We start from the raw sequence: 112,500 nt of genomic DNA, 5'->3' as shown, positions 1-112,500 counted from the left end.
GTTATACTCTTATGTGCGTCCGATAATATGTTTAATATAATGCTTGCTTCTAAATCTTCTAAACCTCGTTCTCCAGGTATGTTACCTGCAATGTTAGATCATTTAAAAAATGTTTTAAGAGTGTTTTGAGGTAATTTTCATTTTGCTTAAAAAAAAAAGTCATAGCAATAGTCCTTTTCGTTATGATCGGACAAACCGTGTTCGGACAGAAGACCGACGGACACTTGACCAACAGACATTTGACTGAAGGACAATTGGCCGGACGGACATTGCGCCAACAGCAATAGACCAAATGGATAATTAGGTTAGGTTAAGGTGATGAATCCCAGTTCGGCCATTTGCCCATTCGATCAAATGTCCTTCGGTCAAATGTCCCTCGGCGACTAAATGTATGGGAGCCGGACAAACATGGCTCAGCCATCGAGAACATCACAATAAAGGCCACCTAAGACCAATGACATTTTAATCAATTAGTGTACCCTTTTTCTTTACCTTTATTGCTATGGATTTTAATGCAACTCTTGAGTTAACGAACTGGACTCTTTTATGATTAACTCTTGAAATGTACTCTGCATGTTAATAATGATAATTTTTATTTAGGTGAGCATTACTGGACTCATCCACGTTTAAGTGTGTCTTGTCATATGAAAGAGCGTATGACTCTTTGATGAGAGCAATAGAGACAGAGACAGAGAAAGATAGAGACAGACAGAGAGAGAAACAGACAAAGAGAAAGAGAGAGAGACAGTGGGGACACGTACCAACAGTCGAGCTAGAGATCTCACAGTGGTAGTTGGCAATCTAAGTAGGCGAGGATTCCCTGGTCAATACAATACAAGCAGAGAGTTGCGAGTCACTCTAAGCTGTTGACTGTAGTCTTAGCAGTAACCTGTGGAAACACCTAGCCAGTAGATTTAACATGCATTCTGCGGCTTGCTCTATCTGTGAAATATATTACACGGTGTGCCTTGTGGTCTGACTGCCGACCTCCTCTGCGCGTGTTATCTGAAGCACTGGTCATGAGCAAAGTCTTCCCTTGTCCTATCATGGAACACAGCGTTGGGATCCAAGAGGAGATATTTCAGAGCTCTGAGTAAGAGGATGTGTTTCTGAAGCTGACAGTTAAGTGGTGACAGCTGTTGTGTGTGTGTGTGTGTGTGTGTGTGTGTGTGCGTGTGTGCGTGTGACCTAATTCTTGTAGATTCTGTTTATGAACTCAGGTATAAAATTAATCCAAGAACCGCAAACTCCCATATTTCTGTCTACACTATTCCCTACATATAATTAAAGTTTTACTCTTCTCATTATTATTATTATTTATGGGAACTCGCTTAACCTGAAGAGATTATACGGCTTTTCCAGAATGGGGAATAAATGGGGGCTCTGGTGGCCTGGTGGCTAAGCTCTCGCTTCACACGGCGACGGTTCGGGTTCGGTTCCCAGCGAGGGTAGAAACAGTAGACGTCCTTTTTTACACCGGTTGTCTATGTTCACCCATCAGTAAAATGGCTACCTTGGTGTTAGACGACTGGTGTGGGTCGCATCCTGGGACAAAACTGACCTAATTTGCCTGAAATGCTCAGCATAACAAGCGGCTTTCTATACCGTTGTATGTCATTGATGTCAGTTAGGACTGTATACCTTGTACATGTACTTGTAGCAAATAAATGTATTATTATGTTTTTATTATTATAATAGGCAATCAATTTCGACCCAGAGAAGGGGAGGGTAAGCCCATTTCCTTCACAAGAATCTTCTGAGCTACCCACCTCTCAGTTATCGGCCTCTTTCCCTCATTATCGCCTTGTATCTCTCCCGCCTCACACCCTCTCATTCATCCTATGTTCCTGATTTATTTTTTTTCTGCGTTTCCTTCATATTCTTCCTTCTGTCCATCTTCTATCTCACCACACGGGTTTTCACAGTACAAAAATCGCTTGAGAGGTCAGAACATACAGGGGGGTGTTTAAATAGCTTGAATCTGTGCTTGAGGCTCACTTATGTTTCCGGGCTGGGAAAGAAACATGGCTTGTGAAACAGGCTGCCAGCTTTTGAGGCATTTGTGGCTGAGTGGATAAGAGCAGCTAAACAACGCTCTTCTTGCCGCATAAGGTAACGAAAATTTGTGTATGCAATAATTTCGCAAAAATCTTTGTGAACCTAACGAACACAAATATATTTCATTTTGTTTGTTTACTATTAAATTATTGTAAACTTAACTAAAATATACTTAGTTGGATTAGGTTAAATTAAATTGCTCTTGTTATAATAGGGTTAGGTAAGTTTTCCAAGGTTCTTTTTGCAAAGCATTATTAATTTTTACATTATCATAAATGATAAAATATATCTTTAAACGTCTAAAAGAAAATTTTAGAAAAGACTTAATTTTAAATGAGTTCTTGCTAATTGACCAGTCTTACCTATTCGGCACGACATTATATATATATATATATATATATATATATATATATATATATATATATATATATATATATATATATATATATATATATATATATATATTTTTTTTTTTTTTTTTTCAACAAGTTGGCCGTCTTCCACCGAGGCAGGGTGACCCAAAAAAGAAAGAAAATCCCCAAAAAGAAAATCCTTTCATCATCATTCAACACTTTCACCACACTCACACATAATCACTGTTTTTGCAGAGGTGCTCAGAATACAACAGCTTAGAAGCATATACGTATAAAGATTCACAACATATCCCTCCAAACTGCCAATATCCCAAACCCCTCCTTTAAAGTGCAGGCATTGTACTTCCCATTTCCAGGACTCAAGTCCGACTATATGAAAATAACCGGTTTCCCTGAATCCCTTCACTAAATATTACCCTGCTCACACTCCAACAGATCGTCAGGTCCCAAGTACCATTCGTCTCCATTCACTCCTATCTAACACGCTCACGCACGCTTGCTGGAAGTCCAAGCCCCTTGCCCACTAAACCTCCTTTACCCCCTCTCTCCAACCCTTTCGAGGACGACCCCTACCTCGCCTTCCTTCCCCTATAGATTTATATGCTTTCCATGTCATTCTACTTTGATCCATTCTCTCTAAATGACCAAACCACCTCAACAACCCCTCTTCTGCCCTCTGACTAATACTTTTATTAACTCCACACCTTTTCCTAATTTCCACACTCCGAATTTTCTGCATAATATTTACACCACACATTGCCATTAGACAGGACATCTCCACTGCCTCCAACCGTCTCCTCGCTGCTGCATTTACCACCCAAGCTTCACACCCATATAAGAGTGTTGGTACTACTATACTTTCATACATTCCCTTCTTTGCCTCCATAGATAACGTTTTTTGACTCCACATATACCTCAATGCACCACTCACCTTTTTTCCCTCATCAATTCTATGACTAACCTCATCCTTCATAAATCCATCCGCCGACACGTCAACTCCCAAATATCTGAAAACATTCACTTCTTCCATACTCCTCCTCCCCAATTTGATATCCAATTTTTCTTTATCTAAATCATTTGATACCCTCATCACTTTACTCTTTTCTATGTTCACTTTCAATTTTCTACCTTTACACACATTCATAAACTCATCCACAAACCTTTGCAATTTTTCTTTAGAATCTCCCATAAGCACAGTATCATCAGCAAAAAGTAACTGTGTTAACTCCCATTTTGAATTTGATTCCCCATAATTTAATCCCACCCCTCTCCCGAACACCCTAGCATTTACTTCCTTTACAACCCCATCTATAAATATCTTAAACAACCATGGTGACATTACATATCCCTGTCTAAGACCTACTTTTACCGGGAAGTAGTCTCCCTCTCTTCTACACACCCTAACCTGAGCCTCACTATCCTCATAAAAACTCTTTACAGCATTTAGTAACTTACCACCTATTCCATATACTTGCAACATCTGCCACATTGCTCCCCTATCCACTCTATCATATGCCTTTTCTAAATCCATAAATGCAATAAAAACTTCCCTACCTTTATCTAAATACTGTTCACGTATATGCTTCAATGTAAACACTTGATCTACACATCCCCTACCCACTCTGAAACCTCCTTGCTCATCCGCAATCCTACATTCTGTCTTACCTCTAATTCTTTCAATTATAACCCTACCATACGCTTTTCCTGGTATACTCAATAAACTTATTCCTCTATAATTTTTACAATCTCTTTTGTCCCCTTTCCCTTTATATAAAGGGACTATACATGCTCTCTGCCAATCCCTAGGTACGTTCCCCTCTTTCATTCATTTATTAAACAAAAGTACCTACCACTCCAACACTATATCCCCCCCTGCTTTTAACATTTCTGTCATGATTCCATCAGTTCCAGCTGCTTTACCCCCTTTCATTCTACGTAATGCCTCACGTACCTCCCCCACACTTACATTCTGCTCTTCTTCACTCCTAAAAGATGGTATACCTCCCTGACCAGTGTATGAAATTACCACCTCCCCTCCTCAACATTTAAAAGTTCCTCAAAATATTCTCGCCATCTACCTGATACCTCCATCTCCCCATCTACTAACTCCCCTACTCTGTTTTTAACTGACAAATCCATACTTTCCCTAGGCTTTCTTAACTTGTTTAACTCACTCCAAATTTTTTTCTTATTTTCATTAAAATTTCTTGACAGTGCCTCTCCCACTCTATCATCTGCTCTCCTTTTGCACTCTCTCACCACTCTCTTTACCTTTCTTTTACTGTCCATATACTCTGTTTTTCTTATAACACTTCTGCTTTGTAAAAACCTCTCATAAGCTAACTTTTTCTCTTTTATCACACCCTTTACTTCATCATTCCACCAATCACTCCTCTTTCCTCCTGCACCCACCCTCCTATAACCACAAACTTCTGCCCCACATTCTAATACTGCATTTTTAAAACTATTCCAACCCTTTTCAAACCCCCCACTACTCATCTTTGCACTAGCCCATGTAAAACTATATATATATATATATATATATATATATATATATATATATATATATATATATATATATATATATATATATATATATATATATATATATATATATATATATATATATATATATATATATATATATATATATATATATATATATATATATATATATATATATATATATATAAATATATATATATATATATGGGAAGTGAAACAGAATTCTTCCTCCGTAAGCCATGCGTGTCGTAAAAGACGACTAAAATGCCGGGAGCAAGGGACTAGTAACCCCCTTCTCCGGTATATATTACTAAATTTTAATTAAAGGAGGAACTTTCGTTTTTTCCTTTTGGGCCACCCACCTCGGTGGGATACGGCTGGTACGTTGAAAGATATATATATATATATATATATATATATATATATATATATATATATATATATATATATATATATATATATATATATATATATATATATATATATATATATGCAGTAAGATCACAGTAAACAGGTGATTTCAGAATATGCAAAACAACCACTCTGAAAGAATAGAGAAATTCCAAGCGCTTTCGTGACTACTCACATTATCAAGGAACTATGAAAGTAAAGCATCTGGTGGCCTGGTGGTTAACGCTCTCGCTTCACACGGCGAGGGCCTGGGTTCGATTCCCAGCCAGAGTAGAAACATTGGACGTGTTTCTTTCCACCTGTTGTCTATGTTCCCCATCAGTAAAATGGGTACCTGGGTGTTAGTCGACTGGTGTGGGTCGCATCCTGGGACACTGACCTAAGGAGGCCTGGTCACAGACCGGGCCGCGGGGGCGTTGACCCCCGGAACTCTCTCCAGGTAATCTCCAGGTAAGGAAGCTATATTAGGGGTCTGGCCAACACACTATCAGATCCCACAACGGTTAAACACCTGACGCGCGCCGGCCCAATTGGACAGGTCCTTTGCACAACTCACCAACAAACTATTCTACCCAAGAAAATTTAAAAATTATTATTTGTCCAGTGTATTATTAAATTCTTCCCAAATTCTATTAATTATAAATGGATCTAATTTATATAAACCAAAGGAGTTTTGACAATAATATGAATATTTCCTTTGGTTTATATAAATTAGATCCATTTATAATTAATAGAATTTGGGAAGAATTTATTAATACACTGGACAAATAATAATTTTTATATTTTCTTGGGTAGAATAGTTTGTTGGTGAGTTGTGCAAAGGACCTGTCCAGTTGGGCCGGCGCGCGTCAGGTGTTTAACCGTTGTGGGATCTGATAGTGAGGTGTTGGCCAGACCCCTTATATAGCTTCCTTGGATGCTTTTCTTTCATAGTTCCTTGATAATGTGAGTAGTCACGAAAGCGCTTGGAATTTCTCTATTCTTTCAGAGTGGTTGTTTTGCATTTATATATATATATATATATATATATATATATATATATATATATATATATATATATATATATATATATATATATATATATATATATAATATATATATATATATATATATATATATATATATATATATATATATATATATATATATATATATATATGTATATATATATATATATATATATATATATATATATATATATATATATATATATATATATATATATATATATATATATATATATATATATATATATATATATATATATATATATATATATATAGTAGGTTGGTAGACAGCAACCACCCAGGGAAGTAATACCGTCCTGCCAGATGACTGTGAAACAGAAACCTGTAACTGTTTTGCATGATGGTAGGATTGCTGTTTTCTTTTTCTGTCTCATAAACACGCTAGATAACAGGGATATTTTGCTACTCCTTCTTACACTTAGGTCACACTTCACAGACACGCACATGCATATATATATACATACATCTAGGTTTTTCTCCTTTTTCTAAATAGCTCTTGTTCTTCTTTATTTCTTCTATTGTCCATGGGGAAGTGGAAAAGAATCTTTCCTCCGTAAGGCATGCGTGTCGTATGAGGCGACTAAAATGCCGGGAGCAATGAGCTAGTAACCCCTTCTCCTGTAGACATTTACTAAAAAAGAGAAGAAGAAAAACTTTATAAAACTGGGATGCTTAAATGTGCGTGGATGTAGTGCGGATGACAAGAAACAGATGATTGCTGATGTTATGAATGAAAAGAAGTTGGATGTCCTGGCCCTAAGCGAAACAGCTGAAGGGGGTAGGGGAGTTTCAGTGGGGGGAAATAAATGGGATTAAATCTGGAGTATCTGAGAGAGTTAGAGCAAAGGAAGGGGTAGCAGTAATGTTGAATGATCAGTTATGGAAGGAGAAAAGAGAATATGAATGTGTAAATTCAAGAATTATGTGGATTAAAGTAAAGGATGGATGCGAGAAGTGGGTCATAATAAGCGTGTATGCACCTGGAGAAGAGAGGAATGCAGAGGAGAGAGAGAGATATTGGGAGATGTTAAGTGAATGTATAGGAGCCTTTGAACCAAGTGAGAGAGTAATTGTGGTAGGGGACCTGAATGCTAAAGTAGGAGAAACTTTTAGAGAGGGTGTGGTAGGTAAGTTTGGGGTGCCAGGTGTAAATGATAATGGGAGCCCTTTGATTGAACTTTGTATAGAAAGGGGTTTAGTTATAGGTAATACATATTTTAAGAAAAAGAGGATAAATAAGTATACAAGATATGATGTAGGGCGAAATGACAGTAGTTTGTTGGATTATGTATTGGTAGATAAAAGACTGTTGAGTAGACTTCAGGATGTACATGTTTATAGAGGGGCCACAGATATATCAGATCACTTTCTAGTTGTAGCTACACTGAGAGTAAAAGGTAGATGGGATACAAGGAGAATAGAAGTATCAGGGAAGAGAGAGGTGAAGGTTTATAAACTAAAAGAGGAGGCAGTTAGTGTAAGATATAAACAGCTATTGGAGGATAGATGGGCTAATGAGAGCATAGGCAATGGGGTCGAAGAGGTATGGGGTAGGTTCAAAAATGTAGTGTTAGAGTGTTCAGCAGAAGTTTGTTGTTACAAGAAAGTGGGTGCGGGAGGGAAGAGGAGCGATTGGTGGAATGATGATGTAAAGAGAGTAGTAAGGGAGAAAAAGTTAGCATATGAGAAGTTTTTACAAAGTAGAAGTGATGCAAGGAGGGAAGAGTATATGGAGAAAAAGAGAGAGGTTAAGAGAGTGGTGAAGCAATGTAAAAAGAGAGCAAATGAGAGAGTGGGTGAGATGTTATCAACAAATTTTGTTGAAAATAAGAAAAAGTTTTGGAGTGAGATTAACAAGTCAAGGAAGCCTAGAGAACAAATGGATTTGTCAGTTAAAAATAGGAGAGGAGAGTTATTAAATGGAGAGTTAGAGGTATTGGGAAGATGGAGGGAATATTTTGAGGAATTGTTAAATGTTGATGAAGATAGGGAAGCTGTGATTTCGTGTATAGGACAAGGAGGAATAACATCTTGTGGGAGTGAGGAAGAGCCAGTTGTGAGTGTGGGGGAAGTTCGTGAGGCAGTAGGTAAAATGAAAGGGGGTAAGGCAGCCGGGATTGATGGGATAAAGATAGAAATGTTAAAAGCAGGTGGGGATATAGTTTTGGAGTGGTTGGTGCAATTATTTAATAAATGTATGGAAGAGGGTAAGGTACCTAGGGATTGGCAGAGAGCATGCATAGTTCCTTTGTATAAAGGCAAAGGGGATAAAAGAGAGTGCAAAAATTATAGGGGGATAAGTCTGCTGAGTATACCTGGTAAAGTGTATGGTAGAGTTATTATTGAAAGAATTAAGAGTAAGACGGAGAATAGGATAGCAGATGAACAAGGAGGCTTTAGGAAAGGTAGGGGGTGTGTGGACCAGGTGTTTACAGTGAAACATATAAGTGAACAGTATTTAGATAAGGCTAAAGAGGTCTTTGTGGCATTTATGGATTTGGAAAAGGCGTATGACAGGGTGGATTGGGGGGCAATGTGGCAGATGTTGCAAGTGTATGGTGTAGGAGGTAGGTTACTGAAAGCAGTGAAGAGTTTTTACGAGGATAGTGATGCTCAAGTTAGAGTATGTAGGAAAGAGGGAATTTTTTTCCCAGTAAAAGTAGGCCTTAGACAAGGATGTGTGATGTCACTGTGGTTGTTTAATATATTTATAGATGGGGTTGTAAGAGAAGTAAATGCGAGGGTCTTGGCAAGAGGCGTGGAGTTAAAAGATAAAGAATCACACACAAAATGGGAGTTGTCAGAGCTGCTCTTTGCTGATGACACTGTGCTCTTGGGAGATTCTGAAGAGAAGTTGCAGAGATTGGTGGATGAATTTGGTAGGGTGTGCAAAAGAAGAAAATTAAAGGTGAATACAGGAAAGAGTAAGGTTATGAGGATAACAAAAAGATTAGGTGATGAAAGATTGAATATCAGATTGGAAGGAGAGAGTATGGAGGAGGTGAATGTATTCAGATATTTGGGAGTGGACGTGTCAGCGGATGGGTCTATGAAAGATGAGGTGAATCATAGAATTGATGAGGGGAAAAGAGTGAGTGGTGCACTTAGGAGTCTGTTGAGACAAAGAACTTTGTCCTTGGAGGCAAAGAGGGGAATGTATGAGAGTATAGTTTTACCAACGCTCTTATATGGGTGTCAAGCATGGGTGATGAATGTTGCAGCGAGAAAGCTGGAGGCAGTGGAGATGTCATGTCTGAGGGCAATGTGTGATGTGAATATAATGCAGAGAATTCGTAGTTTGGAAGTTAGGAGGAGGTGCGGGATTACCAAAACTGTTGTCCAGAGGGTTGAGGAAGGGTTGTTGAGGTGGTTCGGACATGTAGAGAGAATGGAGCGAAACAGAATGACTTCAAGAGTGTATCAGTCTGTAGTGGAAGGAAGGCGGGGTAGAGGTCGGCCTAGGAAAGGTTGGAGAGAGGGGGTAAAGGAGGTTTTGTGTGCGAGGGGCTTGGACTTCCAGCAGGCATGCGTGAGCGTGTTTGATAGGAGTGAATGGAGACAAACGGTTTTTAATACTTGACGTGCTGTTGGAGTGTGAGCAAAGTAACATTTATGAAGGGGTTCAGGGAAACCGGCAGGCCGGACTTGAGTCCTGGAGATGGGAAGTACAGTGCCTGCACTCTGAAGGAGGGGTGTTAATGTTGCAGTTTAAAAACTGTAGTATAAAGCACCCTTCTGGCAAGACAGTGATGGAGTGAATGATGGTGAAAGTTTTTCTTTTTCGGGCCACCCTGCCTTGGTGGGAATTGGCCAGTGTGATAATAAAAAATAATATATATATATATATATATATATATATATATATATATATATATATATATATATATATATATATATATATATATATATATATATATATATATATATATATATGTCGTGCCGAATATGTAAAACTGGTCAATTAGCAAGAACTCATTTAAAATTAAGTCCTTTCTAAAATTTTCTCTTATAAGTTTAAAGATATATATTTTTTGATTAATGTTAATGTAAAAAATTTTAATTATGCACCGAAAGGAACTTAGAAAACTTACCTAACCTTATTATAACAAGAACAATTTATTTTAGCCTAACCCAACTAAATCTATTTTAGATTTGTTTACAGTAATTTAATACTAAACAAGCACAGTGAAATATATTTTTTTCGTTAGGTTCAGAATGATTTTGTTGAAATTATTGCATACACAAATTTTCACTTGTCCTATATGGCAAGATGAGCGTTGCTATTTAAGCCAAGATCGCAAGTTCTGCCTGTTCGGCACGACATATATATATATATATATATATATATATATATATATATATATATATATATATATATATATATATATATATATATATATATATATATATATATATATATATATATGGAAGTACCACCTCTATAGCTGGAATGGGGACCCTCATCCTCAGAGAAGACAATAAACGTACCTCAGAGAAAACTCAAGGTTCTCCCCGGAGCTGTTTGAATATTTTCTTCTCCTACCACCCCCTATATATTTTTTATTCTATGTGAACATTTATTAATAAACAAAATACATTTACAGAAAAAAACATAAACATGAATACAATGGCACAATGTATCAAAGATCATGAATTTCCTCCAGCTCCTCCGAGGCTGGACGTGAGCCAAGTATGCAGCAAGCATTTCCCCTCTGGATGGCGACGCTGAGGCGCTGGAACATGAAAGTGGCTGCCCTTGGGTCCCTGGTGGTGTCGATGAGTCTGGAACCCAATTCTTTAAGGAAACGTGTGGCATTTTTTCCCCATGATCCCAAGGTCTCTGATCCCACTGGGACAAATTGATACTGTTGGCTAATGTCCCTGTACTTGCTGATCTTGTACTCCTCCCTGTGGTCAGCAGCTCCTCCCTGTCGCCCCACACTGTGATGGATATAGGTGTCAGCCAGTGTGGACACACAGGTATAGTCCCATGCTAAGAGCTTGCCATTCTTCCAAGGATAGATGGTGATCCCGTCGGGGCGGTTTGCTGGGTTGTGGGTATTGTTTGCTGCAAGTGATCGTGGCTCCCTCTCGGCAGGGCATCCAGCTGTAGCAAGGGTTCTCTTAATGATGTCGTTGACCTCATTGTGTCTTGCATGCCAGCCCTTGGTTTTGGAACAGTTAAGACCATGTAGACCGTATTGGTCTGCTTGCACTTCGCCGCAAATACACATATATTCTGTGTGAATTGGGGCAGCAAGGCGCAGAGCCACTGCAATACGGAGGGTCTTAGGGTCGAGTCGCGTTCCCATTGCCGATATGGGAACTGTTTGGAGGAAGTCCCCGGAGTGAGGTGCACTCACAGCCTGGAGACGGGCAATCTCCCTATCTGATGTTGCAGCCCTGAGCATGTTGGCAAGCACCTTTTCAGCAATTGGGCTATCCCAGCTTGACTGTTTGTGAGCCAGTGCTGCACTAGGGTTTGGTGCTGGAGCAGCAAGAGTCTCCCATTCGGTGATGGCACTGACATAGCTAGGGTCTTCTATTCCTGCTGAGTCACTGAGGGTGTCAGGAAGAATTTGTCTTATCAACTCGTTTGATGCAATGGAAGAGGATAGGAAAGCTGGTAGAGCAATCTGGGAGGATCTGCGTACTCCTAGCCCTCCAAGCCTGACCGGAAGTGAGGCTTGCAACCACTGTCCATCGTCAAGGGAAAGATTCAATACACTCTCTAGCATGGCCTTCAGGAGAGAGTCATATTCCTTGAGTTTTGGACTGCTGAAGGCTGGGGAGCATCTCAGAAAATAGGTAAGTTTTGGGGTTGACAGGCACCTGGTGAGTAGGTAGAAGGCATCGTGTGTGTCAATGTCTTTCATCCTGCTTTCCATCGTCCGGAGGTCTGAGACTTTTTTTCCTAGGATCAGATCGATGGCATTGGACCCAAGAGGAGCACCGAGGAGAGTGCTATTGGCTGGATCAATGGCTCGTGCTCCTGGTAAAACGGCACTAATATTCTGGATCATCTGTTGATTGGTAGAAACTATTTCACATTTGGTGGGGTTTAAAGAAAGGCCCAGGCTTTCTCCCATGTCTTTAATTTTACTGATGTCCTCCAGGAGAGATTCTGTTGTGCCAGCTAGGGTACCGTCGTCCAGGAACCAGATATTGAGCTCGCTGGAGAGTGCCTCCGTGACTTCCTTGATGACCAAACAAAATAGAAAGGGGGCGAGAGGGTCCCCCTGTTGCACGCCCTCACACGAGTCAATTTCATGGTCCCCAAACAATAGTTTGGAAGTCACACTATAACACGATTCTATGAAGGGATAAAGGGAAGGGAAGTTTCTATAAACTGCTTGGAGAGCAGCATCCCTTCTGACTGAGTTGAAAGCATTGGCAAAGTCCAATTTGACCAAGGCTTTTTCATAGGACATGTTTTTGATATATACTCGTGCTGCGTGGGCAGCTGCTTCACAGCCCTGTTGAACGCCGAAACCGAGCTGAGTTGGTTTCAGCATTGCAGCAGCCTCTTGACTCACCCTTCTTACTGCAGCCTTGGCGACTAGGCGCCGAAGGGTGTTACCCACTGCAATGGGCCTGATTCCGCCATCCTTTTTCCGGAGGGCACACAATGAGGCACCAAAGAAAAAGGGTCTGATGGCCTCTGGGACACCGCCAGCCAGGCACAGGTTGGAAAATTTGGTGAGTTCAGACAGCAGCCTCTCTGAAACCTCACCAAGTGCTGGATTGAGTATTTGTTTTAAGTGTTGAGGCCTTAAACCGGTGAAACCTCCTGCTGAACCCTGTGGAAATGACATAGCAGCTTTATACACATCAGCATCCTGTAAGGTTAGATGTTCTTCGCCTGCTGCAATGTCAGGGAGGTCAATGTTGGTACTGGGAGCCCTGGGTGGATGTTTGTCCTTCAGAGCTTGCGCCGTGCTGACGTCCTTGGGAGCGATGGTATCCTCACTGGTTATAAGTCTCAAAGCTCCAATAGTATTACCCTCTTCTATTTTTTTGCTAATTTGGGCTCTGATTTTTGAGGTGTCGGGTGTCCTGTTGTTGGCATTTGCCCGGCGGGTGTTTGTCGCCCTAGGGGGGAGACGGACGAGGTTGTCATCCCTTGGGAATGCATTTATTGCCCTAATAACATGTGTTGCTAGTGACTTGTCCCTCCTTGGTGGGACAGCCAAACAGGCATTGCCAAAAAGCAGCAAGTTGTGCCAGGATCTGTTGTTTGAAGGAGCATCGTTGACTTTCTTCAGAAGGTCAGTGAATTTGCTAGCAGCTTGAGGGCGAGCTGCTTTGGGGATGTGTGTCAGAGTCCTGGTGGATGTTAATTTGATTGCAGATTTGAGGTCCTCTGTAGAGGTGAAGTCACGGTAGCTGTCAGCCCTGTCTGCTGGGGGAGGCTGTTGGTTGTTCTCATTTGGAGCTCTCCTGGAGCCTAGACATCCATTGTGTGCACGGATGTTGCCAGATGTGGGATTGAGTGCACATTCCCTGTGGCACACCCGGCAGATGCCTCGTGAACGACAGCTTTGGCTCTGTCGTGAAGATTCCTGGGAACCCGCGACTACTTGTGACATTGCTGATATCGTGGGGGTGGGAGGGCGCCAGCTGTGGGGTGACGGGTGAAGGGCAGCATGGATGCATGGGGGATGAGGGTGGGGGAGTAGCGAGCGGCGGAACTTGTAATTGGTGGGGCACTAAACGGCAACACCCTTGGTCAGGAAGTCAGTGGGCCTAGGCTGGGATGAGGTGAGGGGATCTGGGATGGGGGAGGGGGGAGGGAGTGGCCCTGTGTGTTCGCTCAAGACGCACATCACTGACTAACTTTTGCTAATTGTTATACACTTATTGTTCCATTTAGAAAAAAACCCTCGCCATTTGGCACACTAATCACCATGCTCACACTATTAACCGAGGTGTTCTTCTGTTCACCATCCAATGACCGTGTCGTGGGCGGCCACTTCCTTCCCCAACCCACGACCCCGGCCGATCACAGATGTAAACAAAACCTCCTCCACACCTCCACTGCCAGGATCCCCTCACCACCGCTACTTCCCAAATCCCAACATGCACACTGCACTTTCACTGATACAGAAGCAATGGTCCGATGTAGAGGTTTGTCACAACTCTGTGATCTCCGGTGGATACTCACGATGATGTCTGTCGAAACTGGCCCGCGTAAACCATGTTGGTTCCTGGTTTACACACAGAATGTATGGAGCACCACACACTGGCTCCCTCCCTCCACGCCGGCAAGCGCATATAATTAAAAAGTGCATAAAAGTATATATATATATATATATATATATATATATATATATATATATATATATATATATATATATATATATATATATATATATATATATATATATATATATATATATATATATATATATATATATATATATATATATATATATATATATATATATATATATATATATATATATATATATATATATATATATATATATATTGGGGAATATGGTGATGATGGTGGTGGTGGTCTTCGTGGTGGTGATGATGGTGGTTGTGGTGGTAGTGATGGTGGTGGTGGTGATGACGGTGGTGATGGTGATGAAGTTAATGCTATATTCATCAGAAAACAACACGGCGTCTCCTGACACGGGGTCTTAATCACAGACACGTTCCTGGTTTAAGCATACGCTGACGTACTTCAGCGAGGTTGTTCAACCCCACTTATAGAACAAACCATACTCTATACAAATAAACCATTGTGGTTTATTTGTATGGAGTACTGCGCCCCCTCGGCTCCAGCAAATCAAATATTGAGCTCATACTAGGCTCCACTAACAGAAATTTAATGTATCCCTAATTACATTTACAATTGCAGTTCTTTCCACATATATTCTGTATCTATGTATTTTGCACCTAAGATTTTTTTTTAAACATAATATTTAATTTCGTTAATTTATTTTTATCAAGGGAAGTGCTAAATCCGTTGGGGTTATGCAGCTCCCTAGGACGCATTCAGGTTCGATCTAAAGAATTCTTCAACCTCAAAAAAATTAAGAAACATCCTACTCAAAAATTTAGCTAGACACCACACACAGAAAAATTCATAAATCTTACAGTAATTATTAATATACAATATACTTATTTCCATGGTTAAGGAGTATCACATACTTACCAGAAGTACATAAGTAACAAGTATATAATAAAAACACATAGGTAATAAATACATAAATGTACATAAGTAACAAGTATATAAAAGTATATAAGTAACAAGTACATAATTAAAAAGTGCATAAAAGTACACAAGTAACAAGTACATAAAAGTATGTCAGTAACTCGTACAAAAAAACTACATAAATAGCAAGTACGTAACAGTACTTGAGCACTGTTATGTACTTGTAAATATGTACATACAGGCTGGGCAGCCTCATCACTATGCAATATCTAATCTGTCACACATTAAACTCAAGCTTACTAGGTTTGTAGTTATTTTTTAATTATCATTATGTTTCATAAACTTCCTTAGCGATATTAATACGATAAAACCCTAACTGATATGCAACACTCAACATTTATTTTTTTCCTAAACAATATGTATTCAGCCATCTTTGTTCGTACAACATTCATTACCTGCCATATATAAGTGCAACATACTGCTTGATTAACATTCTTATAAATTCAGAGCAATGTATGGCAATCTCTAAGGCAGTAGGTACTAGGAAAGTAATTAAGGTTGATCCAAGGAAGGCACTCACGGAGATACTGCAATTATGTGGGTTATATAAGTCAGTATATTATCACTAGTTTCCCATGGGGACGTGGAAAATAATTCTTCCTCCGTAAGTCATGTGTGTCGTAAGAGGCGACTAAAATGCCAGGAGCAAGGGGCTAGTAACATCTTCTCCTGTATAAATTACTACAGTGTAAAAAGAAGAAAAAACTACCATTTCTTTTCGGGTCACCCTGTCTCAGTGGGAGACGACGGGTGTGGTTAAACCCCACATAGAATCAGAGGTGAAACAACTAAATCTAAAGGTTATAGATTTCACCTTCCAACTGAGACCATTTTTTGCTGTGGATGACCTCGGCTGGTGAGCAAAATATACAGTCCTTATTATTTATCATTTCATTCTGCTTCTAACTGGGGTTTGGATGACGTGTGTATGTGGATTTTATTGACGAAAATTCTTGTTCTGTGAAGGAAATATCTTCATTAATTCCATTTTTTATATGTAAAATGCGCCATTCTGAGAGATAGTAATTCCAAAGTGACAGTAACTCCAGCTCTGCTTAAACGAACCCTTCAAAGTTCCCGTAGTTGTTGAACCCATAGTATAATTCATAAGGAAATCCTCATCACTTTGCTGAAGCCTCTCAGATCGGGCTGACAGATTTCAGTACCTGATGTACGACAACCATCCTCCGTGATGGTATATTGTTGGGAAATATAACCAACGTTGACTCCAGCTACGTAATTGTGAAAGACAGTATGGTGGCAGCACCTTGCAGATGTACCTAACTTACCGTAAAAAAAAATTTCCATTGTAATGAACAGTATCATCTGTATAGTGAGACTGATAAGAATCCAAGTGGGTGTCAGCAACGCTGACTTTCTTGGCTTATCCTAAGTTATTAACCTTCCGGCTTTAATAATCCGAAGAATGCCTTCTTTCTTCCTCATCATGACTCAAGATCTATTCACAAGCTACTAGACCTTCACTCTCTGGCAACTTCCTCAACTCACAAACTGCCTACTTAACATTTTTATGGTTACAGGTCCCTGTGGAGCGGGGTCTGCTGCCTCTGCCAACACACCTTTATCTTCCATGATTACTAGGTATCAACCCTTCAAGAAGCGGGATGGGAAGAAGTGCCTTGATGCTAGTGCGAAGGGCTCTTGCTCCAATGAATTTGAGATGCCCTCCCTTTCCCCAAATCAAACCTGATTGCCTTCCATTTCCCGGGCGCTGCATGACCAGTATGGACTTGACGTTTCCTGAAGGAAATATTAATAATTATTATAATAAATAATCCACCACTACTGCGTTCATAATTATTATCTTAAATATTATGTCGCTGCTGTTCGCAGCCCATGACAACTCTCGTATAATAATAACAATAATAATAATAATAATAATAATAATAATAATAATAATAATAATAATAATGATAATAAATATTATTATTATTATTATTATTATTATTATTATTATTATTATTATTATTATTATTATTATTATTATTATTATTATTACAAATCACTTAAATAATGACCAAGAAATCATTCCTCTAATATTAGTGGTGTAACCGTGTTGCTGATGTTATTGCATTGCTTATGTTATTGTGTAGCTGAGGTCACTGTTCATGAAGGCACTGTGTTGCTGAGTTTACTGTGTTGCCGAGGTCAATGTGTTCCTAAGACCACTCTCATTTGTGTGGCTGAAGTCGCGCTTCCTGTGTTGAGGTCGCTTTGTTTGCGGCTGAGGTCATTGATCTCTACATCGTCCTCTTCTGACATCTCTGCCTTAGATGTAGCTATGACGACAATGCAATATCTGAGACGTAAGAGCATGCTTGAAGAGAACCATCAATGTCTGAGACGTATGAGCATGCTTGAAGAGAACCATCAATGTCTGAGACGTAAGAGCATGCTTGAAGAGAACTATCAATGTCTGAGACGTAAGAGCATGCTTGAAGAGAACCATCAATGTCTGAGACGTATGAGCATGCTTGAAGAGAACCATCAATGTCTGAGACGTAAGAGCATGCTTGAAGAGAGCCATCAATGTCTGAGACGTAAGAGCATGCTTGAAGAGAACCATCAATGTCTGAGACGTAAGAGCATGCTTGAAGAGAACCATCAATGTCCGAGACGTAAGAGCATGCTTGAAGAGAACCATCAATGTCTGAGACGTAAGAGCATGCCTGAAGAGAACCATCAATGTCTGAGACGTAAGAGCATGCTTGAAGAGAACCATCAATGTCTGAGACGTAAGAGCATGCTTGAAGAGAACCATCAATGTCTGAGACGTAAGAGCATGCTTGAAGAGAACCATCAATGGCGTTATTTCACTGGTCTTGATTGTTCTTAACATCAATCGAATCGGTCATTTTTCTGGTATTTGTTGTATTAAATCTGAACTCTGTAAACGAGAGCTCGTCTGACATGATTCCTATTTTTTTTTCATTTTCTTACGTTTTACGAGGTGTGGTCACTGCTTTGTGTGTTGCTGTGACTTGAGGTTGCTCTCTGTGTGCTTCTGAGGCTCCTCCTCATAAGAACATAAGAAAGAAGGAACACTGCAACAGGCCTACTGACCCATGCGGAGCAGGTCCATGTCCCCCCCCCCCCCCCAGGATTAGCCCAATGACCTACCCAGTCTGGTCACCACTCAAGGAAGGAGCACGGCACCAAACCCAGCAGCACAAGCTAGTCAGGTCCAACTCACACCCACCCACACCCACTCATGTATTTATCTAGCCTATTTTTAAAACTACACAACGTTTTAGCCTCAATAACTGTACTCGGGAGTTTGTTCCACTGATCCACAACTCTATTACCAAACCAGTGCTTTCCCATATCCTTCCTGAATCTGAATTTTTCCAACTTGAAACCATTGCTGCGAGTCCTGTCTTGGCTGGAAATTTTCGGCACGCTATTTACATCCCCTTTATTTATTCCTGTTTTCCATTTATACACCTCGATGCATTTGTCTATATTAAACTGCATCTGTCACTTCTCCGACCATTGCATCAGTCTATTCAAATCATCCTGGAGTGCTCTAGTGTTCTCATTAGAATGAATTGGACGGCCTATTTTGCTGTCATCTGCAAATTTGCTTATGTCGCTATTTATTCCCTCATCTATGTCGTTTATGTAAATTGTGAACAACAACGGGCCCAACACTGACCCATGAGGAACACCGCTTGTGACGTGCATCTATACTGATTTCTCCTTATCTATGCAAACTCTCTGCTGCCTATTTGTCAGCCATGCCTCTACCCAGGAAAAAATTTCTCCTCCTATTCCGTGTGCCTTAAGTTTCCTCAATAGCCTCTGATGTGGAACTCTATCGAAAGCCTTACTGAAGCCCATATACACAATATCATATTCATTACCATGATCTACCTCCTCAAACACCTTAGTGAAAAATGTTAGTAAATTCGTAAGACAGGAATGCCCCTTTGTAAAACCGTGTTGAGTGTCATTTATCAATTTATGCCTATCAAGATGGCTACAAATTGCTTCGGCAATTATTGATTCAATAAATTTTACCACTATGGAGGTAAGGCTTATTGGTCTATAGTTCGAAGCCAAGGACCTGTCACCTGCCTTGTAAATAGGTATTACATTTGCCATTTTCCACTTATCAGGCACTATGCCAGTTTGTAGTGATATGTTTAAAAGATTAGCCAAAGGTATGCTAAGTTACTCTTACATTCTTTTAACACCCTTGCAAACAGTTTTAGTAATATAATACTAGTGGCGCTATAATAATGAGAAATGTAATATAAAATATACTGCCAAAACGTATTGCTTACGATCAAGTATAACTCTTATTTGTAAATCTCTCTGGCTGTTCAGCTACTCCTCTGTGCTATTGGGATCACCTTGCCTTGCTGAGCTGCTCGCTAGTGATATTACTATGTTGCACCAATACTTGCTGCACTCCCTTGAGTGTGGGTACCAGAGAGGAGTAGCTGAACAGCCAGAAAGATTTACAAATAAGAGTTCATACTTGGTCGTAAGCAATACGTTTTGGCAGTATATTTTACATTACATTTCTCATTATAATAGCGCCACTAGTATTACATTACTTCCCTCCCGATAAATGTCTAAGTCATATAATTAACAGTGGTTCTCTCTCCCTCATAATTTCATTATTAGTGTAACAATTATCATTTCTTAGCGTCTAAGAGGTACCTTAAAATAATTATATATTCCGCATACTTTCTTTGTTAGCATAAATAATTTAACTTCCGTATATATTTGTTAAATAATTTCCCACAGTATATTTTCCCCTGAGAGAGATTATTATAATTAAGTGGAATTTAAGTGGGAGTGAGTGCTCTGTTGGAATAGTAAGTGGAAATGTGTACCCCCGGGAATGAGAAATGATGACACCGGTGGGATTAATTTGTGTATCAAACTCATGTGCCTATTTTGACTGCTTGCGCTAGCTGCCATAAGACTTAGCAGTTTGGCCGTCACGCACCAAGGCAGGGTGACTCAAAACAAGGACAACATCCCCCATCATTTATTCAATAATTCTCTTGCCAGAAATGTGGAGACATCACCCCCAGCCAAACCTCCAGGACTCAACCCAGTTAGCCAGTCTGAATCAAGCCTCCAGGACTCAATCCAGTTAGCCAGTCTCCCTGAATGAAACCTCCAGGACTCAATTCAGTTAGCCAGTCTGAATCAAGCCTCCAGGACTCAATCCAGATAGCCAGTCTCCCTGAATGAAACCTCCAGGACTCAATCCAATTAGCCAGTCTCCCTGAACCAAACCTCCAGGACTCAATCCAGTTAGCCAGTCTCCTTGAATCAAACCTCCAGAACTCAATCCAGTTAGCCAGTCTCCCTGAATGAAACCTCCAGGACTCAATCCAATTAGCCAGTCTCCCTGAATGAAATCTCCAGGATTCAATCCAGTTAGCCAGTCTCCTTGAATCAAACCTCCAGAACTCAATCTAGTTAGCCAATCTCCCTAAATGAAACCTCCAGGACTCAATCCAATTAGCCAATCTCCCTGAATCAAACCTCCAGGACTCAATCCAGTTAGCCAGTCTCCTTGAATCAAACCTCCAGAACTCAATCCAGTTAGCCAGTCTCCCTGAATGAAACCTCCAGGACTCAATCCAATTAGCCAGTCTCCTTGAATCAAACCTCCAGAACTCAATCCAGTTAGCCAGTCTCCTTGAATCAAACCTCCAGAACTCAATCCAGTTAGCCAGTCTCCCTGAATCAACCTCCAGGATTCAATCCAGTTAGCCTGTGTCCCTGAATCAAACTTCCTAGACTCAACCCAGTTAGCCGGTCTCCCTGAATCCCTTCACAAGTGTTACCTTAGTACATCAAATCCCTAAAACCTCGTAATTATAAGTGAGTCATTGCTACCGTTTGCTGATTGTTGAAGTGAGCTGCAAAGTAGTAATTACTTAAAATTTATGATGTATAGTGACAGTGTGAGGTTTTAATATTAGTAATTTTTCCCATTTGTGAAGATGTCATCGTAAGTTCTTCTCTTAAGTACAAAAGTTTCTAGGGAATAGTTAAACTAATATGAAACAACTTTGTATAAATTATTTTAGAAAGCTGACAAGTTAATAAATAAGACACTTGTGCAACATTTGGGTATCTTTCTTCTGGAAACGTTTCGCCAAATGGTGGCTTCTTCAGTCCAGTACAGACCTACTGCCACTAGTAGATTTTTTCCCTGGTGACGCCGCCTACAACTGCTTCATCTCACCTGTCTGCAGTGTATAAGCTCCTCCGAGCATATGCTATACTTTTATCAAGACTGAGGAACTAAACACATCGACTCCAGGCTGAGGGACTGTTTACCACCACACTTTCCACCGTTCTTTTCTCTACTGGACTGAAGAAGCCACTAGCCGGCGAAACGTTTCCAGATCTATGGGTAGACTTTGTGTTGCTGAGGTCGCTTTCTATGTTGCTGAGGCTACTCTGTGTGTTGCTGAGGTCTCTTTCTACGTTGTTGGTCCTCTCTGTATTGCTGAGGTCCCTCTCTGTGTTGCTGAGGTCCCTCTCCGTATTCCTGAGGTTCGTCTCTGTGTTGCTGAGGTCCCTCTCTGTGTTGCTGAGGTCCCTCTGTGTTGCTCAGGTCCCTCTCTGTGTTGCTCAGGTCCCTATCTGTGTTGCTCAGGTCCCACTCTGTGTTGCTGAAGTCCCTCTCTGTGTTGCTGAGGTTCCTCTCTGTGTTGGTCAGGTCCCTCTCTGTGTTTCTCAGGTCGCTGTGTCTGTGTTGCTGAGGTCCCTCTCTGAATTGCTCAGGTCACTATGTGTTGCTGAGTTACTGTGTTACTGAGGTTTCTCTCTCTCTCTCTCTCTCTCTCTCTCTCTCTCTCTGTTACTGAGAAATATTATACTTACGAGCTGTACAACTCTTACATTAAACACGCAAGGGTTGTACAGCTCCTAAATTAGGAAAATTAATCAAATGTGATCATGAGAGAGGTAGGATGTCTCCACTTCCTTGACTCAAGAGCCCCTTATCAATATCAGGGTTCCCTCCTTGCTGGGTATCTGAGACGCAACTACCATCACTTTACTGAGAAATTAATTTCCCTTAATATAATAAGTAAATTCTTGAGTCCGGAAAATGCTTAAATAGTTTATGAAGGTTATAACCTCCTTGTGTGACGATGGTGTCATGTGACACCGTGTTTATGTCACAAAGGGGTTATGTGACACAATGCTTATGTGACACTGTGTTAATGTGACAATGGCCATAGTGGGTTAAGTGGTTTTGTTACACAGTGTTTGTGTGACTCAATAATCTTCGTGTGACACAATGGTTGTGACACAACGTTAATTTGACAATAGTCATGTGACGCAGTATATATTTGGAAGCGCCGGTGTGACAATGGTTATTTGAAAAAAAAAATTAGGCTAGGAATACGCAACCTTAATATTTAATAAAGTTTACTTACAAGCATACATTTGCATATATATATATATGTATATATATATATATATATATATATATATATATATATATATATATATATATATATATATATATATATATATATATATATATATATATATATATATATATATATATATATATATATATATATATATATATATTATTTACTTATTGCTAAATAATAATAATTATTATAATCATAATAATATGCAGAGGGGCAGAACATAATTCTTTAAAAATAAACACTATGAATAAGGAGGAATCCTTTAGGAGTGAACCAGCGTCACACTGGTCAATGAACAACCATATTAACAACTACACTACTGGCATTACCCAAGGTGTAACCCAGGGCTCTGAGTACACTGCTTGGCTCAGTTCTGCCCGAAGTCACATTTTTGCATAACTTCCGCTACATACTTGTGTGTCACGTAAGATCTGTGTGCATGATGCTATCATCGTCAGGCAAAACGGCAATACAGAGGCACTTAGAGCAGAAAGCTCTTACTGGGACTACGTTTCGCTTTCAGGTGAACTTTAGAAAGGTAGCCTGTGTCTGAAACGTTGCCTCAATAAAATCATACCGTGCTGTAATAATAACAAAGTATTTCTGTACTGCCATACTTGTGGCCATTTTGTAATCCTACGAACAAAGTGAAAACCCATACTATCGTAACTGTGATGAAATAATGAAGGGCTGGGTAGGGGGATGGAAGAGCTTTGTAGGATCGAACCTCCGTCTTACTGCGCGTCAGGCAAGCGTGCTGCTCATGCTTGTGGCAGCATTGTGCCCTGTCATACACAATTCCCTGAATCGTGTAAGGGGATTTTGGTGACAAATTTATAAAGAAATAATCAGTCTATTCAACAGGGGTGCCCTGATGTCGGCGTAAGACTCTTGATCTAAGTCAACAGAGGTACCCTTCCTTTCCTCGGCTTAGCCTGACCACCTTCCAAGTTCCAGGCTCGGTGTGATCTTCGTGGTGGGTAACCTGCTTGCTCCATCCAGTGAAGCGGAGGTTCATGTTCCTCACTCCTCAGAGAGCTAAATTCAACACAGAGTAACTTTTCAAAGCAGTTCACTGGTACTAACATAGTTACACTTTATTACAAAGTTATATGCAATTTGTATAATTTACAGTATATCAGTATAGGTCAGTATAGCGCAGTTACACTGGTATTTGAACCTCCTAACTGTAGGTGGCAGCAGTGACATATAATGTGTTGGCAAACTTAATGAACATAATATGCTTATAAAATCTAGGATGGTATGGTGAGCGATGAGGCAGAGAGAGAGAGAGAGAGAGAGAGAGAGAGAGAGAGAGAGAGAGAGAGAGAGAGAGAGAGAGAGAGAGAGAGAGAGAGAGAGAGAGAGAGAGAGAGAGAAAGAGAGATAGCGACAGACAGACACAGATAGAGACGTGCATATGAATGAGATAACGTGAGACAAAGATGAGATATTTATATATTTGTATGTACACGTATACATGACTATGAGATAACGTGAGACAGACGTACACATAATGATGAGATACGTGTGACAAAGAGATACACACGTTTACATCACCATGAGATAACGTGACAGAGAGAGATACAGACGTACACATGACTATGAGATAACGTGAGACTGAAAGAATGATTATGTACACTTAATCCTTAAGATTAATGAAACGATAACTGGATATCAATGAGACAAAGAGAAAGAGAAAGAGAGAGAGAACAGAGGTGGGTGGAATCATTTCATGGTAATCAAGCATTGAACATACAATATATATATATATATATATATATATATATATATATATATATATATATATATATATATATATATATATATATAAATATATATATATATATATATATATATATATATATATATATATATATATATATATATATATATATATAAATATATATATATATATTATATATATATATATTATATATATATTAGACAGCAACCGCCCAGGGAGGTACTACCGTCCTGCCAAGTGAGTGTAAAACGAAAGCCTGTAATTGTTTTACATGATGGTAGGATTGCTGGTGTCCTTTTTTTCTGTCTCATAAACATGCAAGATTTCAGGTATGTCTTGCTACTTCTACTTAAACTTAGGTCACACTACACATACATGTACAAGCATATATATGTATGTATATATACACATCCCTCTGGGTTTTCTTCTATTTTCTTTCTAGTTCTTGTTGTTGTTTATTTCCTCTTATCTCCATGGGGAAGTGGAACAGAATTCTTCCTCCGTAAGCCATGCGTGTTGTAAGAGGCGACTAAAATGCCAGGAGCAAGGGGCTAGTAACCCCTTCTCCCGTATAAATTACTAAATTTAAAAAGAGAAACTTTCGTTTTTCTTTTTGGGCCACCCTGCCTTGGTGGGATACGGCCGGTTTGTTGAAAAAAAAAAAAAAAAAAAAAAATATATATATATATATATATATATATGTCGTGCCGAATAGGTGAAACTGGTTAATTAGCAAGAACTCATTTTTTTCATTAGGTTCAGAATGATTTTTACGAAATTATTGCATTCACAAATTTTACGCTAAATTAAATTGCGCTTGTTATAATAATGTTAGGTAAGTTTTCTAAGGTTCTTTTGGTACATTATTATTATTATTACAATCAAAAAGAAGCGCTATTTTGTACAAAATTATTAATTTTTACATTAACATAAATGAAAGAAAATATATCTTTAAAGAATAAGAGAAAATTTTAGAAAGGATTTAATTTTGAGTGAGTTCTTGATAATTGACCAATTTTACCTATTCGGCACAACACACACACACACACACACACACACACACACACACACACACACACACACACACACACACACATATATATATATATATATATATATATATATATATATATATATATATATATATTATTACGGTCCAAATAACTATGAGTATAGTACAAATGATCAATTATTCGTCATTAATCTACAATATTAACATGATTAAGTTTAACTTGATTGATCCTGATCGTCGCTTCAGCGCTGGTCATATATAGCTAACGTTTCAACGTGAAAGGAGCTTGTTAAAATGCTCTCTCTCTCTCTCTCTCTCTCTCTCTCTCTCTCTCTCTCTCTCTCTCTCTCTCTCTCTCTCTCTCTCTCTCTCTCTCTCTCTCTCTCTCTCTCTCTCTCTCTCTCTCTCTCTCTCTCTCTCTCTCTCTCTCTCTCTCTCTCTCTCTCTCTCTCTCTCACTCTCTCTCTCTCTCTCTCTCTCTCTCTCTCTCTCTCTCTCTCTCTCTCTGTCTCTCTCTCTGTCTCTCTCTCTGTCTCTCTCTCTGTCTCTCTCTCTCTCTCTTCTCTCTCTCCTCTCCTCTCTCTCCTCTCTCTCTCTCTCTCTCTCTCTCTCTCTCTCTCTCTCTCTCTCTCTCTCTCTGTCCCCCTCCCTCTCTCTCTCTCTCTCTCTCTCTCTGTCTCTCTGTCTCTCTCTCTGTCTCTCTCTCTGTCTCTCTCTCTGTCTCTCTCTCTCTCTCTCTCTCTCTCTCTCCTCTCTCCCTCTCCCTCTCTCTCTCTCTCTCTCTCTCTCTCTCTCTCTCTCTCTCTCTCTCTCCTCTCTCTCTCTCTCTCTCTCTCTCTCTCTCTCTCCTCTCTCTCTCTCTCTCTGTCTCTTTCTCTCTCTCTCTCTTTGTCACTCTTACCTTTCAGAAATAAACAACTTTGCCAGATACTTTCCTAACTCTCAACCTTCGACATCCTCGATACTTGATCCTCTCTTTAAGCCAATAAATTTCTCAGAGAATTTTCCTCAACTTGGCACACTGTGAGCCTTCTCTAGTAGGCTCAACCTTTTGCATAAATTTACCGCAAAACTTGCATGCTTCACCCCTCTTCTGCCCCTCCACCTGCTGATGCTTCTCCTCCTCCTCCTCTTTATCCCTCCTTTCCTCTTCCTCCTGATCCCTCTCCTACTCTTGATCCTTATTTCCATCCTCCTTTTCGTACCCTTTCTTACTGAGATCGTGCCCTTTCAAATTTTATTTATTTTCTCTAAGTCTGGGGAGAAGCGACGGAGGATCGAGCCTCCATCACTACTTCCCCTAAATGACCCATATGGGAATAGCGCTTTATGTAAATATAATAATAATTATTATTATTATCATTTTATACATTGTGCTGGTAATATTGGCCTCCCTTTCTCCTCTTTCTCTTTCCTACCTTCCTTCTTCGTCCTTCCCTCCCTACTCCTTCCATCCTGAAGGAGGGAGGGAGGGCGTGTGTGGGAGGGAAAATCCTTATATGCTAAATAACTAAATATTCACAGTGCGAAAGCGGTGAGTAGTGTAGGAATTTAGATGTTTATTATATATTAGGTTTTTCTGTGTAGTTGAGGTTCTCTACGTCGTAGTGTGGGCGGGAGGGCTGCTGTTAAGGGCGGAAGGGCGGCTGTTAAGGGTGGCAGGGAGGCCGGTTGTCAGAGAAGGGTGGCTGTCAGTGGCGGGGAAAGAAAGAGGAAGAGAGATGTTGAGGGAGAAAGAATGAGATTGAAAGAGAGAGAGAGAGAGAGAGAGAAAGAGAAACCACAGGGTGACCAGAGACATTGTCGATAGTAGAACATGTCTGCGTGTAAGCTTCTAACAGACATGTAACAGCAGAAAGTACAGGCGTCTAGCCCAGTGTTAAGACATAGAACCTCTGGTTTCCGGAGGTTCTATCATTAGAAGCTATAAACGATACCTTAACACAGGCAGAAGTTCTCATACCACCGGCATTATTTTTAAAATCCGGACACCAGCGGCATTAGATACCTCGGGAGTACTTCCTGCTGACAACTAGTACCAGGAGCAGCAGCAGCAGCAGCAGCAGCAGCAGCAGCAGCAGAGATGGTAGAGGTAGTGATGGTGGAGCTGGAGGTGGTATTTGTAATTGTGGCGGTAACTGTGTTAGCATTGGTGCACAAGCGGTGTACTAGTAGCAATCGTCGGTGGGTGGCGATCAACTGGTGGAGGTGCAGCTGAGGAGGAGGCAGGGCAGCAGGAGGCGGTGTGTGAGGCAGATACCCAGCAGGAGTGAGGCCAGGTAGGGCGCGCCGGGTCCGCTTCCTGCTGCAGCAACACCATGGAGGAAGCAGAAAGAAAGCAGCAGTTAGTAAGATACTCAGTAAATATTTCGGATTTACCCCTTGAGGAAGATGCATTTAGGTTGGTGAGAGGCTCTTGATCAAAGGAACAGGACCCGCCTTTCCTTTCTTTTGGTCGAACCTGAATGTCTCCCATTCCCCAGATGTTATTCAACTAAAAGTTTAAGAATTCCACATGATTAAACGCAAAAAAAGGAAAAATTTAAGTAGCGAGAAGGAAGGATCAAGCAGTGAGAGGGAAGGATCAAATAGCAAGAAGGAAGGATCAAGCAGTGAGAGGGAAGGATCAAGTAGCGAGAAGGAAGGATCGCGTAGCGAGAAGAAAGAATCAAGTATTGAGAAGGAAGGATAACGTAGCGAGAAGGATCAAGTAGCAAGAAGGAAGGATCATCTCTAAAGCATACTACCATCCCGTAAGATACCATCCACAACAGCTTTTTCTAAATTACACTGCCATTCCCTCACGATACCACTCACAACAGTTGACTTAATCTCAGTTATCAAGATACTGTTAAGTGGAAAGGGGACGACACGCATAACGATACTTTCCTATAAAAAAAAAAACTCCCATTCATCCCTGAAATCGAACCTAGGTTCCTTCTCTTGGAAGCTTAATGCTATAAACATTGAATTACTAATCATAATAATGAGTTAATTTCAGGATTACTCGGAGGACTCACCTGCATTAAAGAAGGAGAGTATAGGCGTCCTGGGAGGTTCAACTTTGATGGATGCTTCTATTGGTACAGAGAGGGAGAGGACGTGAGCGTAGCAGACTAGACTGAGTGTGGGCGCATGATGCTCTGACAGCGGTAGCACCAGGCGGCTTGTGCTACTGTATACCCCGGGGTATGTTCCTTCCGTGGTGGGTAGCTCCTGCACCCGACCTGATCCAGGCTGTGTCAGGCAGGGAGAAAATGGTGGAGGGTGAGGTGGTGGAAGATGAGGTGGTGGTATCGTTAAAGGCGGAGGGTGAGGTGGAGGTGGTGGAAGATGAGGTAAAAGTAGCAGTGTTGGTGGAGAGCGTGGGAGTGGTAGCAATGGAGGCTGAGGGTGTGATGGTGGTAGCAGTGTTGGTAGTGGTAGTGGAGGGTGTGGTGATGGCAGAGGTAGTGGAGGGAGTGGTGGTAGCAGTGGTAGTGGAGGGAGTGGTGATGGCAGAGGGAGTGGTGATAACAGTGGTAATGGAAGGACTGATGGCAGCAGTGGTAGTGTTTATTATTAAATTATTGTAAGCTTATCTAAAATATATTTAGTTGGATTAGGCTAAATTAATTATGCTTGTTATAATAGGGTTAGGTAAGTTTTTAAGCTTCTTCTGGTACAAAATTATGATTTTTTACATTAACATAAATAGAAAAAAATATATCTTTAAACGAATAAGATAAAATTTTAGAAAGGACCTAATTTCAAATGAGTTCTTGCTAATTGAATAATTTTACCTATTCGGCACGACATATGTATATCCATGCATCATCAGGAGCTAAGCAATGTTGCAAGAGTAGCAACAAAAGACATTGAGGGGAAGTTTTCTCAGCCCCATGGTCCCATGGTTAAAGCTCTCGCTTCACACGGCGAGGGTCTGGGTTTGATTCCCAGTGAAAGCATTCCGATTATTCTTTAAGACCTAATAAATGGACAATTCAAGAATTTTTCTATTATCCTTGAGTACCTGTACCTGTACAGTACCTTCATGCAGCTGTAGCTAAATAGGTTTACTCCTGCTGGTTATTACTATACCGACAGGGTACGTTCACAATGGACGAAACTTGAGGATTGGTGTAGATAATGCTGGTCTAACGTCACCAGACCCTCATGAGGCCCCATGGGATAATGGACAATCCTGCAATTTTGTATAGCACTGTTGCTTAAGGTTGTGCATAACAGACTCCACTAAAGAGCTATCGAGTTTATACAATCCATGACTTGAATTATATAAGGCATTCCTATCATGTTTCAAGACCAAGGATTCAGTTATGTTTCTTTCCATTACAGAACTACCATAATCTGGGCAGCAGCCCACCCTGGTAAGTGATTGCAAGAACTGACATGGTTAAAGACTGCATTTGACTCCTGGCCCATGATGACTGAATACTGATGTTGGGCTAATCTGGTTTCCAGAGGTTTACCAGTTTGTCCAATATATAAAAGAGAGTGCAAGGAACCCTGTAAAAACCACCCACACTATTGTAAGTGTGCTATTAATTAAACTTTTTCACTGTCCCATTGTATTTGAAGGCAATGTTTATATTGAACTTTTTAAGTGCTTAATTCAGGCTGACCAAATTTGTGTTTGAAGGCAAATATTTTGCTGAAAAACAAGGCATGGCCATAGGAAATCCCATCAGTCCCTTACGCAGCAACCTGTAAATGGAATTCTATGAGACTAGACTCCTTAAACATTTTTTCCTATATAAAGCTAGGTGATTCAAATATGTAGACCATGTTCTTTACCTTTGGCCTAGGGATCACAATATCGATGAGTTCCTACCTACACTCAATGGTCTAGTGTCTTCCATTAAGCTCACAATAGAGCATGAAATAGACAACACTCTAACTTTCCTAGATATTTTTAAACCATCGTGTCTCCACAAGATTCAGATTTACAGTTTACAGGAAGTCAACCAATGTGTTGTCAGATATTCACTGTTACTGTAATTCTGAGTCTAGAGTTAACAGGAGTGTTTTCCTTACGATGTTCCTGAGAGCCTTGTATATCTGTAGCCTGGAGCATTTAGAAGATGAAATCAATAAGATATTTAACATAGCCACAAAACTAAGATATCCCAGGGATTTTGGTGAGACTCCTCTATTGTCAGCTAGGAAGACATTCTACATTCTGAACCTAAAGAAATGCCTGCCATGAAAAATGTAATGAATTTACCCTACAATGAGGATTTGGTCAGCATGTGCGAGATATTAAAAAAATTTAAGTGTAAACATTGCCTTCAAAAACAATGGAACAATGAAACAGAGATTGATTAAGAACACACCGTCTAATAGTGTGGGTGGTGTTTACTAGGTTCCATGTATTCTTTGCCCTCTTCCATACATTGGACAAACTGGTAAACCTCTGGAAACCAGATTAGCACAACATCAGTACTTAATTAGGTTTTGCTATCACCCACTGGGGTGGGCTGCTTCCCAGATTATTGTGCCCAATAGTTCTGTCATGGAAAGAAACATAATTAAATCCTCATTCTTGAAACATGACAGGAATGCCTAATATAACTCAAGTTATGGGGTGTACTAACTCAATAGCTGTTTAGTGGAGTCTGTTGTACACAACCTTAAGCAACAGTGCTATACAGAATTTCAGAATTGCTCATTACACCATGGGGCTTCGAAAGAATTTGTGAAGTAAGACCAGTATTCCCTGCACCTGTCCTCACATTTCGTCTATCGTGAACATACCTTGTCCGTCGGTATAATAATGTAACTATTATAATTAAACCCATTTAGCTACAGCTGAACCATTTCGAATAAACCCGTTTAGTTGCAGCTGCATTAAGGTACTTTATGCGTACAGGTACACAAGGTTATGTGACTGCAATCAGTGATGGCAACATGATGAATTCAACTAGCTTTGTGGATTACAACCAAAGAGAGTTAGGCTGTTCTGTGGTGATAAAGGATAATCGGGAAATTCTTAAATTGTCTAGTTAAAAGGTCTTAAATAATAATCGTAATACTATAGAAGGTCCATAAATAACCAAGGAATAAGCATAATAATTGATAATGAGGATATCGGTAGGCAGTATTTAGGAATATATGAAGAGACTGTTCTGAATATTCTAGAACCTCCTGGGACATACGGTATTTATAGCTGACAAACGAGCATATTCAACTCTTTTATTAATTAGAAGGTTAACACATAATATAATTGTTTTGTATGCATGTTATCCACTAGTGCAACGTAATCTCTTAAGGCACATGACTTATCAACGATGACTGGATAAAACTTAGGGCTGGCTATTATATATATTATCTTGTTTCCTACTTTCTGTAAACTCTGAGGCCATCTTCCACCCTACACCATATGTGGAAGGATGAGGAGAGTGGATAGGTGCTTGGCAGATGGACCGGTACCTCTCATATGTGAGAGAACTGGCTGGTTTCACCATGCTACCTTAATCTGAGATAACCTCCCCTCATTTCTTCTATTGCTACTCTTGCAACATTGCATAGTTCCTGATGATGCACGGATACATGTTGAAGAACTTGAACTGAAGATTTCCATCACCCATGGCTTGTCTTGTATATATATATATATATATATATATATATATATATATATATATATATATATATATATATATATATATATATATATATATATATATATACACATATATATATATATATATATATATATATATATATATATATATATATATATATATATATATATATATATATATATATATATATATATATATATATGTCGTGCCGAATATGTAAAACTGGTCAATTAGCAAGAACTCATTTAAAATTAAGTTCTTTCTAAAATTTCTCTTATACTTTTAAAGATATATTTTTTTCATTAATGTTGATGTAAAAATTTATAATTTTGCACAAAAAGGAACTTAGAAAACTTACTTAACCTTATTATAACAAGAACAATTTATTTTAGCCTAACCCAACTAAATATATTTTAGATTTGTTTAAAATAATTTAATACTAAAAAAACACAGTGAAATATATTTTTTTCGTTAGGTTCAGAACGATTTTGGTGAAATTATTGCTTACACAAATTTTCACTTGTCCTATAAGCCATGATCTCAAGTTCTACCTATTCGGCACGACATATATATATATATATATATATATATATATATATATATATATATATATATATATATGTGTGTGTGTGTGTGTGTGTGTGTGTGTGTGTGTGTGTGTGTGTGTGTGTGTGTGTGTGTGTGTGTGTGTGTGTGTGTGTGCAAACAATCGCAGATAGGCGATCTTAACTTTGAAAGACAAACCACGAGGGTGGGGTGGAAATCTTTAGATCAAGTACTTTCACACTTCTCAGTGCGTCATCAAGAGCTATGCAGAGTTGCAAGGCAACAGCTGAAGGAGTGAGGGGAAGTTTTCTCAGAGTAGCGCAATGCAAGTTTGTCACCTGCCACAGCCTCTCTCAGAATATGAGCCAACGGTCTGGTGCCACCTGCACCACCACCATCCCCATCCCCCCCACATATGGGGTAGGAGGGTTTTAAAAAGCCAAGGATTATGAAATTAGAAAATATAGTAGCCAGCCCCAAGTTTTTTCTAATCACTTAGAACAGGTCATGTGACTTGAGAAACGTATTTGAAGAGAAGTTGCAAAGGTTGGTGGATGAGTTTGGTAGGGTATGTCAAAGAAAAAAATTAAAAGTGAATATAGGAAAGAGTATGGTGATGAGGATAACAAAACATTAGTGGACGAAAGATTGGATATCAAATTGGAGGGGGAGAGTATGGGGGAGGTGAATGTATTCAGATATTTAGGAGCGGATGTGTCAGCAGATGGGTTTATGAAAGATGAGGTGAATCATAGAACTGATGAAGGGAAAAGGGTGAGTGGTGCACTTAGGAGTCTGTGGAGACATAGAACTTTGTCCATGGAAGCAGAGATGGGAATGTATGAGAGTATAGTTATACCAATGCTTTTATATGGGTATGAAACATGAGTAGTGAATGTTGCAACAAGGAGAAGGTTGGAGGCAGTGGAGATGTCATGTCTGAGAGCAATGTGTGATGTGAATATAATACAGAGAATTCAAAGTTTGGAAATTAGGAGTAGGTGCAGGATTACCAAAACTATTATCCAGAGGGCTGAGGAAGGGTTGTTGCAGTTGTTCGGATATGTAGAGAGGATGGAAGGAAATAGAATGAAATATAGAGTGCATAAATCTGTAGTGGAGGGATGGCGGGGTTGTGGTCGGCCTAGGAAAGGTTGGACGGATGGGGTAAAGGAGATTTTGTGTGCGAGAGGTATGGACTCCCAGCAAGCATGCATGAGCGTGTTAAATAGGAATGAATTGAGACAATGGTTTTTAGAACCTGATATGGTGTTGCAGTGTGAGCAAGGTAACATTAAGGAATCCAGGGAAACTGCCAGGCCAGACTTGAGTCCTGGAGATGGGAAGTACAGTGTCTACACTATACACTCTGAAGGAAGGGTGTTAATGTTATAGTTTTATAACTGTAGTGTAAGTGTGCCTCTGGCAAGACGGTAATGGAGAGAATGAAGAAAGTTTTTTTTCATTTTTGGGCTACCCTGCCTTGATGGGAGACAGCCGATGTGATTATATATATACATATATATATATATATATATATATATATATATATATATATATATATATATATATATATATATATATATATATATATATATATATATATATATATGTTGTGCCGAATAGGCAGAACTTGCAATCTTGGCTTAAATAGCAACGCTCATCTTGCCATATAAGACAAGCGAAAATTTGTGTATGCAATAATTTCGCCAAAATCATTCTGAACCTAACGAAAAAATATATTTCTCTGTGTTTGTTTAGTATTAAATTATTGTAAACAAATCTAAAGTATATTTAGTTGGGTTAGGCTAAAATAAATTGTTCTTGTTATAATAAGGTTAGGTAAGTTTTCTAAGTTCCTTTTGGTGCAAAATTATAAATTTTTAAATCAACATTAATGAAAAATATATATCTTTGAACATATAAGAGAAAATTTTCGAAAGGACTTAATTTTAAATGAGTTCTTGCTAATTGACCAGTTTTACATATTCGGCACGACATATATATATATATATATATATATATATATATATATATATATATATATATATATATATATATATATATATATATATATATATATATATATATATATATATATTGGCAGAAAGGTGGATTGGTGCACGTATGAGTAGTGGGGGGGGGGTTGAAGGGGGTTGCAATAGTTTTAAAAATGCAGTATTAGAATGTGGGGCAGAAGTTTGTGGTTATAGGAGGGTGGGTGCAGGAGGAAAGAGGAGTGATTGGTGGAATGATGAAGTAAAGGGTGTGATAAAAGAGAAAAAGGTAGCTTATGAGAGGTATTTACAAAGCAGAAGTGTTATAAGAAGAGTAGAGTATATGGAGAGTAAAAAAAAGGTGAAGACAGTGGTGAGAAAGTGCAAAAGGAGAGCAGATGATTGAGTGGGAGAGGTACTGTCAAGGAATTTTAATGAAAATAAGAAAAAACTTTGGAGTGAGTTAAACAAGTTAAGAAAGAATAGGGAACAAATGGATTTATCAGTTAAAAACAGAGAAGGGAAGTTAGTAGACGGGGAGATGGAGGTTTTGCGTAGATGGCGAGAATATTTTGAGGAACTTTTAAATGTCGACGAAGAAAGGGAGGCGGCAATTTCATGCACTGGCCTGGGAGGTATATCATCTTTTAGGAGTGAAGAAGAGCAGGATGTGAGTGTGGGGGAGGTGCATGAGGCATTACGTAGAATGACAGCGGGTAAAGCAACTGGAACTGACGGGATCATGACAGAAATGTTAAAAGCAGGGGGGGACATAGTGTTGGAGTGGTTAGTATTTTTGTTTAATAAATGTATGAAAGAGGGGAAGGTACCTAGGGATTGGCGAAGAGCGTGTATAGTCCCTTTATATAAAGGGAAGGGGGACAAAAGAGATTGTAAAAATTATAGAGGAATAAGTTTACTGAGTATACCAGGAAAAGTGTACGGTAGGGTTATTATTGAAAGAATTAGAGGTAAGACAGAATGTAGAATTGCGGAAGAGCAAGGAGGTTTTAGAGTGGGTAGGGGATGTGTAGATCAAGTGTTTACATTGAAGCATGTATGTGAGCAGTATTTAGATAAAGGTAGGGAAGTTTTTATTGCATTAATGGATTTAGAAAAGGCGTATGACAGAGTGGATAGGGGAGCAATGTGGCAGATGTTCCAAGTATATGGAATAGGTGGTAAGTTACTAAATGCTGTAAAGAGTTTTTATGAGGACAGTGAGGCTTAGGTTAGGGTGTGTAGAAGAGAGGGAGACTACTTCCCGGTAAAAGTAGGTCTTAGACAGGGATGTGTAATGTCACCATGGTTGTTTAATATATTTATAGATGTGGTCGTAAAAGAAGTAAATGCTAGGGTGTTCGGGAGAGGGGTGGCATTAAATTATGGGGAATTAAATACAAAATGGGAAGTGACACAGTTACTTTTTGCTGATGATACTGCACTTATGGGAGATTCTAAAGAAAAATTGCAAAGGTTAGTGGACGAGTTTGGGAGTGTGTTTTCAGATATTTGGGAGTTGACGTGTCGGCAGATGGATTTATGAAGGATGAGGTTAATCATAGATTTGATGAGAGAAAAAAGGCGAGTGGTGCATTGAGGTATATGTGGAGACAAAGAACGTTATCTGTGGAGGCAAAGAAGGGAATGTATGAAAGTATAGTAGTACCAACACTCTTATATGGGTGTGAAGCTTGGGTTGTAAATGCTGCAGCGAGGAGGTGGTTGGAGGTAGTGGAGATGTCCTGTCTAAGGGCAATGTGTGGTGTAAATATTAAGCAGAAATTAGGAGAAGGTGTGGAGTTAATAAAAGTATTAGTCAGAGGGCTGAAAAGGGGTTGTTGAGGCGGGGTAGGGGTCGTCCTTGAAAAGGTTGGAGGGAGGGAGTAAAGGAGGTTTTGTGGGTGAGGGGCTTGGACTTCCAGCAAGCGTGCTTGAGCGTGGTCGATACGAGTGAATGGAGACGAATGGTATTTGGGACCTGACGAGCTGTTGGAGTGTGAGCAGGGTAATGTTTAGTGAAGGGATCCAGGAAAACCGGTTATTTTTATATAGCCGGACTTGAGTCCTGGAAATGAGAAGTACAATGCCTGCACTTTAAAGGAGGGGTTTGGGATATTGCCAGTTTGGAGGGATATGTTGTGTATCTTTATACGTATATGATTCTAAACTGCAAAAACAGTGATTATGTGTGAGTGAGGCTAAAGTGTTTAATGATGATGAAAGTATTGTGTTTCTGGGGATTTTCTTTTTGGGTCACCCTACCTCGGTGGGAGACGGCCGACTTGTTAAAATAGATGTATATATATATCTATATATATATATATATATATATATATATATATATATATATATATATATATAGATAGATAGATAGATAGATAGAGAATGTTAAATAATGAGTCAAGAATGCTGTGGAGGATCATTCAGTTTGTCATTACATTCATGGAGAACCGCTGTACCAGTAAGGGGCACACAGCACCTGGGGAATGGGAGGCACTCAGGTTAAGTGTAAGGGGATTGGTAACTTCAGTTGATTGGATCAAGAGCCCAGTGATTAAGCATGTAGCGGGCTTATGTACCTCTGTAGCGGAAGGAGGGAAGTTAGCTTCTTAGTACTGAGACCTCTCGTCTCTACGAGGGTCGTTAAAGCTTGTCGCCTCTGTCAGAGTCATTAAGGCTAACGAGGGGAAAGATGAGGAAAGAGGAAAGTGGGGGGTAGGACAGGGAGGGTGGAGGAGAAGATACGAAGATAAGGAGGAAGTGGGTATGGAGAAAAAGGAGGAGAATAAGATAGGCATAAATTAAGAAAGGAAAGAATGAACTGGTCGGAGTTGTTTAGGAAGAGTCGAAGGAGAGAGAGAGAGAGAGAGAGAGAGAGAGAGAGAGAGAGAGAGAGAGAGAGATCTAAACAGATCTGTCATTTCAGTACAGCCTTCAATACCGGAGGGATGTGTGTGGCCTTACTGTTATGTACAAAGCCAATGTTGTCAAGGTATCACACTTGGCTCGACAAGAAGACGGACAGCAACTTCACTGTGACTGTAACCTTCCTCAGAACATCACTACCTTTGAGATCATTTATTCCAAGGATGACTCGAGTCTGGAATATGTTTGTACAGCATAGTGACATCAACGATATTTCGTCAGTTGATCAAATGAAATCTCTGGTCCACAGATGGCTTTAACTTCATCCTGTTAACTATTTGTATATCCCAGATCTTGGAGTGTAAATAAAATTGGGATCTTTAACCTAACCTTGTAAAACCTGTGGAAAAAAAACCGAGAGAGGTGACAGGCTAGAAAGTCAGAAAGAGGAAGAAAAACTAAAGAGATTAAGAAAGCAGGAATTGATGTGTATTGTTGTGTGGGAAATTTGTATTTCTCCTTTATACATTTCTTTCCTACTTCCGTCTCTCTTCCTGGCGGGGGTGGTGGTGGTAGCAGGGGGGGGGGGGTAGTTGTGGTAGAAGAAATGGTGTTGTGGCAATAGTGATAATGTTAGTGATGGAGATGGTGGTGGTAGTGATGGTTGTAGTGGTGGTTGTAGTGATGGTGGTAGTGGTGGCTGTAGTGGTGGTGGTGGAGGTAATAGTGGTGGTAGTGCTGGCTATAGTAGTAGTGATAGTAGTAGTAATGGTAGTGGTGGTGGTAGTGGCGGTTGTAGTGCTGGTTGTAGTGGTAGTAGTGGTAGTGGTGGTTGTAGTGCTGGTGGTAGTGGTGGTTGTAGTGGTGGTGGAGGTAGTGGTGGTAATAGTGGTGGTAGTGCTGGCTATAGTAGTAGTGGTAGTAGTAGTAATGGTAGTGGTGGTAGTAGTGGCGGTTGTAGTGCTTGTAGTGGTGGTAGTACTGGTGGTAGTGCTGGTTGTAGTGGTGGTGGTAGTGGTGGGTGTAGTGGCGGTAGTGGTGGTGGTAGTAGTGGTGGTAGTTCTGGTTGTAGTGGTGGTAGTAGTAGTGGTAGTGCTGGTTGTAGTGCTGGTGGTAGTGGTGGTTGTAGTGGTGGTGGAGGTAGTGGTGGTAATAGTGGTGGCAGTGCTTGCTATAGTAGTAGTGGTAGTAGTAGTAATGGTAGTGGTGGTGGTAGTGGTGGTTGTAGTGCTGGTAGTGGTGGTAGTAGTGGTGGTAGTGCTGGCTGTAGTGGTGGTGGTAGTGCTGGTTGTAGTGGTGGTAGTAATAGTGGTAGTGCTGGTTGTAGTGGTGGCGGTAGCGGTGGAAGTGGTGGTGGTAGTTTTGATAGTGGTGGTTGTTGTGGTGGTGGCAGTGATGGTGGTGGTTGTGGTAGTAGTGGTGATTATAGTGGTGGGGGTGGTAGTTTTGGCGGTTGTTGTAGTGGTGGTAGTAGTAGTGGTTGTAGTGGTGGTAGTAGTGGTTTTAGTGGTGGCTGTAGTGGTGGTGGTGTTGGTAGTTTTTGTGATTGTAGTGGTAGCAGGGTATGGGGTGGTAGCAGGGTATGGGGTGGTAGCAGGGTATGGGGTACTCACATGAACAAGTCTACCGTTGACGTGGAAGGTGAGGGTAGCGTGAGGAAAGGCGTCCCTTGCTGTACAGGTAACATTGAGGATGTCACCCACTCTGTACACTCCTCGCAGCCCCTTCAACACCGGTGCTTCTGGCATAACTGCAACACCGTAACACAAGTATAGTATCACCGCAGCATTGTAACACAAGTGTGGTATCACTGCAACACAGTAACACAAGTATGGTATCAATGTAACACAGTAAAACAAGTGTAGTATCACTGTAACAAAAGAGTGGTATCATTGTAACACAAGCGTGGTATCACTGTAACACAAGTATAGTATCACTGTAACATAAGTGTATTGTCAATGTAACACAAGTGTAGTATCACTGTAACACAGGAGTGGTATCATTGCAACACAAGTGTGGTATCACTGTAACACAAGTATAGTATCACTGTAACACAAGTGTGATATCAATGTAACACAAGTGTGATATCAATGTAACACAAGTGTGATATCACTGTAACACAGTAACACAAGTGTGGTATCACTGTGACACAGTAACACAAGTGTGGTATCACTGTAACACAAGTGTATTGTCAATGTAACACAAGTGTAGTATCACTGTAACACAGGAGTGGTATCATTGCAACACAAGTGTGGTATCACTGTAACACAAGTATAGTATCACTGTAACACAAGTGTGATATCAATGTAACACAAGTGTGATATCACTGTAACACAGTAACACAAGTGTGGTATCACTGTAACACAGTAACACAAGTGTGATATCACTGTAACACAGTAACACAAGTGTGATATCACTGTAACACAGTAACACAAGTGTGATATCACTGTAACACAGAAACACAAGTGTGGTATCACTGTGACAAAGTAACACAAGTGTGGTATCACTGTGACACAGTAACACAAGTGTGGTATCACTGTGACACAGTAACACAAGTGTGGTATCACTGTAACACAGTAACGCAAATGTGATATCACTGCAGATAGTAACTCAAATGTGTTATAACTTCAACCACATCAACAAATGTCTAATCACTGCCTTACGTCAACACGAGACAACACCCTGAAAACAGAGGAAGAATCAGAGGGCGAACACAATTAAAGCCAAGAGCCCCGGCAACATATCACCATGGGTATTTACGATAGGAGCCGAACCTCTGCGTGACCCATAGCGGAGATCTTCAATAATAATAATAAATAGTAGTAATAATAATCTTTATTTCTACAAGTACATGTACAAGGTATACAGTCCTAGCTGACATCAATGACATACTACTATATAGAAAGCCGCTTGTTATGCTGAGCATTTCGGGCAAATTAGGTCAGTTTTGTCCCAGGATGCGACCCACACCAGTCGACTAACACCCACGTAACCAATGTTAAACTGATGGGTGTACAGAGACAGGGACAACAGGTGTCTTGTGGAAACACGTCCCTAATGTTTTTCAGCAGTACCGGAGGAGATTCGAACCCCGGACCTCAGTGTGTGAGCTGAGTGCACTAGCGATCGAGCTACAGAAAAAGGAAAACCAATTCATGGTTTTAAGACAGCTAACACAGTCCTTACGTTTTGGAAGGGGGACAGACAAGAGACACCTGACTACTGGTCATTATCACTGACATGCATAATGTCCAAAGTAGTGGAGAACATTGTCTTGGGATGGATATTACAGCATCTGGAAAGGTGATTCGTCAGTGACAATCAAGACAGATTCAGGGACGTGACATTCTGTCTTGCGTTCAGGATTTCTATGACAGAATTATTACGATTAAGGATGAGACACAGGGATGAGTTGACTGCATCTTTCTCAAGTGTTAGGAAGTATTTTAATCAGTTACCTACTAACAACTGAGCCAGAAGATGGAAGAGTAAGCCTGCAAAACGTCTGTTAGTAATGATAATCAGGTGTTTCACATGTGTCTTATCTGCTGAAGAGGATTCTAGAAGAGAACAATTAATGTTCTGAGTTTCTGTCTCCATGTTGGTTATTACTGAGTATGTGTCTTATTCATGAAATTCTTGGTATTATCCCAATGATCTAATATTTTCCTGACACAGCAACGCCGTGGAAACTTCTTTTAAAGAATACCTTCTACAACTCTATTGCTAGATCTCTGGCCCAAAATATGGGATGGATCTATTTCTACCAGTGTGCCCCTCCCCATCTAACCACGTCTTTAACTTCTACATCTCTCCACATTATCTACAACTCCATTGCTAAAAGAATAACCCACCACATTGACCTGACTTATATCCGCTATTGGGCCCTACCCACATGTGACGATGTCTTCAACTGCTACACCTCTTTCCTACTTCCACCGGCTCCTATAAAAAAAAAAAAGCTCTTTCCTCCTGCCTCTGCAATAGACTGATGAAGCTTGCTGCCTAAATGGAACGTCTCTCAGTACACGGCCTAGATATCTTGTCGGTATTATGCAACTGATCTAGCAACAGTAAAGACAAACATTCAACTGAGCAACAATAAAGACATTAATAACAACAACGAAAACATACATTCACCACAACTACAATAAGGACATACACTAACAGCAACAACAACGAGGACATACACTCACCACAACAACAGTGAAGACATACACTTACCTACGACAGTCATGTTACTAGAAGCGAAGGATGTCTGGAAGGTGGGTGCCTCGCTCATTACTTCACACCTGTATACACCATCAGAGTCCAGCCGCAGCTCCCGTAGCGTGACCCGGTGCTCGTCTGACTGTGTCAACTGTCAAGGAGAGCCACACGTGGTGAGAGGGAGGGAGGGAGATCCACACGTGGTGAGAGGGAGGGAGGGAGAGCCACATGTGGTGAGAGGGAAGCAGGAACAGATGGTGAAAGACGGGAAGGGAGTTAGAGCGCTAGAAGCAAGGGTAAGTGAGTTAAGCTTAAGGAAAGTGAAAAGGAAGAAGAGTGAACGAGAGAAAGTGGGAAGAAGAAAAGGAAAGGAGGTAGAAAATGAAAAAAAAATAATGAGGGAGGAAGGGAAAGGGAGAGAGTGAGAGAGAGAGAGAGAGAGAGAGAGAGAGAGAGAGAGAGAGAGAGAGAGAGAGAGAGAGAGAGAGAGAGAGAAAGAGAGAGAAAATGAATAATTTGAGGGAGGACATAATGGAGAGGATGATGGGAGAAAGAAGGGAGGTGGGTGGGGGCGGATAAAATAAGAAAGAAAATAAGGAAGGAAAGATAAGAAACAGCAGAAGAAAAGATAAGAAGATTAATGCTTCCGGAGCAACTATTCATAATCATAAAAGAAAATCTTCCTCAAATTCTTAAAACGAATAAAGAAAAGTAAAAAGCAAACTTTATTTCTCACACAAAATAGCCACTTGTCCAACCAAAACTTTTCCCAGAATCAACAAGGCAGTGAATGTTAAGTTTAACGTGAAGTGACTTCCAACAGAACGTCGCAGATTCAAGAAACACCTTTACCATTGTATATTTATAAGTCTGCATAAGCTTTTTCGGATTCTACACAATACAATTAAATGAAGGAGCTGTCAGGTGGGCAGGAAATGCCAGTGGATCTTGCGTCGCGTCCTGAGGAAAGCAAATTTGCAACGCAAATATTTTGGAAGACATGATTTTCTTGAAAACAAATGTGGCATATGCTAGTTATTACTACGAATGTTATTTACTGGCTTTTATTCACATTGTTTTTACTTTGTCTAAAAGTATTACAAAATTATGACTCACGAAATCGTAATTACACGATTGCAAACAAACCATACCACGGGCGGGGTTAGAACCCGCGATCAGAGTCTCAAAACTCCAGACCGGGGCTAACGCGACAGTCTGGAATTTTGAAACTCTGATCGCAGGTTCTAACCCCGCCCGTGGTATGGTTTATTATAAAACATTTTAACTAAAAAACCTACATTTATATGTCTATGTATACACTAAATAGTAGGTTGGTAGACAGCAACCACCCAGGGAGGTACAACCTTCCTGCCAAGTGTGTGTGAAACAGAAACCTGTAACTGTTTTACATGATGGTAGGATTGCTGGTGTCACGGGATAACAGGCATAACTTGCCACTTCGACTTACACTTAGGTCATAGAACACACGCATGTACACGCATATATATACATACCAATCTGGGTTTTCTATTTTCTTAATAGGTCTTGTTCCTCTTTATTTCCTCTTATTTCCATGGGGAAGTGGAACAGAATTCTTCTTCAGTAAGCCATGTAAGTCATAGGAGGCGACTAAAATGCTGGAAGCAAGGGGCTAGTAATCTCTTGTCCTTTATAAATTACTAAATTTAAAAAAAAAAATCGTTTTTATTTTTAGGTCACCCTGCCTCAGTGGGATACAACCGGTTTTTTGAACTAATATGGCAGGGTGACGTGTAAAAGAAGAAACATTTTCATCATCATTCACTCCATTACTGTGTTGCCAGAGGCGCACCTACACTCCAGTTAAAAAACTGCAGCATCAACATCCCTCCCTCAGAGTGCAGGCACTGTACTTCCCACCTCCAGGACTCAAGTCCGGCATGCCGGTTACCCTGAATTCCTTCATAAATCTTACTTTACCCATCCTCCATCAGCACTTCAAGTCATAAAAAAAACATTTATCTCCACTCGTTCCTGTCTAACATGCTCACACACACACTTGCTGGAAGTCAAAGCCCCTCGCACACAAAACCTCCTTTACCCCCTCCCTCGGACCTTTTCTCTCCCCTCCCTCCAGCCTTTTTCACTACATAGTTATACGCTCTACAATCGTTCTATTTCGTTCCAACCTCTCTAAATGTTTGAACCACCTCAGCAACCCCACCTCACCCCTCTGGATAATGCTTTTAGTAACCCATCTATTAAGCAGAGTATATTGTAGAAAATATGTGTATAAAAAAAAAACTATTAATAATGTCAGTGGAGGAATAATGTCACGTGAGGTCACAGACCCTGAGCTGCTTTGGGGATTAGCGTGGACGGTTACAAAGCATGGCTTGCTTCTGCAGTGTTTTAAAAACTGAGGTTGGAGAGTTGAAGGAGGAGGTCTTGCTTCTCCAGGAGGAGATTAGGAGGCTGAAGGTCCACCTCAATGGGCCTGGGAGAGAGTGTGAGGGGGTTGGAGATGTGGGGAATGAGGCTTCTAGCAGTGAGGTGCAGTCTGTCTCTCACTGTGAGGAGGCTGTAGGTGGGGAGGTAGCAACGGCTACCAGCAGTGAGGTGCAGCCCAGCACCTGCTACAAGTGGCGAGTTGTTCACAGTAATGGGAGGCGCATCAGAGTAAGGAAAGTTAAGAGTGAAGATCTGAAGGTAGGAAATCGCTTCTCTGTTCTCCAGGATGAATGTACTTCAGTGGCCAGTGAAGGTAAGGGTACTACTGCCCCTGCTAATGAAGGTAAGCGCATTCTTGTGGTTGGTGACTCTCAGGTAAGATATGTTGACCGTGCTTTTTGTAATAGGAATAAGAAGATGAGAGATAGAGTGTGCTTCCCTGGAGCTGGTGTTGGGGACATTGTCAACAGACTGGATAATATCATGTCAGGTAATGGGAACAAGCCCATTATCTGTCTCAGTGCTGGTGGAAATGATATTGGGAAGGGTAGGAGAGAAGAGCTGCTAGATAAGTACAGGTCAGCTATAGATTTCATTAAGTCTAAGGGAGGGATCCCAATCATATGTAGCATCTTGCCTAGAAGGGGAGTAGGAAATGAATGGTTGTCTAGGGCAATTGGTGTAAATTGCTGGCTAGACAGATACTGCAAGGAACTTGCAATCCCATTCATTGACAACTGGAACAACTTTTATGGCAAACATGATATGTATGCAAGGGATGGGGTTCATCTCTCTGGGGCAGGGGTGGTAGCACTTGCAGACTCGATTGAGAAGGCCATTGGTGAAATGCCTATGATTTTAAACTGATGGAAGATAGAGGTATGGGTGTGTGTGGGAAACAAGCAGGTTGCAACACTAGGGTTGGAAACAGTAAATGTATAAAAGGCATTCAGCATGAAGTTATAAATAAAGACAATAGAACAGGTCAGCAAACAAAGGGGGACAGCAGAGGGCAGCAAGGGACTAGCTCCCTTAAGGTTTACTATACTAATAGCAGGAGTGTTAGAAATAAGATAGATGAGCTAAGATTAATTGCAAGTGCAGGAAACATAGATATTATTGCTATAACAGAGACCTGGCTCAATCTGAAAGATAGAGAGATGCCCTCTGAATGTCACATACAAGGCTATAAATTATTCCACACTGACAGGGTCAACAGGAAAGGTGGTGGAGTAGCGATGTACGTCAGAGACAATTTAAATTGTTGTGTTAGACAAGATATTAAATTAGAAGCGTCAGCCACTGAATCTGTTTGGTTACAGCTTCTCGAGGGCCGAGAAAAACTAATTTTGGGTGTGATTTACAGGGCCCCAAATCTTGATAGGGAGTGCAGTAAACTTCTATGGGACGAAATTCGTAAGGCATCTACATACGAAAATGTTGTGCTAATGGGAGATTTCAACTATAGACAGATTGACTGGAGCAATTTGACAGGAAATTTAGAGTCGGGTGACTTTCTTGATACGATCCAGGATTGTTTTTTAAAACAGTTTGTGACAGAGCCAACTAGGGGAAATAACCTCCTTGACTTGGTTCTTGCCAGTAGGGAAACACTAATTAATAATCTTGAGGTTAATGATGAGCTTGGGGAGAGTGATCACAAATCACTCAGTTTTAACATATCATGGAATTCCCCTAATAATGGCAATCAAGTCTCCGTCCCTGACTTTCGCTTGGCTGATTTCATAGGACTGAAAAATTACTTAGGTGGGCTGAACTGGAATGACCTGACTAGGGGTCAGGTAGGTGGTGATGGTTGCCGATATGATGCTTTCCAGGGCATAGTTCTAGCTGCTCAGTCAAATTATGTTCCAAATAGGGAAATCAGATCAAACAAAAATGATCCTAAATGGATGAACAATAGATTAAAATATCTGATTGGTCAAAAGAGAGGCATATATAGGCAAATCAAAAGAGGAGAGGGGCAATTAAGAAATCGATATATTCAGTTAAAGAGAGAAATAAAAAAGGGAATTAGAAAAGCAAAAAGAGATTATGAGGTTAAAGTTGCAAGAGAATCGAAGACTAACCCAAAAGGATTCTTTCAGGTATACAGAAGTAAGATCAGGGACAAGATAGGCCCACTCAAAAGTTCCTCGGGTCAGCTCACTGACAGTGATAAGGAAATGTGTAGAATTTTTAACACATACTTTCTCTCAGTTTTTACACAGGAGGATACCAGCGATATTCCAGTAATGATAAATTATGTAGAACAGGACGATAATAAACTGTGCACTATTAGGGTCACAAGTGACATGGTCCTTAGGCAAATAGATAAATTAAAACCTAACAAATCCCCAGGCCCTGATGAACTGTATGCAAGGGTTCTAAAGGAATGTAAAGAGGAGCTTAGCACACCTTTGGCTAATCTTTTCAACATATCACTACAAACTGGCATGGTGCCAGATAAGTGGAAAATGGCAAATGTGATACCTATTTTCAAAACAGGTGACAGGTCCTTAGCTTCGAACTATAGACCAATAAGCCTAACCTCCATAGTGGGAAAATTTATGGAATCAATAATTGCCGAGGCAGTTCGTAGCCACCTTGAAAAGCATAAATTAATCAACGAATCTCAGCATGGTTTTACAAAGGGGCGTTCCTGCCTTACGAATTTATTAACTTTTTTCACTAAGGTATTTGAGGAGGTAGATCATGGTAATGAATATGATATTGTGTATATGGACTTCAGTAAGGCTTTTGACAGGGTCCCACATCAGAGACTATTGAGGAAAATTAAAGCACATGGAATAGGAGGAGAAATTTTTTCCTGGATAGAGGCATGGTTGACAAATAGGCAGCAGAGAGTTTGCATAAATGGGGAGAAATCAGAGTGGGGAAGCGTCACGAGCGGTGTTCCACAGGGGTCAGTGTTGGGCCCCCTGCTGTTCACAATCTACATAAACGACATAGATGAGGGCATAAAGAGCGACATCGGCAAGTTTGCCGATGACACCAAAATAGGCCGTCGAATTCATTCTGACGAGGACATTCGAGCACTCCAGGAAGATTTGAATAGACTGATGCAGTGGTCGGAGAAGTGGCAGATGCAGTTTAATATAGACAAATGCAAAGTTCTAAATGTTGGACAGGACAATAACCATGCCACATATAAACTAAATAATGTAGATCTTAATATTACGGATTGTGAAAAAGATTTAGGAGTTCTGGTTAGCAGTAATCTGAAACCAAGACAACAGTGCATAAGTGTTCGCAATAAAGCTAATACAATCCTTGGCTTCATATCAAGAAGCATAAATAATAGGAGTCCTCAGGTTGTTCTTCAACTCTATACATCCTTGGTTAGGCCTCATTTAGATTATGCTGCACAGTTTTGGTCACCGTATTACAGAATGGATATAAATTCTCTGGAAAATGTACAAAGGAGGATGACAAAGATGATCCCATGTATCAGAAACCTTCCCTATGAGGATAGACTAAGGGCCCTGAAACTGCACTCTCTAGAAAGACGTAGAATTAGGGGGGATATGATTGAGGTTTATAAGTGGAAGACAGGAATAAATAAAGGGGATGTAAATAGTGTGCTGAAAATATCTAGCCTAGACAGGACTCGCAGCAATGGTTTTAAGTTGGAAAAATTCAGATTCAGGAGGGATATAGGAAAGTACTGGTTTGGTAATAGAGTTGTGGATGAGTGGAACAAACTCCCAAGTACCGTTATAGAGGCCAGAACGTTGTGTAGCTTTAAAAATAGGTTGGATAAATACATGAGTAGATGTGGGTGGGTGTGAGTTAGACCTGATAGCTTGTGCTAACAGGTCGGTTGCCGTGTTCCTCCCTTAAGTCAATGTGACCTGACCTGACTAGGTTGGGTGCATTGGCTTAAGCCGGTAGGGACTTGGACCTGCCTCGCATGGGCCAGTAGGCCTTCTGCAGTGTTCCTTCGTTCTTATGTTCTTATGTTCTTATGAGTAAATGGGTGGTATTTTAGGTAAGTTTGGTCCATAGGTCATTTTATTGTTTTTGCGCTCTCACGATTTTTCCTGTAGGGCTAGTGTATGGAGGACCTGGTTTATAGAATACAGGTAAAGTATTTTTGCTGGCAGGCTAAAAGGCCGGCAGAAGGGGGGGGGGTCATAGAGCCCCACTGTTTATGTATGTTTAAAAATAGCACCACTGTATTATTGGGATTATGTAATATTAGAGGGTAGGTTTTGTGTTGTATAATTAAGGTTACTTGCTATTAATATATTAATTTTTTTATATGTTAGTTTTTGTGCCCTTCCTGATAGTTAATATAAGTATTGACTATTTACTTAATGCTTTTTGCGAAGAAACAAGCTTGGTCCTAGACTGGTGTAGTGTCTGTAATATTTTAAAAGTATGTACTGGCGCCTAGAGGTTAAGCATGTCTATGGGCATTTAAAATATTACAAATGCTATACCAACCTAAGAATAAGCCTGTTTCTTCACAAAATGGATTAGTCAATATTTACATTAATTATCAGGAAGGGCACAAAAATTAACATATACAAAAATATATATTAACAGCAACTTTAATTATATAACACACAGCCTACCCTCTATATATTACATAAACTCAATAGTACAGTGGTGCTAGTTTTAAACATATATCAACAATGGAGATCTATGATAGCCCCCTTCTGCCGGCCTCTTAGCCTGCCAGCAAAAATACTTTTCCTGTGCTCTATAAAACAGGCCCTCCATATACTAGGACCTAGAGTAAAAATTGTGGGACTACGAAAACAATAAAATGACCAATGGACCAAATTTACCCAAAATAACCCCCCTCAATTCACAAATATCCACTCATGACGTCTTACTCCAGCCACCGCTCCTCCCGTACTGACACACCTCTCCTCTCCTCTCCTGTCCTGGCTACTCTTCAGGACTAATACACATCCGTTTTCAGAGCAAATCCCATCCATTGACATTATTAATGGAGCGTTTTTTATTTATACACATTTTCTATAATGCCCTGCGTAAAATAGTATTTGTACTACTTTAAATGCCCCTAGACAAGCTTTACTCCTAAGCGCCAGTACATATTTTTACGTAACGTAATAATTACCTAACACCCGCACCTCCTTCTAATTTCCAAACTATGGATTCTCTGCATTATATTCACACCGCATATTGCCCTCAGATACATCTCCACTGCCTCCAGCCTTTTTCTTGTTGTATCATTCGCCAACCATGCTTCACACCCATATAAGAACGCTGGTATAACTTCACTCTCATATATTCCCCTCTTGGCTCCCATGGATAACGTTGTCTCCACAGACTCCTCAGTGCACCACTCACCTTTCTCCCCTCATCAATTCTATGATTCACCTCATCTTTCATAGACTCATCTGCTGACAAGTCCATCCTAATTGTCTAAACACATTCACTTCCTCCATACTCCCTCCCTCCAGTCTAATATCTAGTCTTTCACTATCTATTTTTTTATTATTTTTGTTATGCTTATCACCTTACTTTTTCCTATGTTCACTTTTAATTTCCTTCCTTTACATACCCTACCAAACTCGTCCTCCAACCTCTGCAACTTCTATTCAGAATCTCCCAAAAGCACAGTGCTAGCAGCAACAAGCAACTGTGACAAGTCTCACTCTGTGTTAGATTCTTCATCTTTTAATCCCACACCTCTTGCCACACCCGAGCATTCACATGTTTGACAACAGCATCTATAAATATATTGACCAACCATGGTGATACCACACATCCCTGTCTAAGGCCTACTTTTACTGGGAAATAATCTCCCTCTCTCCTACATACTCTAACCTGAGTCTCACTATCCTCGTAAAAACTCTTCACTGCTTTCAGTAACCTACTTTCTATTCTATACAATTGCCCCCATACCCCTATCTACCCTATCATATGCCATTTTCATCTACATGTTTCACTGTAAACACTTGGTCTATACACCCCCTACCCTTCTTAAAGCCTCCTTGCTCATTTTGTAATCCTGCTCTCCACTTTACTCTTAATTCTTTCAATAATAACTCCACCATACACTGTGATGAAAGTTAAGACACTTGTGCAACATCTGGTTATCTTTATTGTAGACGTTTCGCCATCCAGTGGCTTTATCAATACAGATTCTTGGACATAATAAGAAATCAGAAGAACTATATACAAAAGATGAGGTAATCAGTCCCTCAGCCTTGGAGGTGGTGTTTAGAGCACCGTGGTTGTAGAGATTCTGAAGCACAGGCAAGGAGACTGGCGCTTATATAGGCGTCAGTGTCAGAATCTCTACAACCACGGTGCTCTAAACACCACCTCCAAGGCTGAGAGACTGATTACCTCAGCTCGGTTTCAGCGTTCAACAGGGCTGTGAAGCAGCTGCCTACACAGCACGAGTACATATCAAAAACATGTCCGATGAAAAAGCCTTGGTCAAATTGGATTTGCCAACGCTTTCAACTCAGTCAGGAGGGATGCTGCTCTCCAAGCAGTTTATAGAAACTTCCCTTCCCTTTATCCCTTCATAGAATCGTGCTATAGTGTGACTTCCAAACTATTGTTTGGGGACCATGAAATTGACTCATGAGAGGGCGTGCAACAGGGGTACCCTCTCGCCCCCTTTCTATACTGTTTGGTCATCAAGAAAGTCACAGAAGCACTCTCCAGCGAGCTCAATATCTGGTTCCTGGACGACGGTACCCTAGCTGGCACAACAAAATCTCTCCTAGAGGACATCAGTAAAATTAAAGACATGGGAGAAAGCCTGGGCCTTTCTTTAAACCCCACCAAATGTGAAATAGTTTCTACCAATCAACAGATGATCCAGAATATTAGTGCCGTTTTACCAGGGGCACGAGCCATTGATCCAGCCAATAGCACTCTCCTCGGTGCTCCTCTTGGGCCCAATGCAATCGATCTGATCCTAGAAAAAAAAGTCTCAGACCTCCGGACGATGGAAAGCAGGATAAAAGACATTGACACACACGATGCCTTCTACCTACTCACCAGGTGCCTGTCAATCCCAAAACTTACCTACTTTCTGAGATGCTCCCCAGCCTTCAGCAGTCCAAAACTCAAGGAATATGACTCCTTAAGACCATGCTAGAGAGTGTATTGAATCTTTCCCTTGAAGATGGACAGTGGTTGCAAGCCTCACTTCCGGTCAGGCTTGGAGGGCTAGGAGTACACAGATCCTCCCAGATTGCTCTACCAGCTTTCCTATCCTCTTCCATAGCATCAAACGAGTTGATAAGACAAATTCTTCGTGATACCCTCAGTGACTCAGCAGGAATAGAAGACCCTAGCTGTGCCAGTGCCATCACTGAATGGGAAACTCTTGCTGCTCCAGCACCAAACACTAGTGCAGCACTGGCTCACAAACAGTCAAGCTGGGATGGCCCAATCGCTGAAAAGGTGCTTGCTAACATGCTCAGGGCTGCAGCATCAGAGAGGGAGATTACACGTCTTCAGGCTGTTAGCGCACCTCACTCCGGGGACTTCCTCCAAACAGTTCCCATATCGGCAATGGGAACGCGACTCGACCCTAAGACCCTCCTTATTGCAGTGGCTCTGCGCCTTGCTGTCCCAATTCATACAGAATATACGTGTATTTGCGGCGAAGCACAAGCAGACCAATACGGTCTACATGGTCTTAACTGTTCCAAAACCAAGGGCTGGCATGCAAGACACAATGATGTTAACGACATCATTAAGAGAACCCTTGCTACAGCTGGATACCCAGCCGAGAGGGAGCCCCGATCACTAGCAGCCAACAATACCCACAACCCAGCAAACCGCCCCGACAGGATCACCACCTATCCGTGGAAGAATGGCAAGCTCTTAGCATGGGACTATACCTGTGTGTCCACACTGCCTGACACCTATATCCTTCACAGTGTGGGGCAACAGGGAGGAGCTGCTGACCACAGGGAGGAGTACAAGATCAGCAAGTACAGGGACATAAGCCAACAGTATCAATTTGTCCCAGTGGGATCAGAGACCTTGGGATCATAGGGAAAAATGCAACACGTTTCCTTAAAGAATTGGGTTCCAGACTCATCGACACAACCAGGGACCCAAGGGCAGCCTCTTTCATGTTCCAGCGCCTCAGCATAGCCATCCAGAGGGGAAATGCTTGCTGCATACTTGGCTCGCATCCAGCCTCGGAGGAGCTGGAGAAAATTCATGATCTTTGATACGTTGTGCCATTGTATTCATGTTTATGTTTTTCTGTAAAGGTATTCTTTTTATTAATAAATGTTCACATAAAATATCAAATATAGGGGGTGGCAGGAGAAGAAAATATTCAAACAGCTCCGGGGAGAACCTTGAGTTTTCCCTGAGGTACGTTTATTGTCTTCTCTGAGGAAGAGGGTCCACATTCCAGCCATAGAGGTGGTACTTCTCTTTATATATATGTACATATATATATATATATATATATATATATATATATATATATATATATATATATATATATATATATATATATATATATATATATAAAGTACAGTGCCTGCACTCTGAAGGAGGGGTGTTAATGTTGCAGTTTTATAACTGTAGTGTAAAGCACCTCTCTGGCAAGACAGTGATGGAGTGAATGATGAAAGTTTTTCTTTTTCGTGCCACCCTGCCTTGGTGGGAATCGGCCGATGTGTTAATAAATAAATAAATATATATACATATATGTATATATATATATATATATATATATATATATATACATATATATATATATACATATATATATATACATATATATACATATATATATATACATATATATATAGAGATATATACAAATATATATATATATAAATATATAAAGATATATATATATATATATAAATATATATATATACATATATACACATATATATATATACATATATGTACATATATATATATGGAGTATCTGAGAGAGTTAGAGCAAAGGAAGGTGTAGCAGTAATGTTAAATGATCAGTTATGGAAGGAGAAAAGAGAATATGAATGTGTAAATTCAAGAATTATGTGGATTAAAGTAAAGGTTGGATGCGAGAAGTGGGTCATAATAAGCGTGTATGCACCTGGAGAAGAGAGGAATGCAGAGGAGAGAGAGAGATTTTGGGAGATGTTAAGTGAATGTATAGGAGCCTTTGAACCAAGTGAGAGAGTAATTGTGGTAGGGGACCTGAATGCTAAAGTAGGAGAAACTTTTAGAGAGGGTGTGGTAGGTAAGTTTGGGGTGCCAGGTGTAAATGATAATGGGAGCCCTTTGATTGAACTTTGTATAGACAGGGGTTTAGTTATAGGTAATACATATTTTAAGAAAAAGAGGATAAATAAGTATACACGATATGATGTAGGGCGAAATGACAGTAGTTTGTTGGATTATGTATTGGTAGATAAAAGACTATTGAGTAGACTTCAGGATGTACATGTTTATAGAGGGGCCACAGATATATCAGATCACTTTCTAGTTGTAGCTACACTGAGAGTAAAAGGTAGATGGGATACAAGGAGAATAGAAGCATCAGGGAAGAGAGAGGTGAAGGTTTATAAACTAAAAGAGGAGGCAGTTAGGGTAAGATATAAACAGCTATTGGAGGATAGATGGGCTAATGAGAGCATAGGCAATGGGGTCGAAGAGGTATGGGGTAGGTTTAAAAATGTAGTGTTAGAGTGTTCAGCAGAAGTTTGTGGTTACAGGAAAGTGGGTGCAGGAGGGAAGAGGAGCGATTGGTGGAATGATGATGTAAAGAGAGTAGTAAGGGAGAAAAAGTTAGCATATGAGAAGTTTTTACAAAGTAGAAGTGATGCAAGGAGGGAAGAGTATATGGAGAAAAAGAGAGAGGTTAAGAGAGTGGTGAAGCAATGTAAAAAGAGAGCAAATGAGAGAGTGGGTGAGATGTTATCAACAAATTTTGTTGAAAATAAGAAAAAGTTTTGGAGTGAGATTAACAAGTTAAGAAAGCCTAGAGAACAAATGGATTTGTCAGTTAAAAATAGGAGAGGAGAGTTATTAAATGGAGAGTTAGAGGTATTGGGAAGATGGAGGGAATATTTTGAGGAATTGTTAAATGTTGATGAAGATAGGGAAGCTGTGATTTCGTGTATAGGGCAAGGAGGAATAACATCTTGTAGGAGTGAGGAAGAGCCAGTTGTGAGTGTGGGGGAAGTTCGTGAGGCAGTAGGTAAAATGAAAGGGGGTAAGGCAGCCGGGATTGATGGGATAAAGATAGAAATGTTAAAAGCAGGTGGGGATATAGTTTTGGAGTGGTTGGTGCAATTATTTAATAAATGTATGGAAGAGGGTAAGGTACCTAGGGATTGGCAGAGAGCATGCATAGTTCCTTTGTATAAAGGCAAAGGGGATAAAAGAGAGTGCAAAAATTATAGGGGGATAAGTCTGTTGAGTGTACCTGGTAAAGTGTATGGTAGAGTTATAATTGAAAGAATTAAGAGTAAGACGGAGAATAGGATAGCAGATGAACAAGGAGGCTTTAGGAAAGGTAGGGGGTGTGTGGACCAGGTGTTTACAGTGAACCATATAAGTGAACAGTATTTAGATAAGGCTAAAGAGGTCTTTGTGGCATTTATGGATTTGGAAAAGGCGTATGACAGGGTGGATAGGGGGGCAATGTGGCAGATGTTGCAAGTGTATGGTGTAGGAGGTAGGTTACTGAAAGCAGTGAAGAGTTTTTACGAGGATAGTGAGGCTCAAGTTAGAGTATGTAGGAAAGAGGGAAATTTTTTCCCAGTAAAAGTAGGCCTTAGACAAGGATGTGTGATGTCACCGTGGTTGTTTAATATATTTATAGATGGGGTTGTAAGAGAAGTAAATGCGAGGGTCTTGGCAAGAGGCGTGGAGTTAAAAGATAAAGAATCACACACAAAGTGGGAGTTGTCACAGCTGCTCTTTGCTGATGACACTGTGCTCTTGGGAGATTCTGAAGAGAAGCTGCAGAGATTGGTGGATGAATTTGGTAGGGTGTGCAAAAGAAGAAAATTAAAGGTGAATACAGGAAAGAGTAAAGTTATGAGGATAACAAAAAGATTAGATGATGAAAGATTGAATATCAGATTGGAGGGAGAGAGTATGGAGGAGGTGAACGTATTCAGATATTTGGGAGTGGACGTGTCAGCGGATGGGTCTATGAAAGATGAGGTGAATCATAGAATTGATGAGGGAAAAAGAGTGAGTGGTGCACTTAGGAGTCTGTGGAGACAAAGAACTTTGTCCTTGGAGGCAAAGAGGGGAATGTATGAGAGTATAGTTTTACCAACGCTCTTATATGGGTGTGAAGCGTGGGTGATGAATGTTGCAGCGAGGAGAAGGCTGGAGGCAGTGGAGATGTCATGTCTGAGGGCAATGTGTGGTGTGAATATAATGCAGAGAATTCGAGTTTGGAAGTTAGGAGGAGGTGCGGGATTACCAAAACTGTTGTCCAGAGGGCTGAGGAAGGGTTGTTGAGGTGGTTCGGACATGTAGAGAGAATGGAGCGAAACAGAATGACTTCAAGAGTGTATCAGTCTGTAGTGGAAGGAAGGCGGGGTAGGGGTCGGCCTAGGAAGGGTTGGAGGGAGGGGGTAAAGGAGGTTTTGTGTGCGAGGGGCTTGGACTTCCAGCAGGCATGCGTGAGCGTGTTTGATAGGAGTGAATGGAGACAGATGGTTTTTGGTACTTGACGTGCTGTTGGAGTGTGAGCAAAGTAACATTTATGAAGGGATTCAGGGAAACCGGCAGGCCGGACTTGAGTCCTGGAGATGGGAAGTACAGTGCCTGCACTCTGAAGGAGGGGTGTTAATGTTGCAGTTTAGAAACTGTAGTGTAAAGCACCCTTCTGGCAAGACAGTGATGGAGTGAATGATGGTGAAAGTTTTTCTTTTTCGGGCCACACTGCCTTGGTGGGAATCGGCCAGTGTGATAATAAAAAAAATAATAATATATATATATATATATATATATATATATATATATATATATATATATATATATATATATATATATATATATATATGTATATAAGTAGTGCTGAAGGCGGCTCAGCGGTCCCTGCGGCTGAGCGCTGTATTCCTGAGCGGTCCCTCCTGAAAAGGGCTGCGGCTGAGCGGTCCCGGTCCCTGCGGCTGAGCAGTCCCGGTCCCTGCGGCTGAGCGCTGTATTCCTGAGCGGTCCCTCCTGAGCGGACTCCCACGACCCCCCACCCACGACCCCCACCCATGACCCCCAGTCATGACCCCACCCATGACCCCACCCACGACTCCACCCACGACCCCCACCCACGACCCCCACCCACGACCCCCCACCCATGACTCCACCCACGACCCCCACCCACGACCCCCACCCACGACCCCCACCCATGACCCCCACTCATGACCCCACCCATGACCGCACCCACGACTCCAACCACGACCCCCACCCACGACCCCCACCCACGACCCCCCACCCATGACTCCACCCACGACCCCCACCCACGACCCCCACCCACGACCCCCACCCATGACCCCACCCACGACCCCCACCCACGACCCCATCCACGACCCCCACCCTCAACCACTTCATCCTCGACCACCTCGCCCTCAACCCCCCACCCACACCCCCCAACCCACGCCCCCCATCCGCGCCCCGCGCGCCAGCCTGCCGCGCCCTTGCGCCCGCCCGTCTGCGCCCTCGCGCCCGCCCGCGCCTTCTGCAGAGCCTTCTACAGCGTCGTCCGGATCGCCCCCGCTCCCCGAATTTTTTCCCGATTTTTTTCGATTTTTTTTTTGAATTTCATTTTCTTGTGGTCTCCATCTCCTCGGATCAATTTTTAAGGTTCCCCCTCCCACTTTCACCCCCATCCCAAATTTTTTCGATTTTTTTTTTAATTTTTTATGATCTCCATCTCCTTGGATCAAGTTTTTTGGACTCCCCCCTCTATTGGTAAGCATTCAAATGAACTCCCCCTATGGGGCATGGTACTTTCTCTTACTACAGGTCTAAACAAGTGTGACGTCACCCCACCTGTGTTTACTCGGCGGTCAGTGACGTCACATGATGACCTCACACATACAGGCTGAATCTTGTCGACTTCCCCCTATGTCAGTGACGTCACGTGATGACCTCACACACACAGGCTGAATCTTGTCGAGCAGACAACAAAATGCAGGATAACACTAATACACAATATTTTCATTTATTTATTATACAACCAATGCATTTCATATACATCCAACAAAAAAATTAATTGAAAAAAGGTACAATTCATTGACTAAAATCAACATATTTTTCTCTTGAAGAAATTCTGTGCATTTTGTTCTGGATCTTCTTCGTCGTCACCATCTCAGTATTACACATTTCATATACAACATAGGGAAAACATTACACATTTTCACTCTTAACCCAGGATAACCCAAATAATTGCACATTTTTTTCGTTAATACCCACAACAATCCACAATTTCTTTACAAAAGATTCACTCTCCTCAAGTCTAGACATTTTTCTCGTTTTAACTATTTCATCAGAAAATGTCACCACAACACCTACAGCTTATAACCACTTTTCGATAAATTCACTAGTCACAATTTTAAATATTACGAAGTTAATACGCATACACACACCCACACACACACACACACACACACACACACACACACACACACACACACACACACACACACACACACACACACACACCTCACTTTACTTTAAACACCTTCAAAACACTCTCATAAACCATTGAATACTCACAAAAATACCTTTGAACGTTTCCAGACAACACCGAAACACTCTCAAATAAGATTTGACAGCTCTAATTTATCTACACTTACATATTTCATTAAATTACAACTCATCCCCCAAACTCCTCCCTCATACTCCAGATTTTTACAACAGTATCACAAAAACTAACTCAGACACTTTACTTTGAACAACACCAAAAACACCATCAATTACCTTTGAATACTCCAAAAACATCATTCGAACACCCCCAAATCACCACTGAATACTCCCAGAACACCTTCATAAATACTCTTACACATCATTTGAACACCTTTAAAAACACCTTTGAATAGTCTCAAACACCACTTGAGTACTCCCAAATACACCACTGAATAATACTAAAACACCACTGAATACGGTCAAAACACCACCAAAATCACCATAAACTAAGATCAACATCACAGACTAACACCCATTTTCACACAAATCCTCTCAAATCACTATAACCAAGACGATTACCAATTTCTACGAGTACACTCACCTCCAACTAAGATGTAACATGTCCGCAAAAAACATGAACACAAACCAAACACACACGAACACTTACAACAGAATCACCTCTTTTTCGGTATCTCTAGTTCGACAACAACGCCCACAACCCACATCACCCACATCCCACAGCACCCACAACCCACATCACCCACACCGCACAACACCCACAACAACAACCCACAACTTATAACCACTTTTCAGCATCTCTAGTTTGACAACATCACCCACAACCCACAACACCCCACAACCCACAACACCCACAACCCACATCACCCACAACAACAACAACCCACTTATAGCATCTTTTCAGCATCTCTAGTTCGACAACATCACTCACAACCCACAACACCCACAACACCCCACAACCCACAACACCCACATCAACAACCCACTTATAACATCTTTTTTTGGTATCTCTAGTTCGACAACAACACCCACAACCCACAACACCCACAACCCACAACACTCACAACCCACAACACCCACAACAACAACCCGCTTATAACATCTTTTTTGGTATCTCTAGTTCGACAACAACACCCACAACCCACAACACCCACAACCCACATCACCCACAACAACAACCCACTTATAACATCTTTTCGGTATCTCTAGTTCGACAACAAAACCCACAACACCCATAGCCCACAACACCCCACAACCCACAATTTTTTCTCGTTTTAATTAATTTCATCAGAAAAAGTCACAACAACAACCCACATCTTATTACCACTTTTTCGATATCTCTAGTTCGACAACAATACCCACAACCCTCATCACTTACCAATTTATTCACAATTTATTCGATACAAATTTTTCCCCTTCTTTTTATTGAATCTTAAAACGTTATACACATTCCTCCCTACATTACTAAAATTCTAATAAAATCCTCTCCATACCCATCTCCTTGTATCCACATAAATTAATATTATACTCACAACAAGTAATCTCACTACCCAACTACTGCGACATGTTTCTACACACTCCAATCTTTTCCAGTGTATCATAACTTTTCACTTCTATAATTTCTTTCATAATATTCACACATTACCTTTATTTTCAGTAAAATCCCTCCATATTTCATTAAATTTTTAATACAACCCTCCCCATACCCCTCTCCATCTCACCCACATTTCTTCACACCCACTCACCCGTCTCCCAACACACCTCTTCAGAACAAACACAAAAATCACATTTCACATCCATAAATGCATCTCATCACCCATCTCAAAACCACTAAAATCACTGTAACCAAGATATTCACAAAATTCTATGACCAACTAACACACACAGACAACTCACTTTACTTTGAACACCTTCAAAACACTCTCATACATCATCATCATTTGAGACCACCTTTTCTCATTATCTCTTAAGAAATATTCTCTCATCGACAACCTTTATCATCTCACTACAGAACAACCCACAGATTACTTCGAACACTCTCATAAATCATTTGAATACTCACATAAACACCTTTGGACATTTTCCAAACAACACTGAAACATTTCCAAGTCAACATTTTGATTACTCCCAAATAAGATTTGACATCTCTAATTTATCTACACTTACATATTTCATTAAATTACAACTCATCCCCCAAACTCCTCCCTCATTCTCCAGATTTTTGCAACAGTATCACAAAAACTAACCCATACACTTGTGTCATGAGATATTACCAACACTAACACACACACAAACACACACACACACACACACACACACACCTCACTTTACTTTGTACAACACCAAAAACATCATCAATTACCTTTGATTACTCTAAAAACATCATTTGAACACATTCAAGAAACATCATCAAACTCCTTTGAATACTCCCAAAACACCACTGAATACTACCAAAACAGCACCGAATACTGCCCAAACAACACTAAAAATCACCAGAAACTAAGATTAACGCCACCAACTAACACCAATTTTCACACAAATCCCCTCAAATCACTATAACCAAGACGATCCCACTCACCTCAGACTATTACATAACATGGGCGCAAAAAAAAATTCTCATAAATCATTTGAATACTCACAAAAAAACACATTTGAACATTTCCAAACAACACCGAAACACTTACAGCAGGATCACCACCAACTGAAAACATAACATGTACACACACACACAAAAAAAAAAAAAAACTAAGACATCCATCAACTATCATCAATGACAACTCATTTTTATAAACATTCGCACAAAAAATCACAATCACCATCTCCATCTCCATACAATATCTAATACACTCCTCTCACAACCACCAACACATACCAGCACAGATAGAGATACCTCCCATGACATCACACTCCATCCTGTGTTTACTTGACGACGTCACACACCCCCACTTTTACTTCATTTAACTTATTGAGAGGAAGCTACTTGTTTCAACTTGTTATATCTCCAATATCTAAGATCACCACAATCAAGACGTTTACCAAATTTTATAACCCCACTACTAAGATCACACATTTTTGTACATATTCTCTTAAAATATCATCATAACGAAGATCACTAAAACTATCTATACTTTTACTAAGATCACATAACATTTGGCTTCTCTAACTCACTCACCAATTTACATTCTCATTCACACTTACACATTTCATTAACCGAAATTACATCTCATCCACCAAACTCCTCCCTCATTCTCCAGACTTTACAACATTAGCACAAAAAAAACTAACTCATACACATATGACATGAGACATTACCACAACTAACATACTGACTAACTTTGAACCAACTCTGAACATCACCAAAACACCACTGAACATCTTCAAAAAATACTCTGCACATCATTTGAACACCTTCAAAAACACCATTAAACACCTCCGAATACTCCCAAAACACTACTGATTACTACCAAATCACCACTGAATACTACCAAAACACCGTCAAAATCACCAGAAACTAAGTTTAGCATCACTAGCTAACACCCATTTTATAGAAATTCCCTCAAATCACTATAACCAAGAACTCCCTCCCCATGGGCGCAAAAAAAAAAAAAAAAAAAAAAAAACTTGAACACAAACCTAATACACAAACACTTAGTACATGATCACCATCAACTGAAAACATATCTTGTACACACATAAATCTAAGACAACCACCAACAACAATCACCCATGTTCACTTACCTCAAAAATCACTAATATCAGAGAAAACACTCATTTTTTTATAAACTTTCACACAAAAAAATCATATTTGACAATATCTAAGCGCACTCACCTCACTACCACCAACACACGATGTCACACCTCACAGGACCGGCGAGGTCACTTCCAGTGACATCACACTCCCATCTGTGTTTACTTGCCGGTCGGTAACATAAGTAAGTAAGTAAGTAAGTAAGTTTATTCACACCCAACCCACCTTTTATTTATTTATTTATTTAGTAATTTAAGCATACATACAGAGGTACAAAAAATACAGGTAAGAGCAGCATGCCAAAGCCACTTATATGCATAGCATTACGGGCTGGCTTAAAATTAACTTAAGATTAACTAAGCAATGATGAAATCGGTGATAAAACATTATTGTAAACAGATAAATATGAAGCACAAATGAGTATTACAAAGACAGGTCATATGGTTGCATGCATTGCTGTACATTCAGTCGAATGGAGTATTCTGTTAGGTAGTGTATTTAAAAAAATAACAAAGTTAGATTGGGTCCTAGGTTTAACATTTGTGTGATATAATTGTGAGTAACATATAGGATATACAATTTATAAGGTTCAGTTATTCAGTATTTATTTGGTTTTGAGTGAGTAAGTGATCTTTGAGAAGAGACTTGAATTTATAAACAGGTAGTGTTTCAACCTGTTGTACCCACAATATCTAAGAACACTATAACCAAGACGATTACCAGATTTTATGACCCCACCACTAATATCACAGAAAACACTCATTTTTTATAATCATTCACACAAAAATCACGATCACCAATTCCATATCATGTTTATCATCATCTATCAACCCTCATCACCAAGATCACCAAAAGTCTAAGATCATGCATCTCAAAACTACTATGATCACTGAAAACACTTATTTTTTTTAAACATTCGCACAAAAATAAGACACACAAAAAAATACCACGACACTTCCACCATCTATAACATAACATGAGCACTATAACATATCACCATCACCAAAAAAAAAAAAAAATACACACACACCCACAACTTATACATTTCAATCACAAATTTAAGACATGAGACATACACACCAAATCTAAGACATTCACCTCCAACTAAGACATATACATCATAACTAAGACATACACCAAAACCTATACTTGACATATTAACAATAAATATAAGACATAAGCACAAAAAAATTTACCATGTCATGAGACATTACCAGAACTAAGTCACACACCTCCAACTAATACACAATCACTTTACTAAGTTCATGTTAACAATTCTTCAACTAAAAATATTAATACAATTTACCCACCAAATTTGTTATAATCATTGTTGCAACCCCTGAATGGTTGCAATGATTATTATGTATATATATAATTATTACCTTTTCATTTAATTTTATATTGCTTATATTTGCGATAATAGCTAAATCGTAAATGTATTGCTTTATATTGTTATTTGACGTAGTTATGTTGTTAGGTAGGATGTAACATATTATGTGCTCAGTTCAAGTCTTGATTGTCAAACTACTGTAGTTATCGCTTGTGGCTCGTTAGACTGCCGGCTTCTGAGCTGCAGTTGTCCACGGAGCTATCACGTGATCGAGGGGGGTGTCCTCACCTCGCTTGAAGTATTCAGTCTGCTCTAGACTCTCTTGGTGGTTGGACAGATTGTCTGTCTCATTATTCTTGTTAGTTCTGTAGAACTCTGTTCACAGAACATTGTATAGACTTAGTGATTTTCGACGTTGTACTGAGGTTGTGTGTCTCATAGACACTCTGAGTAACTCAGGTCCTGAATTATAGCTTATGACCTAATTTGTACTGGTTTCTGTGTATTATCACAGTCGGGGATTTTCTTACGCTGAGCTTAGATTCAGCAGTATGGGAGTTTTGTAACTTTTGTGGAGGATCTGCTGATGGTCCCTACTTAGTGTCGTTATATTATCTCCTTGTTCCTGATTCTGTGTCGCAGTTGCTTGTTGTATTGCTATTGGTCTTAGCATTCTTTTTATTGTTCAAGCAGACTGTTCTGGTTGCCAGTCGGTCAAGAAGTTAGTTTATTTGAGGACTTTGTCAGTCACTTGTTTAAGTCTAGTCGAGTCGTGAGACACAGCAAACTACTTGGAGCACTTACACGCATACACAAACTTGTACATATTTGTAATATCTTATTAAATGTTAATGTACCAGACTGTACTTAAGAATTATAAATGTGATATGTGCTTTCAGCACAATAATATTGTACTTGAGAGAAGTGATATTATTTTGATTACTGTGATTAATTTAATTTAATTTAATTTGATAATATACCTCTAGACTTAATAAATTTATTAAATTTTAATTTCTCTAGTTAGTAGCCTACCAGTTGTAATCCTGAAGCACTATTGAATCATACTGAATTCTAATGAATAATTGGACAAGGATACTGACTACTTGTTACGAAAACCCAGTAACAGGCTGGATGCTAGAAGGGAAGTCCTTTCTAGTATTCACTGGAGATCTCTTAAGATTTTAGAATCGCGTTTTTTGTAACAATCATCAAAAAATAAAACTGTTTTACACATTTTTTCTCAAACTAAATATTCATACCACATTTATCATTTCTCACTTATGCTACATATCATATTTCTCATCCACATCAACCCTAAAACATCCTTCCTTATTCATCCGTATATCACCTAGAGATGTTTTAACCCCGACGGCCCATCACGACGTAGGAGCCAGAGCAACCATCACCACTCCAACACCACCTACTACACTCTGGCTCCTAGTGTCATGATGGGTCGTCGGGATAAAATATCTCTAAGTGATATACGGACGAATAAGGAAGGATGTTTTAGGGTTGATGTGGATGAGAAATATGATATGTAGCATAGGTGAGAAATGATAAATGTGGTATGAATATTTAGTTTGAGAAAAAATGTGAAAACTGTTTTATTTTTTGATGATTATAACAAATTTGGTGGGTAAATTGTATTAATATTTTTAGTTGATGAATAGTTAACATGAACTTAGTAAAGTGATTGTGTATTAGTTGGCGGTGTGTAACTTAGTTCTGGTAATGTCTCATGACATGGTAAATTTTTTTGTGCTGATGTCTTATATTTATTGTTAATATGTCAAGTATAGGTTTTGGTGTATGTCTTAGTTATGATGTGTATGTCTTAGTCGGAGGTGAATGTCTAAGATTTGGTGTGTATATCTCATGTCTTAAATTTGTGATTGAAATGTATAAGTTGGGGGGGTGTGTGTATTATTTTTTTTTTTTTTGGTGATGGTGATATGTTATAGTGCTCATGTTATGTTATAGATGGTGGAAGTGTCGTGTATTTTTTTGTGTCTTATTTTTCTGCGAATGTTTAAAAAAATAAGTGTTTTCAGTGATCATAGTAGTTTTGAGATGCATGATCTTAGATTTTTGGTGATCTTGGTGATGAGGGTTGATAGATGATGGTAAACATGATATGGAATTGGTGATCGTGATTGTTGTGTTAATGATTATAAAAATGATATTAGTGGTGGGGTCATAAAATCTGGTAATCGTCTTGGTTATAGTGTTCTTAGATATTGTGGGTACAACAGGTTGAAACAAGGTGGGTTGGGTGTGATGTTACCGACCGGCAAGTAAACACAGATGGGAGTGTGACGTCACTGGAGGTGACCTCGCCGGTCCTGTGAGGTGTGACATCGTGTGTTGGTGGTAGTGAGGTGAGTGCGCTTAGATATTGTCAAATATGATTTTTTTTTGTGTGAAAGTTTATAAAAAATGAGTGTTTTCTGTGATATTAGTGATTTTTGAGGTAAGTGAACATGGGTGATTGTTGTTGGTGGTTGTCTTAGATTTATGTGTGTACAGATATGTTTTCAGTTGATGGTGATCATGTACTAAGTGTTTGTGTATTAGGTTTGTGTTCAAGTTTTTCTTTTTTTTTTTTTTTGCGCCCATGGGGAGGGAGTTCTTGGTTATAGTGATTTGAGGGAATTTCTATAAAATGGGTGTTAGCTGGTGATGCTAAACTTAGTTTCTGGTGATTTTGACGGTGTTTTTGTAGTATTCAGTGGTGATTTGGTAGTAATCAGTAGTGTTTTGGGAGTATTTGGAGGTGTTTGATGGTGTTTTTGAAGGTGTTCAAATGATGTGCAGAGTATTTTTTGAAGATGGTCAGTGGTGTTTTGGTTATGTTCAGAGTTGGTTCAAAGTTAGTCAGTATGTTAGTTGTGGTAATGTCTCATGTCATATGTGTATGAGTTAGTTTTTTTGTGCTAATGTTGTAAAGTCTGGAGAATGAGGGAGGAGTTTGGTGGATGAGATGTAATTTCGGTTAATGAAATGTGTAAGTGTGAATGAGAATGTAAATTGGTGAGTGAGTTAGAGAAGACAAAATGTTATGTGATCTTAGTAAAACTATAGATAGTTTTAGTGATCTTCGTTATGATGATGTTTTAAGAGAATGTGTACAAAAATGTGTGATCTTAGTGGTGGGGTTATAGAATTTGGTAAACGTCTTGATTGTGGTGATCTTAAATATTGGAGATATAACAGGTTGAAACAAGTAGCTTCCTCTAAGTAAGTTAAATGAAGTAAAAGTGGGTGTGTGACGTCGTCAAGTAAACACAGGATGGAGTGTGATGTCATGGGAGGTATCTCTATCTGTGCTGGTATGTGTTGGCGGTTGTGAGAGGAGTGTATTAGATATTGTATGGAGATGGAGATGGTGATTGTGATTTTTGTGCGAATGTTTATAAAAATGAGTTGTCATTGATGATAGTTGATGGATGTCTTAGTTTTTTTTTTTTTGTGTGTGTGTGTACATGTTATGTTTTCAGTTGGTGGTGATCCTGCTGTAAGTGTTTCGGTGTTGTTTGGAAATGTTCAAAGGTGTTTTTTGTGAGTATTCAAATGATTTATGAGAATGTTTTTTTTTGCGCCCATGTTATATAATAATTTGAGGTGAGTGGGATCGTCTTGATTATAGTGATTTGAGGGGATTTGTGTGAAAATTGGTGTTAGTTGGTGGTGTTGATCTTAATTTCTGGTGATTTTTAGTGTTGTTTGGACAGTATTTGGTGCTGTTTTGGTAGTATTCAGTGGTGTTTTGGGAGTATTCAAAGGAGTTTGATGATGTTTCTTGAATGTGTTCAAATGATGTTTTTGGAGTAATCAAAGGTAATTGATGATGTTTTTGGTGTTGTACAAAGTAAAGTGAGGTGTGTGTGTGTGTGTGTGTGTGTGTGTGTGTGTGTGTGTGTGTGTGTGTGTGTGTGTGTGTGTGTGTGTGTGTTAGTGTTGGTAATGTCTCATGACATAAGTGTATGAGTTAGTTTTTGTGATATTGTTCTAAAAATCTTGAGAATGAGGGAGGAGTTGGGGGGGATGAGTTGTAATTTAATGAAATATGTAAGTGTAGATGAATTAGAGATGTTAAATCTTATTTGGGAGTAATCAAAATGTTGACTTGGAAATGTTTCAGTGTTGTTTGGAAAATATCCAAAGGTGTTTATGTGAGTATTCAAATGATTTATGAGAGTGTTCGAAGTAATCTGTGGGTTGTTCTGTAGTGAGATGATAAAGGTTGTCGATGAGAGAATATTTCTTAAGAGATAATGAGAAAAGGTGGTCTCAAATGATGATGATGTATGAGAGTGTTTTGAAGGTGTTCAAAGTAAAGTGAGTTGTCTGTGTGTGTTAGTTGGTCATAGAATTTTGTGAATATCTTGGTTACAGTGATTTTAGTGGATTTAAGATGGGTGATGAGATGCATTTATGGATGTGAAATGTGATTTTTGTGTTTGTTCTGAAGAGGTGTGTTGGGAGACGGGTGAGTGGGTGTGAAGAAAAGTGGGTGAGATGGAGAGGGGTATGGGGAGGGTTGTATTAAAAATTTAATGAAATATGGAGGGATTTTACTGAAAATAAAGGTAATGTGTGAATATTATGAAAGAAATTATAGAAGTGAAAAGTTATGATACACTGGAAAAGATTGGAGTGTGTAGAAACATGTCGCAGTAGTTGGGTCGTGAGATTACTTGTTGTGAGTATAATATTAATTTATGTGGATACAAGGAGATGGGTATGGAGAGGATTTTATTAGAATTTTAGTAATGTAGGGAGGAATGTGCATTACATTTTAAGATTCAATAAAAAGAAGGGGAAAAATTTGTATCGAATAAATTGTGAATAAATTGGTAAGGGATGAGGGTTATGGGTATTGTTGTCGAACTAGAGATATCGAAAAAGTGGTAATAAGATGTGGGTTGTTGTTGTGACTTTTTCTGATGAAATTAATTAAAACGAGAAAAAATTGTGGGTTGTGGGGTGTTGTGGGTTGTGGGTGTTGTGGGTGTTGTTGTCGAACTAGAGATATCGAAAAAGTGGTTATAAAATGTGGGTTGTTGTTGTGACTTTTTCTGATGAAATTAATTAAAACGAGAAAAAATTGTGGGTTGTGGGGTGTTGTGGGTTGTGGGTGTTGTGGGTGTTGTTGTCGAACTAGAGATACCGAAAAGATGTTATAAGTGGGTTGTTGTTGTGGGTGATGTGGGTTGTGGGTGTTGTTGTCGAACTAGAGATACCAAAAAAGATGTTATAAGCGGGTTGTTGTTGTGGGTGTTGTGGGTTGTAGGTGTTGTTGTCGAACTATAGATACCAAAAAAAGATGTTATAAGTGGTTTGTTGATGTGAGTGTTGTGGGTTGTGGGGTGTTGTGGGTTGTGGGGTGTTGTGGGTTGTGGGGTGTTGTGGGTTATGGGTGATGTTGTCGAACTAGAGATGCTGAAAAGATGTTATAAGTCGGTTGTTGTTGTTGTGGGTGATGTGGGTTGTGGGTGTTGTGGGTTGTGGGGTGTTGTGGGTTGTGGGTGATGTTGTCAAACTAGAGATGCTGAAAAGTGGTTATAAGTTGTGGGTTGTTGTTGTGGGTGTTGTGCGGTGTGGGTGATGTGGGTTGTGGGTGCTGTGGGATGTGGGTGATGTGGGTTGTGGGCGTAGTTGTCGAACTAGAGATACCGAAAAAGAGGTGATTCTGTTGTAAGTGTTCGTGTGTGTTTGGTTTGTGTTCATGTTTTTTGCGCTCATGTTATATCTTAGTTGGAGGTGAGTGTACTCGTAGAAATTGGTAATCGTCTTGGTTATAGTGATTTGAGAGGATTTGTGTGAAAATGGGTGTTAGTCTGTGATGTTGATCTTAGTTTATGGTGATTTTGGTGGTGTTTTGACCGTATTCAGTGGTGTTTTAGTAGTATTCAGTGGTGTATTTGGGAGTACTCAAGTGGTGTTTGAGACTATTCAAAGGTGTTTTTAAAGGTGTTCAAATGATGTGTAAAAGTATTTATGAAGGTGTTCTGGGAGTATTCAGTGGTGATTTGGGGGTGTTCGAATGATGTTTTTGGAGTATTCAAAGGTAATTGATGGTGTTTTTGGTGTTGTTCAAAGTAAAGTGTCTGAGTTAGTTTTTGTGATACTGTTGTAAAAATCTGGAGTATGAGGGAGGAGTTTGGGGGATGAGTTGTAATTTAATGAAATATGTAAGTGTAGATAAATTAGAGCTGTCAAATCTTATTTGAGAGTGTTTCGGTGTTGTCTGGAAACGTTCAAAGGTACTTTTGTGAGTATTCAATGATTTATGAGAGTGTTTTGAAGGTGTTCAAAGTAAAGTGAGGTGTGTACTCACCTAATTGTACTCACCTAATTGTGGTTGCAGGGGTCTAGACTCAGCTCCTGGCCCCGCCTCTTCACTGATCGCTACTAGGTCCTCCCTCTCTCTGCTTCCTGAGCTGTATCATACCTCTTCTTAAAACTATGTATGGTTCCTGCCTCCACTACTTCACTTGCTAGGCTATTCCACTTCCTGACAACTCTATGACTGAAGAAATACTTCCTAACGTCCCTATGACTCGTCTGAGTCTTCAGCTTCCAGTTGTGACCCCTTGTCCCTGTGTCCCCTTTCTGGAACATCCTATATCTGTCCACCTTGTCTATTCCCCGCAGTATCTTGTATGTCGTTATCATGTCTCCCCTGACCCTTCTGTCCTCCAGTGTCGTCAGTCCGATTTCCCTCAACCTTTCCTCGTACGACATTCCCCTGAGCTCTGGGACTAGCCTTGTTGCAAACCTTTGTACTTTCTCTAACTTCTTGACGTGCTTGACCAGGTGTTGGTTCCAGACTGGTGCTGCACACTCCAGTATGGGCCTAACATACACAGTGTACAGTGTCTTGAACGATTCCTTATTAAGGTTTCGGAACGCTAATCTCAGGTTTGCCAGGCGCCCGTATGCTGCAGCAGTTATTTGGTTGATGTGTGCCTCCGGTGATGTGCTCGGTGTTATGGTCACCCCAAGGTCTTTCTCCCTGAGTGAGGTCTGTAGTCTTTGTCCACCTAGCCTATACTCTGTCTGCGGTCTTCTTTGCCCTTCACCAATCTTCATGACTTTGCATTTGGCTGTATTGAATTCGAGAAGCAAGTTACGACTCTGTGTTTAGTGAACCACTAATCGGTCTGAGGATCGACGACCCAAATGATTTCTTCATGAATGAGCCTCAAAACTCCATAAATGTATGCCAGATTTCCGACATTACCCTAACTCCGATAGATTTCGAAAAAGCCATTGACAACATGCCTATGCACTCAGCCCCGGGCCCAGACTCGTGGAACTCTGTTTTCATTAAGAACTGCAAGAAACCCCTCTCGCGTGCCCTAAGTACACTATGGAGGAGGAGCTTGGACATGGGTGAGATTCCACAGTCACTTAAAACAACGGATATAGCCCCGCTCCATAAAGGTGGCAGCAAAGCATTAGCTAAGAACTATAGACCAATAGCTCTGACGTCCCACATCATAAAAATCTTTGAAAGAGTGCTAAGAAGCAGGATTGCAAATCACCTGGATTCCCAAAATCTGCACAATCCAGGGCAACATGGGTTCAGGGCAGGTCGCTCCTGCCTCTCACAACTACTGGATCACTATGACATGGCCTTGGATGCACTGGAAGAAAATCAGAATGCAGATGTAATATACACAGACTTTGCAAAAGCATTTGACAAATGCGATCATGGTGTAATAGCCCATAAAATACGTGCTAAAGGAATAACTGGGAAAGTGGGGAGATGGATCTTCAACTTCCTAACAAATCGAACACAAAGAGTAGTGGTCAACAGAGTTAAATCGGAGGCTGCCATAGTGAAGAGCTCTGTTCCACAAGGCACAGTACTCGCCCCCATCTTATTCCTTATCCTCATATCAGACATAAACAGAGATATACACCACAGCACCGTATCATCCTTTGCGGATGATACTAGGATCTGCATGAGGCTGTCATCTGCTGAGGACGCGGTTAACCTCCAAGAAGATATAAACAAAGTTTTCCAGTGGGCGACGGTAAACAATATGATGTTCAATGAGGACAAATTCCAACTACTCCGTTATGGAAAACTGGAGGAGATAATAACTAGAACAGAGTATACTACTGACTCCGGCCATACAATAGAGCGGAAAAATAATGTAAGGGACCTGGGAGTAGTAATGTCTGAGGATCTCACTTTCAAGGATCACAACAGTGCCACGATCGCACGTGCAAAGAAAATGATAGGATGGATAATGAGAACTTTCAAAACGAGAGATGCCAAGCCCATGATGATCCTTTTCAAATCACTTGTTCTCTCTAGGCTGGAATACTGCTGTACATTAACATCTCCATACAAAGCAGGTGAAATCGCAGATCTAGAGAGTGTACAGAGATCCTTTACCGCACGTATAAGTTCTGTCAAGCACCTTAACTACTGGGAACGCTTGAAAGCACTTGACTTGTACTCGTTGGAACGCAGGAGGGAGAGATATATCATAATCTACACTTGGAAAATCTTGGAGGGAATGGTCCCAAATCTGCACACAGAAATCACTCCCTACGAAAGTAAAAGACTGGGCAGGCGATGCAAAATGCCGCCAATAAAAAGTAGGGGCGCCATTGGTACACTAAGAGAAAACACCATAAGTGTCCGGGGCCCAAAACTGTTCAACAGCCTCCCATCAAGCATTAGGGGAATTGCCAATAAACCCCTGGCTGCCTTCAAGAGAGAGCTGGACAGATACCTAAAGTCAGTGCCGGATCAGCCGGGCTGTGGCTCGTACGTCGGACTGCGTGCGGCCAGCAGTAACAGCCTAGTTGATCAGGCCCTGATCCATCGGGAGGCCTGGTCGTGGACCGGGCCGCGGGGGCGTTGATCCCCGGAATAACCTCCAGGTAACCTCCAGGTAACTGGACCACATGTCCAGCCTGTCCAGGTCTCTTTGCAGTCCTGCCTCATCCTCATCCGATTTAATTCTTCTCATCAACTTCACATCATCTGCGAACAGGGACACTTCAGAGTCTATTCTTTCCATCATGTCGTTCACATATATCAAAAATAGCACTGGTCCTAGAACTGACCCCTGTGGGACTCCGCTCGTCACAGGCGCCCACTGTGATACCTCTTCACGTACCATGACTCGTTGCTGCCTCCCTGTCAGGTATTCCCTGATCTATTGCAGTGCCCTCCCTGTTACATGCGCCTGATCCTCCAGCTTCTGCACTAATCTCTTCTGGGGGAACTGTGTCAAAGGCCTTTCTGCAGTCTAGGAAAGCTCAATCAACCCACTCCTCTCTCTCGTGTCTTACTTCTGTTACCTTGTCATAAAACTCCAGGAGGTGTGTGATACAAGATTTGCCTTCCATGAACCCATGCTGGTTTTCATTTATAATCTTGTTCCTTTCCAGGTGTTCGACCACTCTCCTCCTGATAATCTTCTCCATGACTTGGCACACAATACATGTCAGAGACACAGGTCTGTAGTTTAGCGCCTCGTTTCTGTTTCCTTTCTTAAATATGGGGACTAGATTAGCTGTCTTCCATTTCTCAGGTAGTTGCCCAGTTTCAAGGGATGTGTTGAAGATTGTGGTTAGAGGCACTCACGGCATCTCTGCTTCTTCTCTAAGGACCCATGGGGAGATGTTGTCCGGTCCCATCGCCTTTGAGTTGTCAAGGTCACTTAGGAGCTTCTTCACCTCCTCTTCAGTTGTTCGTATGTCATCCAACATTTGTTTGTACATTCCCTCTTGATGTTCCCTTCTGTGCTGTCTACCCACAGCCCTTCCTGTCTCTACTGTAAAAACTTCCTTAAATCTCCTGTTCAGCTCCTCACATACCTCCTGATCATTTCTTGTGAGTTCTCCACCTTCTGTCCTTAATCTGATCACCTGGTCTTTGACTGTTGTCTTCCTCCTGATGTGGCTATACAACAGTTTCTGGTCAGTCTTGATTCTCGATGCTATGTCATTTTCATACTGTCGCTGGGCCTCCCTCCTTACCTGTGCATACTCATTCCTGGCTCTGCGACTGATATCCCTATTTTCGTGTGTTCTCTGCCTTCTGTACTTCTTCCATTCTCTATTGCACTTTGTTTTTGCCTCCTTACACCGTCGGGTAAACCAGGAGCTCGTTCTGGTCTTCCCGTTGTTACTGTTGCCCTTGGGAATAAACCTTTCCACTGCCTCCTTGCATTTTGTTGTTACATATTCCATCATTTCATTTACTGGCTTTCCTGCCAGTTCTCTGCCCCACTGGACCTCCCGCAGGAAGTTCTTCAACCCTATGTAGTCCCCTCTTTTATAGTCAGGCTTTTCCCATTCAACTCCTGTTATTCTCTCCACTTGCAGCTCTACTATGTATTCAAAGCACAGAACCACATGGTCGCTAGCTCCTAGGGGACTCTCATACTTGATGTCCTCAATGTCTGAGCTGCCCAGGATGAACACAAGGTCCAATCTTGCTGGTTCATCCTCCCCTCTCACTCTGGTAGTGTCCTTAACAAGTTGGTGCATGAGATTTTCCAGCACCACATCCAACATCCTGGCTCTCCATGTTTCGGGACCCCCATATGGCTCCAGGTTTTCCCAGTCAATCTCCCTGTGGTTGAAATCCCCCATAACCAGCAACTTTGCTCTGCTGGAGTGAGCTCTTCTTGCCACCTCAGCAAGTGTGTCCACATTGCTCTGTTGCTCTCTTCATATTCCTCTGTTGGCCTCCTGCAGTTCTGTGGTGGATTATACATCACTGCAATGACCAGTTTGTGTTCCCCAGACTGAAGTGTACCTACTATGTAGTCTCTTTCACCCGTCTCATCTATGCCTTCCATTTTCTCGAATTTCCATCTGTTTTTACGAGCAGAGCAACCCCACCTCCCCCCCTGCACCTTCTATCTTTCCTCATGATCTGGTATCCTGGTGGGAAGATTGCATCTGTTATTGTCTCCGTGAGTTTTGTTTCTGTAACTGCTATGATGTCTGGGGACTTCTCATTGATTCTTTCTTGCCATTCCTCATGTTTATTCGTTAATCCATCTGCATTTGTGTACCAAACCTTCAACTTCTGTTCTAATACTGTAACTGTGGTGCGGGGGGTGGGAACAGAGGGATCGGTGTGTGATGGTTGGTTTGGATTGTTCAGTTGCCTTGGGGGTGTCGTGGCTGGAGTCCTTCTGCAGGTGTCTCTGGGGGGTGTGCTTGTCCTTCCATTTGATCCTGGGTTATTCTGCTCTCCTTTTTCATTTTCTCCCATTTCTCCTTTCGTTTTTGAACTCTCTCTTTCATCGTCTTTGTGTGTGTGTGTGTGTGTGTGTGTGTGTGTGTGTGTGTGTGTGTGTGTGTGTGTGTGTGTGTGTGTGTGTGTGTATGCGTATTAACTTCGTAATATGTAAAATTGTGACTAGTGAATTTATCGAAAAGTGGTTATAAGTTGTAAGTGTTGTGGTGACTTTTTCTGATGAAATAGTTAAAACGAGAAAAATGTCTAGACTTGAGGAGAGTGAATCTTTTGTAAAGAAATTGTGGATTGTTGTGGGTATTAACGAATAAAATGTGAAATTATTTGGGTTATCCTGGGTTAAGAGTGAAAATGTGTAATGTTTTCCCTATGTTGTATATGAAATGTGTAATACTGAGATGGTGACGACGAAGAAGATCCAGAACAAAAATGCATAAAATTTCTTCAAGAGAAAAATATGTTGATTTTAGTCAATGAATTGTACCTTTTTTCAATTAATTTTTTTGTTGGATGTATATGAAATGCATTGGTTGTATAATATTGTGTATTAGTGTTATCCTGCATTTTGTTGTCTGCTCGACAAGATTCAGCCTGTGTGTGTGGTCATCACGTGACGTCACTGACATAGAGGGGGGGGGGGAAGTCGACAAGATTCAGCCTGTGTGTGTTTGGTCATCACGTGACGTCACTGACATAGGGGGAAGTCGACAAGATTCAGCCTGTATGTGTGAGGTCGGCCCGTGACGTCACTGACCGCCGAGTAAACACAGGTGGGGTGACGTCACACTTGTTTAGACCTGTAGTAAGAGAAAGTACCATGCCCCATAGGGGAGTTCATTTGAATGCTTACCAATAGAGGGGGGAGTCCAAAAAACTTGATCCAAGGAGATAGAGTCTTTGTATTGTTGACATCGAGAAAAACCTGATCCAAGGAGATGGACATCATAAGAAATTCAAAAAAAAATCGAAAAAATTTGGGATGGGGGTGAAAGTGGGAGGGGGAACCTTAAAAACTTGATCCGAGGAGATGGAGACCACAAGAAAATGAAATTCAAAAAAAATTCGAAAAAAAATCGGGAAAAAACTCGGGGAGTCGGGGCGATCCGGACGGGCGCGAGGGCGCGGGTGGGCGGGCGCGAGGGCTCGGCAAGCGGGCGCGCTGGGCGCGGGTGGGGGCGTGGGTTGGGGGGGCGTGGGTGGGGGGTTGAGGGCGAGGTGGTCGAGGATGAGGTGGTCGAGGGTGAGGTGGTCGAGGGTGAGGTGGTCGAGGGTGGGGGTCGTTGGTGGGGGTCGTGGTTGGGGGTCGTGGATGGGGTCATGGGTGGGGTCATGGGTGGGGGTCGTGGGTGGGGGTCGTGGGTGGGGGTCGTGGGTGGGGGTCGTGGGTTGGGGGTCGTGGGATTCCGCTCAGGAGGGACCGCTCAGGAATACAGCGCTCAGCCGCAGGGACAGCTCAGCCGCCTTCAGCACTGCTTATATATATATATATATATATATATATATATATATATATATATATATATATATATATATATATATATATATATATATATATATGTCGTGCCGAATATGTAAAACTGGTCTATTAGCAAGAACTCATTTAAAATTAAGTCCTTTCTAAAATTTTCTCTTATACGTTTAAAGATATATTTTTTTCATTAATGTTAATGTAAAAAATTTTAATTTTGCTACAAAAGAATCTTAGAAAACTTACCTAACCTTGTTATGACAAGAACAATTTATTTTAGCCTAACCCAACTAAATTTTTTTTAGATTTGTTTACAATAATTTAATACTAAACAAACACAGTGAAATGTATTTTTTTCGTTCAGAATGATTTTGGCGAAATTATTGCATACACAAATTTTCGCTTGTCTTATATGGCAAGATGAACGTTGCTATTTAAGCCAAGATCGCAAGTTCTGCCTATTCGGCACGACATATACATACATTTGTATCCACGAACGAGTGGTATTGATCAATAACAACACTTCGACTAGCCAAGGAGTCGAACCCGTGCTGCTTTGGCCCGCCTCATGCTGAGCGAAAACTCATGATGTTCCTGTCCTCGGAACCACACAATCCTCAAGAATGATGCACCCAGACAAGCTAGGTGTTGTACCCATAATCCGAGGACATACTGTGGTGTGGACTCATTTGAGCTAATTTCATGCTACTCCCTGTTTGATGTACTAGCTCAACGGGCAGTATTTTATATTGTTGTACCTACGAACAAGTGGTATTGATCAATAACAACACTGTGATTATGCAAATATCGCAAACCCAGCAACACAGGATGCAAAACAACCACTGGGCGAGTAGTGTCAAGATTATTGTCACGTTAATTTCGTTTAGACAATTACAATATCAGTGCTTGTGGGATTTTACTAATGCTATAATATTCATCCATCTGGCTGTGGGCACTGTTGTGCCTGGGGGTACTGTTGTGCCTGGGGGCACTGCTGTGCCTGGGGGTACTTCCTGTACCCTACACTATCCCTCCCTCACTCACTAAGTGAAGACGGTCTTCTGGGAACGGACATGCTTTTTCTGCAATTTTGCAAGCTTAATGATGTGTTGATAGTAAGACAAAAGGCCTGGAGCTATCATTCAACTCCCCCCATGGTTGTTTTGCATATATATATATATATATATATATATATATATATATATATATTATATATATATATATATATATATATATATATATATACATATATATATATATATATATATATATATATATATATATATATATATATATATATATATATATATATGTCGTGCCGAATAGGCAGAACTTGCGATCTTGGCTTAAATAGCAACGCTCATCTTGCCATATAGGACAAGTGAAAATTTGTGTATGCAATAATTTCACCAAAATCATTCTGAACCTAACGAAAAAAATATATTTCACTGTGTTTGTTTAGTATTAAATTACTGTAAACAAATCTAAAATATATTTTGTAGGGTTAGGCTAAAATAAATTGCTCTTGTTATAATAAGGTTAGGTAAGTTTTCTAAGATTCTTTTGGTGCAAAATTAATTTTTTTTACATTAACATAAATGAAAAAAATATATCTTTAAACTTATAAGAGAAAATTTCAGAAAGGACTTAATTTTAAATGAGTTCTTGCTAATTGACCAGTTTTACATATTCGGCACGACATATATATATATATATATATATATATATATATATATATATATGGTTTAGAAAGACACGTAAGCAAACACTACGACTTATTTATTAGAAAACGTTTCGGTCCTGGGACCTTGATCACTTCTAACATACAGAGGTAGAAAGACATTTATATAGGCGGAGAGAAGTTTGTCACTGTCGGGAAATCTACACAGGAGAACGTAGAGGAAAGGAAGTTTGCCATCGTTTTCGAGTTCAAGTGTAAACTTTATTGATGGTTCGGGTGCATTGATCTTGTTGAGAAGGGCCTGGATATTGAGACGTCTCGGATAGAAAACCAATATATCATCAACATATCTTAGCCAGGTGAGGGTGCTGAATTTCTGTCTCTAGGTTTTCCATGAAGAGGTTGGCAAGCACAGCACTGAGCGGGCTGCCCATTGCCATCCCAAAGCACTGTTTGTAACAGTTGTCCTGATACTTGAAGAAGTTGAAATTAACACAAAGATCCACTAGACTGGAAGAGGTAAAGGGAGGTCGTGGTTTTCAGTGAGTCTCTGTCTCAGAATGTTGATTGCAGCGTCAGTAGGAACGTTGGTAAAGATTGCTGTGACATCGAAGGAAGCAATGCTTTTGTTTTTAACATTCAGGTTGGAAATTCGAGAGAGAAGGTCACCTGAGTGTTTGAGGTGAGCTTGACTGATGATGCCCAGAAGCGCTGAAAGGTATTTGGCAAGGTTGCCGGCTAGTCTGTGTGGTGTACTCCCCTGTGAAGGCTTACTCAGCCCTGTAACAACTTGAGTCAGTATTACTCAGGCTGGCTCCTCATCAGGAAAATTAGTGAATAGAAAAAGAAATAATAACAGACAAAATAAACACTTTATTATTTAGAAAATATAAAATGTAAAACACTAAAATATGAAATATTAATCCTACATTAAAGAAAATGAAAAATGAAAAATATAAATGATAACTGAATTCAACGCTAATTTAAATGTATATAAAACATGGGTGTCTGGTGTTGGTGACACTGTTGTTGAATCGTAGCCGTTGCTGATGATGGGGGGGGGTCGAAGGTGTTGGTGACCACCACTGGCTAGATCTTCACAGATTATTGCCATGAGTATAATATCCTGATGACAGGAAAGCAGGTTCTTTACCGCTGCAATGCTGTGGAGTTACATCCTGCAATTTCCTAAAGGTGCACAGGTAGTTCAATACAAAATGGAGAAGTCTCTGGATGTTAGTCCTTCTCCTGTTCTACTCGTTGATTGCCAGGTGACCCTCTCTGACATCCAAGCTGGAAAGATAGACAGGTTACCCACTGCTTAAATAATCACTCTCCATGGTAAGTCTGATACTTAAAAGATGTGGTGATTATTACAACAGTCAACATAGAGCAAGGCTGAAAAGACTAAGTTTATTATTGATCAAAAGTGAAGCTTTCAACCAATAAATCCACTAGAATACAAGGCAGGAATGTACTTACAGTAGAGTTGGGAGCTGTGAGTCTAGTGATTTACTGTTTAACCAGAGCCCCACACGTCACCTTTCGGGGGGGAGGGGGAAGAGGGAGGGGAAGGGATAGCAGGAGCTAGACTGACCCTACCTTAACAAGCAGCCAGCAGTCAAACTATCACTTTCAGGGAGGGGGAGAAAAGGCGGGAAAAACGGGAGCTTGACTTACCCTACCTTAACTAGTAGCTGGCAGACAAACTATCAATTTAGGGGTTGGGGGAGAAAAGGCGGGAATATCGGGAGCTAGACTGACCCTACCTTAATGAGAAGCCGGCAATGAAACTATTGTTAATATATATATATCTCTACTCCTATCTATTGAACTTTTCCCTCTCACTCCCCCATACCAAGACTTATAGTCAAGGAGTATAAGAAGAATAGGCGAGGAAAAAGTTCTAACATGTGGAAGTCGCGTAAGGTAACAAATCTTCTACTGACTGTCACGACTTAACCAGTCAGAGAAATAATTGGATGAACCATTGATATACACAATATGGAACTTAAAAGCCTGGAGTGCCAATGTCCACCTCAAGAGGCGACTGTTGGTTCCCTTAAATGTTTCTAGGTATATCAAAGGTTTGTGGTCCATTTCTAAAATGAATTCTTTTCCCAGCAAATAAAATTTAAGTTTGGAGATATCCCACACAAGGGCTAAGCATTCCTTTTCTATTGTGGAGTATCTTGTTTCTGCAGGAAGGAGTTTCCGGCTTAGGAAGCATACAGGGAAGGGAGTACCATCATGGTATTGTAGTAGCACCGCACCTAAGCCAGTATTGGAGGCATCAGTTCTCAGACAAAATGTTTTATTAATATCTGGAATCTTAAGAATAGGGTCTTTCAAAAAGATACTTTTAATCTCATTAAACTTTTCCCGAGCTACGTCGGAAAGTTCAAGAGGTTCCTTCACAGACTTTTTAAGGAAGTCCGATAAGATGCCTGTAAGATCAGCAAGATTCGGGATAAACCGTGCATAAAAATTTACAGAACCAAGAAAGCTACGCATGAGTTTCTTGGTTTTGGGGAATTTAAATTCTAATAAAGCTTTGATCTTACTGGGGAGAGGCTGCAGAGAGTTATTAGAAAGTATCAGTCCAAGATATCTAATCTTGTTATACCCAAGGAAGCATTTCTTCGGCTTGGTAGTGAGGCCATGTGAGCGTAACCTACGCAAAACTGATGTTAATGTTTGGATATGTTCGCCTCATGTGGATGTCATTACGTAAATGTTATCAAAATAAACTGAAACATTTGGCATATTACCCAAGACCTTTCTCATCAGTCTCACGTAGGTAGCACAGGCAGTTACCAAACCGAAGGGCATAGTTCTATACTGCATCAGTCCTTGGTGTGTAGGAAAAGCGGTGTACTGCTTAGAAGAAGGATCTAACATTACTTGATGATATGCCTGTGCAATATCAATCTCTGAAAAGAAGGAAGCATCATAAAATTTGTGTAGATCGCTATCTATTAAGGGCATAGGCTCAGCATCCCACCGAGTTATAGCATTAAGGCCTCTGAAGTCAATAGCAAGTCTATATGAATTATCCTCCTTCTTAACCATGACTACTGGTGAACAATATGAAGATACTGAAGGTTCAATGATCTTTAGTTTTAATAATTTGTCTACCTCTCGGTCAAATGCATCCCTAAGGTGAACTGGAACTGGGTATAATTTCCGTTTGATAGGATTGTCCGTCAATAAGTCAATCTTATGGACTACCGTGGAGGTAACACCTGGAATATCAGTAAAGATGTCTGAAAAGTTACTCACACATTGAAGTAGTTCATGTCTCTTATGGTCATCCAAAGATTCATTAATATTAATATTGGTAGCATCCGAGTGGCCAAGAGTCACCAAGTCATGTAGTTCTTCATCATAGTCTAAGTTAGAGGTGTCAATTACACACACTTTACATTCTTCAGTTGTCTTATCAAGTTCGTGTGGAAAAACTAAGTCAAAGTTGTTAAGGCAGTTAACCGAATTTCTTCGGTAATATTTCTTAAGGATGTTGATATGATAAAGCTTAGGTTTCCCCTTGACTTCTATGAGGTAGTCAACTTTCCCACAAATTTTTAATACTTTATATGGACCTTTCCATGCTACTAATAATTTATTTGATTTGATAGGCAAAAGTACAAGAACTTCATCTCCTACTTTAAAATTTCTCCTCTGACTTTTGGAGTCAGAATAGGTTTTGTACTGGTCCATTGACAAGCTTAGGTTCTTCGAAACTATGTCAGATGTCTCCTCAAGTTTGGATCTAAGGTCAAGGAGAAACTGGTAAGAAGACTGAACCTCAGCATTTACCTCCTCATTAGTCCATAAGTCATGAAGGATGGACAGTGGACCTCTGGCCTGTCTACCATAGAGAAGTTCAAAAGGTGAAAACCCCAATGAGTCACTGGGAACTTCCCTCATGGCAAACAAAGCACAGGGTAGGTAACGATGCCACTCCTTAGGTTTAAGGGAGCAAAGTTTCCTTAAAATGGACTTGAGAATTGAATGCTGGCGCTCAATCCTCCCATTACAGCTGGGATGATAGGGTGTTGTGAAGAGAGGCTTCACTCCCAGAAGTTGGTATAGATGTTGCATTAAGTCAGATGTGAATTGTGTCCCACGGTCAGACAAAATTTCTCTATGCCCACTCTCAAAAGGGCTTCAGCCACCTCTGTAGTAGTTATGGTCTTTAAGGGTATGGCTTCAGGGAAACTCGAAGCATAATCAACTGATGTTAATATATATCTATGTCCCCCAGATGAAAGTGGAGATAAAGGACCAACGATGTCAATAGCTACTCTTTCAAACGGTACCGTTTGACCATAGGTACTCGCCTGGTACCTCTGGAGGATGACAGTTGGCAAACTTTACAAGATCTACAATAGTTAGTGATATCTGAGGACATTTTTGGCCAAAAATAGGTTTCCCTAATTTTATTTAAAGTTTTACGATGCGAGAAAACTTCAGGGAAACTCGAAGCATAATCAACTGATGTTAATATATATCTATGTCCCCCAGATGAAAGTGGAGATAAAGGACCAACGATGTCAATAGCTACTCTTTCAAACGGTACCGTGAAGATAGGCATTTTGACCATAGGTACTCGCCTGGTACCTCGGGAGGATGACAGTTGGCAAACTTTACACGATCTACAATAGGTAGTGATATCTGAGGACATTTTTGGCCAAAAATAGGTTTCCCTAATTTTATTTAAAGTTTTACGATGCGAGAAATGTCCGGCCACTGGCAGGTCATGAGCCATTTTAAGAACAGTCTCTCTGCATTGACTTGGAACAACTAAGATGGAATAGTCTCTCTCATTTGAATTCAATTTGAATACTGACTTGTACAAGATACCTTTTATATATTCAAATTTATATGAAAAGTTTTTCCTTTGGATCACTTGATTTTGTTTAGTGGCATTATGGCAATTCTGAAGAGAAGGGCAATTACGTTGTAAATTGACAAAGGAATCCTTCGATATATCTAAAGGCTTAAAGTCAGGGAAAATCAAAGGATGGACAGTAGGAGAAGCCTGGGCTTTGGTCTGAGCCCTAGTCAAGACATTTATGGTATCGGAGGTGATATCTTCACTTTCATCTAACAAGTGAACCGGTGATTCTTCTTCCTTGCTTTCGAGAGAAGCATCACTGGTTTTTAATCCCACATGAATCTTGCGAGACATTGTCTCATCTGAACTTTCGAGCGGCTTCTCTGACTCTACAGGAAGAGGATCTGAAACACTTGTGTCCATCTTTGGTGATGAAAGGTCAACCTCAGAAGGAAGAATGGCACCTTTTACATTACCTATTAGTACGGAGCAAGAAGTGATGGGAGCTAGTACGGCTTCAGACCAACCTGTTAACCATTTAGACCTAATGTAACAACGGATGGTAGGAAAAGTGTCTGTACGGCCCAAGTAGTCTGAAAGTATAGCAGAGGAATGAGTTTCTTTAAGGTTAGGGAACAGCTTATCAGAAATGACTATACATGTGCATCCAGTGTTTCGTAAAATGGTAGATACATTAAGTCCATTAACTGTTCCTGAACAGAAGGGTGCTTGGTCATTACAGTCTTTAAAACATCTTCCAACTTTTTGGACCTTCTTAGAAGGACAATCTGGACGTTTATGTCCCTTAACACCACACAAATGACAAACAGGAATAAAAGAAGTCACTTTACTTTCCACTAGAGGCTTTGATTTCTTAAGGTCTGATGAACCCTTGCCCTTAGGGTTCGATCCCTTTAGGTCTTTATAGGAATTGTGAGCCTCTGCATACAGGTCAGCAGCCTCAGCAACTTCCTCAGCTTTAATCAGGTTACGTTCTCTGATGAATGTTCATATTTGGTGAGGAAGAGCTGTCAGGAACTGGTCAGCAACCATGAAGTCTCTAAGAGATTCATAACTGTGATCAATTCCTGAACTATCTATCCAAAAGTCGAACAAACGAAAGAGTGTTACCTGTAACTGTTGAAAGTTCTGGCCAGGCTGTAAGGTGGCATACCTGAAATCTTTCCTGTAAGAATTAGTGGTTTTTTGATATGCTTTAAGGATTGCCTTCTTTAGTAGGTTATAATTACATATGATATCCTGTGACAAAGTTGCATAGATATTCAAAGCTGTACCAGAAAATAATATTCCTAACCTGGTAGCCCAGGTGTCAGCAGGCCATTCACAGAGGGTAGCGGTATTTTCAAACCTGATAATGTATGAAGTTATGTCTTCCCCCTCTGTGAAGGGAGGTAAATTAGGTGTTGGAATATGTGCACTGACTGCACGTTGTTCCATTACTCCTTCCTCTAATTGTTGTTGTGTAAAAGTTAACTTTTTATTCTCCAATTCAAGGCGAGATTTTTCGAGTTGGCGATCCTTTTCTCTCTATTAACTCATGCTCTCTAGCTCTTTCCTCACGTTCTCTAGCTCTTTTCTCACGTTCTCTAGCTTTTTCCTCACGTTCTCTATCCTTTGCTCTTTCCTCAAGTTATCTTAATTTAACCTGTTCCTCACGTACTCTTGCTCTCTCTTCACGATCAAGTCTATCACGCTCTTTTTTGTCTTCTCTCTCTCTTTCTGTCTTTCTTGGATTTCTCTTTCGATTCTCTCTCTCTCCTTTTCTTCTTCTCTTTCCCTTTCTGTATTTCTTCTCTCTCAATTCTCTCTCTATCAAGTCTTTCCTGGATCTTAGAACTAATGAAAGATTCTAAATTTTTCCCTGTTATTCCTAACTTACTTCCAGCATACATCCAAAACTGGTATTCCTCCATACTTGCAAGAATAACTTAAACTATCAGGGGAAATGAAACGGGTATTAAAGAAAACGGAGGGTTCAATTCCTGCTCCGCTCAAACTATAAATAAACCAGAGGGCTTGATCCCTGCTTCAATTAAACAATATGTATTTAATGAAAACGAAGGGTTCTATGCCGGCTCCGAGCAAACAGTAAGTAGAATGGGGTCCCTTGACCATCCAATCTTCTCACCAACAAATCAAGAGTGTCCTATGACAGTTCCCTTGATATAATGAAGAGCTCAATGAAACAAGTTGTCACTGGAAAATCTCGGGTCCCTAGAGTCTAATCCTCCAAAGTGTTTCAAGCTCACATACAATTAAGTGGCAGAATTAAATATTATATCCAGCCTGACTTGACTTACAATAAATTGAGACTATAACAATCACCAAATCTTTCAAATACCTGTACTGTAGTCCTACCATAGAGAATGATTACTCATGGCTGGTGGTAACCGTCTGTGGTATGCAGCGTTGTAGGTCCAATGGTAGATTCGGGATGGAGTTGAATCTTGATTCAGTAGAGTTGTATCCTGGCAAGGTCGCCACTTTTGAAGGCTTACTCAGCCCTGTAACAACTTGAGTCAGTATTACTCAGGCTGGCTCCTCCTCAGGAAAATTAGTGAATAGAAAAAGAAATAATAACAGACAAACATAAACACTTTATTATATAGAAAATATAAAATGTAAAACACTTAAATATGAAATATTAATCCTACATTAAAGAAAATGAAAAATGAAAAATATAAATGATAACTGAATTCAACACTAATTTAAATGTATATAAAACATGGGTGTCTGGTGTTGGTGACACTGTTGTTGAAATCGTAGCCGTTGCTGATGATGGGGGGAGGGGTCGCAGGTGTTGGTGACCACCACTGGCTAGATCTTCACAGATTATTGCCGTGAGTATAATATCCCAATGACAGGAAAGCAGGTTCTTTACCGCTGCAATGCTATGGAGTTACGTCCTGCAATTTCCTACAGGTGCACAGGTAGTTCAATACAAAATGGAGAAGTCTCTGGACGTTAGTCCTTCTCCTGTTCTACTCGTTGATTGCCAGGTGACCCTCTCTGACATCCAAGCTGGAAAGATAGACAGGTTACCCACTGCTTAAATAATCACTCTCCATGGTAAGTCTGATACTTAAAAGATGTGGTGATTATTACAACAGTCAACATAGAGCAAGGCTGAAAAGACTAAGTTTATTATTGATCAAAAGTGAAGCTTTCAACCAATAAATCCACTAGAATACAAGGCAGGCATGTACTTACAGTAGAGTTGGGAGCTGTGAGTCTAGTGATTTACTGTTTAACCAGAGCCCCACACGTCACCTTTCGGGGGGGGGGAAGAGGGAGGGGAAGGGATAGTGGGAGCTAGACTGACCCTACCTTAACAAGCAGCCGGCAGTCAAACTATCACTTTCAGGGAGGGGGAGAAAAGGCGGGAAAAATGGGAGCTTGACTTACCCTACCTTAACTAGTAGCCGGCAGACAAACTATCAATTTAGGGGTCGGGGGAGAAACGGCGGGAGTATCGGGAGCTAGACTGACCCTACCTTAACGAGTAGCTGGCAATGAAACTATTGTTAATATATATATCTCTACTCCTATCTATTGAACTTTTCTCTCACTTGGTAATAAATACCGACAAGTTGGTTTAGAAAGACACGTAAGCAAACACTATGACATATTTGTAAGAAAACGTTTCGGTCCTGAGACATTGATCACTTCTAACATACAGAGGTAGAAAGACATTATATATAGGCGGAGAGTGAGGTGTGAGTGACGCATGGTGACCTGAAGAATGTCATGATGGGATGAGGACGGGTAGACGATGAAAAACTGTGACTCCTGTGTTGTTGGATTGGTGGTGCTTAAGTATCATTTACGCCAATGTGTTGGAAATTTTGTAGTTTCCAGTGTTACGTTCTATAGTGTCGGTGACGGCGATTAGTGAGGCTTCTAGGCACCGTCGGCGTCTGAGGTCTGGTTCGGTGAGAACGAGTTGTGCCTCATTCCAGTTCATCAAATGCCCCGTGGAGTCTCTGTGGAGGACACAGGTGTACCTTGCATCGTCTCTGTTAGAGGCATTTCGATGCTCATTCAGGCTTACTGCAAGATCTCTGCCTGTCTCGCCTACATATTTCTTAGGACAGAATCCACAGGGAATAGTGTAGACGCCTGCTGTAGAAGTTAGAGGTCACATGATTTCATCGTCTACCCGTCCTCATCCCAACATGACATTCTTCAGGTCACCATGCGTCACTCGCACCTCACTCTCCGCCTATATATAATGTCTTTCTACCTCTGTATGTTAGAAGTGATCAAGGTCCCAGGACCGAAACGTTTTCTAATAAATATGTCATAGTGTTTGCTTACATGTATTTCTAAACCAGCTTGTCGGTATTTATTACCAAGGTTTATACCATATATATATATATATATATATATATATATATATATATATATATATATATATATATATATATATAGATATATGTCGGGCCGAATAGGCAGAACTTGCGATCTTGGCTTAAATAGCAACGCTCATCTTGCCATATAGGACAAGTGAAAATTTGTGTATGTAATAATGTCGCCAAAATCATTCTGAACCTAACGAAAAAAATATATTTCACTGTGTTTGTTTAGTATTAAATTATTGTAAACAAATCTAAAATATATTTAGTTGGGTTAGGCTAAAATAAATTGTTCTTGTTATAATAAGGTTAGGTAAGTTTTCTAAGATTCTTTTGGTGTAAAATTAATTTTTTTTACATTAACATTAATGACAAAAATATATCTTTAAACGTATAAGAGAAAATTTTAGAAAGGACTTAATTTTAAATGAGTTCTTGCTAACTGACGAGATTTACATATTCGGCACGACATATATATATATATATATATATATATATATATATATATATATATATATATATATATATATATATATATATCTATATATAAACATATATATATATATATAAAAATATATATATATATATATATATATATATATATATATATATATATATATACATATATATATATATATATATATATATATATATATATATATATATATATATATATATATATATATATATATATATATATATAAACAAGTCAGCCGTCTCCCACCGAGGCAGGGTGACCCAAAAAGAAAGAAAATCCCCAAAAAGAAAATACTTTCATCATCATTCAACACTTTCACCTCACTCACACATAATCACTGTTTTTGCAGAGGTGCTCAGAACACAACAGTTTAGAAGCATATACGTATAAAGATACACAATGCACCCATCCAAACTGCTAATATCCCGAACCCCTCCTTTAGAGTGCAGGCATTGTACTTCCCATTTCCAAGACTCAAGTCCGGCTACATAAAAAAAAAAAAACTGTTTCCCTGAATCCCTTCACTAAATATCACCCTGCTCACACTCCAACAGATCGTCAGGTCCCAAATACCATTCGTCTCCATTCACTCCTAACGAACATGCTCATGCAGGCCTGCTGGAAGTCCAAGCCCCTCGTTCACAAAACCTCCCTAACCCCTTCCTTCCAACCTTTTTGAGGACGACCTCTACCTCGCCTTCGTTCCCCTACGGATTTATACGTTCTACATGTCATTTTACTTTGATCCATTCTCTCTAAATGACCAACCCACCTCAACAACCCCTCTTCAGCCCTCTGACTAATACTTTTATTAACTCCACACCATCTCCTAATTTCCACACTCCGAATTTCCTGCATAATATTTACACTGCCTCCAACCGCCTCATCGCTGCTGCATTCACAACCCAAGCTTCACACCCATATAAGAGTGTTGGTACTACTATACTTTCATACATTCCTTTCTTTGCCTCCATAGATAACGTTTTTTGTCTCCAAATATACCTCAATGCACCACTCACCTTTTTTCCCTCATCAGTTCTATGATTAACCTCATCCTTCATAAATCCATCCGCCGACAAATATCTGAAAACGTTCACTTCTTGCATACTCCTCCTCCCCAATTTGATATCCAATTTTTCTATATCTAAATTATTTGATACCCTCATCACCTTACTCTTTTCTATGTTCACTTTACACTTTCTACCTTTACTCACACTCCCAAACTCATCCACTAACCTTTGCAATTTTTCTTTAGAATCTCGCATACGCACAGTATCATCAGCAAAAAGCAACTGTCAATTCCCATTTTGTATTTAATTCCCCATAATTTTATCCCACCCCTCTCCCGAACACCCTACCATTTACTTCTTTTACATCCCCATCTATAAATATATTAAGCAACAATGGTGACATTACACATCCTGTTTAAGACCTACTTTTACTGGGAAGTAGTCTCCCTCTCTTCTACACACCCTAACCTGAACCTCACTATCCTCATAAAAACTCTTTACAGCATTTAGTAACTTACCACATATTCCATATACTACTTGCAACATCTGCCACATTGCTCCCATATCCACTTTATCATATGCCTTTTCTAAATCAATAAATTCAATAAAAACTTCCCTACCTTTATCTAAATACTGTTCACATATATGCTTCAATGTAAACACTTGATCTACACATCCCCTACCCACTCTGAAACCTCTTTGCTCATCTGCAATCCTACATTCTGTCTTAACTCTAATTCTTTCAATTATAACCCTTCTGTACACTTTTCCTGGTATACTCAGTAAACTTATTCCTCTATAATTTTTACAATCTCTTTTGTCCCCCTTCCCTTTATATAAAGGGACTATACATGCTCTCTGCCAATCTGTAGTTACCTTCCCCTCTTTCATACATTTATTAAACAAAAGTACCAACCACTCCAATACTATATCCCCCCCCCTGCATTTAACATTTCTGTCATGATCCCGTCAGTTCCAGCTGCTTTACCCCCTTTCATTCTACGTAATGCCTCACGCACCTCCCCCACACTCACATCCTATTCTTTTTCACTCCTAAAAGATGGTATACCTCCCTGGCCAATGCATGAAATTACCCCTTCCCTTTCTTCGTCGACATTTAAAAGTTCCTCAAAATATTCTCACCATCTACCCAAAACCTCATTCTCCCCGTCTACTAACTCCCCTACTCTGTTTTTAACTGACAAATCCATTCGTTTTCTAGGCTTTCTTAACCTGTTTAACTCACTCCAATTTTTTTTTTATTTTCATTAAAATTTCTTGACAGTGCCTCTCCCACTCTATCATCTGCTCTCCTTTTGCACTCTTTCACCACTCTCTTCACCTTTCTTTTACTCTCCATATACTCTACTCTTCTTATAACACTTCTGCTTTGTAAAATCCTCTCATACACTAACTTTTTCTCTTTTATCACACCCTTTACTCCATTATTCCACCAATCACTCTTCTTTCCTCCTGCACCCACCCTCCTATAACACAAACTTCTGCCCCACATTCTAATACCGCATTTTTAAAACTATTCCAACCCTCTTCAACCCCACCCACTATTCATACTTGCACCAGCCCACCTTTCTGCCAATAGTTGCTTATATCTCGCCCGAAATTCCTCCTCCCTTAGTTTATACACTTTCACCTCCCTCTTGCTTGTTGTTGCCATTTTCCTCTTTTCACATCTACCTCTTACTCTAACTGTAGCTACAACTAAATAATGATCCGATATATCAATTGCAGCTCTATAAACGTGTACATCATGGAGCCTACCCATCAACCTTTTATCCATCAATACATAATCTAACAAACTACTTTCATTACGTGCTATAACATACCTTGTATATTTATTTACCCTCTTCTTCATAAAGTATGTATTACTTATTACCAAACCTCTTTCTACACATAGCTCAATTAAATGTTACCCATTTTGATTTACCCCTGGCACCCCAAATTTACCTACTACTCCCTCTATAATATTTTTGCCCACTTTAGCATTGAAATCCCCAACCACCATTGCTCTCACACTTGGTTCAAAACTCCCCACGCATTCACTCAACATTTCCCAAAATCTCTCTCTCTCCTCTACACTTCTCTCTTCTCCAGGTGTATATACGCTTACTATAACCCGCTTTTCACATCCAACCTTTATGTTACTGAACATAATCCTTGAATTAATACATTTATAGTCCCTCTTTTCCGACCATAACTTATCCTCCAACATTATTGCTACTCTTTCTTTAGCTATAACTCTATTTGAAACCCCTGACCTAATCCCATTTATTTCTCCCCACTGAAACTCTCCCACCCCCTTCAGCTTTGTTTCACTTAAAGCCAGGACATCCAGCTTCTTCTCATTCATAACATCCACAATCATCTCTTTCTTATCATTTGCACAACATCCACGCACATTCAGACTTCCCACTTTGACAATTTTCTTCTTCTTATTCTTTTTAGTAATTATTACAGGAAAAGGGGTTACTAGCCCATTGTTCTTGGCATTTTAGTTGACTTTTACAACACGCATGGCTTACTGAGGAAAGATTCTTATTCCACTTTCCCATGGATATAAAAGGAAAAGTAATAAGACAAAGAACTGTTAAGATAAATTCAAAGAAAACTCAGATGAGTGTGTATAAATGAACATGTACATGTATGTGTAGTGTGACCTAAGTGTAAGTAGAAGTAGCAAGACATACCTGTAATCTTGCATATTTATGAGACAGACAAAAGACACCAGCAATCCTACCATCATGTAAAACAATTACAGGCTTTCGTTTCACACTCACTTGGCAGGACGGTAGTACCTCCCTGGGTGGTTGCTGTCTACCAACCTACTGCCTCTTATATATATATATATATATATATATATATATATATATATATATATATATATATATATATATATATATATATATATATATATATATATATATATATATATATATATATATATACATATATTTGTAGGTGAATGGTTCAGAGAATTTTGCCAAAAATAGGGCTCAAAATGTCAACAAGCCATTTGGATAATTTATATGAAACTGATCCTATGGAGCTAATAATTGGTCTGACTGGATTCCCTTGTTTGTGTGTTTTTATTAGTCCATACATGTTGGGCCAGCGGGCCTGTAGCAGTGTTCCCTTTCTTATGAGTCGCGCGTCAGGTGTTGCTTTGTTGTGGGATGTGATAGTGAGGTGTGGTCTAGACCCTTTATATGCCTTCCTTTGATGCATTACTTTTATTGTTCCTTGATAATGTGAGTAGTCACGAAAGCGCTTGGAATTTCTCTATTCTTTCACAGTGGTTGTTTTGAATATATATATATATATATATATATATATATATATATATATATATATATATATATATATATATATATATATATATATATATATATATATATCTTCTTCTTTCAACAAACTGGCCATATCCCACTGAGGTAAGGGGGCCCAAAAAGGAAAACAAAAGTTTCTCTTTTTAAATTTAGTAAGGTATACAGAAGAATTCTGTTCCACTTCCCCATGAATATATATATATATATATATATATATATATATATATATATATATATATATATATATATATATATATATATATATATATATATATGTATGGGCTGTTGAGGTGGTTCGGACATGTAGAGAGAATGGAGCGAAACAGAATGACTTCAAGAGTGTATCAGTCTGTAGTGGAAGGAAGGTGGGGTAGGGGTCGGCCTAGGAAAGGTTGGAGGGAGGGGGTAAAGGAGGTTTTGTGTGCGAGGGGCTTGGACTTCCAGCGGGCATGCGTGAGCGTGTTTGATAGGAGTGAATGGAGACAAATGGTTTTTAATACTTGACGTGCTGTTGGAGTGTGAGCAAAGTAACATTTATGAAGGGATTCAGGGAAACCGGCAGGCCGGACTTGAGTCCTGGAGATGGGAAGTACAGTGTCTGCACTCTGAAGGAGGGGTTTTAATGTTGCAGTTTTATAAACTGTAGTGTAAAACACCCTTCTGGCAAGACAGTGATGGAGTGAATGATGGTGAAAGTTTTTCTTTTTCGGGTCACCCTGCCTTGGTGGGAATCGGCCAGTGTGTTAAATCAAAAAATAAATAAATAAATATATATATATATATATATATATATATATATATATATATATATATATATATATATATATATATATATATACCACGAGGGGTGGTGGAAATCTTTAGCTCAAGTACCTTCACACTTCTCGGTGCTTTATCAGGAGCTATGCAAAATTGCAAGTCATCAACTGAAGGAGTTAGGGGAAGTTTTCTGAGAGTAGCGCAGGAGCGCAATAGCGCTGGGGCTTTGTCAAGCCGTTACGGCTTAATAAAGCTCCTGGAGAGCGAAATGTTGCCACAATAAAATGTCACATTAGTTGCACTTGTGTCCTCTTGCTTTACATATTGCCGGTAATTCTACCAACATATATACAAAAATAAAAATAAAATAAGCGTTTATCACAAAAGTATTATTTACAATTTTTTTTAAGAACAATGTGTCCATTCGACAACAAGTCTGGACTCGTATTAACGTTGATAGAACAACCGACAATATGTTAGCTAAAAGGACACAAGTCTAGCTAATGTGACATTTTATTGTGGCAACCTGTCGCTCTCCAGGAGCTTTGCCACAATAAAATGTCACATTAGTTACACTTGTGTCGTTTTACTCAACAAGTCTGGACTAGGACTTAGGGAGGAGCCTAGTCACACAGCCCAGACAAACATGACTCGTGGCAGTTCAAACACTGGACGAGACCGAAACAACGAGAATCACATCTTAATGTACAGTTATGTAGCTTCTAATTTGTACTGACTCACTTTTCCATTAGACCATTATATTGCTTTTGTTTTATGATGTACTTTAAGCATTTATAAGCTTGACAACAGTCAGCTGCACTTTCTTTTTAATCTAAAAGATAAGGTACAATTTTAAATTAATTACATACAGCTTGAGTTACAGTTACTCCAAGCCTGGAACCTGAACCCTCCCGCTGGTTCATAGGTTCGTGCTGATGACGGTAACAGATTCTCTTAAAGTCTCCGATGTCAGTCTCCTGAGCACTCACAATGTCGATAATTCTAAGCGTTTTCTCCCTTCAAGAGGACTCTCTTCATGCTGGTGAAGAGCTTCTGAACCAAAGAATCGGAGTTTTCCTCTCTTTTTATAAACAAGTTCTTTTTCCACTGAAGAAGTGTGACCCGAAAAAGAAGAAACACTTTCATCATCACTCATTCAATCGCTCTTGCCAGAGGCGTGCAGATACTACAGTTTAAAAACTAGAACATATCTCCACCCCCTCTCCCCTATCCCATACATTAAATCTGATTATCTCTCATTCCCCAGCCGCTCTACCACACTACTGATATAACGCTACCCTAGGATAATAATAATAATAATAATAATAATAATAATAATAATAATAATAATAATAATAATAAAATTATTATTATTATTATTATTATTATTATTATTATTATTATTATTATTATTATTATTATTATTTAAACATTTCCTCGTTTCGTAAAATAAAGGTTTATACATTCTCCAACTGTTGCTTTGCAGTTCTTTGTTTCTTAGTCTCTCTCCTACTTTGACTCGTTCGGTTTTCCAAGCTTCCGAGTTCCTTACAAATGTCTTTTTTTTTTTTTTTTTTTTTTTTTTTTAATATCTCAACCCACCACTGCAAGTCCTGGAGGTGTCTCTCTCTGCTGTCAAATCCTATCATTGCTGATCTATTTCTATAATAGCTTTTTATTCCAACTCTTTCATAGATTTTCAATATTCAATTGAATTTTATGGAATATAAGGTAACTCAGAAAGAGAAGAATATATGAACTCAGAGGTATATTTCTCTCAGCGTATATATACTGAAAGATTACTTTAGTCTCTATTTTAGGGATTAAATTATTATTGACTGGTGGAGAAAAGGTTACGTGCAGTCATAATGGTTCTAGTGTAATCAGCAGGCTTTAAATCTCATTAACCATTAACCAGAAGCCAATGTTAATCTCCCAGTTCTCTCATGCATGCACTTGCCTGCAAGAAGATAAACTTCATTACGTTACTGGTTCGTGTTATTTCTGGTTTTGTTCTTCTGCAATTGGTAGACCTTTAACCTGATGCTTGGTTCGTTTCGATGTCACATTCACTCAGTTTTATGTTCACTGCTGTGCTCACTTATTTCCATAAGTGGAACTTCTCTCCCACTCTTCTCTTTTTCTTCCTTGCTAGATACTTTGCTTATGTTAGCTGATTACACTTGCATTTATTTTAGCCAGGATTTTTTTCCTTGTTTCCCTTGTGATCTGCTGTATTTATATTTTTATTTTTTACGACCAATATCGATCATCAGATTTCGAACTAAAATGTGCACTCATTTCTCAAGTTGCTCATTTCTCATCGGTCCGAATTTTTCCTGGCTGGTCGATGTTGATCTTAATGAAATATGTTACTTGGCCACAAGCCCACGAAAGGTAATTGAAAGATACATGGACAGAATAAGTCTTTTATTGTACAACGTTTTTCTGCCTTTGGAATTTTGTCAGAGCTCCACCGAGAGGGGAATGGTGTTACATAAAAGGGTTTACTCAGTCCATATGGTTTTTTTTTTTATCTTAATTCCAGTGATAACTTTCCTATCGTCTTCACCATTCATTCCTACACCGGCCTCTTCGTTGTTCTCGACATTTCGATCCAGCTAATTCATATATATAAGATTCACACGGCTTCTGCTTCCTTTCCTCGCTGATTCTGTTACCATTGATGAATCCTTGACTTTTTCTTTGTTTCCCTCTTTTCTGTTGCTAGTATCGCCATCTCACAGACCTCTGGGAAACATTTCACAAATATACGCCTTCGCCGTCTCCTTACTGTGGGCGGGCTGTCTGCCCTAAAAGTGTCGCTTGGGGCCATTACTGTTACCATCGTTCAGAGGCTTGGTTTACAGGTTTCGTCGAGACTAGAGGCCATGAAAGTGTATTACTTGATTTTAGAAATATCCTGTTATTATTTGATTCTCGATGAAAAAAATCACCTGATTCTAATCTTGATTATATTATGACCTGATCGGTGTCTAGGTAAGTGTTTATTATTTTGTTTGACAGTTGTATGTGACAACACTTGGATCCTTTCACCTCTGATTTCTGTGATTTATACTGAATTTGTTTCAAGATTTATTTAAAAGCAATGATTGTTATTTTTTCCAAACAAACTAGAGGCAATTTCGCCTATAACTTCCTGAAAATCTGAACGTCAAAAATAATTCGAATTATATATATATATATATATATATATATATATATATACAAACACTGATCTCTGGCTGAAGGAGACTCGAACCTACGAACCTTGGAACAAGGTACGCAGTGCTATACCAAACTCACCACACTGGACATTACCTTGGGGGTCCAGCTTTCGCTAGACTTTGTATATATATATATATATATATATATATATATATATATATATATATATATATATATATATATATATATATATATATATATATATATATATATATATATATATATATACAAAATTGATGTTCTTCAATAGTAATTAAAAATTAGGCCTACTTAACTAAATTCTGTAAGATAAGATAAGATTTCGTTCGGATTTTTAACCCCGGAGGGTTAGCCACCCAGGATAACCCAAGAAAGTCAGTGCGTCATCGAAGACTGTCTAACTTATTTCCATTGGGGTCCTTAATCTTGTCCCCCAGGATGCGACCCACACCAGTCGACTAACACCCAGGTACCTATTTGCTGCTAATTGAACAGGACAACAGGTGTAAGGAAACGTGTCGAAATGTTTCCACCCGCCGGGAATCGAACCCGGGCCCTCCGTGTGTGAAGCGGGAGCTTTAGCCACCAGGCCACATCTGCAGAGATACGTAGTATCTGGTGTCTTCTGGTATCTCATTTACGCATATTACGAATAGTAGAGGACCTTGTGGAAAATTATATTTACTTGGATGTAACATAAGGTACATACCAGTAAATGATAACTAAGATAATTATTATTTATCAAAGTTACATAGACAAGTAGGAATTTGGGACACCTAGGTCACAAAAATGTCTCCCTTCGATACCTACAACTGTCATATCCACAAGTTGCTCTAGACCTATATTAATAAATTACAAATGAAATGTACATTACCAGGAATTCTGGTAAATTTAATAGAAATTTGTGGACTGTATATTAAAATTAATAAATGATTACATATACACATTTACTTAACAGAAGGAGAATTTATAATCATAACACACCAATTAGTCTGGAGATTACTGTGTATAATACTCAAAAACCTCCCTCTAACTAAATTTATGATGATAATACTGGCCAGAATTACAAATATAATTTAGATAGCTTATCTGAGGTTCCTGGAGCTGTCCTGCACATCGATTTAATGCTCAAAGTATGCAGAAATGCACATCCAACAATTTCGGCTCGTATTTGAGAGGTGTAAGCCCAATATAACCTCTAGAGCGACGAAAATTCTTCTTATTTTCACTAACGTTTTCTTGGCTCATTCAAAAAACATGGCGACTCCCTGCTCGTCAGCGCAGGCGCCGAGCTTCCCATTTTTTATAATATAATTTTTATTAAATACAATATAGGCCATCAGTTTACTTATAAAATACTGTATTTACGGAAAATATATACAGTATTTTCCACAGGCCTAGTAATGATCCTTGGAGTAACCCACTTGTTACACTAGTCCAACCTGACAGTTTCCTCTTGAATTTACACTCTTCTGTCTTTCAGGTATTCCTCTTTTATCCACACACACACACACACAAAAAAAATTTCCTATCCACCCTTGCTTGTTTTTCTAACTTAGTCTTCCAACTCTGATGGAGAACCATGTCAAATGCATTCTTGCAGTTCGGAAAGATGCACTTCATTTATCAGTGTCACTCTTACTTTATATTTGTAATGCTATCAAAGAACAAAGTATATATTTAAGAATCCTATTTGGCAATCACCCCGTCTGGGTTTCCACAGTGTTAAGCTCTTTCTCTCAGTACTCATGGGATTATTTAAATTCATGTGGAAGATCTTAAATTAACTTATAGGGATCTTACTGTGTCTAGGGAATGAGAGTTAAACCATGCAAGGAAAGAGAGAATGGCTTCAATTTCTTGGATCAAGAGCCCTTCACCAGCATCAGTCCATCCCCCTCATTTGAGGGAGTACTCAAAAGAATATGAGCTGTCAGGTGTCTGCTATTCATATGTTCATTTCCAACTTTACTGCGTGGATGTTTGTAGTGCGCGTTGAACATATGTTCTGCTTCCACTTCTACTTCCCATTATTTCTTGTTATTCAATGAATACTTTCCTGAATTTCCTGTTTAGTTCCTCTGTCATCCAAGTGGGCCTCCGACTTTTTAATTTTCATCACGTGTTCCTTTACAGTCCATTTTTTTTTATGTAACTGTAAAGCAGTTTTTGCTCTACTTTGCCACTTTTTTGCATAATTTTTAAATGTGTCTCAGATTCTTTCGTAGCTCTGCATAATCATCTCGAACTCTTCAGCTTACTTCCTGTTTTGTTTCCTCTCTGCGCTATATTTCTTTCATGGTCTTTTGAACTGCGTTATATGATTTACAAACCACTAGTAATAATGTGATTATTCAATGCTTTTAATATAAAAAATGGTTAACAATATTATTAATTTTCTGCCACTATTACCACTTTACAGTTGTCTTATCAGTTTACCAGCCAGTACTAATTTACTACAACCCTGACTAATTTACTGTTATTTTACAATTTAATCAAATGTAACTCAAAGTCCATTAGTCGTAGTTTAAATTATATTCATAATTCCTTCCTTGTAATAGGCTATTAGCCAGAACAAATTTTGACGGAAGGATGAAATCTTCACTCTAATTAGCCTGACAGATGGATTGCTTAGGTTGTTATTCACTGAGGCCACTCAGGCTCACCACTACAAGGTGAGCCAGCGTTGGGATGAAGCTCAAACATCGACCTCAATGCTTAGGTGATCCGGCGATGACGACTTTGGACTCCCTACAGCCCTAGCTGAACCACGGATACTCTCTATATATATTCTTCAGCGTTTTTGAGAGACAATGTGTAATGAGCCAGGTTAAAAATTACACACACTTTAAGTACGTCATAACAATGTACAAAACAGAGATGTGAGATACGTCACAATTATGGTAAATGAAGCCAGCATGAGCAATTATAATCATTTAGCCTTAAGATAATTCTGAACTAATTTAAGCACAGCTGGTCTAAGGAAAATAGACCAAGACTGAGTTTTATAGCAAAGTTCTTTGTCATTTACATTAGACTGGATTTCATTATATATTTACATACGACGTAAAGACGTCGTAACGAAAGAAGTTCCTAACAAATCAATCTAATGAATTTGTATAACATGTTCACAGATAACGCATTAGAAATTTGGACATTCATTGCACATTATTTTTGTCTGTTTATTGAGTATTTTTATTGTAACCAGGTATATACATTGTGAATCACTATACGTGCAGGTTTATAATTTGTAAACCTATTATTTCGAAGACAATTTTTTTTTAATATAAATATAAATCTAGCATATTCGTATGTTCAGGTATAAAGACACATTCAGGTCAACAAATTTCAGAGTAGATATAATATTTTCAAAATATTTACAAAGATACTGTCACGAAAAAATGGGTATTTTGATATTTATTTATCTGTAATAACATTATCCAGCTTTTCTAATTCAAGTTTATAAAGACAGGATGGCATAACCTAGCACCAATTAAATCAATATTATTTTTAAACTCTTCATCTAAAAATTTTGGACTGAGGAGTGATGAATAGAATAATTGTTTTTATAAACACATATGAACGGAGAAATGGAAATAAATGGTATAAAATACCGACACAATGGAAATATAAACACGTATGCAGTATAATGTGATCCTTTATTGAAAACGTTTCGCTCACACAGTGGGCTTTTTCAAGTCACAAACAGATCTACCTGGGGTGGAAGGGACGTGAGTATTTATAGTCAGGTTCAGAATACTGAGGTCAGGTGGAGAATGCTGCATCTGATGATGTACCGAGTGGGGTTATAGAGTCTAAAATCTTGGGTAGCTTGGAAAGGGGATTGGATAAGTTTGTGAACAGACCTTCTACAGTGTTCTTATGTGGGATAGCGATGAAGAAGTTTCTTGGCAAGTGGTTCAGCTATGTTATAGAAGCCACTATTCTGGTTGAAGTTGTCGGATATAGAAATAAGTGATGATTCCAGGATTCTTCGGTAATGAGTGTTGTCTTCTGTGGCGATGAGTCTTGAGTTTCTGTAGTTTATCAAGTGGTTGTGTGAATTACGGTGTTGTACACAGGCATTCCTTGTGTCGTCAGACCTGCTTGCGTATTGGTGTTCTGAAATACGTGTTTGGAGGTCCCTTGATGTTTCGCCCACGTATAACTTCAAGGGACCTCCAAACACGTATTTCAGAACACCAATACGCAAGCAGGTATGACGACACAAGGAATGCCTGTGTACAACACCGTAATTCACACAACCACTTGATAAACTACAGAAACTCAAGACTCATCGCCACAGAAGACAACACTCAATACCGAAGAATCCTGGAATCATCACTTATTTCTATATCCGACAACTTCAACCAGAATAGTGGCTTCTACAACATAGCTGAACCACTTGCCAAGAAACTTCTTCATCGCTATCCCACATAAGAACACTGTAGAAGGTCTGCTCACAAACTTATCCAATCTCCTTTCCAAGCTACCCAAGAATTTAGACTCTATAACCCCACTCGGTACATCATCAGATGCAGCATTCTCCACCTGACCTCAGCATTCTGAACCTGACTATAAATACTCGCGTCCCTTCCACCCCAGGTAGATCTGTTTGTGACTTGAACGGAGAAATATTGACCATTCGATAAATTCACTTTTGGTTTCCTGTAATTTCTATAACTGAAAGAATCATATCTGTAAATGAAAACATTAGTGAAGAGTCAGCATTTATTTGTTTCAACTGTTAACTGATAGTTGAAACTTCATATTTAACTTTTCTTTAAAATGCTTAAGTTTCATATTGTTGACGGCATACAATACTGACCAGTTAAAATTTATTAGTAAATAGGCATGATACAAATTAATGTGTACTGATAGGTGCTGTCTATAATATATTCTTCGTTTTCAACAGTCATATGTGCAGAGCTCAAAACTGGGGAGATGGGATTCCCATATCTATACGAAGTGTTTCAAATCAAACGCATTACGGAAACTGAATAGATACGAATGGCTAACGAAATCATAATGACAAGTTTATAAACGACTCGCCAAATGGAAGACTCAAACCCTGCTAGATTTTGGACTAGCTTGTCATGGGTTCGAATCCTCCATTCGGTGAGCTGAATAGATATATTTTGCATAAAGTTTTACAAGACTGCCAATATTAAGTGGTAATGGTAGCTCATACTCTTCTTCGGTTACGAGAGAGATAAATATTTTTTTTAATTTCTTGCCTTAACACTGTATGTAATTGCTTAATTTCTTGACTTTAAGTTAATCAAAAGAAGGCCATACTTCCACTTTGATGAGCCCCTTAAGCAACTTTTAAGTGACTGATCTGACAAGTCTGTCAGTAGGTCTCACATGATAATTGAATTCTCTGCATCTTATCCAGCCTCCATTCTCCTCGATTCATCACCCACGACAAGGTTCATGAAGGACAAAGTCAGTAGGTCTCACATGATAATTGGTCTTATCCAGTCCATAATGATAAGGTTCATGATGTGATGCTGTGGTGCTTTGGTCAATGAGATCCTTTTATTATTATTCAAATGTTTTATAAGATTACTGTGGTTTTAACACTGGTAATGTGTATTTCTTAACATAAAGTAATTTGATGAATCTTGCAGATTATACAAAAAAGTGATACTTTAATATGCAGTCTGAGCATCAAGCACTTTCTTGATGCATTAGTCACCTGTTCAAAGCACACAATGTTCCTTGAAAATGTGACTGATGCATCACCAAAGCTTTTAGGAACATCTTAGCTAGTGAAGGACACTGGACTCCAAAAATTGGAGCTACTCTCCCCATCTTAGGATTAAACCTGACTGGCTCGTGTTCCTTAGGTGTTATGTGACTTACGAGTTTCAGACTTCCTCATGAATATTATGATGATATAAGTTCCTATGTTGATATAAGTTGCACTTTTTTAATAAATGTAAGGGTAGGAGATATCAAAGATATTGACAAGTCCAGTGCAACACCGCCTTCCTTATCTTATCCCTGTTATCCTATCAAGATGCACAAACATCACAGTCCTCCCCTAACACCTAGAAAACCCTTGTACTCACCTCAACCGTGACACCCCGCAGGTGATGATCCACCTTCACCTGCGGAGTGTTCTTAGGTACGAAGCTGTAGAACTGCTCGCCGTTCTTGTACCACCTGACTGAGTAGAAGCCCATGACACCAGCGTCCCACAGACACTCGAGGTGGGCAGGGCGACCCACTATACCAGGGTTCGGCACATTGACGTTATGAACCTGCACTCCCGCGGCACCTGTGGGGGATGTCCCTCTCATTATGGTGATAGAAGGATAGATAGGAAGGTAGTGGAACATATATATATATATATATATATATATATATATATATATATATATATATATATATATATATATATATATATATATATATATATATAACATTAAAATGGAACATAAAATGGTAAAAAATACCGACAGGTTGTTAGGTAAGACACATATGCAAGAGTTGGGTATCTTTATTTCGAAACGTTTCGCCTACACAGTAGGCTTCATAGTACAGAAAAGTGTATATATGAGTCCATCACCCTTAAAGTTTTGAGGTGGTCATAGTCTGAAACATTGTTTCATATCTGAAACAATTGTTTCAGACTATGAAACAATGCTCTTCTCCAGACTGAGGGACTGACCACCTTAAAACTTTAAGGGTGATGGACTGATTACATCGTCTTCAAGTCTCTTCTGCTTCTATCAACTTTTCTGTACTCGACTGAAGAAGCCTACTGTGTACTTAGCTCTGTGAAGACCTGTTTGTGTGCTCTCTGTGAATCTGAACCAGGATGCCCTCTCTTGAGCAGCTTTACCAGCAGCTGAGAGAAGAACTCAGAGTTGCTAAACTGGAGATACGGCGACTAACGGAGGAGAACAAGAGGATTCGTAGTAATCCACCTGTTGTGAGTCCCCAGGTTAAGAAGGGAGCTTGGTCAGTGGTCGGGCAACATGGAACCAAGCTGAAGATTAAGAAAACGGTTGGAGAAGCAGAAACAACGAGAAACCAGAAGACTGCCGTGGAAACTTCCAACTCATTCTCGGTGCTACCTGACGAATGTGAGTGTTCTACTGGGAATGCCACAACGAGCACCAAGGAAGCATTGGCAGACGTGAGTGAGACATCCCTAGAAACCCCAACGAAGACCATCGAGAACGTCATGACGAATTCTACAAGTGGTGTAATGCTACCTGGCGAATGTGAGTCGACTACTCGGAGCATCACTACGGACGACGCCAAGGAAGGTAAAAACATTGTTGTTGTTGGGGATAGCCAGATTAGGTACATGGATAGGGCATTCTGTTTGAAGGATAGGAGTAGGAGGCAGAGAGTATGTTTTCCTGGGGCTGGGATGAAGGATATTGTTAGCCGTCTGGATGACATCATGAGAGGTAATGGGAGCAATCCTATTATCTGTCTCAGTGCTGGAGGCAACGATGTTGGCAGACGTAGGAGAGAGGACCTGATTAGCAGGTATAGGTCAGCAATAGAGATAATTAGGAAGAAGGGTGGCAAACCTGTCATATGTGGCATTTTGCCAAGGAGAGGAGTTGGAAATGAATGGTTGTCCAGAGCAATTGGTGTCAATTGCTGGCTGGACAAATACTGTAAGGAAAATGCGGTAACATTCAATGACAACTGGGACCTCTTCTATGGCAGAAATAACATGTATGCCAGGGATGGGGTTCACTTGTCTAGGTGTGGGGTGGGAGCACTGGCCAACGCAGTGGAGGGAGCTGTTAGGTCTTTAAACTAGGAATAGTTAGTGGTATGGGTTTTGGCAGGAAAACAGTGAAGTCCCAGTGTAGTAATATGAGTTCTAGGGGAACTAGTAATAAGCAGAATGAGGTAGATATTGAAAAGCCAGTGACACTGGGTGATAAGGACAGTAATAGGTTTAGTAGAAAAACAGTAATGAGCAGGAAGGGTAAAGAGAAAGGAGAGTCTTTCAATGTTTATTATGCTAATAGCCGTAGTGCTAGGAATAAGATGGACGAGTTGAGATTAGTTGCTAGTGCAGGTAACATTGATGTATTTGCCTTAACTGAGACGTGGTTTAATTCAAAAAGTCGGAACATGTCTGCGGAATGTCACATTCATGGTTTTAAATTGTTCCAAGTAGATAGAAGTATCGGGAAAGGGGGGTGGGGTGGCATTGTATGTCCGAGATCGCTTGAAGTGTTGCATAAAGACGGGTATTAATTAAGTCTGAAGTAACACATACACAGTCTGTTTGGATAGAATTTTCAGAGGGGCATGAAAAATTAATTTTATGTGTGATATACCGTCCCCCAAATTTAGATAGGGACCAAGGGAGACTACTATGGGAGGAAATTGTTAGGGCCACAAGGCATGATAATTCTAGGAGACTTTAACTTTAGTCATATTGATTGGAATTTCTTAACTGGGAATTTAGAATCATACGATTTCTTAGAAGTAGTTCAGGATTGTTTTTTGAAGCAGTTTGTGACAGAACCTACAAGGGGTAATAACCTGCTTGACTTAGTTCTGGCAAACAATGAATCCCTTGTTAATAATTTAGAAATTTCAGAGGAACTGGGTGCCAGCGACCACAAATCAATTACATGTAGAATTGAATGGAAGTATGATAGTAGGGATAACTCAGTAACAGTCCCAGATTTTCGCCTAGCAGATTACGATGGGCTTAGAGAACACTTATCATCTGTTGACTGGGGTAACGAAGAGAGCTATCAATATGACAGTTTTCTGAACACAATACATGCTGCTCAAAGAACGTTTATCCCTTATAAGGAAATTAGATCAAATAGAAATGACCCAAAATGGATGAATAATAGGCTGAAATATCTACTAGGGCATAAGAAAGGAATTCATAGGCGTATCAAAAGAGGCGAGGGTCATCTTATAAATCAGTATATTGACATTAAGAGGGACATTAAAAAGGGGATAAGAAAAGCTAAAAGGGACTATGAAATTAAAGTTGCTAGGGATTCTAAAACTTACCCAAAAAGTTTTTTCCAGGTCTATAGAACAAAAGTCAGAGATAAGATAGGTCCCCTTAAAAATAACTATGGGCATCTTACTGACAAAGAGAATGAAATGTGCTCGATTTTAAATAATTATTTTCTCTCGGTTTTTACACAGGAAGACACTAATAATATTCCGGTAATTAATTTTTATAGTGGATCAGGAGAAGATAAATTATGTAACATCACAGTCACTAGTGAAATGGTCGTGAAGCAGATAGACAGACTGAAGCAAAATAAGTCACCGGGTCCTGATGAGGTTTTTTCAAGGGTTCTAAAGGAATGCAAAATGGAAGTCTGTGAACCATTAACTAATATTTTTAATTTATCTCTTCAAACAGGTGCAGTGTCTGATATGTGGAAGATGGCTAATGTAATTCCTATTTTTAAAACAGGGGACAAGTCGTTACCGTCAAATTACCGCCCAATAAGCCTGACCTCAATTGTAGGCAAATTACTAGAGTCAATTATAGCTGAGATTATAAGAAGCCATCTCGATAAGCATAGCTTGATTAATGATACTCAGCATGGATTCACAAGAGGCCGGTCTTGTCTAACTAATTTATTAACTTTCTTCAGTAAAGCTTTTGAGGCTGTTGACCACGATAAAGAATTTGATATTATTTACTTAGATTTTAGTAAGGCATTTGATAGAGTTCCGCACCAAAGACTGTTGAAGAAAGTAGCAGCTCATGGCATTGGGGGAAGGGTGCTCTCGTGGATCGAATCATGGCTCACAGACAGGAAGCAAAGAGTGTCCATAAATGGGGTTAAATCCGAGTGGGGATCAGTAACAAGTGGCGTTCCACAGGGATCAGTCTTGGGCCCGTTGTTGTTTATAATATATATCAATGATCTTGATGAAGGAATTACTAGTGATATGAGCAAATTCGCCGATGACACGAAGATAGGTAGGATAATTGATTCAAACGTAGATGTTAGGGAACTTCAGGAGGATTTAGACAAACTCTACTCTTGGTCAGAAAAGTGGCAGATGCAGTTCAATGTAGATAAATACAAGGTTCTGAAGCTCGGAAGTGTCCATAACCCTAGCACTTATAAGTTAAATAATGTAGAACTTAGCCATACAGATTGCGAAAAGGACTTGGGGGTTATGGTAAGCAGCAACCTTAAACCAAGACAGCAATGCCTAAGCGTACGTAATAAGGCAAATAGATTACTGGGATTTATATCAAGAAGTGTAAGCAACAGAAGTCCAGAGGTCATACTGCAGCTTTATACATCATTAGTAAGGCCTCACCTAGATTATGCAGCTCAATTCTGGTCTCCATATTACAGAATGGACATAAATTCGTTAGAAAACATTCAGCGTAGGATGACTAAATTAATACATAGCATTAGAAATCTTCCTTATGAAGAAAGATTGAAGACTCTTAAGTTACATTCACTTGTTAGACGAAGAATGAGGGGAGACCTGATCGAAGTGTATAAGTGGAAGATAGGTATTAATAAAGGGGATATTAACAAGGTCTTGAGGATATCTCTCCAAGAGAGAACCCGCAGTAATGGATTTAAATTAGATAAGTTTAGATTTAGAAAGGACATAGGAAAGTATTGGTTTGGAAATAGGGTAGTTGATGAGTGGAACAGTCTACCTAGTTGGGTTATTGAGGCTAGGACTTTGGGTAGTTTCAAATTTAGGTTGGATAAGTACATGAGTGGGAGGGGTTGGATTTGAGTGGGACTTGCACAACTGAGCTTATTTCTTGGGTAGCATTGAAAATTGGGTTGGTCAAATGTTTGTTAGTGGGATGAATTGTAAAGGACCTGCCTAGTATGGGCCAACAGGCCTGCTGCAGTGTTCCTCCTTTCTTATGTTCTTATGTTCTTATGCTCTATTTATTCATGTAAGGGATTTTAACCATCCAATTGATTTTCAAAAAGTTGAGAAAGTAGTATCAAGCAAGTCCATGGTCGACAGGAATATAATTGAATCTTGTTTCATAAAAAGCAGTTTTGACAATAATATGAATATTTCCTTCGTTTTATATAAATTAGATCCACTTATAATTAATAGAATTTGAGAAGAATTTAATAATACACTGGACAAATAATAACTTTTAAATTTTCTTGGGTAGAATAGTTTCTTGGTGAGTTGTGCAAAGGACCTGTCCAGTTGGGCCGGAGCGCGTCAGGTGTTTAACCGTTGTGGGATCTGATAGTGAGGTGTTGGCCAGACCCCTTATATAGCTTCCTTGGATGCTTTACTTTCATAGTTCCTTGATAATGTGAGTAGTCACGAAAGCGCATGGAATTTCTCTATTCTTTCAGAGTGGTTGTTTTGCATATTCTGAAATCACCTGTTTAATGTGATCTTATTGCATATATATATATATATATATATATATATATATATATATATATATATATATATATATATATATATATATATATATATATATATATATATATATATATATATATATATATTTATATATATATATATATATATATATATATATATATATATATATATATATATATATATATATATATATATTTATATATATGTATATATATCGTGCCGAATATGCAAAACTGGTCAATTAGCAAGAACTCGTTTAAAATTAAGTCCTTTCTAAAATTTTCTCTTATGCATTTTCATTAATGTTGATGTATAAATTTATAATTTTGCACCAAAAGGAACTTAGAAAACTTACCTAACCTTATTATAACAAGCACAATGTATTTTAGCCTAACCCAACTAAATATATTTTAGATTTCTTTACAATAATTTAATACCAAACAAACACAGTGAAATATATTTTTTTCCTTAGGTTCAGAATGATTTTGGCGAAATTATTGCATACACAAATTTTCACATGTCCTATATGGCAAAATGAGCGTTGCTATTTAAGCCAAGATCGCAAGTTCTGCCTATTCGGCACGACATATATATATATATATATATATATATATATATATATATATATATATATATATATATATATATATATATATATATATATATATATATATATATATGTATATATATATAGACAGCAACCACCCAGGGAGGTACTACCGTCCTGCCAAGTGAGTGTAAAACGAAGCCTGTGATTGTTTTACATGATGGTAGGATTGCTGGTGTCTTTTGTCTGTCTCATATATATGCAAGATTACAGGTATGTCTTGCTACTTCTACTTACACTTAGGTCACACTACACATACTTGTACACATTTATTTATACACACTCATCTGAGTTTTGTGATTGTTTTACATGATGGTGGATTTGATGTCTTTTGTCTGTCTCATAAATATGCTTACAGGTACGTCTCTACTTCTACTTACACTTAGGTCACACTACACATGCATTAATTTATTTATCTCATAACTTTAGTTCTTGGTCTTATTAATTTTCCTTTTATATCCATGGGGAAGTGGAATAAGAATCTTTCCTCCGTAAGCCATGCGTGTTGTAAAAGTCAACTAAGATGCCGGGAACAATGGGCTAGTAACCCCTTTTCCTGTAAAGATTACTAAAAAGAATAAGAAGAAGAAAATTGTCAAAGTGGGAAGTCTGAATGTGAGTGGATGTTGTGCAAATCATAAGAAAGTGATGATTGTGGATGTTATGAATGAGAAGAAGCTGGATGTCCTGGCTTTAAGTGAAACAAAGCTGAAGAGGGTGGGAGAGTTTCAGTGGAGAGGAATAAATGGGATTAGGTCAGGGGTTTCAAACAGAGTTAGAGCTAAAGAAGGAGTAGCAATAATGTTGAAGGATAAGCTATGGCAGGAAAAGAGGGACTATAAATGTATTAATTCAAGGATTATGTGGAGTAAAATAAAGATTGGATGTGAAAAGTGGGTTATAATAAGCGTGTATGCACCTGGAGAAGAGAGAAGTGTAGAGGAGAGAGAGAGATTTTGGGAAATGTTGAGTGAATGTGTGGGGAGTTTTGAATCAAGTGTGAGAGTAATGGTGGTTGGGGATTTCAGTGCTAAAGTGGGTAAAAATGTTATGGAGGGAGTAGTAGGTAAATTTGGGGTGCCAGGCGTAAATGTAAATGGGGAGCCTTTAATTGAGCTATGTGTAGAAAGAAATTTGGTAATAAGTAATACATATTTTATGAAAAAGAGGATAAATAAATATACAAGGTATGATGTAGCACGTAATGAAAGTAGTTTGTTAGATTATGTATTGGTGGATAAAAGGTTGATGGGTAGGCTCCAGGATGTACATGTTTATAGAGGGGCAACTGATATATCGGATCATTATTTAGTTGTAGCTACAGTTAGAGTAAGAGGTAGATGGGAAAAGAGGAAGGTGGCAACAACAAGTAAGAGGGAGGTGCAAGTGTATAAACTAAGGGAGGAGGAAGTTCGGGTGAGATATAAGCGACTATTGGCAGAAAGGTGGGCTAGTGCAAAGATGAGTAGTGGGGGGGTTGAAGAGGGTTGGAATAGTTTTAAAAATGCAGTATTAGAATGTGGGGCAGAAGTTTGTGGTTATAGGAGGGTGGGGGCAGGAGGAAAGAGGGGTGATTGGTGGAATGATGAAGTAAAGGGTGTGATAAAAGAGAAAAAGGTAGCTTATGAGAGGTTTTTACAAAGCAGAAGTGTTATAAGAAGAGCAGAGTATATGGAGAGTAAAAGAAAGGTAAAGAGAGTGGTGAGAGAGTGCAAAAGAAGAGAAGATGATAGAGTGGGAGAGGCACTGTCAAGAAATTTTAATGAAAAAAAGAAAAATTTTGGAGTGAGTTAAACAAGTTAAGAAAGCCTAGGGAAAATATGGATTTGTCAGTTAAAAACAGAGTAGGGGAGTTAGTAGATGGGGAGATGGAGGTATTAGGTAGATGGCGAGAATATTTTGAGGAACTTTTAAATGTTAAGGAAGAAAAAGAGGCAGTAATTTCATGCACTGGTCAGGGAGGTATACCATCTTTTAGGAGTGAAGAAGAGCAGAATGTAAGTGTGGGGGAGGTACGTGAGGCATTACGTAAAAGGAAAGGGGGTAAAGCAGCTGGAACTGATGGGATCATGACAGAAATGTTAAAAGCAAGGGGGGATATAGTGTTGGAGTGGTTGGTACTTTTGTTTAATAAATGTATGAAAGAGGGGAAGGTACCTAGGGATTGGCGGAGAGCATGTATAGTCCCTTTATATAAAGGGAAAGGGGACAAAAGAGACTGTAAAAATTATAGAGGAATAAGCTTACTGAGTATACCAGAAAAAGTGTACGATTGGGTTATAATTGAAAGAATTAGAGGTAAGACAGAATGTAGGATTGCGGATGAGCAAGGAGGTTTCAGAGTGGGTAGGGGATGTGTAGATCAAGTGTTTACATTGAAGCATATATGTGAACAGTATTTAGATAAAGGTAGGGAAGTTTTTATTGCATTTATGGATTTAGAAAAGGCATATGATAGAGTGGATAGAGGAGCAATGTGGCAGATGTTGCAAGTATATGGAATAGGTGGTAAGTTATTAAATGCTGTAAAGAGTTTTTATGAGGATAGTGAGGCTCAGGTTAGGGTGTGTAGAAGAGAGGGAGACTACTTCCCGGTAAAAGTAGGTCTTAGACAGGGATGTGTAATGTCACCATGGTTGTTTAATATATTTATAGATGGGGTTGTAAAGGAAGTAAATGCTAGGGTGTTCGGGAGATCGGTGGGATTAAATTTTGGGGAATCAAATTCAAAATGGGAATTGACACAGTTACTTTTTGCTGATGATACTGTGCTTATGGGAGATTCTAAAGAAAAATTGCAAAGGTTAGTGGATGAGTTTGGGAATGTGTGTAAAGGTAGAAAGTTGAAAGTGAACATAGAAAAGAGTAAGGTGATGAGGGTGTCAAATAATTTAGATAAAGAAAAATTGGATATCAAATTGGGGAGGAGGAGTATGGAAGAAGTGAATGTTTTCAGATACTTGGGAGTTGACGTGTCGGCGGATGGATTTATGAAGGATGAGGTTAATCATAGAATTGATGAGGGAAAAAAGGTGAGTGGTGCGTTGAGGTATATGTGGAGTCAAAAAACGTTATCTATGGAGGCAAAGAAGAGAATGTATGAAAGTATAGTAGTACCAACACTCTTATATGGGTGTGAAGCTTGGGTGGTAAATGCAGCAGCGAGGAGACGGTTGGAGGCAGTGGAGATGTCCTGTTTATGGGCAATGTGTGGTGTAAATATTATGCAGAAAATTCGGAGTGTGGAAATTAGGAGAAGGTGTGGAGTTAATAAAAGTATTAGTCAGAGGGCAGAAGAGGGGTTGTTGAGGTGGTTTGGTCATTTAGAGAGAATGGATCAAAGTAGAATGACATGGAAAGCATATAAATCTATAGGGGAAGGAAGGCGGGTCGTCCTCGAAAGGGTTGGAGAGAGGGGGTAAAGGAGGTTTTGTGGGCAAGGGGCTTGGACTTCCAGCAAGCGTGCGTGAGTGTGTTAGATAGGAGTGAATGGAGACGAATGGTACTTGGGACCTGACGATCTGTTGGAGTGTGAGCAGGGTAATATTTAGTGAAGGGATTCAGGGAAACCGGTTAATTTCATATAGTCGGACTTGAGTCCTGGAAATGGGAAGTACAATGCCTGCACTTTAAAGGAGGGGTTTGGGATATTGGCAGTTTGGAGGGATATGTTGTGTATCTTTACATGTGTATGCTTCTAGACTGTTGTATTCTGAGCACCTCTGCAAAAACAGTGATAATGTGCGAGTCTGGTGAAAGTGTTGAATGAAGATGAAAGTATTTTCTTTTTGGGGATTTTTTTTTTTTTTTTGGGGGTCACCCTGCCTCGGTGGGAAACGGCCGACTTGTTGAAAAAAAAAAAAAAAAAAAAATATATATATATATATATATATATATATATATATATATATATATATATATATATATATATATATATATATATATATATATATATATATATATATATATATATATATATATATATATATATATATATATATATATATATTATATATATATATATTGCATATATATATATATATATATATATATATATATAATATATATATATATATATATATATATATATATATATATATATATTTATATATATATATTATATATATATATTGCATATATATATATATATATATATATATATATATATATATATATATATATATATATATATATATATATATATATATATATATATATATATATATATATATTATTTGCTACAATGCAAAACGTTTTTGAAATAAATTTCAATTACACAGATATATTTGCTAGCAATTACAAATCAAACGTTTCATACAGCCCCTCAGAGCTGGAACGCAGATCCCACATACAGCAAACATTAGTCTTCTCAATTGTAACTAACAGATATTAGAACAGAAAACTAGCTGCTCTGGGATCCTTGTTTTCCCCCGATGAGTCTTTGCTTAAATCCTTCAGGAACTCTAATGTGCTCTTTCTCCATGAGACAAGAGTTTCAATATTCATTGAAACTCACAAGTAATAGTGAGCAAATTCAGTGTGTTTTCTAGACTTTTGCAACTTTGTGAAGCTGGAAGCTGCACCTTTTGCATCTATGGTGCTTTCTATCTATGACACACCTGATATCTGTCACACACCTGCTGCTTGTTATCTGTCACACACCTGCTGCTTGCTGTCTGTCACACACCTGCTGCTCACTATCTCTCCCACACCTGTTGCATGCTTTTTGTCCCACACCTGCTGTTTGCTATGTCACACCTGCTGCTTGCTATCTCTCCCACACCTGTTGCATGCTTTTTGTCCTACACCTGCTGTTTGCTATCTGTCACACACCTGTTTCTTGCTATCTCTCCCACACCTGCTACTTGTTATGTCATACACCTGCTGCTTTCCATCTGTTCCTCACCTGCTTCTTGCCATCTGTCCAGGTTTTCAAGATATCTCAAT

At 39.4% G+C, this 112,500-nt stretch overlaps 1 protein-coding gene across 2 annotated transcripts; it reads right to left on the bottom strand.

Moving 5' to 3' along the window:
- Window positions 1-27,867: 27,867 nt before the first annotated feature.
- Window positions 27,868-101,857, bottom strand: LOC128705620 (cell adhesion molecule 3). Of its 2 annotated transcripts, none has more exons than XM_070098634.1 (5): window positions 101,654-101,857; window positions 42,023-42,158; window positions 39,412-39,548; window positions 28,827-29,043; window positions 27,868-28,111 (listed from the first exon to the last, which is right to left on the bottom strand). In XM_070098634.1, exons 1-5 carry the CDS (start codon window positions 101,765-101,767, stop codon window positions 28,002-28,004), a joined length of 714 nt encoding a protein of 237 aa, XP_069954735.1. In that variant the 5' UTR covers window positions 101,768-101,857; the 3' UTR covers window positions 27,868-28,001. The 2 variants fall into 2 exon arrangements, with proteins under 2 accessions (XP_069954735.1, XP_069954736.1); XM_070098635.1 differs by having other exon boundaries at window positions 27,868-28,108.
- Between the last annotated feature and the right edge of the window lie 10,643 nt (window positions 101,858-112,500).

Source organism: Cherax quadricarinatus, chromosome 63, assembly GCF_038502225.1.
Source record: "Cherax quadricarinatus isolate ZL_2023a chromosome 63, ASM3850222v1, whole genome shotgun sequence".
In the NCBI taxonomy this organism is placed as follows: Eukaryota; Metazoa; Arthropoda; class Malacostraca; order Decapoda; family Parastacidae; genus Cherax; species Cherax quadricarinatus.
The sequence above is the reverse complement of the archived record's forward strand: the minus strand, read 5'-3'. Positions and strand labels throughout refer to the sequence as shown.

What these genes read in the sequence shown, in the direction of transcription:
- LOC128705620 (XM_070098634.1), bottom strand. Translation starts at nt 101,767, where the DNA reads ATGGGCTTCTACTCAGTCAGGTGGTACAAGAACGGCGAGCAGTTCTAC. An exon ending in TGCGGGGTGTCACGGTTGAG is followed by an intron (nt 42,159 to 101,653) that starts GTGAGTACAAGG and finishes TCTCCTTGACAG; the next exon opens with TTGACACAGTCAGACGAGCA. An exon ending in ACTCTCCTTCTTTAATGCAG is followed by an intron (nt 28,112 to 28,826) that starts GTGAGTCCTCCG and finishes GTGTTGCTGCAG; the next exon opens with CAGGAAGCGGACCCGGCGCG.